The 103444-nt window shown below is 39.1% G+C and overlaps 1 protein-coding gene and 1 long non-coding RNA gene across 7 annotated transcripts; one reads left to right on the top strand and one right to left on the bottom strand.

Moving 5' to 3' along the window:
- Positions 1-2432: 2432 nt before the first annotated feature.
- LOC109196831 (uncharacterized) lies at positions 2433-4397 on the bottom strand. The gene is made up of 3 exons (XR_002058172.2): positions 4364-4397; positions 3429-3457; positions 2433-3001 (listed from the first exon to the last, which is right to left on the bottom strand). It is a non-coding gene; the product is annotated as an uncharacterized LOC109196831 (long non-coding RNA).
- A 25898-nt stretch (positions 4398-30295) lies between these two features.
- On the top strand, positions 30296-100003 carry LOC100700501 (dystrophin). Of its 6 annotated transcripts, XM_013277247.3 has the most exons (18): positions 30308-30630; positions 65434-65495; positions 65800-65874; positions 71097-71298; positions 71397-71482; positions 71681-71838; positions 73255-73421; positions 73993-74104; positions 74225-74361; positions 75193-75231; positions 77161-77226; positions 82083-82148; positions 89140-89298; positions 90133-90376; positions 94811-94925; positions 95167-95256; positions 95642-95667; positions 99250-99386. In XM_013277247.3, the coding sequence occupies exons 1-17, from the start codon at positions 30611-30613 to the stop codon at positions 95662-95664; spliced, it is 1821 nt and encodes a 606-aa protein (XP_013132701.1). In that variant the 5' UTR covers positions 30308-30610; the 3' UTR covers positions 95665-95667; positions 99250-99386. The 6 variants fall into 6 exon arrangements, with proteins under 6 accessions (XP_025758771.1, XP_025758770.1, XP_005459290.1 ...); XM_005459233.4 differs by lacking the exon at positions 95642-95667 and having other exon boundaries at positions 30301-30630; positions 89203-89298; positions 99250-100003; XM_005459232.4 differs by lacking the exon at positions 95642-95667 and having other exon boundaries at positions 30305-30630; positions 99250-100003.
- The last annotated feature ends 3441 nt before the right edge of the window (positions 100004-103444 follow it).

The following is a 103444-nucleotide window of genomic DNA, read 5'->3' as shown; positions in this document are numbered from 1 at the left end:
GCAGTTTTCATCACAAACATGAACAAACTTTCCTGTCAAACATGTTGCAACCACATGTGGTTTTTGACATAATTTGACCTTGTGCAGGTCGCACTTGGTTTTGGAAATGAAGCCTTGAAACACACAGTACATGGGTATGATGGTCCAACTTTGATTTGTGATTTGAACACAGATATGGCCTCGTTGATCACACTGTTGTCACTCTCTTGGGTTTGTCTGTTCACCCATCTGTATTTCCTTTTATTTTCATGGCACATCTCATGTTGTGCATAATCCTGAATGCAAGATTACTTTGATACCTGTCTCGCATTAGTTGTTTCATTAGTTGTCTGTGTCTTACTCTGAATGCATTGTCACGTGCATAACGCTGAGTCACTCGAGATCTCTGTCTCTCTCTGAATTCTGGGCTCTCTTGATACCTTTTAGTGATATAGCTTTTTTGTTTTTGTCTAAATTCAGCATTGTCACAGTAGCGTCTTTTAATATATTGTTGTTGTTTTCTAAATTCATCGTTCTCACAGTAGCGTCTTTTAATATATTGTTGTTGTTTCTTTCTTACTGTAGCATTCTCAGAAAAACGTCTTTTAACATATTGTTTTTGTTTCTTCTGAATTCATCATTTCACAGTACGTCTTTTCATGTACTGTTGTTTTTTCTGTCTAACTTCAGGATTGTTTTTATATGCCTCGTTTGTGCAAGATTTTTTCTTTTCTTTGTACTCTTTGTTGAAGCATACTTTTGTCGTTCTTTGCTTTTTTGGTTTTCTTTCTCTGATTTCTGGGTTCTCTGATGCCATTAATCTTCTTTCATTTGTGCCTTTGTTGTTTATTAACTTTTTCAGTTTTTGTAAAACATATCAGAAAGATCACAGGCAGCAACATTGTTATGCAGCATTTGATTGACATGAAAAAGCATCATTCGATGGAAAAAAATTTAATTCACTGCATAGTGCTTCAGTTGGTATATTAGGAGTTCATTCTGATCTTCAATAATGTGAACTGAGTCATGTGGATTCTTTTGTTTCACCAGTGGCGCACAAATGGACATTGACAAAGATGTTCTCAGTCAGATCATGGTTGTGTTTCTCCTTGGAGTAGAGGGTTTGCTTCATCAACAGTTGTATCAGAGTGAGTAGGTGCCACAGCAGTGGCAGCTGTTGGTCTGCAGACTGTGTCTCTGATAGTATCATTAGGTTGACTGTGCTCATACTGTAAAACTGCACAGGCTTCAGCTCATAGTTACAAGAAGTGATATCTCCATCATTTGATAAGAATCTTGTAGCCTCTTAATCAGTCACTGAGGAGTGTAAATCTCAGCATCACAGCTGACCACGATTACGTGACTGAGTAATAGAGAAAGACCACTGGGTGTTCTGGAGTGTGGATCAAAGAACCATATTTGCCTGATGTGGATCTGAACACTGCGATACACAATCCACTCATAATCAATAAGCATACTGCACATCTGACAACAGGCAGCTCAGTCCTGCTTCTAAGCTGAGAAAGGTATCTACTGCTTCCTCTGGAGGTTCTTCAAATGTCCCATACCGGGAAGGCTGTGTCATGTCGACATGATACATAGACCTGTGAGCATAAACTTTGTCAGGCAGCTCATCGGTTGCCAAATGAATACTCTTGGGGAATCTTTTCTTTGCCTCTTTGTACATCACATCACCTTTATCCAAGACCAGATTAAGGTCAGCTGTAGTCATTTTTTCATTCTCATGAAGGAATGCAAGAAATGTGAGTGAATTACATGTGCACTGCTGTTTTCTGGAGTCTCCATATTTAGGATGTGCCTGGCTGTGAGATGCACAGACATGTGTTACAGAGGGCTGGTTTTCAAGGTTCACTCTTTCTGCATGAGATGGTCCTCCGACATCAATGTGACAGCCTCTTTTCAAAAAATCAGCATAACCCACCTGTGGGGCACTTGACACCTCATGTTGTTCATTAAATTCATGCTGCAGTCCACTCTTTACAGCATCAGCATAGCATACCTGTTGTACATGTGCAGGAACATGTTGACCTGCCTGTTTGACACTGTCAGAATTGGTCTTTGCAGACACACTGTCTTCTGCAGAGCTCTGAGGAAAATCAAACTCAGCCTGTTCACATATTGGTACACTGTGAAACTCATGGAACTTCTTCCAGCGTTGTTTTGCAGCTTGTGACTTTTTCTGCTTCCTTGGCATTTTCACACACCTGCAAGTGTTTCTTAGTCTTCAGAAAATATGTTCACAAGATAAGAGTGGCACACACCAGGAGATGTTGTCTTTGTTTTTATATTTCAGTTTTTATTTGTCTGAAACAGTTGTCTTTCGTTTGACAGTTTGTTCTTCAGTCGAGAGAATATTATGCACTCTCTTTATTGGCTTGGCACAACTTAGCAGCAAGCCCAAATGAAAACAGGTAGAGAGAAAATCTAGAAGAGACAACAGGCAGAGCAGGAGACACACGGCTGGGAAATCACAATCAAACCGTGAATTAGAGTTTTCTTTATTTGTTCAGTTTGTTCTCAGGTAGAGGCAATATGCACTCTTTATTGCTTTAATGGCTTGGCATTTTTCAGCAGCAAGCCAAGAGTGAAAAACAGGTAGAGAGAAAATTTAGAAGAGAGAACAGGCAGAGCAGGAAAGACACGGCTTTGAAATCAAACCGTAGAGTTTTCTTTGTTTGTTCAGTTTGTTCATAGGTTGAGGCAAAATATGCACTCTTTATTGCTTTATTGGCATGTGCATTTTTCAGCAGCAAGCCAAAGAGTGAAAAACAGGTAGAGAGAAAATTTAGCAGAGAGAACAGACAGAGCAGGAGAGACACGGCTTTGAAATCAAACCGCAATAAGATTCTTGGTTTGGCAAAATTTCTCACAAACCACAGGGTGAAATACAGATGGAAAGAAGGCAGAGACAACAGGTGGAGTAGGACAGAGGATAGAGGGGTTGGGGGTTGGGATGTGAGAGAGAAGACTGGAGATCTGGTCCTTGTTCTTCTTCTGCACACTGTGAACAAAACACAAGAAAAAAAAATAATTTTATTAAAATGATATCACATGGTAATTGTATGAACTAATTGTGACTACTGAAAAAGGACAAAACAAATATTCAAGCTAAACTGTTGTCGGCTGCCATGTGCAAAAAGTTGCATAATTGGGCACTTTTTAAAAGAATAAATGTTTAATTAAATTCAGCAATAATGTTTTAAATACAAATAATCATCATGAATCATTAACTAATCACATGTAGTGGGACTACAGAAATGTACGAAAAAAATATTTAGCCCAATTGTTAAGCTGCACTTATGTGTATTTTTTATAAAATTGTGTTTAAAGGGTCTAGCACAAAGATTGAACCCATCACTTTACAGCTTATATTAGTCAGATTATTTTTTTATTTTGGTCTACTTCTCTTACAGTATGTGCACACCTACCAGGCAAAGCACAGGTGTCAGTCAAGTTCCTGAAAGTGTAAGACGAGAAATAATATGTTAATTGTGTGTACAGTGTTATCAGACTAACAGAAATACAAAGCCCACACGACATGATACACTGAACTTATAGTCAGCAGGGTAATTATAGAGTAATATAGCACACCAGCTGATACAGCAGCCATTTTATAATTCAAACTAATTAACTGAAGTATTTCCACTTATGTAAGGCTACTGTTAGACTGTTACTAGCCTTAGCATTGCTGCTAGCGGTAGCATTCCTGCTAGCGTTAGCACTTCAGTTAGTGTTAGCACTGCTGCTAGCGCTAGTACTCTTATTGTTAAAACTGAGCCACAATGGCACTAATAAAGCTCATTTGTTACTTTTGTCTCACTGACCGCCAATAAATATCACAGGAATATCACAGGAATATTCTTTTTTTCAGTTAACAACTGCTAAAGCTAGTGTTAGCACTATAGCTAGCGTTAGCATTGTTGCTAGCATTAGCATTGAAGCTAGCGTTAGCACTGCTGCTAACAGCAAAAGTCATAAAGCACTCTTACTGTTAAAACTGAGCCACAATGGCAATAATAAAGCCCATTTGTTACTTTTGTCTCACTGACCGCCAATAAATATGACAGGAATATCACAGGAATATTCTTTTTGTCAGTTAACAACTGCTAAAGCTAGTGTTAGCACTATAGCTAGCGTTAGCATTGTTGCTAGCATTAGCATTGAAGCTAGCGTTAGCACTGCTGCTAACAGCAAAAGTCATAAACCTATATAAATGATAGCGAAGGTTATTCTTTTTTTGCTTTCTTTATTCTTTGAACTCTGTTGAACTTTAAAAAGACTTGATATGTGAGTTTAAATGTCAAACATGTATTTTTACCATCATAAAAATAAAACAGTGCTATACTGAGTGTATTGTACTTACCACAGCAGAGAGCAAAGCGGAATGACGACAGTGGTACAGTGATGAGTTAAAGACCGATGAGGCGTTCAGGTGGTGCTTGGAAATTTGAGCATCAGTTTGAACAACAATATTGAGCATAAACATTTCTCTGTCATACAGAGACAGAGAAAAAAATACACAAGCCTCATCAGGATACAAATTGATACTTTTTCCTGAGTATAAGCGAATGAGTGACATACAGAGAAAGAGGGCAACTGGCATTAAACGAGCAAATAAAAAGTATGTCATCTTGAACTGTTTTATGGGTTTTATTTTAAGACTACTTTGTTTTTAGTCTGTATAGTTTATCTCCCCACGAATACACTCAGAGATATTAAATGAGAATAGATTATTTAAAATGTGGGAAAATCCACTACAGACAGGTAGATGCTATGAGCTTTAATGATCCAGTCAGAAATTATTTTATTAATTAATTATTAATTAATTTAAAGTCATCAACTGACTCCAACTGCCCAGATCTAAAAAAAAAAACCTGTGTGCAGAAGACAAGTCCACCAATACACAATCAGCTTGAATTTAACAGGCCAATGAGAATGCTCTATTCAGTTGGCCTATACTAACTACTGACATACTGTTAATCTGTGGCAAAACCCTGTCAAATCTGACTTATTGTACCTGTTGACTTAATCTAACTCCAACTGCTTAGTTGTAACAGAAATTTTTAAGATGAATCTTGGCAGAGTGGCAGAGAGAGCTCGTTAAGCAGGCAGGTGTGAGCCTGGTTGCTATAGTGACTGCACCCAATGGCTCCATACACATGACACAGACATGCGCCTCACTTGTGCTCCTTAAAATGAACAGAAAAGTCAGCCCGAAACAAATCGTTCCCAAAAGAAACGACAACTTGTATTGACAAAATTCTTTCACCGTGAGCGACAGCAATGTCTAGTCTACTGAATTCTCAGTTTTCATGCCTGTGGAGTTTATTATGTGGACGTGGTGACAATGTAAAGACAGCATGCTCTTCTGATTTTCAAACGAACTTTCTGAGCCATTTTAACATTAGAGTCTATGGAGGAGTTGGAGGGAGGAGGCTGTGCTTTGGTGACATTTATGAAAGAACCATAACACCTAGTACAATAGTAAACACATTGGATGAAAGAGGACAGCGATGGCTACGTTTTGAGGGTAAAATCAGACCTGTAGAGCAAACGCTGTGGACACAGCAGCAGTTTTAAAAAATATTTTAAGATTAATTTTTTCGCTCCTCTCACTCTAGCAGTTGGGCTGTCTCACTCTAGCCCCAACATTCCGTCCCATACACACCCATTATAAACTCTGAAACGGCTGAAAAACATCATGAAACTTAAACTGGAACTGAAGAAAAAGTATAACACATATTGAAAAGATAAATACAAGTTGAATAGTTGAATGTCTTGTCTTCGTTTTAAAGTTTGAATGGTGGATCTACGTCAATGTATGTGGAAGTAGTAGGAGTTTAAAAATGAGTAAGTTGAATGATGATTTGAAGGGTCTCCCCATTGAAATACATGGGAAATTTTTGTTGAAAAAAGTTGAATAAAATTAAAAATATAAATGTTAAAAATGAGAAAAATAGAAGCAGTCGTGTCCAAATGAAGAGGAATCTAACGGTGTTTGAATGGTTTTTCTAAGTTGAACGGTTTTGAAGGAGTAGGACTACAAAAAACGTACGGAAGAATAAAATATAATAATAATAAAGATTAGAAGAACAATACTGTGAATGCTTTTACAAGCATTCACACTAACTAGAAAGTGCATTTTCTGAAGAAACTGCAGTGTGAATGCATGAATCTGAATGTATGCACTGAAATGAATTAATTGCTGAATTTTAAGTTAAAAATAAAAATGTTGAATGAGCCTGAAAATACAGAGTTTTTAACCTGAAAACAAAAGTGCAGAACTTTTGAAAGCTGATGTTCACACAGAAGAAGTTGGAAAATAGCTGAAAAGTTTTTAAATTAAAATTTGGAAAACCTAAGAAATGAGAACAGAAAATTTAGAGTCAGAAAACATCTGAATGAATATTAAAAGTTCATATTCTTTGAATCACTGAATGACTAAAGTGTGATCCCTCCACGTGGATCCACACAGTTTTAAAGGTTTACATCTCTGAGCTTTGAAAGACACGGTGTTGGAAAGAGAACAACGATGGCGACATTTTGAGGGTAAAATGATGGCTGTAGAGCAAACACTGTGGACACAGCAGCAGTTGAAAGAGAAGTGTTCAAGATGAATCTTGGCAGAGTGAGAGAGAGCTCGTTAGGCAGGCAGGTGTGAGCCTGGTTGCTATAGTGACTGAGCCAGGGGCTCCATACACACGCACACAGACATGCACCTCACTTTTGCTGCTTAAAATGAACAGAAAAGTCAGCCCAAAACAAATCCTTCCCAAATGAAAAGTACATGTCGTATTGACAAAATTCTTTCACCGTGAGCGACAGCAATGTCTAGTCTACCTAATTCTCAGTTTTCATGCCTGTGGAGTTTATTATATGGACGTGGTGACAGTGTAAAGACAGCCTGCTCTTCTGATTTTCAAAGGAACTTTCTGAGCCATTTTAACATTGGAGTCTATGGAGGAGTTGGAGGGAGGAGTCTGTGCTTTGGTGACATTTATGAAAGAACCATAACACCTAGGACAATAGTAAACACATTGGATGAAAGAGGACAGCGATGGCTACGTTTTGAGGGTAAAATCAGACCTGTAGAGCAAACGCTGCGGACACAGCAGCAGTTTTAAAAAATATTTTAAGATTAATTTTTTCGCTCCTCTCACTCTAGCAGTTGAGCTGTCTCACTCTAGCCCCAACATTCCGTCCCATACACACCCATTATAAACTCTGAAACGGCTGAAAAATCATCATGAAACTTAAACTGGAACTGAAGAAAAAGTATAACAGATATTGAAAAGATAAATACAAGTTGAATAGTTGAATGTCTTGTCTTCGTTTTAAAGTTTGAATGGTGGCTCTATGTCAACGTATGTTGAAGTAGATACAGTTTGAAAATGAGTAAGTTGAATGAGGATTTGAAGGGTCTCCCCATTGAAATACATGGGAAATTTTTCTTGAAAAAAGTTGAATAAAATTAAAAATATAAATGTTAAAAATGAGAAAAATAGAAGCAGTCGTGTCCAAAAGAAGAGGAATCTAATGGTGTTTGAATGGTTTTTCTAAGTTGAACGGTTTTGAAGGAGATACAGTACAAAAAACGTACGGAATATATAATAAAATATAATAATAATAATAATAATAAAGATTAGAAGAACAATACTGTGAATGCTTTTACAAGCATTCACACTAATAAAGATTACAACAACAATACTGTGAATGCTTTTACAAGCATTCACACTAATAAAGATTACAACAACAATACTGTGAATGCTTTTACAAGCATTCACACTAATAATAACTAGAAAGTGCATTTTCTGAAGAAACTGCAGTGTGAATGCTTGAATCTGAATATATGCACTGAAAAGAATTAATTGCTGAATTTTAAGTTAAAAATGTTGAATGAGATGAAAAATACAGAAATTTGCACCTGAAAACCAAAGTGCTGAACTGCTAAAAGCTGACAAGCACAGAGAAGAAGTTGGAAAATAGCTGAAAATGTTTTAAATGTAAATTAGAAAAACCTAAGTAATGAGAAAAGAAAATTTAGAGTCAGAAAACATCTGAATGAATATTAAAAGTTCATATTCTTTGAATCACTGAATGACTAAAATGTGATCCCTACACTTGGATCCACACAGTTTAAAAACTTTACATCTCTGAGCTTTGAAAGACACGGTGTTGGAAAGAGAACAACGATGGCGACGTTTTGAGGGTAAAATGATGGCTGTACACCAAACACTGTGGACATAGCAGCAGTTGAAAGAGAAGTGTTTAAGATGAATATTGGCAGAGTGAGAGACAGAGCTCATTAGGCAGGCAGGTGTGAGCCTGGTTGCTATAGTGACTGCACCCACTGGCTCCATACACACGTGCACAGACATGCACCTCACTTTTGCTGCTTAAAATGAACAGAAAAGTCAGGTCGAAACAAATCGCTCCCAAATGAAAAGTACAGGTCCTATTGACAAAATTCTTTCACCGTGAGCGACAGCAATGTCCAGTCTACCTAATTCTCAGTTTTCATGCTTGTGGAGTTTATTATATGGACGTGGTGACAGTGTAAAGACAGCCTGTACTTCTGGTTTTCAAACGAACCTTCTGAGCCATTTTAACATTAGAGTCTATGGAGGAGTTGGAGGGAGGAGGCTGTGCATTGGTGACATTTATGAAAGAACCATAACACCTAGTACAATAGTAAACACATTGGATGCAAGAGGACAGCGATGGCTACGTTTTGAGGGTAAAATCATACCTGTAGACCAAACACCGTGGACACAGCAGCAGTTTTAAAAAATATTTTAAGATTAATTTTTTTGCTCCTCTCACTCTAGCAGTTCAGCTGTCTCACTCTAGCCCCAACATTCCATCCCATACACACCCATTATAAACTCTGAAACGGCTGAAAAAACATCATGAAACTTAAACTGGAACTGAAGAAAAAGTATAACAGATAATGAAAAGATAAATACAAGTTGAATAATTGAATGTCTTTCCTTCGTTTTAAAGTTTGAATGGTGGTTCTATGTTAACGTATGTGGAAGTAGATACAGTTTTAAAATGACTAAGTTGAATGAGGATTTGAAGGGTCTCCCCATTGAAATACATGGGAAATTTTTGTTGAAAAAAGTTGAATAAAATTAAAAATATAAATGTTATAAATGAGAAAAATAGAAGCAGTCATGTCCTAAAGAAGAGGAATCTAACGGTGTTTGAATGGTTTTTCTAAGTTGAACGGTTTTGAAGGAGTAGGAGTACAAAAAACGTACGGAATCTATAATAATAACTAGAAAGTGCATTTTCTGAAGAAACTGCAGTGTGAATGCTTGAATCTCAATGTATGCACTGAAATGTATTAATTGCTGAATTTTTAGTTAAAAATTTTGAATGAGATGAAAAATACAGAAATTTGCACCTGAAAACAAAAGTGCTGAACTGCTAAAAGCTGACAAGCACAGAGAAGAAGTTGGAAAATAGCTGAAAATGTTTTAAATGTAAATTAGAAAAACCTGAGTAATGAGAAAAGACTATTTAGAGTCAGAAAACATCTGAATGAATATTAAAAGTTCATATTCTTTGAATCACTGAATGACTAAAATATGATCCCTCCACTTGGATCCACACAGTTTAAAAACTTTACATCTCTGAGCTTTGAAAGACACGATGTTGGAAAGAGAAGAACGATGGCTTCGTTTTGAGGGTAAAATGATGGCTGTAGAGCAAACACTGTGGACACAGCAGCTGTTGAAAGAGAAGTGTTCAAGATGAATCTTGGCAGAGTGAGAGAGAGCTCGTTAGGCAGGCAGGTGTGAGCCTGGTTGCTATAGTGACTGAGCCAGGGGCTCCATACACACGCACACAGACATGCACCTCACTTTTGCTGCTTAAAATGAACAGAAAAGTCAGCCCCAAACAAATCGCTCCCAAATGAAAAGTACATGTCGTATTGACAAAATTCTTTCACCGTGAGCGGCAGCAATGTCTAGTCTACCTAATTCTCAGTTTTCATGCCTGTGGAGTTTATTATATGGACGTGGTGACAGTGTAAAGACAGCCTGCTCTTCTGATTTTCAAACGAACCTTCTGAGCCATTTTAACATTAGAGTCTATGGAAGAGTTGGAGGGAGGAGGCTGTGCATTGGTGACATTTATGAAAGAACCATAACACCTAGGACAATAGTAAACACATTGGATGAAAGAGGACAGCGATGGCTACGTTTTGAGGGTAAAATCATACCTGTAGAGCAAACGCTGCGGACACAGCAGCAGTTTTAAAAAAGATTTTAAGATTAATTTTTTCGCTCCTCTCACTCTAGCAGTTGAGCTGTCTCACTCTAGCCCCAACATTCCGTCCCATACACACCCATTATAAACTCTGAAACGGGTGAAAAAACATCATGAAACTTAAACTGGAACTGAAGAAAAAGTATAACAGATATTGAAAAGATAAATACAAGTTGAATAGCTGAATGTCTTGTCTTCGTTTTAAAGTTTGAATGGTGGCTCTATGTCAGCGTATGTTGAAGTAGATACAGTTTGAAAATGAGTAAGTTGAATGAGGATTTGAAGGGTCTCCCCATTGAAATACATGGGAAATTTTTGTTGAAAAAAGTTAAATAAAATTAAAAATATACATGTTAAAAATGAGAAAAATAGAAGCAGTCATGTCCTAAAGAAGAGGAATCTAACGGTGTTTGAATGGTTTTTCTAAGTTGAACGGTTTTGAAGGAGTAGGAGTACAAAAAACGTACGGAATCTATAATAATAATAAAATAGAATAAAGATTACAACAACAATACTGTGAATGCTTTTACAAGCATTCACACTAATAATAACTAGAAAGTGCATTTTCTGAAGAAACTGCAGTGTGAATGCTTGAATCTGAATGTATGCACTGAAATGAATTGATTGCTGTATTTTGACTTAAAAATTTTGAATTAGATGAAAAATACAGAAATTTTTGCCTGAAAACAAAATTGCCGAACTTCTAAAAGCTGACATTCACACAGAAGAAGTTGGAAAATAGCTGAAAATGTTTAAATGTAAATTAGAAAAACCTAAGAAATGAGAAAAGAAATTTTAGAGTCAGAAAACCTCTGAATGAATATTAAAAGTTCATATTCTTTGAATCACTGAATGACTGAAATGTGATCCCTCCACTTGGATCCACACAGTTTAAAAAGTTTACATCTCTGAGCTTTGAAAGACATGGTGTTGGAAAGAGAAGAACGGTGGCTTCGTTTTGAGGGTAAAATGATGGCTGTAGAGCAAACACTGTGGACACAGCAGCAGTTGAAAGAGAAGTGTTTAAGATGAATCTTGGCAGAGTGAGAGAGAGCTCGTTAGGCAGGCAGGTGTGAGCCTGGTTGCTATAGTGACTGAGCCAGGGGCTCCATACACACGCACACAGACATGCACCTCACTTTTGCTGCTTAAAATGAACAGAAAAGTCAGGTCGAAACAAATCGTTCCCAAATGAAAAGTACAAGTCGTATTGACAAAATTCTTTCACCGTGAGCGACAGCAATGTCCAGTCTACCTAATTCTCAGTTTTCATGCCTGTGGAGTTTATTATATGGACGTGGTGACAGTGTAAAAACACCATGCTCTTCTGATTTTCAAACGAACCTTCTGAGCCATTTTAACATTAGCGTCTATGGAGGAGTTGGAGGGAGGAGGCTGTGCTTTGGTGACATTTTGAAAGAACCATAACACCTAGTACAATAGTAAACACATTGGATGAAAGAGGACAGCGATGGCTACGTTTTGAGGGTAAAATCATACCTGTAGACCAAACGCCGTGGACACAGCAGCAGTTTTAAAAAAGATTTTAAGATTAATTTTTTTGCTCCTCTCACTCTAGCAGTTGAGCTGTCTCACTCTAGCCCCAACATTCCGTCCCATACACACCCATTATAAACTCTGAAACGGGTGAAAACACATCATGAAACTTAAACTGGAACTGAAGAAAAAGTATAATAAGAATAAGAATAAGAATAAGAACAACTTTATTTATCCCGAGGGAAATTTTTTTGTCATGTACATGCTCAAAGCAGCAGGAGAGACCGAGGAACAGATGAAATAGATATAAGATATACAATATATACAATAAGAATAGTGTACAGTAATATACAGTAGGATAGTGCAAGACAAATAATCAGATAACTCTAACAAAGTAATATACATAACTATATCCTGGTGAATAAATAACTAAACTATCAGTGCAGGCGGTTCTAGAAAGTGACAAGTATTGTGCAATAGAATGAAGGGAGTAGCAGCATATGATGGGGGGATGAAAACAAATATTCAATAAGTACTCTTGGGTAATATTGCACGGTCTGGAGGGAACAGAATAACATAGGTAATAGTCTCAGGAGAATCACCTACAGAGTGAGGAAGAGTTATACAGTCTTATTGCCACCGGCACAAAGGATTTACTGTGGCGGTCAGTTCTGCATTTCGGGGCAATGAGTCTTTTGCTGCGTTTGCTCCGATGGTCCATTATGGGGGCATGCATGGGGTGGGAGGGGTTGTCCATGATAGAAAGAAGCCTTTTTAGCATTCTCCTCTCAGACACCTCCTCCAGGTTCTCAAGTCTGACACCCAGGACAGAACCGGCCTTTTTAATCAGTTTGTTCAGCCTGTTGGCATCAGCTGTCTTCACCCCACTTCCCCAGCACACAGCTGCAAAGAACACGACGCTCTCCAACACCGAGTGATAGAACATGCTCAGCATTTTCCTACCAACATTGAAGGACCTGAGCCGCCTCAGTAGGAAAAGCCGACTCTGCCCTTTTTTGAAGGAGGCTTGGTCCAGTCCATTGGTGTTCTTGGTCCAGTCCAGTTTACAGTCCAAGTGTACCCCCAGGTACCGGTAGTCCTCAACGATCTCCACGTCAGCCCCTCTGATGGTGACAGGGGTAGGAGGAGGAGCCTGCCTCCTAATCTTTTCAATAATAGATATTGAAAAGATAAATACAAGTTGAATAGTTGAATGTCTTGTCTTCGTTTTAAAGTTTGAATGGTGGCTCTATGTCAACGTATATGGAAGTAATAAGAGTTTAAAAATGAGTAAGTTGAAGGAGAATTTGAAGGGTCTCTCCATTGAAATACATGGGAAATTTTTGTTGAAAAAAGTTGAATAATTCTAAAAATATAAATGTTATAAATGAGAAAAATAGAAGCAGTCATGTCCAAAAGAAGAGGAATCTAACGGTGTTTGAATGGTTTTTCTAAGTTGAGCGGTTTTGAAGGAATTAGATGCCAAAAAACGTACGGAATATATAATAATAATAACTAGAAAGTGCATTTTCTGAAGAAACTGCAGTGTGAATGCTTGAATCTGAATGTATGCACTGAAATGAATTAATTGCTGAATTTTAAGTTAAAAATGTTGAATGAGATGAAAAATACAGAAATTTAAACCTGAAAACAAAAAAGCTGAACTGCTAAAAGCTGACATCCACGGAGAAGTTGGAAAAGAGCTGAAAATGTTTGAAATGTAAATTAGAAAAACCTAAGTAATGATAAAAGACTATTTAGAGTCAGAAAACATCTGAATGAATATTAAAAGTTCATATTCTTTGAATAGCTGAATGACTAAAATGTGATCCCTCCACTTGAATCCACACAGTTTAAAAAGTTTAAATGTCTGAGCTTTGAAAGACACGGTGTTGGAAAGTGAAGAACGGTGGCGACGTTTTGAGGGTAAAATGATGGCTGTAGAGCAAACACTGTGGACACAGCAGCAGTTGAAAGAGAAGTGTTTAAGATGAATCTTGGCACAGTGAGAGACAGAGCTCGTTAGGCAGGCAGGTGTGAGCCTGGTTGCTATAGTGACTGCACCCAATGGCTCCATACACACGCACACAGACATGCACCTCACTTTTGCTGCTTAAAATGAACAGAAAAGTCAGGCCCAAACAAATCGTTCCCAAATGAAAAGTATAGGTCGTATTGACAAAATTCTTTCACCGTGAGCGGCAGCAATGTCTAGTCTACTGAATTCTCAGTTTTCATGCCTGTGGAGTTTATTATATGGACGTGGTGACAGTGGAAAGACACCATGCTCTTCTGATTTTCAAACGAACCTTCTGAGCCATTTTAACATTAGAGTCTATGGAAGAGTTGGAGGGAGGAGGCTGTGCATTGGTGACATTTATGAAAGAACCATAACACCTAGTACAATAGTAAACACATTGGATGAAAGAGGACAGCGGTGGCTACGTTTTGAGGGTAAAATCATACCTGTAGAGCAAACGCCGCGGACACAGCAGCAGTTTTAAAAAAGATTTTAAGATTAATTTTTTTGCTCCTCTCACTCTAGCAGTTGAGCTGTCTCACTCTAGCCCCAACATTCCGTCCCATACACACCCATTATAAACTCTGAAACGGCTGAAAAAACATCATGAAACTTAAACTGGAACTGAAGAAAAAGTATAATAGATATTGAAAAGATAAATACAAGTTGAATAGTTGAATGTCTTGTCTTCGTTTTAAAGTTTGAATGGTGGCTCTATGTCAATGTATGTGGAAGTAGTACTAGTTTAAAAATGAGTAAGTTGAATGATGATTTGAAGGGTCTCCCCATTGAAATACATGGGAAATTTTTGTTGAAAAAAGTTGAATAAAATTAAAAATATAAATGTTAAAAATGAGAAAAATAGAAGCAGTCGTGTCCAAAAGAAGAGGAATCTAACGGTGTTTGAATGGTTTTTCTAAGTTGAACGGTTTTGAAGGAGTAGGAGTACAAAAAACGTACGGAATATATAATAAAATATAATAATAAAGATTACAACAACAATACTATGAATGCTTTTACAAGCATTCACACTAATAATAATAATAATAAAGATTACAACAACTATACTGTGAATGCTTTTCAAGCATTCACACTAAATATAATAATAATAATAAAGATTAGAAGAACAATACTGTGAATGCTTTTACAAGCATTCACACTAATAAAATAGAATAAAGATTACAACAACAATACTGTGAATGCTTTTACAAGCATTCACACTAACTAGAAAGTGCATTTTCTGAAGAAACTGCAGTGTGAATGCTTGAATCTGAATGTATGCATTGAAATGAATTAATTGCTGAATTTTAAGTTAAAAATGTTGAATGAGATGAAAAATACAGAAATTTTTACCTGAAAACAAAAGTGCTGAACTGCTAAAAGCTGAAATCCACACAGAAGAAGTTGGAAAATAGCTGAAAATGTTTTAAATGCAAATTAGAAAAACCTAAGAAATGAGAAAAGACCATTTAGAATCAGAAAACATCTGAATGAATAATAAAGTTTCATATTCTTTGAATCACTGAATGACTAAAATGTGATCCCTCCACTTGGATCCACACAGTTTAAAAAGTTTGTATCTATTAGCTTTGAAAGACACGCTGTTGGAAAGAGAAGAACGCTGGCGACGTTTTGAGGGTAAAATGATGGCTGTAGAGCAAACACTGTGGACACAGCAGCATTTGAAAGAGAAGTGTTTAAGATGAATCTTGGCACAGTGAGAGACAGAGCTCGTTAGGCAGGCAGGTGTGAGCCTGGTTGCTATAGTGACTGCACCCAATGGCTCCATACACACGCGCACAGACATGCACCTCACTTTTGCTGCTTAAAATGAACAGAAAAGTCAGGCCCAAACAAATCGCTCCCAAATGAAAAGTACAGGTCGTATTGACATAATTCTTTCACCGTGAGTGCCAGCAATGTCCAGTGTACCAAATTCTCAGTTTTCATGCCTGTGGAGTTTATTATATGGACGTGGTGACAGTGTAAAGACAGCCTGCTCTTCTGATTTTCAAAGGAACTTTCTGAGCCATTTTAACATGGGAGTCTATGGAGGAGTTGGAGGGAGGAGGCTGCGCATTGGTGACATTTATGACAGAACCCTAACACCTAGTACAATAATAAACACATTGGGTGAAAGAGGACAGCGATGGCTACGTTTTGAGGGTAAAATCATACCTGTAGAGCAAACGCTGCGGACACAGCAGCAGTTTTAAAAAAGATTTTAAGATTAATTTTTTTGCTCCTCTCACTCTAGCAGTTGAGCTGTCTCACTCTAGCGGCAACATTCCGTCCCATACACACCCATTATAAACTCTGAAACGGGTGAAAAAACATCATGAAACTTAAACTGGAACTGAAGAAAAAGTATAATAGATATTGAAAAGATAAATACAAGTTGAATAGTTGAATGTCTTGTCTTCGTTTTAAACTTTGAATGATGGCTCTATGTCAACGTATGTGGAAGTAATAAGAGTTTAAAAATGAGTAAGTTGAATGAGGATTTGAAGGATCTCCCCATTGAAATACATGGGAAATTTTTGTTGAAAAAAGTTGAATAATTTTAAAAATATAAATGTTATAAATGAGAAAAGTAGAAGCAGTCATGTCCAAAAGAAGAGGAATCTAATGGTGTTTGAATGGTTTTTCTAAGTTGAACGGTTTTGAAGGAGATACAGTACAAAAAACGTACGGAATATATAGTTGTGTGGATGCCCTAAATGGCTTCCACACTATTGAGTTCCTGTTTCTCTTTATTCTTTATCTTTATACTTTATTATTCTTCTAGTTGCTCCGTTCTTCGCCGTTTAACTACTCCGTCAGTTTTCAGCCGATTTTCTCCGTTCAAACTCTAAACTGTTCTGCTCTTTCTTCTAATGACTGCTATGACTTTTGGTGTTTATTACTATTATACTTTTTAAAATATTACACTTTTTTCCTTTAATTTGTCCCATTGAAATGAATGGGAAACTTCCACAATTCTGCTAAAACTTGCTTGTTTTTGAAACTTAACTACATCCTCATACTTTCACCTAGAAACTCCATTCAAACTTTAAAATGTTCTCAGATTATTGGGCTATTCCTGAGTGATTCAGCTTTTTCAGATCTTCTACCGTTTTAATTTTATACCTCTTTAAGTTTTCAGTTGCAAAATTGTGATTTTTCAGAAAATACATGCGTTGCTATGGTTGCTATGCAATTAACTCAGAGTGGACAGTGAAACAGTCATATCTTTTTGATGGATTTCCACAGAGACCTGAAAATTCCCATGACTGTTCACCAAAGCCTGCTGTTTCTTACGGTGAAAAAATGATTTTGATGCTCCATATAGATTTAGAGTTACAAAACGTTGTTTGAGGGCAAGTCAAGGCAGTTTTGCTTTGCCTCTACTCAGTTACAGTGTGTTACAAGTCATATATCTTCAATAATTTATATTTTATCTCTGAATTATGAAGACCTGCAGATTCCCCCATCTCTTCTGAACAAAACGGTGTCAGAATGACTGTTCTAGCTCCTACGGTTAGGAAATTATGGCCATTTGTTCGAGGGGAATCCTGAATGTGCGAAATACACTGAAGAAAACCCATACCTCTCTCTGTGTCTGTGTGTGTAAGTGCTGATTACAGCAGGTGCAGCCAATTTAGCTGACCTAGATATACCAAGCCCAGACTCTTAACAGCCCCTGTACACTTTGCTCTCTGTGTATGTGTGTGTGAGTATCAATATTTCTCCCATGTTAAAGTATTACTCCTCCATAATAGTATTTGTGCTAAATCAAAGTACTTCTACTACATCTTAGTACTTCTGCTCAATCATAGTATTTCTGCTAAATCATAGTATTTTTGAAAAATCATGGTGTTTGTGCCAAATCATGGTTTTGGGGCAAAACCATAATATTTATTTTATGTTATAGTATTACTACTAAGTGGAGGAATGTGTGTTATGTTATAGTATATTTGCTGAATATAGTATATCTGCCAAATCATAGTATTTATCCCAAATCATAGTATTTCTGCCATATCATCGTATTTGTGCCAAATCATGGTATTTTTTGCCCAAATCATGATATTTGTGCCAAATCATGTTATTTTTGTCCAATTAAAATTTCTCTTATGTTATACTATTACTACTAAGTCGTAGAATTTTTGTTATGTTACACTATATCTGCTGATTATAGTATATGTGCCAAATCATAGTATTTATAGCAAATCATAGTATTTGTGCCCAAATATAGTATTTCTGCCAATTTTTAGTATTTGTGCAAAAACATAGCATGTCTGCAAAATCATAGTATATCTGTTGTGTTATAGTATAACTACTAAGGCGTAGTATTTCTACCAAATCATAGTATTCCTTCAAAATCTTAGTATTACTGCAATTTTGTAGTATTTGAGCGAAATCGTAGTATTGGTGCAAAAACATATTGTCTGTTAAATCACAGTATATCTGTTATTTCATAGTATTACTACTAAGGCATAGTATTTCTGCCTAATCATGGTATTCCTTCAAAATCATAGTATTACTGCAATTTCATAGTATTTGAGCAAAATCGTAGTATATGTGCAAAAACATACTATGTCTGTAAAATAACAGTATATCTGTTATGTTAAAGTATTACTACTAAGTCACAATATTTCTGCCAATTCGTAGTATTTGTACAAAATCATGGTACTTGTGCCAAATCATAGTATTTTTTGCAAATCATAGTATTCGAACCAAAACATAGTAGTATTTGTACAAAATCATAGTATTTCTTCTAAATCATAGTATTTCAATCAAATCTCAGTAGTTGTGCTGAAACGCAGTATTATTGCCAAATCATAGTATTTGTACTGAAACATGGTATTTGTGCCAATAAGAGTATTTGTACTAAATCATAGTACTTGTGCCAAATCATAGTATTTCTGCCACATTGTGCTAGTTGTGCAAAAACATAGACTGTCTGAAAAATCATAGTATATCTATTATGTTATAGTATTACTACTAAGTCGTAGACTCTCTATTTTGTTATAGTATCTCTGCTGAATACAGTATATGTGCCAAATCATAGTATTTCTAGCAAATCATAGTATTTGTGTAAAACCAGAATGTTTTGTAACTCCAAAAAACGGCATTTTTCTCCTCTCACCGTGATCTATTTCTTGACTGTTCATGTCTCTGTTTTTCAGAGACCTTTCCAGGTGGCGCAATCAGTAATGACACGGCTCTGCAGCTCAAAGGCTGTGGGTTCAATCCCACCTTGTTCAACATTTTTTTGTTCACTACAAATTCGATACACTATCACAGACCACTAATTCATATTCATCGTTTATTACATTTCTGCAAACTTTTTAGCAGCCTGATGAAGCAGACAGAAGCAGTACCTCTGATTGGTGAATTAGAGCAGAACCAGGTTGTTCTGCCTCTTTTCAGCAGAAATTCTGCTGATTCACCTCTTATCAGCGCAACGTTCTGCTTCTTTGCCTCTTTTCTGCAGAAATTCTGCTGATTCACCTCTTTTCTGCAAAATTTTCAGCCTTTTCACTTCTTCTCAGCACAATTCTCAGCAGCTTCTGCTCATTTAGCAAAATTGTCAGTTTCTCAATCTCTTGTTTTTGTGAGAATGAGTTTGGTTCAGTGAGATGAGCAGCTGCCTGGAGACAAGACGGGCCATGTTCAAATTTTGTTCTGACTCTTTTCAGCAGAAATTCTGCTGATTTGCCTCTTTTCTGTGCCTTTTTACCACTTTTCAGCACAAATCCCAGCTTTTTCAGCTGTTTTCAGCAAAAACCTCTTTTCAGCAGAATTCTGCTTATTCACCTTTTCTGCAAAATTTTCAGCCTTTTCACCTCTTATTAGCACAAATCTCAGCTGTTTTCAGAAAAAAACACTTTTGAGCAGAAATTCTGCTGATTCATCTCTTTTCAGCGCAACTTTTTGCATCTTTACCTCTTTTCAGCAGAAATTCTGCTGATTCACCTCTTTTCTGCAAAATTTTCAGCCTTTTCACCTCTTATCAGCACAATTCTTAGCAGCTTCTGCTCATTTCAGCAAAATTGTCAGTCTCTCCACCTGTTATTTGTCAGAATGAGTTTGGCTCAGTGAGATGAGTGGCTGCCTTGAGACCAGGAGGGCCAGATTCGAATCCTACTCAGGGTGACATTTTTTTTTCACCGCCATACAACGTTTTGCAACTTTTCATCTTTTGCAGCTTTTGAGCAGACAGCTTCAGCGTTAAGGCATCCACACAGCATTTTCGCAGGAAATGCAAATTTTTCTAGTTCTTTATTGTTCTAGTTGCTTCCGTACGTTTTTCGCCGTGGATCTACTCCCTCAGTTTTCAGCCGATTTTCTCAGTTCAAACTCTAAACTGTTCTGCTCTTTCTGCTAATGATGGCTATGACTTTTGGTGTTTATTACTATTATACTTTTTAAAATATTACACTTTTTTCCTTTAATTTGTCCCATTGAAATGAATGGGAAACTTCCACAATTCTGCTAAAACTTGCTTGGTTTTGAAACTTAACTACTTCCTCATACTTTCACCTAGAAACTCCATTCAAACTTTAAAATGTTCTCAAAGTATTGGGCTATTCCTGTCTGATTCAGCTTTTTCAGACCTTGTACCGTTTTAATCTTATCCCTCTTTAAGTTTTCAGTTCCAAAATTGTGATTTTTCAGAAAATACATGCGTTGCTATGGTTGCTATGCAATTAACTCAGAGTGAGTGCTGGTCCGTTCTGAATTTTCTCTTCATGTCTAAACAACTTCTTGCTACTCACTCAATTTCCACTCAACCCCCACAAATTATACATCAAAACGTAGGTATTTTTGCTGGCTTTCAGACAATGTCACTATCTTTATTGTGAGATTTACCGTTTTGTCGCAATTTGTCTCGAAGTGACACAAGGTCTGAAAACTCCCCATTCAAAGTCTATGGGGAGGTTTTGCAATTCAGAGCTGAAATTCTGTAACGGGAGGCATTTTCAAATCGCCATATCTCCTTAACAAAGCAAAGTTAGGACATGAGGCTTGTGCCAATATATCTTCAGACACTGCTGACACTCACAGTGGAAGCAGTTTTTACAATTATCTTACCGTTGAGCAATGAATTACGTTTGTTTGAGGGGTGGAAATCTGTCCTCCTCTCAGTTTTCAAACTCCGAAAATGAAGCCGTTTCTTCTCTCGTCATATCTCCGCGATGAAGGTACAAAGAGCAATGAAAATCGCAGTCAAAGTACACCAAAGTCCGCTGATTCACCCAGTACAAGAATTATGCTGCTAGCCCTTCTAGTTTTTGAGTTACACGACGTTTTGTAACTCCAAAAAACGGCGTTTTTCGCCTCTCACCGCGATCTAATTCTGACTGCTCAAGTGTCTGTGTTTTAGACGCCCACCCCCTGTCCAGGTGGCGCAATCAGTAATGACTCCGCTCTGCAGCTCAATGGTCGTGGGTTCAATCCCACCTTGGTCCACGTGTTTTTTTTTTTTCACTACAAATTTCACTACACTCCAAATTTATACACTATCACAGACCTGTAATTTATATTGCTAATTTATTACAATTCTGCAAAGTTTCATGATCATATGTCCTAAAACATAGTATTTCTGCCAAATCATAGTATTTGTCTCAAAGCATAGTATTTCAACAAAATCACAGTATTTCTGCTATATTATAGTATTTGTGCTTGTAGAAAAACCTGTGTTAGTGTGCGCTACATTACCCAGCAGCCTCTGAGCAGTGAGGGGATTCATGGGACTTCTGAGCTAGATGGTCTTCCTTTGTTCCTGCGCTAACGATTGAGGAGAGAGCTGCTGGGAAGGGGAGCAAATAGCCCATCCTGTATTTGTTGGGGATGGTGTGTGTCACATAAATGTGAGTTAATGTTCCATGCTCAAGATGTTTACCCTGCTACTTGTGTGTATTGGTTTTAGTTACCTTTAGCGTATGTGCTAGTTAGCGATAGCTATGGCAGCCCAGTTATTTTGATTGTTTTGGGCTTGTTCCTGCTTTGTTTCTTTGTTCCTGCAAATTTCTGTGAATTTGTACACTGTAATATCGCTGTATTACGTAGTGGCTACGTAGGAGGCTGACTGTTACTAAGTGCATCAGTGTACATAGGTCATCTCTTGTGTTGGAGTGCCCTCTTGTGGCGCCTTTTGGGTAGTGCTTTAGTAAATGTGAACACTGCAAGAAGTGGTATCAGACTGGTTTTTAGTGGAGGAATTTGTTGCCAGTTTCTTTAATCTTTAATCTCTATTCATGTTGTAATGTATACCCTGTTCTTAATCATAGAAACCACACCATATCACCCCTCCACATCCTCCTACTGTATGCCATATCTCCCTGTAACATCCATCAGACTGCCAATAAACTCCACCTGTGGTAATCTAATCCCTGGATGTTAGCCTCTCCTTCTTACCGAGGATAGCTACTATTGCAGCACCACCCAGCATTAAACTGATGTACACCATTCTGTACAGTGCTAAATCATAGTGTTTGTGCCAAACAATAGCATTCACCCAAGTAATAGTATTTCTGCTATGTTATATTATTACTGCTCATAGTATTTCTGCCAAATCATGGTATATGTTCCAAAGCATAGTATTTCTTCCAAAACATAGTATTTCTTCCAAATCATAGTATAACTGCAAAATAAAGTTTTTGAGCCAAACATATTTTTTGTGCTAAAACATAGTATTTGTGCCAAATCATAGTATTTCTGCTAAATCCTAGTAATTTTGCTAGATGATAGGTTTTCTGCTATGCTGTAGTACTTTTTGCTAGATTATAGTATTTCTGCTAAGTCAAAGTATTTCATGTAAATCATAGTATTTCTACCAAGTCCCAGTGTTTCTGCTAAATCATAAATCATACATAATGTTTCAGCACAAATTGTATGATTTGGCTCAAATACTATGATTTGGCAGAATTTTCTATGTTTCAGCACAAATGCTATGATTTGTAAGAAAAAATATTATTTAGTATAAATACTACGTTTTAGCAGAAATGCGATGTTTTAGCACAGATTCAGCTAACAACTATGATTTGTCACAAGTGCTATGATTTGGTACAAATACTGTGATTTGGCAGAAATACTATCATTTGGTTCAAATATTATGATTTAGAAGAAAGACTATGTTATATTATAAATACTATGTTCAAACTTTAAAAAAAATTCTGCTATTTCTGCTAATGTGTGCTATAAAATATGGACCTCAGATTCTTGTTAACGCTCCATGGCAGAAATACATACAAGTACACAGCCTGATGAAGCAGACAGAAGCAGTACCTCTGATTGGTGAATTTGAGCAGAACCAGGTTGTTCTGCCTCTTTTCAGCAGAAATTCTGCTGATTCACCTCTTTTTAGTGTAACGTTCTGTGTCTTTGCCTCTTTTCTGCAGAAATTCTGCTGATTCACCTCTTTTCTGCAAAATTTTCAGCCTTTTCACCTCTTATCAGCACAATTCTCAGCAGCTTCTGCTCATTTCAGCAAAATTGTCAGTCTCTCCACCTCTTTATTGGGAGAATGAGTTTGGCTGAGTGAGATGAGTGGCTACCTTGAGACCAGGAGGGCCAGGTTCGAATCCTGCTCAGGGTGACATTTTTTTTTCACCACCATACAAATTTTTGCAACTTTTCATCTTTTTCAGCTTTTCAGCTGACAGCTTCAGCGTTAAGGCATCCACACAGCATTTTCGCAGGAAATGCAAACTTTTTCTAGTTCCACTATATTATTCTAGTTGCTTCCGTACACTTTTTGGCACTTAACTACTCCCTCAGTTCTTATCCGATTTTCGCCATTCAAACTTTAAAAAATTCTGCTCTTTCTGCTAATGCCGGCTATGACTTTTGGTGCTCATAACCTCTATACTTTTTCAGATATTGAAATTTTTTTACAATATTTTTTGCCCATTTCTGCCATATTATCAGTGGCCTCACAGATTTTCCTTGCCGGGTTGACCTGTGTTTTAGCTCAGTGAGATGAGCATCCGTTCTCAGACTGGGAGGCCCAGGTTCAAATCCCGCTTATGGCAACATTTCTTTCAGTTAACAGTTAAACTTTTTTAACTCTTTTCAACACAAATTTAAGCTTTTTCACCCCTTTTCAGCACAATTTTCAGTTTTTTCAGTTTTTTCAGTTCTGCAGAACTCTTTTCAGCAGAAATTCTGCTGATTGAACTCTTTTCAGCAGAATTTTCACCCCTTTTCAGCCCAAATTCTGCTTATTCACCTCTTCTGCAAAATTTTCAGCCTTTTCCCCTATTATCAGCACAAATCTCAGCTGTTTTCAGAAAAAACTCTTTTGAGCAGAAATTCTGCTGATTCATCTCTTTTCAGCGCAACTTTCTGCTTCTTTACCTCTTTTCAGCTGAAATTCTGCTGATTCACCTCTTTTCTGCAAAATTTTCAGCCTTTTCACCTCTTATCAGCACAATTCTCAGCAGCTTCTGCTCATTTAAGCAGAATTGTCAGTCTCTCCACCTCTTCTTTGTCAGAATGACTTTGGCTCTGTGAGATGAGTTGCTGCCTTAGGACCAGGAGGGCTAGGTTCAAATTCTGCTTAGGGCAATGTTTTTTTTCAGCAAAAATTTCTCTGTCTTTACCCCTTTCAGTAGAAGTTTTTGGCTTTTCACCACTTTTCAGCAAACATTTTCTGTTTCTTCACCTGTTTTCAGCAGAATTTTCAGTTTCTTCACCGCCATATAACTTTAGGCAAGTTTTCAACTTTTTCAGCTTTTTCAGCAGGCAACTTCAGCGTTAAGGCATCCACACATCATTTTCGCAGGAAATGCAAATTTTTCTAGTAATAATAAAGATTACAACAACAATACTGTGAATGCTTTTACAAGCATTCACACTAATAAAGATTACAACAACAATACTGTGAATGCTTTTACAAGCATTCACACTAATAATGATAACTGTCATCATTAAGTTATCCGTCTTATCTATTATTTTTTAGATTTTTCTCCTTTCAATGGATAATATTTAATAATTAGGGTAATATTTAATAAAAGGATATTTTTTTCCAATGAGATCTCTTGTGCAAACATCGCATGAACAACACAAGAAAGCCATGCAAGTTCAGTATAATCAAATCCCTGACATTGACTTTTCTCATGTTGAGCATTTATATTACTCGTGATTACAGCAACACCACATGGTGGTCTTCATAAAAGCAGAAGTGATGCAAAAAAAAAGTTAATGGTTAAGAAATACAGATTATTAATAATCTGGTAGTTAAATCCAAAAGGGAAACAAAGTAAAAAGGGAAACACCAGAAGCCAGGAACTGAAAACAGTTTACGCTGGGGATACAGGCTAATGATGGAAGCGAACAGGTATAAATAAAGTAGCAGGAACATAAATCAAAAACAAGGATAGGAAACAGATGATCAAACAAAGAACAAGAAGAAGACTGGAATTACAGAGAAGGGTGTCTGGGGCAGAGATGAAACACCTGGGGAACACAGCTGAAACTCATAGGGAAAAATGAGACAGGAGGGTTCAGTAAAACTAAACACACGGGACAAGGACTACAAAAGTTAAACAGGAAATAAACAAGGAGAACATCACTGACAGAGACTTGACATAAAAGGGCTGAACACTAGGGAAAATGTAACATAGAAAACTAGCAGAACACAACTAACAGAAAGGGACAAACACATGGATATAAACACAAAGAAAATCAAGAATCATAAATTTACATAAAGAAAACTAGCAAGTTAAAAAAAAAACAACATTTAAAATCACAGGTAACAGACCCTTGACCTTAACAAAACTCATAGAACAACAGAGACAACACAAAAACAATGGACAAAGGGAATAGCAACTAATAAAACAGACAAAACAATCCTTAAATCTTACTTTTACATTACTTTTGGCAAAAAGCCCTTATTTGCATTTCTCCTCCGTCAGTGTGGTCTGCTTTTAGTCATGTCAATAATTTCTTCATAGTCAAGAACTGATGTAAGATCTCTCTCAAGTGATAACAGACAAAGCGAGTCCAGGGATGAGGTGGAGCTGGCATGGAGCTCCTGCTGGCACTTTTTATTCTCCCAACACTAGAGACTCGACACTCAAACGTTCAGATTCTCTTAGGTTAAAATCGACGAGTCGCCATGTCAGTCAAATTTCTATTAAAAGTAAGTGCCAGTAGAGTGGTTTCTGATTTTATCAGGCCATAGGAGTAATTATGAAACCTGGCACTAAGTTCATTAAGCTGGAAGTCTATGATTTTAATTAATATAAGAAAATTGATGTGTCAGCTAACATTCTAAGAGAGTGACAATTGTAAAACCCCTGTTGACTGAAAAGAACACGAAGGCTTATTGACATTTGGCAAAAAACATCTTGATGATGCCCAAGACCTTTGGGAAAATATTCTGTGGACTGATGAGAAAAAAGTTGAACTGGAAGATTTGTGCCCTTACACCTGACAGAAAAACTTACACAGCATTATATAAAAAGACCATAACAACAGTCAAACATGGTGGCCATAATTATTGGAACTCTTATATCTGCTCTCTACCAGAAAATCCTAAAGAAGAATGCCCTGCCATTAGTTTGTGTCCTGAAGCTTGGATTATGCAGCAAGATAAGGATTTGAAACACACCACCAAGTCCACCGGTGAATGGCTCAAGAAACAAAAAAGTTAAGCTTTTGAAGTGACCTAGTCAAAACATGGGCTTACATCTGATTGAGATTCCTTAAACATAACCTTAAACAGTTTGTTCATGCTTGAAAACCCTCCATTTTTTCTGAATAAAAACAATTCTGAAGAGTGGGTGAGAATTCCTCCACAGCAATGGGAAAAACTTTTTGTAAAAGCTGCAGGTGTAGAATTAAGAACACATCAGGTAATGACTTCTACCAACTGTATGCTTAGTGTTTCTCTTGAATGTTTTTTTCTTATTCCTCCAAATTCAAGACATTGTATATCAGAAATTCAACTCCCAAGGTTAGATTGCCAACGCAAAGTTCTACTTCAAAGTCTTGATGGAGAACAATAAGCACAAATACCCTGAGGTATAGTGAACACCATCATGAGCCTGCTTGCAAAATTTCACCTTCTCTGTCAAACTGACCTAACATTCATAATAACAGCATTATCACTGTTAAAGATTCAGTTCATTTTCTTTTTATATATTTAGCACTACTTCATAACAACTGTCATCTCACAATGTTATATGGAAGACTAGGTACCCTATGGTATGAGACATAGAACCTTACTAAGGCTACGTCCACACGAGCCCGGATAGATTTAAAAACGGCGTTTTCGTCTGAAAACGCTCCGCGTCCACACTAGCGTTTTCAGTCATTTTCACAGAGTTGTGCATCAACATTGAAACGGCCAAAAACGCTTATGTTCCAGTACTGCGCATGTGTGAAACTCAAGAAGATCCGGCCTGCCTCATTTCTGTCTGCCGTTTATTTACTTTCCAGCTCGTTTAAAGGTCGCAGCAAAATGTCGAGGAAAAGCACCGAGTTTTTTAAATGGACTGACAATGAGGTGGAGTTGTTGCTGCGAGTAACACAAAAGTACAAAGTTGCAAAAGCAAGGGAGAATTAAAGAATGTGAAGAAAAGCTATCTGGAGCATGTACAAACTGATATGAATCTTTTTAGGGCTGTCAAAATTGAGAGCAATCAAAACAACTGCTGTATAATGCACTCCGCTATCTTTGTTTAATTGGTCACATTTCTGACTCTCATCATTGAGGTGAAAAACTTCTAATGGAGTCCAGGCTTCTTTGCTTTGAGAAACAGTGGGATGGGGGAAGGGTGGAAGAGGCAGGGAGCCTGAGCTCCACCTATTCAAGCAGCCCAGGCTAAGTTTTCTGGAAGCACACAGGACTAGATGGAAATAAGTTTATTTTCAAAATAAAGGTGTCAGCATTTTCAGTTCAATCCTGTTATATTTGTCAGAATTGTGTAACTTCTGTGTATATTCCCATTATTTAGCAATGAATAGCCAGGGTCTGTAAACTTGCTGAGGGCTTTGGGGGAAAGCTGTTCACTCTCATATAAGATTACACCAGTAAATGTCATCTTTTTATGTAATAAGATGATAGTTCCACACCCATGTTGTCTGTTACACATCAATATTGCACTGGCTAAGAGTTCAAATGAGTTCAAATGTGATGAAAAGCTGAAAGACTTTGAAAAAGTAATTGTTTTTTGTTAAAAAAAAAAACAACCCAACAACCCCAAGATGCATCTTGTTTTATTTCAAGTTATGGTATTTGGTTAGTCGTTCACAACAGAAAATGTCCACTGAATGACACCTTAGTTTTACTTTTACTGTTGTTGGTCCATCAGCCAGTCACAGAAAAGTGCCCACTGCAGGTAATTTCTGTGTTTGTTATACTATATTTTGGTATCTTTTTCATGGTTCATGATTCTCCCATTCCTGGCGAACACTGCTGTTTCTCCCTTACCTATTTAGGCCCACTTGTCAACAAATTAGCATTCAAACAATATAAGTGTCATCCACAATGAGAACCATGCAGGTGGAAGACTGCACAGGTACATCTGCAGTGGGTGAAAACCTGTCTATACACAGTCTGTGTCAAAATTCATATGCAGATGGACACAATTACAGAACTAAAACTTATCCATTAGAAGGGTCCAGTTGCAGACTTCACCCTGCACATTACCATCACATCCACAGCTGTGAACATGACTAACTTTTTATTACTTCTATTGTTTAGGTTTAGATTACATTGTATGTATATGTTCCATACATAGCCAGAATCTATAGTGGGAATATTCTTTATTTCACCAAATTCTAGGCAAGATCATCTAAAAAAATATTTTCCAAACTGACAAATCTCAGAACCGTGGGTAGTAACAGACCTTGTCATACAGCTTCACTTTAAATTCAACATTCATTTTATTTTTGTAGCACATACATAGCGAGGAGGGTGTGTACATATCTGCACATACATTAATCCTGAACAGCACTTTACAAACACAGCTCTCCCAAAGCACACACTTTTTTAATACTATTTTTTCAGCCTAAATAGATAGAGGATATAGACAGGAAAGCTGGGAGAGAGAGAGGTTAGGACATGCAGCAAAGGGCCTGCTGCTCTCCGGTAGGCCCTCGAACCTGGGCCTACTGCTCTCCAGCCATATGGCATATGGCTCACCCACTGAGCTAAACTGGTGTCCCAGCACACACTAATTCTAACAGAAAATGAAACAGGTTATTTATAATGAACTGTTTCTGGAGATGTACTGCAGAGCTTGTTTGACAGTGAGTGAATGACACAGATACAGACCAAATCATCAAAACAAGGTAGGATTTTGATCAAATAGCACCTGAATACAAATTATACCAGCTGAATGTTAAAAACCTTGAAAACTGTCCACTACAATAATTGTCTGTGCTTTATGTGTTTTCTTGGGTTTTTGTTGGTTCTTCCTCTTTTTGGTATTATTCCCTTGTTTAAGCCAACTTTTAGCCTGCTCAGTATTCTACCTATGCAGATCATTGTTGCCATCAAGCCGTCCACTGTAAGTTTTTGGGAGTATTTTATGCTTGTGCATCTTCGTAATCCTCGGCTTTGGTACAATTTCTAAGGTCCTTCTCTCTATGTTGTCAATAGTATTAACGGATACCAACTCAGAACCATAACTCCTATATAACTTTTTTCTGCAGTCAGGACCTCTACTTACACTTATTGTGGTGATACTTTTGCATGTCCTGTGTTTGTATATTCTGGGCACCTTACTTTAAGTGTATATGACAGAAAATGCTGTACAATCATTTCATTTTTTCCAGGGCATTCCACTTTCTATGTTAGCTTATGAATCATGCAAAGACGCCCTGCTTTAAAGCTTCAAACTGAGCCTTTTCACCATCTTCCTCTTGGTATTTTCAAATTGTATCCAAAAGAAAAACCAAATGCTCATTGGCTAATGACTTGTGATTGATTGTTAGCCAATGAGCACCTTGTCGAAAATCCTTCTTTCTGATGTCTAGAACGCCCAAAATTAACAAAATGAACTTAATGTTGTATCCAATATAAACTAGATATAAAGTCTGATAATACCATCAGTAAAGCGGCTAAGGTCACAGAGCAAAGGAGCTGAGGGCCATTGTCCCATAGATTTCAAAACAGCAGGATGTTGTTTTGTCACCAAAAGGTCACCCCCTGCTAGCCTTTAGAAAGAATGCACATTTAAGGCACTTCTCCATTGGCTTTAGTTTTCAGACCTGGATGCTTTGTCTATCTTTGAAGCTGTTTATGATAGTAAGCAAGCAAAACGAGCACACACCAGGAATATGAAGCCTTCTACAAGGAGCTAGTTAACTTCCTGGATAGACAGTTATATAATTAATAAGGGAATCCACAAAGATTCAGGTCAAATCAAGTGAAAATGTGAATAAAGGCTAAAAATACTCTAAATAATCTGAAGTAGTACTCGTGTGATTTTTATAGGACACAGCTTTAGATGGATGGAAGGTGTAACTAAATTCTGCAACTAAGTAGGAGGATCACCCATGATTTTTTATCAATAATATTTAGGTATGTCAGGATCTTTCTGGCTTGAAGCGTTTATTTTGAAATAGTAGGCGGAAGTCGTGCATGTTGTATGTTGGGACGTTGATCCTTGTGTCTCGGTGGGTCAGTCAGCCTCTGCAGCCTACAACTAGCACTTACAAAGAGAAAACACAGGCTCCGCACAGTAATCTCGGACGTCTCCCTCCGGCTGCAAAGGACGCTTGGTCGGACCGCGGAAGGGGCCGGCACATCCCCTCTATTCTGCCTGGGAATCGGATCGTTCTATCACGCTCGGAAGAGGCTTTGAAAGGCCGGCGATGCGAGAACAGCTTCGGAAGTGAGTGCTGAAGGCTGGGGTGCTGTCTCTGCTGGTGATAAGTAGTCTGATTATGATGGTAATCGTGCTGGTCGTAATGCAGTAAACCTGTTCACACAGACAACGCTGGCTGTGTGGTCGAGGGAGAGACATCCCCCACACTGCACACTATTTCATCCTTACTGCCGAAAATGCGCAAACATAGACTCTGCAATTTTTAAATGGCATAGAGGTTGTATGTAGGATTTGTTTTGAACAAGAGAAAATAGGTCTGCTGCCTCACTGTGTGCTCTTATCCCCCGGCATATAAAACGCACCTCAAACGAGTGCCCCCTATAATGGTCGGATTATTTAGACGTGCAGAAAACACTGTGTATGCTCTTGTGATGACAGAGCATACACAATATAGAGCGATCGATATTTTTCAACAAAAGATGGGAAATCGGTTCAGTTATGTTGTCTTAAAGACCAAACCAACCGTTGTTCTTCGTGTCTGGTTTTGGTCTTTCGGGATCGTTGCAGAGGAGCCAGCCCAGGTGTGCAGGCAGTCCCTTCTTGCTGGCTGAATCGTGCATTTCCTAATTCTAAGTCCTTCCTTTGCAGGCTGCTCTTCCTCTGGGCACTTGCTGCCATATTGGAATAAAAAGGAACACACAGAATGCTTCAGAGCCCCAGGCTGGAATCGGTGTGGGCTGTTTTTATTTATCCGTATGTGTTTGAATTTCACAAGACTGGGTTTTCTTTTTAATTTATATGTGTGTGTAAGCGAGAGAGAGAGAGAGCCCTGAAAAGCAGTAGGTAGGCTAATGGATCGCTGTGCATTCCTTCACACGCACAAACGTAGTCACCGCCTATGCCAGCGAGGCTGCTCCTGTTTGGATCCGTGCAGGATTTTTTTTTTTTTCTTTTGCACAGTGAGTGCTGCAGTTTTACCGCGATTTCGATCCATTGCACTGCTGTCTATTCAGCCAACCAAGAGCTTCTAATTAGTTTAGTGATCTCTATGCAACTTCATTTAGATGAGAGCAGAGGATGCTGGTGCAGACTTTTGGCCACAGTGTGAATGCAGGTGTGTGCCTATTGTGTGTTTGTGTTCATCGACTTAGTCCCGTTTATGGATGAGAAGCCACACATACTGAATTGGCTTTGGGGCGTACTGTGTGCAGGCTTTGTATTTAAGCCTAGATATTTTTCCATTTCGTCCTAACCTCTTCTGTCTAGGAGAAAATGACACTTGTGTCTCAGCATGTGCTGCAACAGTACTAAGAGTGTTGGAAACAAAGTCAGATCTGCTTTGCTGGACATTTGACATGATATGAATGAAGCACAGATTGTTTAGGTCACTGTATTGTGGCATGCTACCAAACAACAGGTACGTATGACCCCATTTCTAAATGATCAGATATCTAAGTTGTATAGTATCAGACAACATGCATTGATCAGTCTGTCTGTGATAGGTTAACACAAGCTCCAATAATTAAAGGAACTTTTCCTCAAAGCCATTTTTTTTACTAAAATGGTAAATGGCCTGCATTTGTATAGCGCTTTTCTAGTCCATAGGACCCCAAAGCGCTTTACACTACATTCAGTCATTCACCCATTCACACACTGGCGATAACAAGCTACAGCTGCCCTGGGGCGCACTGACAGAGGCGAGGCTGCCGGACACAGGCGCCACCGGGCCCTCTGACCACCACCAGTAGGCAAACATGGGGTTAGTATCTTGCCCAAGGATATTTGGCATGCAGCCAGGATGCAGCCTGGGATCGAACCACCGACCTTCTGATTAGTGGCTGACCTGCTCTGCCACCTGAGCTACAGCCACCCACAGCTACTACATTCAACCCTCACATTAACTTTACTATAGTGCTTTATTCTATGTCCTTAAGCACTCTAATTATCACACACACTCACTCCAGTGGAATCATTAAGGGCATGCAGATGGGAAACATAACAGTAATAGAACTAATGGTTATGTTACTTTTTGAGGAAAGAGAAAGGCAAAGGACAAAAGCAAGCCAGTGTTTTTTACCCAACTATAGAATAATTGTTTTTCTATGTGTAGTGGAAGTTTCAAAAGTCCAGTATTGTGAGAATGCTTGAGCAGTTTAGTCATGAGTTGAAACGTCACACGTCACAGTCAAACGAGTATAACCCTAAACTATGAGTTAATAAACAATACAGGATTCCTCATAGCATCAGGTAAATGCAGTTCAGAGCATCAGTTTTAGTCCACTAGCAGTGGCAGTGTAAATGTGCACCAGTGTGCACTGTGATGTTCTCTTAAAAGACAGAAGGGGCAAAAAAGAAACTTCATTTGCTATTGTCTGCTCGCCGTCATCATTTATCCGACTTGAAGTCTATGTAACGCTAGCAGAATCATTTTTATAGATTGCATAATTTTGAATCCATCCATCCTCCTCTGGATGCCTATCCCAGCTGTCTTAGGGTGAGAGGCAGGTTACACCCTGGATAGTTGGCCAATCTAGAGAGACAGACAACCACTCACAGGTGGGCCATTTAAACTAACCTCACTAACTGCATGTCTTTGGACTGTGGGAGGAAGAACCTGATGGCAGACTTGAACTTAGGACCTTCTTGCTGTGAGGCAACAGTGCTATCCACCATGCCACCATGCTGGCTGAAATTTGATTTGAGATTTTTAAAAAATTATTATTATTTTTTTGAATGAAACCAAGTTATCATTTTTGAAAAACAACAGACGTTTTTGTAAGTGCAGGGATAACCTCTTCAGGTTATCCCTGCACTTTGTGGTTCTCTTTTGCAAACAGCTTTCCCTTATTTTCAGTAGTTTTAAATATGGATTTCACACATTTGGACTTACTTTAAAGGCTACTGTATGAGCAGTAGCAACAAATATACATATATAAAATATATATATTTTTGCTTCCACTTTCAGCAATAGCCAGAGGAAGATATTGCCATAAACAAGCTATAATTGACTGTAGTGCGAAGTGTCTTTGTAGAAACATCATGGAAAATGTTTGTCATTGCTGCAATAAGTTATTCAACTGCCTGCTTACTGCAATTCATAGCATTATTTCTTTGCACATGTATGTGTATGTGGTGTAATATGACCTCACATCTTGTGTCATTGTGGATGAATTACTGGATTTCATTCCAACATTAACTGATGCAGAGTGAGGTAATACTTGACATTTCCTGGAAATACCCAGTTTTGGGAAACAGTTGGATCAAATGCATCCATTCTTTTCATTTGTCAACAGTGATGTAAAGAGTTGGCGTCAGACATTCATTGAAATATATTCTTAACAACCAGATTAGAAAAAAAATTGACTGATGTCTAGATGATTGGTTCAGCACTGAAGCCAGCCCACTTGCACATGCTGAAGATTGGGTGCATGCAAAATGGTGAAGCACAGTCTTTACATGTTCTTCAATTACTCTCCTCTTAGATGCTTCAATTAAGTATTAGAAAAAAAAGTGCAGAATGTTACCTTCTTCTTTAATACCCATAGCTGCTTTCCTATAGCAAACTACAGCTGCTCTGCACAGATGGGCTTAAAAACACAATCTGGTCTTTTAGTGATGACGTATGGACCCTTCTTCCAGGTCCAAACTACTCTGCGTTTATTAAGGCTGTTGTGTTTTTAACATGTTTTAATGCTTTGTATCTTGTTCTATATAATCTGAGCAAGCCCCTAAAAACAGTCAGTGATCACTGTCGGCCTCTCTCGGTTTTTATTACCGCTGTTCATTTTAAAGCTCAGTTTTCAAACCCTTACGATGTAACTACAGCCCAGCCCATGCAGCAGTATATTAATGACTAGCCTTGTATTGTGGATGGATTAACTCAGTTGTTCTCCTGACTGAAGTTTGGTCCGTTTACAGCATCCTGCCATGCGATTGCATTTGTCCCTAACCATCGGGAACCCTCACGTTAACTTTCATCGAGTGGAAAAAAGTTAGCGTTCATCCTCCAGCTTCACTGTGCTAATGTGGTTATATTATGCTAACCGTAGCTCTCAGTCAGAACATGCTATATCATCTTCAGCTGGAAACTCGCGAGCTAACTTCCTGCTAACTTCTAACGCTGTTAAGTTTAATAAATCCTGTTTTCATGGATGCCTGGATGTTAAACTTAATTGTTACACCTGGTAGAGCAGCCACACTGATCATTTTATTAAACATGAAAGAATTTAGAATTTAGATTTTTAACTCTCAGTGATGCCACAGTGTTCGTTTGACTTAGGGAAATGAAGTGGAGTTTGGACCCGGAAACGGATATTAACGTCAGACTTAAAGATCGGATAGGGTCAAAGACACAGGAGCAGGAAGGGCTTGATAGCTTTTTGCTAATAACGCCAACTTTGCTTGCAGTGCATGTATACCCTTAAATTGCACCACTGAGTTCCCCCCTTTGACACAGTTTTCCTGCCTAATGAGTTTGCAGCCTGAGGTAGGATTTCTGGATATCAGCCACCTCCTCTATCTGCCGGTGGTACATACCGTGCAGGGGCCTGTCCTTCCATGATGGCTCCTCGTCTCCCTCCTCTTTCTTAGGTTTCTGCTGCCTGAGGTATTCACTGAGCACTCGGTCAGTTGGGGCCATCTTCCCAATGTATTCTTGGATGTTCATTGTCTCATCCTGGACTGTGGTGCTGACACTCACCAGTCCCCGGCCCCCTTCCTTCCGCTTAGCGTACAGCCTCAGGGTGCTGGACTTGGGGTGAAACCCTCCATGCATGGTAAGGAGCTTTCTTGTCTTGATGTCAGTGGCTTCTAGCTCCTCCTTTGGCCAGCCTATTACCCCAGCAGGGTACCTGATCACGGGCAGGGCGTAGGTGTTGATGGCCCGGATCTTGTTCTTACCGTTCAGCTGACTCCTCAGGACTTGCCTGACCCTCTGCAGGTATTTGGTGGTTGCAGCCTTTCTAGCGGCCTCTTCATGGTTCCCATTCGCCTGTGGGATCCCTAGGTACTTGTAACTGTCCTCTATGTCTGCAATGTTGCCTTCTGGTAGTTCAATCACTCAGTTCTGACTACCTTCCCTCTCTTTGTTACCATCCGACTACACTTCTCCAGTCCGAACGACATTCCAATGTCATTGCTGTATAGCCTGGTAGTGTGGATCAGTGAATCGATGTCTCGTTCACTCTTGGCATACAGCTTGATGTCATCCATGTACAGGAGGTGGCTGACAACTGCTCCGTTCCGTAGTCGGTATCCGTAGCCAGTCTTGTTAATGATCTCACTGAGGGGGTTCAGGCCTATGCAGAACAGCAGTGGGGACAGAGCATCTCCTTGGTAGATCCCGCACTTGATGGTGACTTGTGCTATGGGCTTGGAGTTGGCCTCTAGTGTTGTACGCCACATCCACATTGAGTTCCTGATGAAGGCTCTTAGGGTCCTGTTGATCTTGTACAATTCTAGGCATTCCAGTATCCAGCTGTGGGGCATTGAGTCATAGGCCTTCTTGTAATCAATCCAGTCAGTGCACAGGTTGGTCAGTCTTGTCTTGCAGTCTCGGCTGACTGTTCTGTCTACCAGTAGCTGGTGTTTTGCACCTCTGGTATTCTTGCCAATCCCTTTCTGTGCCCCACTCATGTATTGACCCATGTGCCTGTTCATCTTAGCCGATATGATGCCTGACAGGAGCTTACATGTAATACTGAGGCAGGTAATTGGTCGGTAGTTGGATGGGACCGGTCCCTTCTTGGGGTCCTTGGGGATCAGGACCGTCCGACCTTCGGTTAGCCATTCCGGGTGTCTCTCGTTAACTAGCAGCTGGTTCATTTGTGCTGCCAGACGCTCGTGGAGTGCAGTCAGCTTCTTCAGCCAGTAGGCGTGAATCATGTCGGGCCCTGGTGCTGTCCAACTCTTCATATTGGAGACCCTTTCTTGGATATCTGCCACTGTGATGGTTACTGGACCCTGTTCAGGGAGGTCGCTATGGTCTGCCCTCAGATCCACTAGCCACTGAGCATTGCTGTTATGGGTTGCGTCCTTCTCCCATATGCTCTTCCAGTATTGCTCCGTCTCTAGCCTTGGTGGTGCTGTTCTCTTATTGTTCCCTTGCCACTGAGAGTACACCTTTGCTGGTTCTGTGGAGAACAGCTGGTTTATTCTCCTGCCTTCTATCTCTCTGGTGTACCTCCTCAAGCGGCTGGCCAAGGCTGTGAGTCTTTGCTTGGCAGTTTCCAAGGCCTCAGGTATGGACAGCTTGCTGTATTTCTTATGCACCTTCTTTGTCGCACCTTTCTGCAACTCCGTTAGTTGGCTAACCTCCCTCCGTGCTACTTTGATCTTGCCCTCTAGCCTCCTTCTCCATGGAGGGTACTGCCCCTTGTGGCTGTTCAACTTGTAGCCAAGCATCTCACTGATCACTGCTGCCGTATTGTAGATCAGCTTGTTAGTGTCGGTAATCGTGGTTGTAGGTATCATCCGTAGTGCTGCATTAACATCATCTAGCAGACCTTCTGAGGGTACTTCACGTAATCTTGGTAACCGGCTACGGGGGATCCAGGTTTCAAGCTTGGCCATGATCCTATTTTTCAGGTCAGTTCCTCTCGCACTCAACGATCCTTCTCCTATCGCACTTGGGGCTGTGTACCCAATCTCGGGTGGGGGTGATGATATCTCCCCCCTGACCTGGCGTCCTGACTCCTCCTTGCCGTAGCATTTATGTTGTACCTCGTCAATCTCTAGCTGTGATAGCAGTCCCTTCTATTTTTTATTATTGCAACCAGTACGGACTAAACCGAGCAGAGAAGAACAGCATAAGCTCCTTGGCAAGGGTGTAGTTTTTCAGACTCCCCAGAAAGTTTAGCCGTTGCTGTGCCTTCTTGGTCTGTGCAGTAGTGTTAGTTTAACAGAATACATCATCATCCAGGCCCAGTAACTTGAAGTCAGAGACCCTCTCTACATAATGCCTGTTGACGTATATGGGCTGAGGATCAGGTGTGCTTCTCCTGAAGTCCACTGTTATTTCCTTCAATTTTGGGGTGTTGAGGACCAGGTTGTTATTGCTGGATCATGACGCCAGGCCTTCCACCTCATTCTTGTATGCAGACTCATCTCTCCAGTGATGAGCCCGACCACTGCTGTGTCATCCACAAACTTCACAAAGGAATTGCTGAGGTGGCGGTTCAGTCATGGGTGTAGAGAGTGCACAGTAGGGGGCTCAGCACACATCCCTGTGGGGAGCCAATGTTGAGGGTGAGTGTTGGGAGAGGTGGGGCCTTACTTTGAATCTCTGGGCAGTCTCTGAGGAAGTCCTTAAATCCATATGGCTAAGATTGATTAGTTTTGTTACCAGTCTGTTAGAGATGACTGTGTGTTGAATGTCGAGCTAAAGTCAATGAAAATAACCCATATGAAAAAGAAATACAAAAAACTTATAAAACACTTGCATCAGATGTGGCCTACTTCATATAGTGAATCATATAAGGCTTATATGATTTACTCATGAGAGTGGCCACTTTCATTGTTTTAATAAGTATCCAAAACATACAAGTTTCATTTATAATTTTTCAAGGGATCTTATATCTGTTTTCACTCTTGTATGCTTTTCATACAAGTTTCGCACAAGATAGATACAAACTTTATAAAATTTATATATATCTTTTCCATATAGGAAGTCTGGCACAATTGTCCTTGTATTCCAGACAGGCCACAGTTGTGTCCGAAAATTGTGGGAGTCACCTGTGGGTGGAAGACCTTGAATGATGCGACTTCTGAACAGTTTCTCAAAACACTTCATAGTGACTGGAGTGAGAGCCACTGGATGAATGTCATTCAGGGATGTTTGAGGACTTCAAGCAGAATGGGACAATGCTAAGAACAGGATGAATATTTTTGTAAAGGCGCCTGTGAGTTGGTCTACACAGAACTTCAGCACCTTAATAGTGACACATTCAGGTCCTGCTGCTTTTCTGGGGTAAACTGCTGCTAATATGCACCTCAGGTCATGCTCCTCCACTGTAAAGAATGTAGCTGGTGTTGGCCGGAGGTAGGGCTGGGCGATATGGCCTAAAATCCATATCACGGTATAATTTGAAGCATGTGCGGTAACGATATATATCGCGATATATTCTTTTCTTCTGTATAACGTATTTTACACACTATAAGGCGCACTTAAAATCCTTTAATTTTCTCAAAAATCGACAGTGTGCCTTATGTATGAATTCTGGTTGTGCTTACTGACCTCGAACCAATTTTATGTGGTACACGGCGCTCAAAAATGTTTTAGTACGACTTTGGCAAGCTAGGAAGCCACACCGCTTGATGGATTGTCGGAGCATTACAGCTGCCGTAGTCAGGAGCCTTGCGGAGTAATCTGGGTCCTAAACTCCGTCCGGTTCAGGTCCCAAAGTCACACGATCACTGCGGCATCACTGAGAGTTAAAAACTGTCTAAATTCTTTCATCTTTAATAAAATGATCAGCGTTGCTGCTTTACCAGGTGAAACAAATCCAGGCATCCATGAAAATAGAATTTATTACATTTAAAGGAGTTAGACGTTAGCGGAAGTTAGCTCGCTAGTTTCGCTAGTTACCTAAATATGATATAGCATGTTCTGACTGAGAGATTTCTGAAAAAAATCAAACGTACAGCTCTGCTATCACTTCCAACATAAACGAAGACAGAAAACTAAACAGCAGTGGCGTTTGTAGGGTTACTGAAGTTGGGCTAGCTGGTATATAATGATGTGCTGCGTGATCGCTAGCAAAACAGCTACGTTAGCATAACATTAGCACAGTCAAGTTGAAGGATGGCCACTAACTTTTTTCCACTTGATAAAAGTTAACGTGAGGGTTTCTGGTGGTTAGGGACAAATGCAATTGCATGGCAGGATGCTATAAATGGATCAAACTTCAGTCAGGAGAACAACTGAGATAATCCATTCACAATACGAGGTTAGTCATTAATATACTGCAACAAAATGGGAATAGAGCAGTTGTTAGGGAATTCAGCATTAATGAATCAATGGTAGGGAAGTGGAGGAAGCGCAGTTTTTGGCTTTCCCCATATTCCAAAAGTGCTTAGTCTCTTTGCTAATACTGTCGCCCGGCATAATTTGCAGATGATGGAAGCTGTGTCCAAATTCATGGGCTGCATCCTCCTGAGGACCAGGCCTTCACGGTCTACGTGGGCCGGGTCCTCAGAAGGTCGGGTAGGCCGGAAGTAAACGGCTGTGAAATTGGACGGTCTAGCCTTCTGATTTGCATCACCGCTGTCTCAGTGGAATTTAATAAACTCGGCCGTCTGCTCCTTGCTATCTAAAATAGAACAGAACACTTGCGTAAATTCTCGACCATCTCACACTTCTGTTTAATCAGTTTTCTGTTCGACATTTATTCAGCTGTGTGAAAACCAAGGTGGAACCCAACCGGGGGATTAATAAAGTTGGCCACATCGGGTTTCCGGTACGGATCGGGTAGTGACAGTCAAGGCACCTACTCATCTCACTGAACCAAACTCATTCTCTCAAAGAAGAGGTGGACAGACTGACAATTCTGCTGAAATTAGCAGAAGCTGCTGAGAATTGTGCTGATAAGAGGTGAAAAGGCTGAAAATTTTGCAGAAAAGAGGTGAATCAGCAGAATTTCTGCAAAAAAGAGACAAAGAAGCAGAACGTTGCGCTGAAAAGAGGTGAATCAGCAGAATTTCTGCTGAAAAGAGGCAGAACAACCTGGTTCTGCTCAAATTCACCAATCAGAGGTACTGCCTCTGTCTGCTTCATCAGGCTGTGTACTTGTATGTATTTCTGCCATGGAGCGTTAACAAGAATCTGAGGTCCATATTAGAAAAGCTGCTAAAATCATAAAACTTTGCAGAATTGTAATAAATTAGCAATATAAATTACAGGTCTGTGATAGTGTATAAATTTGTAGTGAAAAAAAAAAACATGTAGACCAAGGTGGGATTGAACCCACGACCTTTGAGCTGCAGACCCATGTCATTACCGATTGCGCCACCTGGACAGGGGGCGGGCGTCTGAAAAACAGATCGATGACCAGTCAGAATTAGATCGCGGTGAGAGGCGAAAAACGCCGTTTTTTTGGAGTTACAAAACGTCGTGTAACTCAAAAACTATGTGGGATAGACGCATAATTCTTGTACTGGGTGAATCAGCGGACTTTGGTGAACTTTCACTGCGATTTTCATTGCTCTTTGTACCTCCGTCGCGGGGATATGACGAGAGACGAAACGGCTTCATTTCCAGAGTTTGAAGACTGAGAGAAGGACAGATTTCCACCCCTCAAACAAACGTAATTCATTGCTCAACGGTAAGATAATTGTAAAAACTGCTTCCACTGTGAGTGTCAGCAGTGTCTGAAGATATATTGGCACAAGCCTCATGTCCTAACTTTGCTTTGTTAAGGAGATATGGCGATTTGAAAATGCCTCCCGTTACAGAATTTCAGCTCTGAATTTCACAACCTCCCCATAGACTTTGAATGGGGAGTTTTCAGACCTTGTGTCACTTCGAGGCAAATTGCGAGAAAACGGTAAATCTCACAATAAAGATAGTGACATTGTCTGAAAGCCAGCAAAAATTCCTACGTTTTGATGTATAATTTGTGGGGGTTGAGTGAAAATTGAGCGAGTAGCAAGAAGTTGTTCAGACATGAAGAGAAACTTCAGAAAGGACCAGTGCTCACTGTGAGTTAATTGCATAGCAACCATAACAACGCATGTATTTTCTGAAAAATCACAAAGCTGCAACTGAAAACTTAAAGAGGGATAAGATTAAAACGGTAGAAGATCTGAAAAAGCTGAATCGGACAGGAATAGCCCAATAATTTGAGAACATTTTAAAGTTTGAATGGAGTTTCTAGGTGAAAGTATGAGGAAGTAGTTAAGTTTCAAAAACAAGCAAGTTTTAGCAGAATTGTGGAAGTTTCCCATTCATTTCAATGGGACAAATTAAAGGAAAAAAGTGTAATATTTTAAAAAGTATAATAGTAATAAACACCAAAAGTCATAGCCATCATTAGCAGAAAGAGCAGAACAGTTTAGAGTTTGAACTGAGAAAATCGGCTGAAAACTGAGGGGGTAGTTCCACGGCGAAAAACGTACAGAAGCAACTAGAACTAGAAAAATTTGCATTTCCTGCGAAAATGCAGTGTGGATGCTGTAATGCTGAAGCTGTCTGCTAAAAATAGCTGAAAAAGCTGAAAAGTTGCAGAAATTGTAAAAACTTTGCAGAAGCAAAGGAACTTTGCTAAAATGTAGTAACTTAGCAGAACTGCAATATCTTAGAGGAAACATAATACTTGGCAGAAATACAATAGCATAGCGGAACTTAGCAGAAACACTGTAACTTACCAGAAACACGATAACTTCTCAAAAATACAAGAATTTAGGAGAAATGGTATAAGATAACAGAAAGAATATATTTAGCCAAACATTGTTAAACATTACAGAAATACTATGATTTAGAAAAACAGTACAACATAGTAGAAATGCTGTGATTTACCAGAGACACTGTAATATACTATGAACATTGTAATTTTAAATAAATACTATGTTTTAGCAAAAATACTCCAGTTTAGCACAAATATTATAACATAGCAGAAATACTACTCTATAGCAGAAATGCTATATTTAGAAAGAAAAATATAATATAGTAGAAATACTATGATTTAGCAGAAATCCTACAATATAGCTTAATAACAATGATTTAGAACAGATACTATGATTGAGCAGAATAGTAATAACTTAAGTGAAAATATTGGAAAGGTAAAATGACAAGCTGAACTAGAAAGTGCATTTTCTGAAGAAACTGCAGTGTGAATGCTTGAATCTGAATGTGTGCACTGAAATGAATTAATTGCTGAATTTTAAGTTAAAAATGTTGAATGAGATGAAAAATACAGAAATTTGCACCTGAAAACAAAAGTGCTGAACTGCTAAAAGCTGACATCCACACAGAAGAAGTTGGAAAATAGCTGACATTGTTTAAAATGTAAATTACAAAAAGCTGAGTAATGACAAAAGAAAATTTAGAGTCAGAAAACCTCTGAATGAATATTAAAAGTTCATATTCTTTGAATCACTGAATGACTAAAATGTGATTCCTCCACATGAATCCACACAGTTTAAAAAGTTTGTATCTATGAGCTTTGAAAGACACAGTGTTGGAAAGAGAAGAACGATGGCTACGTTTTGAGGGTAAAATGATATCTGTAGAGGAAACACTGTGGACACAGCAGCAGTTGAAAGAGAAGTGTTTAAGATGAATCTTGGCACAGTGAGAGACAGAGCTTGTTAGGCAGGCAGGTGTAAGCCTGGTTGCTATAGTGACTGCACCCATTGGCTCCATACACACGCACACAGACATGCACCTCACTTTTGCTGCTTAAAATGAACAGAAAAGTCAGGCCGAAACAAATCGTTCCCAAATGAAAAGTATAGGTCCTATTGACGAAATTCTTTCACCGTGAGCGGCAGCAATGTCCAGTCTACCTAATTCTCCGTTTTCATGCCTGTGGAGTTTATTATATGGACGTGGTGACAGTGTAAAAACACCATGCTCTTCTGATTTTCAAACGAACCTTCTGAGCCATTTTAACATTAGAGTCTATGGAGGAGTTGGAGGGAGGAGGCTGTGCTTTGGTGACATTTATGAAAGAACCATAACACCTAGTACAATAGTAAACACATTGGATGAAAGAGGACAGCGATGGCTACGTTTTGAGGGTAAAATCAGACCTGTAGAGCAAACGCTGCGGACACAGCAGCAGTTTTAAAAAATATTTTAAGATTAATTTTTTTGCTCCTCTCACTCTAGCAGTTGAGCTGTCTCACTCTAGCCCCAACATTCCGTCCCATACACACCCATTATAAACTCTGAAACGGGTGAAAAAACATCATGAAACTTAAACTGGAACTGAAGAAAAAGTATAATAGATATTGAAAAGATAAATACAAGTTGAATAGCTGAATGTCTTGTTTGAATGGTGGCTCTACGTCAATGTATGTGGAAGTAGATACAGTTTAAAGAGGAGTGAGTTGAAGGAGAATTTGAAGGGTCTCCCCATTGAAATACATGGGAAATTTTTGTTGAAAAAAGTTGAATAATTTTAAAAATATAAATGTTAAAAATAAGAAAAATACAAGCACACCATTCCAAAAGAAGAGGAATCTAACGGTGTTTGAATGGTTTTTCTAAGTTGAACGGTTTTGAAGGAGTTAGCGTCCAAAAAACGTACGGAATGTGAAATAATAACTAGAAAAATTTGCATTTCCTGCGAAAATGCTGTGTGGATGCCTTAACACTGAAGCTGTCTGCTGAAAAGCTGAAAAAGATGAAAAGTTGCAAAAAGTTGTATGGTGGTGAAAAAAAGCATGTCGCCCTGAGCAGGATTTGAACCTGGCCCTCCTGGTCTCAAGGCAGCTACTCATCTCACTGAGCTAAACTCATTCTCTCAAAAAAGAGGAGGAGAGACCGACAATTCTGCTAAAATGAGCAGAAGCTGCTGAGAATTGTGCTGAGAAGAGGTGAAAAGGCTGAAAATTTTGCAGAAAAGAGGTAAATCAGCAGAATTTCTGCAGAAAAGAGAAAACTGAAAACAGGTTTTGCCATGACTGGGATTTGAACCTGGCCGTTCTCGTCTCAAGGCAGCTGCTCATCTCACTGAACCAAACTCTTTCTCTCAAAATCCAGAGATGGAGAAACTCACAATTTTGCTAAATGAGCAGAAGCTGCTGAGAATTGTGCTGAGAAGAAGTGAAAAGGCTGAAAATTTTGCAGAAAAGAGGTGAATCAGCAGAATTTCTGCAGAAAAGAGGCAAAGAAGCAGAAACTTGGGCTGAAAAGAGATGAATCAGCAGAGTTTCTGCTGAAAAGAGTTGTCTTTTTTCTGAATACAGCCAAAAAAGCTGGAATTTGTGCTGAAAAGGGGTGAAAAAAATGAAAATTTTGCTGAAAAGGGGTGAAGAAGCTGAAGAAGCTAAAGTATACTAAATCAAAGTATTTGTGCCAAAACATAGTGTTTCTGCCATATTGTGGTACTACTACATTACAACATGAATACGGATTAAAGATGAAAGAAACTGGCAACAAATTCCTCCACTACAAACCAGTCTGATACCACTTCTTTGCAGTGTTCACATTTACTAAGGCACTACCCAAAAGGCGCCACAAGAGGGCACTCCAACACAAGAGATGAGGTGAATGAGCAGAATTTCTGCTGAAAAGAGGCAGAAGGTTCTGTATGTAGAAAAAGAAACACTGTTGAACCATGTGTGAAATAAATAAAGAAATGAAATGAAAGAACAACCTGGTTCTGCTTAAATTCACCAATCAGAGGTACTGCCTCAGTCTGCTTCATCAGGCTGTGTACTTGTTTCTGCCATGGAGCGTTAACAAGAATCTGAGGTCCATATTAGAAAAGCTGCTAAAATCATAAAACTTTGCAGAATTGTAATAAATTAGCAATATAAATTACAGGTCTGTGATAGTGTATAAATTTGTAGTGGAAAAAAAAAAAACGTGGACCAAGGTGGGATTGAACCCACGACCTTTGAGCTGCAGAGCCGTGTCATTACTGATTGCGCCACCTGGAAAGGGGGCGGCGGTCTGAAAGACAGATACTTGGGCAGTCAGAAAATAGATCGCGGTGAGAGGCGAAAAACGCCGTTTTTTGGAGTTACAAAACGTCGTGTAACTCAAAAACTAGAAGGGCTAGCAGCATGATTCTTGTACTGGGTGAATCAGCGGACTTTGGTGTATTTTGACTATGATTTTCATAGCTCGTTCTACCTCCGTCGCGGAGATATGACGAGAGAAGAAACGGCTTCATTTCCAGAGTTTGAAGACTGAGAGAAGGACAGATTTCCACCCCTCAAACAAACGTAATTCATTGCTCAACGGTAAGATAATTGTAAAAACTGCTTCCACTGTGAGTGTCAGCAGTGTCTGAAGATATATTGGCACAAGCCTCATGTCCTAACTTTGCTTTGTTAAAGAGATATGGCGATTTGAAAATGCCTCCCGTTACAGAATTTCAGCTCTGAATTTCAAAACCTCCCCATAGACTTTGAATGGGGAGTTGTCAGACCTTGTGTCACTCCGAGGCAAATTGCGAAAAAACGGTAAATCTCACAATAAAGATAGTGACATTGTCTGAAAGCCAGCAAAAATACCTACGTTTTGATGTATAATTTGTGGGGGTTGAGTGGAAATTGAGCGAGTAGCAAGAAGTTGTTTAGACATGAAGAGAAAATTCAGAACGGACCAGCACTCACTCTGACTTAATTGCATAGCAACCATAGCAACGCATGTATTTTCTGAAAAATCACAATTTTGGAACTGAAAACTTAAAGAGGGATAAGATTAAAACGGTAGAAGATCTGAAAAAGCTGAATCAGACAGGAATAGCCCAATAATCTGAGAACATTTTAAAGTTTGAATGGAGTTTCTAGGTGAAAGTATGAGGAAGTAGTTAAGTTTCAAAAACAAGCAAGTTTTAGCAGAATTGTGGAAGTTTCCCATTCATTTCAATGGGACAAATTAAAGGAAAAAAGTGTAATATTTTAAAAAGTATAATATTAATAAACACCAAAAGTCATAGCCATCATTAGCAGAAAGAGCAGAACAGTAAAGAGTTTGAACTGAGAAAATCGGCTGAAAACTGAGGAAGTAGTTAAGTGCCAAAAAGTGTACGGAAGCAACTAGAGGAATAATAAAGAACTAGAAAAATTTGCATTTCCTGCGAAAATGCTGTGTGGATGCCTTAACGCTGAAGTTGCCTGCTGAAAAAGCTGAAAAAGTTGAAAACTTGCAAAAAGTTATATGGCGGTGAAGAAACTGAAAATTCTGCTGAAAACAGGTGAAGAAGCAGAAAATGTTTGCTGAAAAGTGGTGAAAAGCCAAAAACTTCTACTGAAAGGGGTAAAGACAGAGAAATTTTGGCAAAAAAAAAAAAACATTGCCCTAAGCAGGATTCGAATCTGGCCCTCCAGGTCCTAAGGCAGCAACTCATCTCACTGAGCCAAAGTCATTCTGACAAAGAAGAGGTGGAGAGACTGACAATTCTGCTTAAATGAGCAGAAGCTGCTGAGAATTGTGCTGATAAGAGGTGAAAAGCTGAAAATTTTGCAGAAAAGAGGTGAATCAGCAGAATTTCAGCTGAAAAGAGGTAAAGAAGCAAAAAGTTGCACTGAAAAGAGATGAATCAGCAGAATTTCTGCTCAAAAGAGTTTTTTTCTGAAAAAAGCTGAGATTTGTGCTGATAATAGGGGAAAAGGCTGAAAATTTTGCAGAAGAGGTGAATAAGCAGAATTTGGGCTGAAAAGGGGTGAAAATTCTACTGAAAAGAGTTCAATCAGCAGAATTTCTGCTGAAAAGAGTTCTGCAGAACTCTTTTCAGAATTCTGCTGAAAAGAGGTTTTTGCTGAAAACAGCTGAAAAAGCTGGGATTTGTGCTGAAAAGTGGTGAAAAAACTGAAAATTGTGCTGAAAAGGGGTGAAAAAGCTGAAATTTGTGTTGAAAAGAGTTAAAAAAGTTTAACTGTTAACTGAAAGAAATGTTGCCATAAGCGGGATTTGAACCCGGGCCTCCCAGTCTGAGAACGGCTGCTCATCTCACTGAGCTAAAACACAGGTCTTCCCGGCAAAGAAAATCAGTGAGGCCACTGATAATATGGCAGAAATGGGCAAAAAATATTGCAAAAAAAATTCAATATCTCAAAAAGTATAGAAGTTATGAGCACCAAAAGTCATAGCCGGCATTAGCAGAAAGAGCAGAATTTTTTAAAGTTTGAATGGCGAAAATCGGCTGAAAACTGAAGGAGTAGTTAAGTGCCAAAAAGTGTACGGAAGCAACTAGAATAATATAGAGGAACTAGAAAAATTTGCATTTCCTGCGAAAATGCTGTGTGGATGCCTTAACGCTGAAGCTGTCTGCTGAAAAGCTGAAAAAGATGAAAAGTTGCAAAAAGTTGTATGGTAGTGAAAAAAAACATGTCGCCCTGAGCAGGATTGGAACCTGGCCCTCCTGGTCTCAAGGCAGCTACTCATCTCACTGAGCTAAACTCATTCTCTCAAAAAACAGGAGGAGAGACCGACAATTCTGCTAAAATGAGCAGAAGCTGCTGAGAATTGTGCTGAGAAGAGGTGAAAAGGTTGAAAATTTTGCAGAAAAGAGGTAAATCAGCAGAATTTCTGCAGAAAAGAGGTAAAGAAGCAATAAGTTGCGCTGAAAAGAGATGAATCAGCAGAATTTCTGCTCAAAGGTGGCTATTCATTTCCCTGAGCCAAAGTCACTCTTACAAAGAAGAGGTGGAGAGACGGACAATTCTGCTGAAATGAGCAGAAGCTGATAAGAGGTGAAAAGGCTGAAAATTTTGCAGAAAAGAGGTGAATCAGCAGAATTTCTGCAGAAAAGAGGCAAAGAAGCAGAAACTTGCGCTGAAAAGAGATGAATCAGCAGAGTTTCTGCTCAAAAGAGTTGTCTTTTTTCTGAATACAGCCAAAAAAGCTGGAATTTGTGCTGAAAAGGGGTGAAAAAAATGAAAATTTTGCTGAAAAGGGGTGAAGAAGCTGAAGAAGCTAAAGTATACTAAATCAAAGTATTTGTGCCAAAACATAGTGTTTCTGCCATATTGTGGTACTACTACATTACAACATGAATACGGATTAAAGATGAAAGAAACTGGCAACAAATTCCTCCACTACAAACCAGTCTGATACCACTTCTTTGCAGTGTTCACTAAGGCACTACCCAAAAGGCGCCACAAGAGGGCACTCCAACACAAGAGATGAGCAGAATTTCTGCTGAAAAGAGGCAGAAGGTTCTGTATGTAGAAAAAGAAACACTGTTGAACCATGTGTGAAATAAATAAAGAAATGAAATGAAAGAACAACCTGGTTCTGCTCAAATTCACCAATCAGAGGTACTGCCTCTGTCTGCTTCATCAGGCTGTGTACTTGTTTCTGCCATGGAGCGTTAACAAGAATCTGAGGTCCATATTAGAAAAGCTGCTAAAATCATAAAACTTTGCAGAATTGTAATAAATGATCAATATAAATTACAGGTCTGTGATAGTGTATGAATTTGTAGTGAAAAAAAAAAACGTGGACCAAGGTGGGATTGAACCCACGACCTTTGAGCTGCAGAGCCGTGTCATTACTGATTGCGCCACCTGGAAAGGGGGCGGCGGTCTGAAAGACAGGTACTTGGGCAGTCAGAAAATAGATCGCGGTGAGAGGCGAAAAACGCCGTTTTTTGGAGTTACAAAACGTCGTGTAACTCAAAAACTAGGAGGGCTAGCAGCATAATTCTTGTACTGGGTGAATCAGCGGACTTTGGTGTATTTTGACTGCGATTTTCATAGCTCGTTCTACCTTCGTCGCGGAGATATGACGAGAGAAGAAACGGCTTCATTTCCAGAGTTTGAAGACTGAGAGAAGGACAGATTTCCACCCCTCAAACAAACGTAATTCATTGCTCAACGGTAAGATAATTGTAAAAACTGCTTCCACTGTGAGTGTCAGCAGTGTCTGAAGATATATTGGCACAAGCCTCATGTCCTAACTTTGCTTTGTTAAAGAGATATGGCGATTTTAAAATGCCTCCCGTTACAGAATTTCAGCTCTGAATTTCAAAACCTCCCCATAGACTTTGAATAGGGAGTATTGAGACCTTGTGTCACTCCGAGGCAAATTGCGAAAAAACGGTAAATCTCACAATAAAGATAGTGACATTGCCTGAAAGCCAGCAAAAATACCTACGTTTTGATGTATAATTTGTGGGGGTTGAGTGCAAATTGAGCCAGTAGCAAGAAGTTGTTTAGACATGAAGAGAAAATTCAGAACGGACCAGCACTCACTCTGACTTAATTGCATAGCAACCATAGCAACGCATGTATTTTCTGAAAAATCACAATTTTGCAACTGAAAACTTAAAGAGAGATAAGATTAAAACGGTAGAAGATCTGAAAAAGCTGAATCAGACAGGAATAGCCCAATAATCTGAGAACATTTTAAAGTTTGAATGGAGTTTCTAGGTGAAAGTATGACAAAGTAGTTAAGTTTCAAAGACAAGCAAGTTTTAGCAGAATTGTGGAAGTTTTCCATTCATTTCAATGGGACAAATTAAAGGAAAAAAGTGTAATATTTTAAAAAGTATAACAGTAATAAACACCAAAAGTCATAGCCATCATTAGCAGAAAGAGCAGAACAGTATAGAGTTTGAACTGAAAAAATCGGCTGAAAACTGAGAAAGTAGTTAAGTGCCAAAAAGTGTACGGAAGCAACTAGAGGAATAATAAAGAACTAGAAAAATTTGCATTTCCTGCGAAAATGCTGTGTGGATGCCGGAACGCTGAAGCTGTCTGCTGAAAATGACTGAAAAAGATGAAAAGCTGCAAAAATTGTATGGCAGTAAAGAAACTGAAAAATTATGCTGAAAACAAGTGAAGAAGCAGAATCTTTTGCTGAAAAGAGGTGAAAAGGCAAAATTCTGCTTAAAAGGGGTACAGACGTTCAAATTTGTACTGAAAAGAGGTGAAAAGGTTCCTTCTGAAATGAGCAGAAGATACTGAGATTTGTACTGATAAGAGGTGAAACGCTGAAAATTCTGCTTAAAATAGGTGAATCAGCAGAATTTCTACTGAAAAGAGGTAAAGAAGTAGAACGTTGCACTGAAAACAGGTAAATCAACAGAATTTCTGCTAAAAAATAATTTCTGTTGAAAACACCTGAAAAAGCTGGGATTTGTGCTGAAAAGGGGTGAAAAAACTCACAATTCTGCTGAAACGGGGTGAAGAAGGGGTGTTGGGCTGTTGAGAAGAGTTAAATAAGTTGAACTGATATAAATACTATGTTTTAGCACAAATACTATGGTTTGCTATAAATACTACGATTTGGCACATATACTATATTCAGCACATATACTTTAACATATGATTTAGAAGAAATACTATGACTCCATACAAATACGATGCTTTGGCACAAATACTATGATTTGCTATAAATACTATGATTTGGCACATATACTATGATTTGCTATAAATACTATGATTTGGCACATATACTATATTCAGCAGATATACTATAACATAACAGATATACTGTGATTATGCAGACATTCTGTTTTTACACAAATACTATAATATGGCAGAAATACTATGATTCGGCACAAGTACTATGATTTAGTACAAATACTATGATTGGGCAGAAATACTATGTTTCAGTACAAATACTATGATTTGGCAGGAATAGTATGATTTAGCAGAAATAGTATGATTGGGTACAAATACTACGAAATACTACAAATACCTGAAAACAGGTGAAGAAGCACAAATTTTTGCTGAAAAGTGGTGAAAAGAAATTTTGCCATGAGCAGGATTTGAACTTGGCTTTCCTGGTCTCAAAGGAGCTACTCATCTCACTGAGCCAAACTCATTCTCTCAAAGAAGAGGTGGATAGACTGACAATTCTGCTGAAATCAGCAGAAGCTGCTGAGAACTGTGCTGATAAGAGGCGAAAAGGATGAAAATTTTGCAGAAAAGAGGTGAATCAGCAGAATTTCTGCAGAAAAGAGGCAAAGAAGCAGAATGTTGCGCTGAAAAGAGGTGAAAAAAATGAAAATTTTGCTGAAAAGGGGTGAAGAAGCTAAAGTATACCAAATCAAAGTATTTGTGCCAAAACATAGTATTTCTGCCATATTGTGGTATTTGTGCCACAAAAGTTACCACATTACAACATGAATACGGATTAAAGATGAAAGAAACTGGCAACAAATTCCTCCACTACAAACCAGTCTGATACCACTTCTTTGCAGTGTTCACGTTTACTAAGGCACTACCCAAAAGGCGCCACAAGAGGGCACTCCAACACAAGAGATGACCTATGTACACTGATGCACTTAGTAACAGTCAGCCTCCTACTTAGCCACTACGTAATACAGCGATATTACAGTGTACAAATTCACATAAATTTGCAGGGGGAACAAACAAAGCAGGAACAAGCCTAAAACAATAAAATAACTGGGCTGCCATAGCTATTGCTAACTAGCACATATGCTAAAGGTAACTAAAACCAATACACACAAGTAGCAGGGTAAACATCTTAAGCATGGAACATTAACTCACGTTTATGTGACACACACCATCCCCAACAAATACAGGATGGGCTATTTGCTCCCCTTCCCAGCAGCTCTCTCCTCAATCGTTAGCCCAGGAACGAAGGAAGACCATCTAGCTCAGAAGTACCATGAATTCCCTCACTGCTCAGAGGCTGCTGGGTAATGTAGCTCACAATAACACAGGTTTTTCTACAAGCACAAATACTATAACATAGCAGAAGTACTGTGATTTTGTTGAAATACTATGCTTTAGGACAAATAGTATGATTTGGCAGAAATACTATGTTTTAGGACATATACTATGATTTGGCTCAAATACTATGATATAGCAGCAATACTATGTTTTGGCACAAATACTATAATTGAGTGCAAGTACTTTAAGATAACAGAAATACTATGATTTAGCAGAAATACAATGTTTTTGCAGAAACACTGTAATTTCACTCAAATACTCTGAAATAGCTGTAATACTATGATTTGGCAGAACATAACAGAAATTCTACGACTTAGTAGTAATACTATAACATAACAGAAATATTAACTGGGCACAAATACTATAATTTTGCACAAGTACCATGTTTTGGCAAAATCCCATAATTTGGCACAAATACTATGATTTCGCAGACACTATGATTTAGCAGAGATAATATGATTTGGCAGAAATACTAAACTTTGGCACAAATACTATAATTGAGTACTTTAAGATGAGAGAAATACTATGATTTAGCAGAAATACTATGTTTCAGTACAAATACTATGACAAAGCAGAAATACTACGACTTAGAAGTAACACTATAACAAAAGGGATTCCTCAAAATACTATGAAATTGCAGTAATTCTATGATTTGGCAGAAATACTGTACTTCGTACAAAAACAATGCTTTGGTACAAATACTATATTTTGATTTGAATACTATGATTTGGCACGAGTAGTATGATTTAGTACAAATACTACGAATTGGCAGAAATACTGTGACTTAGTAGTAATACTATAACATAACAGATATACTGTGATGTTGAAGACATAGTATGTTTTTGCACATATGCTACGATTTCGCTCAAATACTGTGAAATTGCAGTAATACTATGGTTTTGAAGGAATACTATGATTTGGTAGAAATACTATGCCTTAGTAGTAATACTATAACATAACAGATATACTATGATTTTGCAGACTGTCTATGTTTTTGCACAACTAGCACAATGTGGCAGAAATACTATGATTTGGCACAAGTACTATGATTTAGTAGAAATACTCTTATTGGCACAAATACTATGTTTCAGTACAAATACTATGATTTGGCAATAATACTGCGTTTTAGCACAACTACTGAGATTTGATTGAAATACTATGATTTAGAAGAAATACTATGACTTCGTACAAATACTACTATGTTTTGGTTCGAATACTATGATTTGCAAAAAATACTATGATTTGGCACAAGTACCATGATTTAGTACAAATACTACGAATTGGCAGAAATACTGTGACTTACTAGTAATACTTTAACATAACAGATATACTGTGATTTAGCAGACATAGTATGTTTTTGCACATATACTACGATTTTGCTCAAATACTATGAAATTGCAGTAATACTATGATTTTGAAGGAATACCATGATTAGGTAGAAATACTATGCCTTAGTAGTAATACTATGACATAACAGATATACTGTGATTTAACAGACAATATGTTTTTGCACGAATACTACGATTTCGCTCAAATACTATGAAATTGCAGTAATACTATGATTTTGAAGGAATACTATGATTTGGTAGAAATACTATGCATTAGTACTAATACTATAACATAACAGATATACTGTGATTTTGCAGACATAGTATGTTTTTGCACAAATACTACAATTTGGCAAGAAATACTATGTTTGGACACAAATACTATGATTTGCTATAAATACTATGATTTTGCACATATACTATAATCAGCAGATATACTATAACATAACAGAAATTCTACGACTTAGTAGTAATACTATAACATAACAGAAATTTTAATTGGGCACAAATAACATGATCTGGCACAAATACCATGATCTGGCACAAATACCATGATTTGGCAAAAAAATACCATGATTTGGCACAAATACAATGATATCGCAGAAATACTATGATTGGGTACAAATACTATGATTTGGCACAAGTACTATGACTTAGTACAAATACTATGATTTGGCACAAATACTATGATTTAGCAGAAATACTATGTTTTAACATAAATAATATCTTTTGACAGAAATTTCTGCTAAAAGGTACTATTTCTGCTTTTTAGCAGAAATACTGCAATTTTGCATAAATACTATGATTTGGGATAAATACTATGATTTGGCAGATATACTATATTCAGCACATATACTATAACATAACAGAAATACCTCCACCTACTAGTAATACTATAACATATCAGAAATGTCATGATTTGACACAAAAACCATGATTTGGCACAAATACCATGATTTGGCAAAAATACTATGATTACCCAGAATTACTATGATTGAGCAGAAGTACTAAGATGTAGTAGAAGTACTTTGATTTAGCAGAAATACTATTATGGAGGAGTAATACTTTAACATGGGAGAAATATTGATACACACACACATACACAGAGCCTAAAGGGAACAGTGGCTGTTAAGAGTCTGGGCTTGGTATATCTAGGTCAGTTAAATTGGCTGCACCTGCTGTAATCAGCCCTTACACACACAGACACAGAGAGAAGTATGAGTCTTCTTCAGTGTATTTCTCACATTCAGGACTCCCCTTGAACAAATGGCCATAATTTCCTAACCGTAGGGGCTAGAACGCTCATTCTGACACCGTTTTGTTCAGAAGAGATGGGGGAATCTACAGGTCTTCATAATTCAGAGATAAAATATAAATTATTGAAGATATATGACTTGTAATACACTGTAACTGAGTAGAGGCAAAGCAAAACTGCCTTGACTTGCCCTCAAACAACGTTTTGTAACTCTAAATCTATATGGAGCATCAAAATCATTCTTTCACTGTAAGAAACAGCAGGCTTTGGTGAACAGTCATGGAAATTTTCAGGTCTCTGTGGAAATCCATCAAAAAGATATGACGAGAGAAAAAAGTGCCGCTTTTCCAGAGTTTGAAATCTGAACAGATCTGAGCGAATGATGAATTTCCTACCCTCAAACAAGTGTAACTCATTCCAGAACGGTAATAGGTGAGAAAAAACTTCTTGAATTGTGAGCATCAGGAGTGTCTGAAGATATATTTGCACAAGCCTCATGTCTCAACTTTGTTTCGTTAAGGAGATATGACGATTTGAAAATGCCTCTCATTAGAGAATTCCAGCGCTGATTTTGAACAAACTCTCCATTGAGTTTCTATGGAGAGTTTTCAGACTTTATGTTACTCTAAGGAGATTTGCAAAACATCTATAAGTCCCACAAGAATAATAGTGACATTTTCTGAAAGCCAGCAAAAATACCTACGTTTTGATGTATAATTTGTGGGGGTTGAGTGGAAATTGAGCGAGTAGCATGAAGTTGTTCAGACAAGTGGTGAAAATTCAGAAAGTTTCACTGTCCACTCTGAGTTAATTGCATAGCAACCATAACAACGCATGTATTTTCTGAAAAATCACAATTTTGCAACTGAAAACTTAAAGAGAGATAAGATTTAAACGGTAGAAGGTCTGAAAAAGCTGAATCAGACAGGAATAGCCCAATAATCTGAGAACATTTTAAAGTTTGAATGGAGTTTCTAGGTGAAAGTATGACAAAGTAGTTAAGTTTCAAAAACAAGCAAGTTTTAGCAGAATTTCTGAAGATTTCCATTCATTTCAATGGGACAAATTAAAGGAAAAAAGTGTAATATTTTAAAAAGTATAAGAGTAATAAACACCAAAAGTCATAGCCTACGTCAGCAGAAAGAGCAGAACAGTATAGAGTTTGAACGGTGAAAATCGGCTGAAAACTGAAGCAGTAGTTAAGCGGCAAAAAACGTACGGAAGCAACCAGAATAAAGTATAATAAAGAATAAAGAGAAACAGGAACTCAATAGTGTGGAAGCCCTTTTAGGGCATCCACACAATAAAGAGAAACAGGAACTCAATAGTGTGGAAGCCCTTTAGGGCATCCACACAATAAAGAATAAAGAGAAACAGGAACTCAATAGTGTGGAAGCCCTTTAGGGCATCCACACAATAAAGAGAAACAGGAACTCAATAGTGTGGAAGCCCTTTTAGGGCATCCACACAATAAAGAATAGAAGAACAATACTGTGAATGCTTTTACAAGCATTCACACTAATAAAAATGAACATGGTTAACTTCGCTGAAAACGAATTTTTGTTCACCTGTGAAAAAATAAAATAAAAATACATTTAAAAAAACCCAAATACGAACAGCCAACATATACACACAAAATCAAATATGGATACACAAATCAACAAATACACAAGAAATCAAATATGGATATACAAATGTACAGAGAGACACACACACACAGGTCTATGCCAGTCAACCAGTCTGAATATATTATATTTTTATCCAACAATGAGATGCTGCCCTAAAAAGGGTCTTTGTGTGTGTGTGTCTTTCTTTCTCTCTCTCTCTCTCTCTCTCTCTCTCTCTTACATACACACACACACACACACACACACACACACAGCAGCATCAGCAAGTGAACAGGGGCTAACAGCATGTTTCTAGGTCAGTCAAACAGCTGTGAGCTTCTCAATTTGAATCCACCAATCAGAGAGGCTGTGTGCTTTTTCCCGCCAAAACTGGTGCACCAAGTGCAGGCTTTTACACACGCAGCACAGAGAGACACAGGATTTTTGCAGTCTATTTCTCATAGTCAGGAATCTCCTCAAACAAACAGCTATAAATTCCTAACCGTAGGGGCTAAAACGGTCATTCTTAGACCGTTTTGTTCAGAAGACATGGGAGAATCTTGAAATGTTGACCATTTAAAATAAAAATATGAAATATCATAGATATATGACATAGATGATTGGTTATCTAAGAAGCCACGAGGGCCCCAATATGCAAATTTGAATGTGTCAGGCCTCAGATATGATTTGCTGGCTGGGGAGCCATGAAGGCAACAATATGCAAATTTGAATGTGCAAGCCCTCAGACATGATTGGTTGTCTTAGAAGCCATGGATGCCCCAATATGCAAATTTGAATGTGCAAGCCCTCAGATATGATTGGTTGTTTTAGAAGCCATATAAAAAGCAGTAAAACTGTACTATGATTTGGTAGAAAAACTATAATTAATCAAAAATACTATATTTGGCAGAAATAGTATTTTTTAGCAGAAACACTACATTTAGCACAAATCTTATGAAATAGCAGAAATAGTATGATTTAGCAGAAATGCTGTATTTAGCACAAATACTGAAAAGCAGCAGAAATGCTATGACTTAGCATAATAGTAATAACTTAAATAGAAAAATTGGAAAAGCAAAATGAACAGCTGAAAAAATCCTGAACATGCTAAGGGTCCCTCAAATGTAATTGTTAAATGAAAAAAAAATCAGCAAAAAAAAGTATAACAGTCACACAATCACAAATATGTACACATATGGAAACACACAAGCACAGAGAGACACACACAGGATCAAATTCAGTCAACCTGTCTAAATATATTGAATTTAAATCATACAATAAGATGCTCCCATAAAAACTCTCTCTCGCCCTCTCTTTCTCTCTCTCTCTGTCACACACACACACACACACACACACACACAGCAGAAGAAAGTGAACAAACAGGGGCTGTGCATACTGTGTTTCCTGTATGTCTCTAGGTCAGTCAACCAGCCTGGAGCTGCTAAATTTGAATCCACCAATCAGAGAGGCTGTGTACTTTTTCCCGCCAAAACTGGTGCACCAAGTGCAGGCTTTTACACACGCAGCACAGAGACAGAAAGGATTTTTGCAGTTTATTTCTCATAGTGAGGATTCCCCTCAAACAAATGGCTATAATTTCCTAACCGTAGGGGCTAGAACGGTCATTCTTACACCGTTTTGTTCAGAAGAGATGGGGGAATCTTACAGTGTTGACAATTTATCATTAAAATATGAATTATCGAAGATATTTGACTTCTAATGCACCATAACTGAGTAGAGGCGAAGCGAAAACTGCCCTGACTTGCCCTCGAACAACGCTTTCTAACTCTAAATCTGTTTGGAGCATCGATATCATTCTTTCACCGTAAGAGACAGCAAGCTTTGGTGAACAGTCATGGAAATTTTCAGGTCTCTGTGGAAATCCATCAAAAAGATATGACGAGAGAAAAAAGTGGTTCATTTCCAGAGGTTGAAATCTGAAGAAATCTGAGCGAAGGACGAATTTCCTACCCTCAAACAAGTGTAACTCATCTCAGAACGGTAATAGGTGATAAAAAATTTCTTGAATTGTGAGCGTCAGGAGTGTCTGAAGATATATTGGCACAAGCCTCATGTCTTAACTTCGCTTCGTTAAGGAGATATGACGATTCGAAAATACCTCTCATTACAGAAATCAAGCGGTGATTTTGAACAAACTCCCCATTGACTTTCTATGGAGAGTTTACAGACTTTGTGTTGGTCTGAGGAGATTTGCCAAAATTCTATAAATCCCACAACAATGATTGTGACATTTTCTGAAAGCCAGCAAAAATACCTACGTTTTGATGTATAATTTGTGGAAGTTGAGTGAAAATTGAGCAAGTAGCAAGAAGTTGTTCGGACATGAAGAGAAGACTGCGAAACTTACAATAATAAGAAGAAGAATAAATCCGACGAATAGTAATAAGTGTGCCTCTTGGCATAGGCACACTTAATAATAAGAAGAAGAAGAATAAATCCGACGAATAGTAATAAGTGTGCCTCTTGGCATAGGCACACTTAATAAAGAATAAAGAGAAACAGGAACTCAATAGTGTGAATGCCTGTTTAGGCATTCACACAATAAAGAAAAACAGGAACTCAATAGTGTGAATGCCCTTCGAGGCATTCACACAATAAGAATAATAAATCCGACGAATAGTAATAAGTGTGCCTCTTGGCATAGGCACACTTAATAAGTATCTCTTAAAATTTTTCCAATAATGAAACATTTGAATATAATGTAGACAAAAACGAAAAATAAAACGATAGTTACGGATCAGGACTCCCCGGTCCTTACTGCGCATGTGCAAAGTCGGACCGTACAAATGGGGTCTACCCGATCCATACCGCGCATGTGCAGGGGTTTTCTTCTTCTTCTGTTCGTTTAATGGCAGTTTACTCCCCAGTGTACGAGGATACCGCCACCTGCTGACCAAGCGAATGAACCCTATTGTAAACTGAATTAGCGTCATTACAAATGCGTGTTAAATTTGATTTAGTGATAGTCGAGTGTGTTTATGCTTGTCTGTGTGGAGAGGATTGATTGGAATAGTGATGATGATGTCCGCTATCACTGTCAATTGTCAGTAAACATTTCATCTGGCTGATGAATCTTCACGTGACATATTACAAAGTCTGTATTATTAACTCTGTAATTAGGCGCCATTCTTCTTATTTTACGGCGCTGTTGTTCAATCGGGGAACGCTCTCTGTTGAGGAGGAAAGCATGAATTTGTTTGTATACGGATTGTTCATTGTTTAAATGTCCCGGTAGTCGAAAAGGAGGCAGAGCTGTTGAGAAATGCTAGGAGCTAACTGGGTGCTAACCGTATCATTCAAATATATTGAATGTTGCAATGTTGGCAAAGAGAGGAAGTGATGTAAGATTTGCGCATGCGGGGTACTGATCGGGTTTCCGGTACGGATCGGGTAGCGACAACACACCCGACCCATCCTTCAAATTCGGGGAAAAGGAGGACGCATTTGTCGGCTGCATTCGGAGGAGTCTACGAATTTGGACAGCCTTCGGCGCGTCGCTGTGACATAATCGGTCTACAAATGCATCCTCAGGAGGATGCAGCCCATGAATTTGGACACAGCTGTTGTTTGCAGCCTCTGCGATGCTTTCGACCAAAACAGGCGCAGCTTGATGACACCATCAACATGCGCTATTGCGGTAGAGCGGTATAGTCAAAATCTCTACCGTTGGCCAAATTTATATCGTTTCTACCGTATACCATTTCTACCACCCACCCCTAGCCGGAGGTGTGTTTTTTGTTTTTGTTTTGTTGTTGTTGTTGTTTTTGGTTGCAGGCGAATAAGCTGTTCAGCTTCTTTGCCACCACAGCATTACCATCAGGTCTGGGTTTGTAGTTAGTGATATTTTGGCCGCACCCTCCTCAAGTTATTGCTGTAGAGGTGGTCCTCAATTATATATTTATAATCCAGCTTGCCCTGTCTGATTCCCATTTTCAGGTTTGCCTGGACTGTACTGTACACCTCACCAGACCTGAAAGCAGTGTTTTTGTTTCTCAGCAAGGTCCTGACCTTTTTTGTCATTCAGGATATTTGGTGGGCATACACCTGGTGGCATTTGACAGTGGTTACAGTGCTTGGACTGACACACATATACGCACACCTTCATGACTTTTTTTGCACAGTACTCAGTCTTTTGCACATTTCTGTTGCGTCTGCACTGTCTTGTGTCTCTATCATGCTGTTCTGTCTGGTGTTGCACTGTCTTTGTTTTGGTTTTTGGTTTTTTTGCAATTTTTGCACATTTCACGTTATGTAGTCCTGTGTTGATTGTCTGTTATATGTCATATGTAGCACCATGGTGTTGGAGGACCGTTGTGTCGTTTCACTGTGTGCTGTGCCACTGCACATGGTTGGAATGACAATAAAGCCACCTGACTTGACTTGACATGCTTGATGTAGAAGAGTATGGATGCAGTGTACCCATCCAGGTCCTGAGATTCAATGATACTCCAGTCTGTATTTTCAAAACAGCTTTGCAGCTGAGAGGTTGCACCATCAGGCAATGTTTTAACAGTTTTTGAAGTAGAGGGCAGCAGTTTTCTTTACCTTGGTCCAACTGGCCCAAGTGAGCTGTTTGTATGGCCCTGTATATGCTTAATTTTTGGAATAAACGTTATCCAGTGTGTTTTTCCTGGTTGTAACAGTTAAAATGCTGATGGAATTTGGGGAGCACTACTGAAAAGACTGAAGTCCCCGGCTATTATGTGTGCTGCTTCTGTGTATTTATTCAGCTACTAATGGCAATATGTAGGAGGCTAAGGACCAAGTTAGCTTCAGTATTTGGAAATTTTCAAGACTGCTGTGATCAGGATAGCTGAAATCCCACTGTGGAGGACAAGGGGTCTGCATTTAACTGTCAAATATTCTAAGTGTGGAGAGCAATGACTGTCTGCAGTCTAAGTATTTTTGGCTGATTTTTCATGAATATTAATGCAAATATCCCCACGTCATTGTTTTCGTGAGTTCTGGTTTCAGTTTAAGGGGTGTAGGATATGACTCGTTAGCTTCACAACTGCATCAGGTAATGCAGGATAAAGCAACAACTCTTGAGATTATCAAAGCGCAACCGTCCTCAATGAGTCTATTGTCTTCCAACTGTAGCCTCAGCTCATCCATTTTGTTCACAACAAACCTGGCATTTGTGAGGAAAAGGCTAATGACCTGAGTTCTGTGCGGTCTTTTCCTTAGCCTTTCCTACACACTAGCTCTGCAGCTTTGTTTCTGTTTCCTGTCCTGCGAGAGCACCTCCTAGTGTTCTGAGGCATTGTGAACAATGAACCCAGTGTTCTGGCATTGCCTGCTGGTATGTTGTAGGAGTGAAGAAATGCCATTGTAAAAGTTTGTTTGCTCTGTGAACCTAATAACAGGTGGTTTTGTCAGATGCACGTGAGGTTTGCTGGACAGACTGTTAATGAAATTCTAGAAAAGATGTACAGAAATTGCACCACATCTCAGATCACGTTGAATGTCGTCCCTCAGATTGTGACAGGAAGATGTGTTGACAGTTTGGCTATAGTTGACAAAGTCATGCTGTGCAAACCTGTGAAGAAAATGGCAATCATGGCGTGATGCACCTTCTCAGTTCTCAGGTAGTGTAGGCTTCTCTACTTAAGTCTGCTATTTGGACTTCAGTAGAAGAATATCATGTCCTTAAATATGACATCCAACTCTCGCTAGCCGTGATTAAGTTACAGGTAGGTTTATGACAGGGATCCTCAAGAACTCATACAAGTTCTTGCACTTGTTGCCATATAGTGCTATGTAACTTAGCTGCCTATCATGTTAGCATGTGAAATATAAATTGTCCCAAGATATTATATCAAATGTTATTTCTTGTGTGACAGCCACAAGTCGCTTATTTGTACATACCATATTGATTCTGATAAGAACACGTGGAGCTGAATCGGAGTTGGTCTTTTAGCTGGTAAATGGATTGGTTCCCAAACAAAAACCAGCCCTGGCATTTTTGGGTCCAGTCGGCCGAGCATGATCGGTCTAAAGACCACAGATGGCCACGTCAAACACATTTGTGCAATTTCTCAAAGCAATGGTAAAGTGCAAAAGAAAAGAAATGTAAAAATCAAACAAATTAGGTTATATAACTAATAGTCTATGTATACAAATATAACATAAATGTAGATTTTTCAGTTTATTTGATGAACAATTTTTGTAGTCAAAGTAGCCAATTATTTTACTTAATTAATTAAATCTTTCCCTCCATCTATTTTCTTACCACGTTAATTACACCATTCTCTCTCTTTCTCTCTGAGTTGTTGGGGCTGCTGTCCCTCCCCCTGCATTTCTCCACAGTTCGTTCTAGCAGCAGCTTAACTGATGACTAGTGTCCAGCGACTTGTTGCTACTTGTTGCTGGTACTACTATTGACAATGCTAACAGCTAACATCTTAGTTAATTTAACACATATCAGTGGGACAATTTGTAGTTTTCCTCTTCTTGTTCTGGCCTAGTTTTTCAGCTCCTCTGTTTTCGCTTTTGTTTCTTTATCAACCACTTCTTCCACACAAAACTGTTTTCTACAAGGTGCACAAGTGTGCGAGGAATGTAGAGGGGTGTGGTTGCGTTACCTGGTGTTGGAGGAGCTGGGGATCGACTCTGTCATGATCCGCAGTTCGTGCACACAAGCGGGATCCAAAAACAGACTCATTACGCTTAATGCGAGCATGTGCAGATTTTATTGTTTTAACAAAAGGTGACCCGGAACAACCAAGGAAGCAGAATCGCAGAACTGAAGGAAACCGGGAAGACAAATTACACAGGGATGCATTAATCAGGGCCGTGGGAGGCTGCAACAGAAAGGGGAGAAGATTACTAGTGAGCAGGGAGATTGAGGGACATTACTAAACACGGCTATAGTAATTTTCCATACGATCAGAGCCGGACCGTGGGGCTCAGAATGGGGAAGCATGTCCGTGGAAAGCAAATCCGAGGAGGCAGGGATGAGGACGGATGGTGCACTTAGAGATCCGAGCAGGCTAGAGGACTTGCAGATGGCAGACACAAAACGCTGGATAGTAACCTGGGCAAACGGAGGCAGAATTAACACAGTTCATGTAACACTTAGATATGTACAAAGCTTTGCGGGGAGCCTAGTTACCACTGAGGGGTAACTAACGGACTGGCATAGAGCATCCGTCAGCGCAGGGTTAAACAGTCCTCCTGGAAATCGCCTGGAATGGGATGCAGGTGTGATGGTGATGGCCCAGCCTGGGGGTGTGGCCACCAGGGCATCCCACACACTCCTCAGACACAGAGCCACGGACCATGACAGAATCAGTGATTGTTGAGTTTATATTTATCCATTTAGGCACAGTGACTAGTGTAATTTCATACTCTGTTGTGTGTACTGGTTATCTTTAAAAGTATTTAAAACTGAAATGATCAGTTTAAAAACGGATCACATTTTCATTAAAAAATAAAAACTAATGAGTTAAATTAATGTAATGTAATTATGAGCATGGATGGAGAGATGGAAGCTTTGTGTTAACTTTTGGATAAGATCACCCATTCCTAATATTCCTTGAGCATTTAGCACCATGTAAACTTATATGAGAAGGACCTGACTTGTATTTGGTATTAAAGGTTATTTAAGTTTGTCCATTTATGTTCCTGCTTAGCCCAGCAGCTCATTTCTGACCAGGTGTCGTTGGTAGGTTCCATTTCTTTTGTCTTTATCTGAATTTTGTCGGCCTGTTTCTTTGTGTCTGGCAATCACATTGAGCTCTGTGTACACTGAAAAGGTTACATTGCCAGTTTTCCATTTCACCAAGTATGATAATTTCAGATAAACGTTGAATTAGTTAATTATTATACCCTTCAGAACGCAGATACAATGATGGACATGCAATATCCAAGCAAACATTCTGACAGCAGAGGTGATCTTTAGATGTCAAAAAAGAAATGCAAATCCTTTAGATATCATATTATAGTTGTTCTTCTTCTACACACCATACATATCACTCATTGTTTTCTGAAGGTGCAAGTCACGCACTTGTGCGCCCAGTCTGTTTATCTTCAGCACACAAACACACACACAGAGCAGAGTCTCTTTTAAGTGGCAGTCACGAGGAAAGAATCTGTAATGGGAGAATGACACAGCAACCATTTAGCTCTCTTTCTTCCGTTCTGGCTGTGTCGTACTTTCCTGATACAGTGGAGATGAAGATGCTGTGTTTTTTTGTTCTTTTTTAATATTATGATAGTGAGAGGAGAATCGTATAAATGGCAGAATTCATGTTTTTAATTTTGTTAAAATGAATCTAACTCATTGACTAAGGTTTATTTTTTGTTCCTCTCAAAGGATTTCCCATCTTCTTGCATGTAAATGTACCACTCACAGCACTATTTAGCTATATACCATATGGCTATATATGTATAGTCTTTATTACTGGGCTTAGTCAAATTTTTTTAGGCTTTGTCATCTGCTTGGTACACATGAGGAAGCAGAAGATGAGTTTCACCTGAAAAACATGCTTTGATTGGGCGACCATACAGGCTTAAAAAAAGCACACTCCTTACTTTTCCAATGAAAAGGCTTTTTACAGTGAAATAAATATATTATGTGGGACAATGTGCTCTGTGAACCTGTTCTAGTCACAGTGGCTTTGACAACATGAAATCAAAACCAAATGAGTGTGATCTCAGTTCTCATTTTACATGATCATTTTTTGTGAAGAGGTGTTCAAGACTGCGTGTCTCCATACTTCGATTAAAAAAATACAACCCTGGTTTCATTTTATTGATTATGAAGACAAAACATGGGAGAGCAACTTTTCTAGACTATAATTTTGTGGCAGCTGTCTTAATGGCCATTATTCGAGAGAACTTTGAGTTGTTTCCACATTAACAAAGATCATTTTGGCTAATTAAACAATTATGAAATGGCTTTCGTTTTGAAGCATTACATTTCGTTCTCTTGCTGTATTGAAAACCGACCATTTTTAGGATGTTTAAATATTGACCCAGCAATCTTTTGGCCAATTCAAACACACCTGAGCAAGTAGTTGATATTTAATTGTTATCATTTTGTTGTTGTTTTACCTTTTCCCATTTTACAAAATAATTATTAATATATTATTAATTCATTAATGTCCAACACAGGAAAATAATCTAAAATGATCAGGTTTAGTCAGCCCAGCTGAATTGCTTTCCATGTGGATGTAATTGTTACTTACTGGATAATGTATTTTGCATAAACCTTGAAATTACTGCTCTTTACATGTTTCCTCTGAATATAGGCTGATACGTCAGCCTAACCAACACTTCTTTGTGATACCTGATGTGCATTTCACTCATGTGTTGCCTCTCTGTCCCCTTCTAGCCATCAGACCCAGACAACATGCTGGGACCATCCCAAGATGGCTGAGCTCTACCAGTCTTTGGGTAAGACACTTCCTGCTTATAGACTTTTTTGGTCTTTTTGACTAAAGTCTTTGAAACAGGGTGCCATATGATCTCAAAACAAGTGACTCCACATACTGAAGAAGATGGGGAAAAAAGAATGTGCTTGCTCATTGGGGGTCGTCTGATTCTCGGTATTATTGTAGGATTTCTGCCTTACAATACTAAGCACCTTTGAGGTGGCTGTTATATACATAGAATTGAATTGAAATGAAGAAGCACTATTGGTTGAAGTGAAAGCACTGATAAAACAAATGCTCTCTCTTCCTCGTATTCCTTTCTCTAGCCGATCTGAACAATGTTCGGTTCTCAGCCTACCGCACAGCCATGAAGCTCAGACGCTTGCAGAAGGCTCTCTGCTGTAAGTACACTTTCTGTATATACACTTCTCCTGCATCTGTGTCACACAGGGATGTTGCCTCTGGGTTTAAGTCCTTTCCTCCCAACACAAGTGTGTCTGTCATTGTGTTGATACCCTCCCACACGCCTCCTTGGCTCTTTCTCTTTTTGTGCTTTCATTAAATTCACCTTATTTTCTGCTCTCTCTGAATTTTGTCTTTACCTTCTCTGGACTATTATTCTTTTACTCTCTGCACTCAACCTGTGTGTGCGTCCATATGAGTGTTTATTCTATAGAATGCAAGCTGCTTATAAGTTAAGTGTATCAGAATCAGCATACTTTATTAATCCCTCAGGGAATTATGTGGGTTACAGTTGCTCCAGTACAGTAACAGTAACAGCCTAGACTATTTAACAATAAAATATGTTACAGATTTACAAATTTAAGAAATAGCACAATATATACAAATCGCTCAATAATAAATATCAAGGATTAACAGAAGTGATTATGAATAAATATCAAGAATATTGACAGCGACATTACTGAGTAGAAAAGACAGTGTGCAAGAGGATGTAACTATTGCAGTGTAAACAGTGTGTCAGGTGGAGGAGTTGTACAGGGAGATGGCCACGGGCAGGAATGATTTCCTGTGTCGTTCAGTGCTGCTTTTTGGTAATCTCAGTCTCGTGCCACGTGCTCCTGTGGCTAGCCAACACGTCATGAAGTGGGTGGGAGGTATTACCCAACATTGTCTTTATCTTGGACAACATCCGCCTCTCAAACACCACCTTAAGGGAGTCCAGCTCCATCCCCACAACATTACTGGCCTTGCGGATCAGTTTATTTAGTCTGTTGGCATCTATGACCCTCAACCTGCTGCCCCAGCATGCAACAGCATAGAGGATTGCACTGGCCACAACAGACTCATAGAAAATCCTGAGCATTGTCCGACAGATGTTGAAGCACCTCAGCTGCCTCAGAAAATAGAGACGACCCTGGCCCTTCCTGTAAAGTGCAGTGGTGTTTTTAACCAAGTCCAGTTTATTCTCTATGTGTACTCCAAGGTATTTATAGTCCTCCACAATGTCGACATCAACCCCTTGGATTGATACAGGGCTCAAGGATTTCCTGGTCTTCCTGAATTCCACAATCAATTCCTTGGTCTTTCTTTGCATGGTTAGTCCAGTTATGCTTGTTTGTTTTTGCCAGCTGAATTAGTGTACCTGGTATTGTTGTCACCTCTGGCAAGGAAAGATATATTCACAGAACTTTAGAGCCTAAGGACAGTTGTACATTTCAACCCACAAGTATGCATGTCAATAAATATTGATGGGATGCTAGCTTAAAAATCCAGATTGCATATTTGTGACAGTGAGCTGACGTACAGCGCGTAATCATGTGTCAACAGGAATGTGCCATATGCTAACAGAGCATGGTGAAATCTAACAGAAGATTGGAGCCATTTCTGGCTTGCTATAGTTGCAAATTGCGGTCAAGTGAACTAACATGACTGAAGCAGTCCAGTGACCACAATGATACAATGAATGGTTTCTATTATTATTATTAATAATAATAATGATAATAATAATGATGGATTGCATTTATATAGCCCTTTTCGAGACCCTCATAGCGCTTTACAATTCCACTATTCATTCAGTCTCACATTCACACACTGGTTGGAGGCAAGCTACAGTTGTAGCCACAGCTGCCCTGGGGCAGACTTATTCACACCCTTTCTCACTCCCATTCTCATGGTTAGTGTGAAGCCTGTTTTTAAAGCTTTTACTACATTTATAATAGCATAACGCAGGGGTTGGCAACCCCGGGCACTCGTACCGCAGCAGGCATGCGAAGGGTTAACTGATGGCACGACACGCAGTGAATTAATCTGAGAAAGTGGATTTTTTTTTTTTTTAAATGGCCGGGCCACCACTGGTGCACATCGCAAGTTAGCTCGCATAGACACATTAGTTGTGCCGCTTCTTAATGAGGGTATCTTAGCTAACAACCCCAACTACCAGATTCAACTTGTAATTAGCTAAAACTTAGCCTACTGGTGAGAGGGACGTTGCTAGCTGGCAGTTTTTTCAAGCGATGTTGAAATTTCCACATTCCGACACTTCAAATGCTTCAGCTGTCCACTCAGCGCAGCATCAGCACCACGGAAATACACGGATACATCCGTAGACTCGAGACAGAATTCACAATGCACTTTCAGGACTTTCAGGTGTATGGACCAATGTTTTATTTTCTGATCAAACCAGAAAGCTTTAATGAGCAGCTGGATTTGTCTTGCATTAACTGGCTGGACACAGAGGACATCGAAATGCAGCTGATTGAACTGAAAAGCTTGACTCTGTGGGGTCCACAGCTGTGCGTGTTCATGGAGCTTGCATTTTCACCTGCTGGACATCACTACCTGACAAGTTTAACTGTCTTCAGAACATTGCAGAGGCATTATTGACAGTATTTGGCTCTACATATCTGTGTGAGCAGATTTTCTCTCACATGAGTGTCCTCAGGTAGCCGTCTGAAAGCTGGACCCTCAGAGACCTGTGTCTCTGAGTGGGAGACCAGAGATCACATTAACATCTGTATCCCTGTATTAACAAATATGTCATATTGGCCCAGTTTATTTTTTCTTAACATTGTTGTGAACATTGTTGTGATAAACAGGATAGCTCACTGTGAACTCTTATTATACAAGAAAAACAGATATATAGCTTGTGCCTTGCTACTAGCTGTCTTGTATACATTCCACACCAATCCCATTCTTGCAAGTGGAATGTGTCAAAGTACTAGTGCTGGGCGATATGGAAAAAATATTTATCACGATATGAATTATTTTATATCACGATAACGATATATATCACGATATACTACCTGACCTGTGGTCATCTGGAAAGTATGCAGTCTGTAAACAGCGAGTGGAGAGGGTGCAGTCTTTGTTTTGAGTTACCGTAAAGCATGTCGCAAATCCGGGTGCACGTAAAGCAGCACCATGTCGCAAAACCACAAGACAGAGTTTCTTTGCGAAAAATATCATTTTTTTATACTTTATTTTCTCTTGCATAAAGTTAAAAGTATGTATAGTGAGAAGACAACACTAATATATTTGCCACAGGCTATTTAACCCTTTAAGACCTACCATAGAACCAAGTCCGCCAGAGCTTATCTTTACATTTTACATGCTGTGGAGCCATTTGTGGGAGCATTTCAAGTTGCTATACATCAATACAACCGTTATAGCCCAAATTTTAATAATATGTATGCATTAAGTCATAGTAACTACATAAATTGCAAAAAAGTGCAATAAACTACAAAAAAATTTAAAATCGTTTTTGTTTTGTTTTTTTACATATATTTCTAGTTAGAGAAATTTAAGAGGCTTATCCCTCAAAACTGTAAATACAAAAAAGTTGCACAAAATAGTTTCCAACCACAAGAAATTTATTTTGAGTGTCTTCATAGTTTTATTTTTGAGATACACTAATTTTTATATACTACAGGAAAAATGAAAATAAATATTATAATGCAAATTTGCAAAAAAACAACATGTGCATCAAAATAAACTATTTCCAACAGTGTCATTTGACTTCTAAGCATCCCAGAAACGATACAGAAAAACATAAAGTCAAACATGACTTTTAAAAACTACATTTTCCGAGAAAATGACGTCACTTCCGGTTTCGGACAAGTAATAGCGGACATGCAATAGTTCGCTGATCAGATCGGCAAAGCCTGTTTCTGGAATATTATGTTTTTGTTGCTGGAAGTGCTTTTTATGTAATTTTTGCAATGCTATATGTGGAAGGAAACCGTGACTTAGGACAAGCTAATGGGTAAGTACAACTACGGTTTCATATGCAAAAACAATTATTGCGCTACCTTACCTGGTTCCAGTTCTACAGGGATTTAAAAATAGTTAGGCAAAACGGAGTTTGCCTGCTCCGACCGGTTGTAAAGGGTTAATGATATATTTTATGTAATAATTTATAAAATTAGGGTTAGAAATGATAGAAACGATAGAAGACAAATGGCACGATAGACACTTTTCTGTCGTCCACACGATATATATCGTCATATCGCCCAGCACTACAAAGTACAGTGCTGTGTAGCAGTCTTGAGCCACTCCTCATTCTTTTATCTTTTGCTTCCAAGGAGCCAAACGTTCTTGTGGGTTTTTTTTAAGAGTGGGTTTGAAATGTAATTTTCCAGGCTTTCTGTGATCTTATAGTTTTCTTTCTAAAGCGGCATGTATTTTCTCCCCCTCTTTTAGTCCAGTCCATCTGCACTTTTCACCTGTATTTGCTTTGGGGTTGTTTGTTGAGCCAGGTTGAAGACACACAGATTAATTTTTCAAATGTAAAAACAGACACCTAACCCAAGGGTGAACAAATATTGTTTACACATAGCAGACTTGTTGAGACAAATAACACTGATCTATCTTTACTATTTTTAGGTACTTTTTTTTACTAGCATCAACAGCAACTGGTTAATTCTTTAAAACATGCCAAAGATAACAGTTTGACTAGTATAATCACCGACAGGGTGATTCCCAAAGAGCTTTTGGCTTAAAACGTCAGTTGCTCAAAAACACAATTTGTTCCAATTTCTTTAGTTGAAGTGACAAAAAGTGGCAACGATAACACTGTTAGAAATACATAAAATGGTATTTTTGCACCAAGAAGGTGATTTGAAAGCAACAACTGGCCCAAATTTTGACATATATCAGCATGGTTTGCAATGTGTGCAAGAATTTGGGAAAAATGTACAAGTAGAAAAGAAAAATGTGGCATACCTGAAAAAACTCTCTACAGTAGATGAACAGTATCTGAAAGACATATCCAAAAATCTGGCAATTACCTGGCACAGACCTGTGAGATACATCTGGTCCCTCAGTTTTTCCATCTACTGTTTACTGAACCCTCATCTGACATGGTCTCAGTGGAAGGGTGGCTATCAAGACGTCCATGTTAGACTACTTAGTGAGAAAAAGTATGCCAAATTACACCACAACTGAACTTCATATCAGTGACGACAGGTCTCATGAAGTGACATGGCATTGCTGTTGGTGAAATTTGATGCAGTAAAGTGCCACCTTCAGGTTTTGGCTCACCGTGCGATTGCATCTGATTGGCAACAGTTTCATTTTTTCATTTGAAAACCGAGTCAGGTTGGAAGACGCCCATAGATGTGTGTGCACTGACTAACCATGCCCTCCCTGTGTGTCTTGTGTTTAGTGGACCTGTTGAGCATGCCGACAGCTTGTGAGATATTTGACCAGCACGGTTTGAAGCAGAACGAGCAGCTGCTGGACATCTCTCAGCTGGTCACCTGTCTCACAAGCCTCTACCAGCGACTTGAGCAGAACCACTCCCACTTGGTCAATGTCCCGCTGTGCGTTGACATGTGTCTCAACTGGCTGCTTAACGTCTACGACACGTACGTGCGGCACTCTGAGCAAGCACTTAAACATTTAGTTTTTCTCAGATGATTCAGATTCCGCGTACTCTAAACCGTCTCTTTTTGTTGATCGGCAGTGGTCGCACTGGAAAGATCAGATCTCTGTCATTCAAAACTGGAATCATCTCACTCTGCAAGGCTCATTTGGAGGATAAATACAGATGTAAGTCAATGTGCAATGTTTTTTCTGCCATTATTGTGTCCTAATAAGTACTTACTTATATTTCATCTCACAAATAAAATTATACAAAAAACTCATATTTTCTCTTCTCTCTCTGTGTTGTGTGGACTTTATTTCTCATGTGTCGAATCCTCTCCTTTTTTCCAACCTCTCGTATTTTCTCTGCCTCTTCCTCTCTAGTCCTGTTCCGGCAGGTTGCCAGTGCAACAGGATTCTGTGACCAGCGTCGACTGGGGCTCCTTCTGCACGACTCCATTCAGATCCCCCGACAACTTGGCGAGGTTGCCTCCTTCGGCGGCTCCAACATTGAGCCCTCCGTCCGCAGCTGCTTTCAGTTTGTATGTTTCATTCACCCATTCACACAGCACTTTTTACTATGCTTTAAGTGCTTAATACCTAACATTCACACACATTCATACTACAATGGATGCATGGGAGAGCAACTTGGGGTAGTATCTCACCCAAGGATATTTGGCATTCAGACTGGTGAAGCCAGGGATCGAATCACCAACCTTCTGATTAGCAGATGGCCTGCTCCTCCTGCTCTACACCTACTCTACAGCCATAGCAAATGGGTGGCTGTAGCTCAGGATTAAAACCCATTCCAAGTTCTCTATGTATTGTTATGAGCTAATCTGAAGGTCACATGTAATTTTGAGGTTTTTAGCTATTGACTGCAGCTATTAGCTGTGACCTTGCCTTTGACGTTGAATAAAAATTAAATCAGCTTGAGCTGTTATGCGATCACACAAAATTTGAAAATGAAATCTTGAAACTTGTGGACGCTAGACCGCTAACAGACAGACAAACAAAGGGGAACCGATGAGAATGAAGGCCACAGCGTTGAATGAAACGCTGTTTTAAAACAAATCAATATTAAGTACAGAAGGGAGAGCAAAAGCATGAGAAGGCTCTTTCAGATCAAATTAGCCTTATCATTTTTCAGTGTTGAAGAAAAAAATGTTTTCTTGTGTCAGTTAAACTTTTTTACCTCCAAGGTGCATCATGAAGAAAGCAGTGATGTTATGACAGAGAAATCTGGCTTCTAAGGCAAAAGAACAAGTGAGGGAACTGAAACTGAAGTATATGAGGAAGTCATATTAAAAACACACTTTTCTATTGTTTCCTTAGGTGTCAGTGAAAAAAATGAGTCTTGGGCTTTAATAATTGGCTTTTTTTTTTTATACCTGTCACTTCTTTCTTTTGTCCTCCACTTGTCCAGTTTCCTCAGATTTTTAAGGTCACATTGTGCACTGCTTTTCCAAACATACTAGTTGTATTTTAGATGCTAATTTTGCTTTGCAGAAATATAATTATTGTACAAAAAACAAAAACTACCAGGGTCAAAATGATCAACCCTCCTGATGTATCCTTTTTTGCTGGATAACAGTCTGCAGCCATTTGTTGCAGTTTTTATGAAGTCTCACGCACCCAGCCTATTCTTTACAGGTGAATCTTTGAAGATGCTCTTCGAAAGATGCTCTGAGAAAAATCCTGTGAAGAACTAGTTTTTCACCAGGAGCAACTAATGTTTTGGGTCATTGTTATGTTGTAAAACCAGTTATGGTACTGAATGCTTGATGGTTTATTTCAGAAATCTTCACATAGCTTTCTTCTTTCACAATTCTTCCACCTTGACAAAATTCCCAGCTCCACATGCACTGAAGCCACCTTACAGCATAATAAAAAAAAAGAATCATCGAAGACTTTAAAGGGTTGATGTAACGCCATAACCTGTCATGTTGTTATTTCAGGCCAACAACAAGCCTGAGCTTGAGGCCACCATGTTCCTGGACTGGATGCGCCTGGAGCCTCAGTCCATGGTGTGGTTACCTGTCCTTCATCGCGTCGCTGCTGCAGAGACTGCCAAACACCAGGCCAAGTGCAACATCTGCAAGGAATGTCCAATCATAGGCTTCAGGTCGGTACATTTTAACAGTTAATGCAGTATTGCAATCTGTTTTACAATACAAAGAATTGTCATAGTATTAAAGAGTTTTGTATAAAACAGGACTAAGCACTTACCCCCCCGACCCCCACCCCCCGACGATTTACAGTTTATGAGAGGATGATGTATTTGGAGTATGGGACAAAGCTGGAGTACTCGGAGAGAAATAATTAAGCCTCGTGTGCATATAAAGTAACTAATTTTGGGATATAGAAAATAGGTAAGAAATAAAAGACATATTATATATGCAAAGGTTTAGACCTATAAGCACGGTGCTTATGCTCTGTTGTTGGAGGCTAAGACTGACTTTTGTCAGGAGCGGTGATAAATTTAAACACAGACTTCCAAAGGCAGAGAATAAATGTCTCACTTGGGCCATGGGCTGAAAGAATTTTAACTACTCTCACCTTGGAGAAAACAGAGCTATAAATTACCTCCTTGTATTGATCCCCTTGCCTTCTCTTTTTTTCCCATTTGCTTTTTCATCTTCTCTGCTCTCTTTCATTTACACTTGTTTTTTTTCTCTTCTCTTCTTTCCCCCCAGATATCGGAGCCTAAAACATTTCAACTATGACATTTGTCAAAGCTGCTTTTTCTCTGGCCGTGTTGCAAAGGGGCACAAGATGCAGTACCCCATGGTTGAGTACTGCACCCCGGTATGTGAATAAGTAATCTATTCTGATTCTGATATGATGTGTGTGTGTGTGTGTGTGTGTGTGCGTGCTTCTTCCTACGGAGGTAACAATGCCATCTTTGTGTCCTGCCTCTCTCTCCAGACTACATCAGGAGAGGATGTCCGGGACTTTGCCAAGGTGCTGAAGAACAAATTCAGGACCAAGCGTTACTTCGCCAAACACCCACGGATGGGCTACCTGCCCGTCCAGACCATCCTGGAAGGAGACAACATGGAAACGTGAGGCTTTCAAACACACACAGACACACACACTTTTAATATCTTAGTGAGGACATCTCATTGGCATAATGCTTTCCCTAGCTGCTTACCCTAACCATCAAAAATGAATGCCCAACCCTTAACCTAAACCTAACCATGACCTAATTGTAACCCTGACTCTAAAACCACATTTTGAGCCTCAAAAATGCCTTCAGACACATAGGGACAGGCATTTTGCCCCCACATAAGTGACTGTTGGTCCCCACAAGTATAGTTGCATGCTAATTTTCTGTCCTCGCAAAGATGTCTAAGCATGTACACACACACACACACACACACACACACACGATACTATGGATTTCTTCATATCAGTTGTGTGACTGATTGTTAAAACAAAGGAAATAATAAGCCGGGTAAAGTGGAAGTAAAATCTGAAACACCATGTTTGGATGGATCTGACTCTCCTTTGATACTGATGTTGGTCATAAAAATCCCACTTCACTGTCAAAGACAAAAATTAAATGCAGCCACATGCATATTAAGGATTGACATGTCACATGATAGCGGTGTTTTATTATCCATATTTCTGTTAATTGGACATTTGTGTTGTTTTATTGAAGGTCAACCAAAATATTTCTTTGTCAAATGTGTTTCTGTGTTGTTTGTTTAGTGTGTGTGAGAGTGCTAGTGCATACACTGACACACTACAACACCAAGTTCTCTTTATCATCCCAGTCTTATACTACCCACCCGCATCACCTCCTTGATGCTTTCCATATTTCAGCTCCAATCATACCTGTATGTTGTCCATCCACTTCCTGTGTCATTATCTCACGTTTTTTTGTCTTGCAGTCCTGTCACACTGATCAACTTCTGGCCTGTAGACCATGCGTGAGTACCTGGCTCGTACACAAACACACACGCACATGCGCACACTATACTTTCTGTCAGTCTCGTGTTTAGTTGCTCTTGTTACACAGACGTGTAATCGACCCTGATTTTTTTTCTTTTCCTTTTTTTTTTTTTTTTTAAATAACATTTTTTTTCTCTGCTTCAAACACACACGCACACACACACGTGTCCTCACCGCCAGTCATTTCAGTCATTGTGTTATCGTCTTGTTCTCTTGATTTGTTATAAATTAACTCCACATCAGGATGGGTACCACTATGAAGACAGTATCCCTGAAGCTGTCAGCATCCCACTGCTAATCAGAACAGACAGAATCTCATTGATCTGTCTGATCATACTCCAGTGAAAAATATATGCAAGACTCATCTTGGTTGAAGAAAAAGTAGCTTTAATATAACACAAAAATGCTAACTTACACTTAAACTGTCATATGTGGTGAATCTGATAAATCAGTTCAGAAAATGCTGCAAGCTCTGTTGCGTTCTTCACAGTGAGAGGTTTTTGGGTTTCAGTGTCCGGGCTCTGTTGGGCCTTCTCTGTATGGAGTTTGAATGTTCTTCCTGGGTTGGTGTGATAGGATAGAGTGAGCTGGAGCCAGATGAGTCGCTGTGGCGACCTCTAAAGGAAGCAGCTAAAAGAACAAGATGGTTTGGATAAAATGGGCTGATTTCCATACTCTGATACTACAGAGTATTTCAGCCTTTATCAAGTCACATGTGAAATATCAGGGGTACGACAATACCCATACAGATACCTTAAATATACCCAGACATAGATTGAGCTTGGGCAGCAAACAGAGTCTTTTCATTTTCAGTGTCTCCAGCTGTTGCTGTATGGAGAGGAATATGTTATATTATTATAATCTGTGAATATGAAGTACAAAGTCCCAGCACTCGATTACATGACTACTGATTTCTCAACCATTTTGTTCCACCTCTCCTCCTACAGCTGAGCAGACACTACACCCAACTACCACCAGCAGCCATAAGTTTACATGACATCATGCCAATAACCATTTTGATGGATGCTACTCAATTTGTTGCTTTTTATACACTGCTAAATAAAAGGGAGCATATACAAAACACATCAGCTGTCACATCAGATGGGGAAAAAAAACAAGCCAGATATCTGTAATGATAAGGACTGGGTAATGTGCCAGGAATAAAGGATGCCACGTGATTTGTTGGAAATGAAAATGATTACAGAGGGCTGAATTCAGAAACACCCAGAAAATCAAAGTGAGGTGCGGCAGGCGAAGCTGTTTTGTCCAAATTTAATTGCAGCAACTCAAAATGGTACTGAGTAATATTGAATACACACATGCCTGACAACATCAAGGGTAGGCTCCTAATCAGATATTAGGACAACTGATGCGGTTCTGGGGGATCTTCTCCCAGCTCAGGGGGCTGTAGCTCAGGAGGTAGTGCTTGTATAAACGGGTCAATGAGGCGTATTCTATAAAAGGTTTTGAGTGCTCAGTTACAGTCCATTAGCTCTGGACCAGGACATTATTAACCTCCATGACAGTCTGAGGTGCAACTTGGACCTAAACATAATGTCCCAGAGGTATTTTATTGGAGTTGGGTTAGGTGAGCACGGTGTCCAGTCATTTGTATCAGTTCCTTCATTCTCTATGAACTGCTTGCGTACTCTCAGCACATGAACACGTGAAGGCAAAATAACTCCAAGTGGAGTGCAGGGACAGAAACGTACTTACAGAACGTTTCAGACTCACACAAATCTGCTCCTTGTGCTGTCGCTCCCTTCATTGCTCCGCTATGAATTCATGCAGCTTATGTGCGTGCGTATGCGTGTGTGTGTGTGTGTGTGTGTGTGTGTGTGTGTGAGTTGGGATTAATGGGTTGGATTCATGAGCTCTCTCTTTTTGTTTCTGCTTCTTTCTGACAGGCCTGGATCATCCCCTCAGCTCTCACATGACGACACACACACACGGATCGAGCACTATGCCAACCGGTAACATGACTGCAAACAGCAGTATATTTATATTTTTAATGTTTTTTGGGGGTTTTTTTTTTTGCATATTTGTTACAATTACATATTCGAATCATCAACCAAATTTTAATATAAGAGAAAGATAACCTGAGTAAATATAAAATGCAATCTTTGAATTACAATTTCAAATAAAGAAAAAAGCTTTTCAAACCGTCCTGGCCCTATGTGAGATACTAATTGCCCCCTAAACGTAATAACTGGTTGTGCTACCCTTGGCAGTGAGAACTGTAATTAAGCATTTGCAGTAACTGGTAAGGAGTCTTCCACTGGCCCACTCTTCTTTTCAGAATTGTTCTAATTCAGCTGCATCGCAGGGTCACAGGGCCAACACAGAGTCAGACAGACAAGACAGATTCACACCCACCTTTGCACCTATGCCGAGTTGACCTAGCCCTATTAAGTGCATGTCTTTGGACTGTGGAAGGAATTTTGAGTACCCGGAGAGAACCTATGCAGATATAGGAGGTGCATCCAAACACCACACAGAAAGTCTCCTGCCAAATTGCCAGACAGTGGATTTGAACCCAGGACCTTAGTGCTGCGAGGCAACAGTACAGCTTCCATCAAAAAAAATTGTTTCCAAACAGTTTTTACCTTTTGCCTTGTCAGGAGAAAAAATTAGTTGGATGTGGCATTTGACATTTGACAGCTTTGACAGGGAGGCATTTGGATCAAGTAACATTTCCATAGAAAAAAAAATACATGCAATGCATAATTATAACCATACACACACAGTACATTAGCAGAGAACTGTAACCGCAGTTAGAAAAAGTGCAAGAACAGAGGGAACCAGGGGAGATATTTTTTCTAGGTGAGAAGTGGCTCACAGCTGAGTGTAAGCACACAATATGCTCAACACACCTTTCAATTCAATTCAATTCAATTCAATTCAATTTTATTTATATAGCGCCAAATCACAACAAAAGTCGCCTCAAGGCGCTTTATATTGTACAGTAGATAGCACAATAATGACCTCCAGTTCTTTTGCAATTTTCCAGTAGCTTCACAAACTGGTGAATGAACTCTTCTAAGTTTCAAATAAACATGAAGTCCAACCGCTCAGTGTCCTCGTCAGCCATGCTAGTTACCATGATTGCTGCAGAAGCACTAAACTACTGTGAACTGAATAAACTGAGTTTGCACTGCGTGATCTTATCTGTAATACGGCCAATTAAGTTTTTCATCATACCAAACTGTATAGATTAGTGCAAGTTGTAGTTGAGGGGTCTCGTTTGAATGCAGCTGATCTGGGCCTGGAGGCCCATGGCCCATCCATAATGTCAACAGTGGTCCGCACCAATGAGATAAGCCTTCGTATTCCAGAAGTGTTTCTGGGTTTGTTTCTTATCTGTTCTGGGGTTTTTTGTTTTTTAAGATCATAGCATAATGTGTTGCTTTTTGAAATCTTTCACCCTGTTTCACTTGTCAGTCTGATTCTATTTAAGTGATTTCTTGATTTCACAGGTCTGACAGTAATCAGGTCTGGGTGTGGCTTGTGAATTTGAACTCACCTAATGGGTCCAAGGATTTCGATCCGATACCTAAGGGCAGTCACGGTGCTGTTGCCTATTCTGTAGAGGTTCATGTGTCCCTCCATGGATAGGCCTCCCCGGACCATCACTGATCCACCACAAAACCAAGCATGCTGAACGATGTTACAGGGAGCGTAATGTTCTGTACAGAACAGTCATTTTGACTGATGTGACTTGAAATTATTATTTTGGGAAAAAAATGCTAAAGCAAAGCATTTTCTGTGTCCCTCCCCCACCCCACTGTGCTCATGCAGACATTTAGTCACAGAGGACAGTTTTTCCTGTCCTCCAAGGGGATTGTGGGATTGCTGGAGCTTTCTCTCTTTCTGCTGTAAGGTACCTTCACATAACTGTTGGCTCCACACAAATTCTGCATGTCCCACGAGCAGATGCTCAGTGATTTACATCTGAAACCTGCTGCCTTCTTTAGTGACCTAGGTCCTAAATGTGTCAGCTTCTCATTGACCTGGATCTGAAGAGTGTTGACTTTTCACTGATGTACTCACCAAACATGTCTCCTTTTCAAAGACGTGTCCAATTTCATACAATAATGACTTTGTTTTTACTCTAAGTTCAGTTCATGGGTATGGGTCAGTGGGACGCAAGTTCCCACAGCAGCTATAAACAGTACTTACAGCCAGGAGTCTCTGTGCTTTTAATGCTAAGTATGCTCAAGTTCTTTTCAGTTAGTCATGGTCTAACTAACCTCACGATCAAGACTGAATCTGACTGAAGTAGAAACTAAATCTACATATCCATAATCTAATGCATCTGAAATATTACTTATATCCATGTAATACTCTCCAGTACTGGACTCTAGGCAAAGGCCATTAATATAGTCAGAACTTATTGCTTACATGTTAATTTAGTTTGGAGTGACGCTAACAGCTCCCAATAACTCACTGCTGAGGGACTAGAACAGGGGTCAGCAACCTTTAACACCCAAAGAGCCATTTGGACCCGGTTTCCACGCAAAAGAAAACACTGGGAGCCGCATCTAAAATGAAGATAACACTGTATATATTGTTTTTTACCTTTATGCTTTGTGTGAACAACTAAGGTGTGTTGCTCATGAAATCCATGAAGTGCTACAGAGAAAGTTACATTTTATTTATGTAATTAACACATTTTGAACTCTTTAATATAACAAAAGGAAAGACACCCAGCTGAACTAAAATGATCCATGTAGCAAACAAAAACTGTTATATCACCTTTGGGCTTTTGGAGCCTTGACCTGACTTTTAAAAAACAACTGTAAAAAAAGAATTATTGCTGCTAAAAGATGAAAAATAGATATTTGCAAAATTCTGCCTAAATGTGTATTTTACCTGGTTAATGTGTGTGGCAGGGCGTGGTCTGCAGCGCCGCTGCAGGGGAGGCGGACGCACCTGAGTGGCATCTGCAATCACGCCTCGCCGCCTTAACGTCTGTGCGCTCTCTGCTGTTGTGTTGGTCTGTGTCGGGCTGTGAGCTGAAGAGCTACAGCCGGCTGTGTGCGTACAGCAACCGTGTGTGAAAAGTGGTCAATAAAGAGATGCTGAAAAGCGTGTCCATGCAAACATCGTCAGGTCTGCCGTGATATGTTTACAATGGGACTTCTGGTCCCGAACCTCTGCGCACAGCGTCTGCAAATCGGGGCTTTCATCTTTACGCAGGACTGTAAGCTGTCAGATGTGAGGCGCGAGCGGTGTTTGTTTTTAACATAGTTCACGGTGGAGAACAGCTGCCGACATAATGTGGATCCGAAGATCCATAATTGGCCTACCTGGGGTTGAAAGTCTCGATAAATGCACGGCATTTCGGCGGGTATACCGGCTTCCGCGAGTGTGACGCTTATTTTGAGCGATGAAAAAATAATAGAATATTGTGGTGGACCACTGGAGGGCTCTACTCACACCCAGTTCTCAGGAAGTGTTGTTGTTGTGTTTTGGAGGGAAAAGTATTCAGTTGTGTGGTGATGAGTAATAAACGAGGAGTGTTAATCGAGAGCTCTCGTGTCATCTGTGTTTACCTCCACAATATAATTTTTTTTTTTTCAAAATCACAATAATCTTCCAATTTAGAACTACAAGTTAAAAAAGAACTAACATAAATAAAATACACTTCAGCTAAATACTTCTAATTTATTTTCCCAAACCACACGGAGCCGCACTATAAGGACTAAAGAGCCGCATGCGGCTCCGGAGCCGCAGGTTGCCGACCCCTGGACTAGAAGAAGTTAAATTAAACAATGAATCAATCAGGCAGTTGGTCAGTTGGCATTTTAGTCAGTCGGGAGCTGTTGGCATTCCTCTGGTGTGAGCCAAGTGTTTAAGCCAAGGCTAAGTATTTGATCTCTGCCAGGGTTTTGACACTTCTCACTGTTGCTTTAGGCTAACACAAACAAACCCTTCCAGCCCAGTGCTTTCAGCCTGTTAGGCCCAGATCTGCACAGATAACATCCAGCAGCTGATTAAAGCTGGGTGGTAGGGTGCAGAAATAACATAGTTAAGCCTTTAGTGAGCTGATGGTTCCCAAGCCATGAGGTTATCTCTTAATTGTAACAACACCAGCCTTAGTAGTCAGTCTGTCACAGTCCATCTGGAGAAGAGAGGAGGGGGAAGAATGGAATGTCAGTGTCAATGTTACTCGAGCAAAATGTATCTATTTATTTTTTTAATGAAAGTTTCATTTTTGCTTTAAGAAAATGACTTCTTCTACTCGTTGTCCAGTCCCAGTTGATCAAAAAGTTCATCACATGTCACACGTTCTGGCTAAATTACATGGTTACTATGCCAGAGCATGGTCTTCTTCGGGACATTTAGCTTTTATTTCTCTATAATGAGCTTGGGTGAAAGTCTTTAAGGCAGCACTATCCTTAGGAATACGGTGTTGAACATTCTGAACAATTCTTTTAATACTTTTGTATAAAGTTGTCTGTACGTTGGAAACAGAAGGTCCTTGCGGTAAAATGCTTAGCTTGGCATGGCTGAAGCTTTTCCCATGTGATATGCTGAAATCTGCTGGGCTCTGCCATTAATTCCCTGTAGTGTCTAACATTCATCTGCAAAGGACAAAATAATGACAACATATGGCAAACACTGGGGAAAAACAATGATATTTTATTTTTTAAACCAGTTTCCGAGTAAAATCAGTTTTTCCCTATCGAACTACATGTTCTTGAGTACTCTGAAAACTCACAGTGACAGTGACATGAAAGTTTTAGAATTGTGTGTCCTTCTCATCTGCTAATTGTTCAACCATTTGATTTGGGGACTGACTGTTCTGTTTCTTCCCCCTCTGCAGGTTAGCAGAAATGGAGAATCGTAATGGCTCTTATCTCACTGACAGTATCTCACCCAATGAGAGCATGTGAGAACCGCTTTTTGTCTGTGTCTTGTTCTGCCAAACCCTTCTCACTCACTTATTGCCTTGATGTCTGTGAACTGACTCTGTCTTCTTTGTTTCCATTGGCTGGTTATTGTATATGTCAGTGACTGTGCTGAGTATACTGGATCCAGGTTTTATTCTTGTGTGCATCATCATAGCCACACAAACATAGCTGTAGTGTAGTTGGTGGTTACAATGATCATGTTGTCCTTAGGGATATAACTTTTTTTGTCTGTTATCATGATTATTTCTCCTTCACAGTCCTGTCAGATTTCTTACCAAAAAAAGCATCATCACAACAACTTTCTAGACTTGAGTCTAAATAAATTTAGTTATTTAAACAAAATAAATTGCAAGGCACAGAGAGAGGAGCAGACGGTCTGTCCACGTTGGCTGCCTTGCAGTCAAAATGAGATTTGAGCAATAAATGCCTTGGCTTTCCATTTCTGTTTACATTTTATTAACTTACTACTACTGTTCTCGTAGTAAACTGTAACGTGCCCTACCTCCACAGCCTCTACACAAGACGTAAAAATACCCACACTCTTAAATGTCCAAGTATGACAGGAGCATGGACCATGTTTATGCATTAAGAATACATCAGTAAAAGTTTGTGTGTTTTCAAAATCCTCACAGCAATGACAAAACTTCTAGTGATTACTTTCTCTGCTCTGAATGGCAGGACTGAATATTCAAAAGTGGCTACATTTTAATGAAAAAGCTAAATGCAAAATCTTAAATGGGCAGTTGTCCCAATATGTGGTGATAGTAGCCACCTCAGGAAATATATATCCAGTACATAGTGTTATAATATTCAGCCAAACAAGTCTTGAAAGAGGTCAATGGCACCAGGATGGCATCAGCTACAGCAGCGGTCTCCAACCCCTTTTGTGTCACGGACCAGTTTAATGTCAGAAGATATTTTCATGGACCGGCCTTTAAGGTGTGGCGCATGATTACAACAAAATAAAACAATACGACCGAGACAAAAACGGTGGTATTTTGTAAATATAATAATAAACGCGAACTCACTGTGTAATTGTGTAACTTTATTAGCAGCGTCCTCCTGATATGCACCAACAACACTGAAAGTAACATCCTCCTCTCTGCCCCTTAATGCTCTCTGGTTGCTATGGTAATGCATAAAAATGTCTTTCAAAATAAGACAGAACTACAACACGGGAAAAGACCCAGGGAAGCCGACTTAATGATAAAAACCCTGAAAACGATAAATTTCACACCCGAGCCTCAGCTCTCACGGCCCGGTAACGGTCCGTGGCCGGGGGTTGGGGACCACTGAGCTACAAGTTCCTCTTTTTTCCAAATACAAACACACATACAGTGAAATCAAAGAGGCAGGGTCGTAATGAAGACTTATAAAGCACTTTCCTACTTGATCTAAGCACTCAAAGCGCTTTACACAACTTGTACATTCACACAAGCACTTTTTGCTATGCTTTTCACGAGCAACATGGGGTTAGTATCTTACCCAAGGATATTTGGCATGTAGACTGGAGCAGACTGGGATCGAACCTCCAAACTCCCAGTTAGTAAGTGACCTGCTCTACCACCTGAGCTCCAGTTCAACAAGAATTAATATGTGAAAAATCAATTACACATCCACAGGGGCTTATGGGGCTATATTTAAGTTTGGCGTATCTTTGGAGGTAGCAAAAGGGTGAGAAACAACAGATAAATTATGTTGTGTTGATTGTGGTTATTATTTCTGAATAAGTGAGACTACTATAACTATATTGACACAGAGGCACAGTATTAAACACCCTCACACCTGTTTAGTATAAAGTTTTGGCGAAAAGAAGTTTACCGGTGTATCAAAAGTAGCCCTAATTGTGATTTTATTTTCCATCAAAACATGAACGTTGTTGGTAAGTATAGATACTGATCTATCTATACTTACTAAACAAGAGTGCAAATCCGGGTGCAGCATAGAATCAGATCACAGAATTATAGAAAAAGTATAGGATTTTGTGACCTGTAGCGTTAAAGCTGGCGCGTGTGTGTGTGTGTGTGTGGCGGGGGGGGGGGGGGGGTTGCACCAGCCATTTTTAAAGGTAACTAACCAGAGGTGGGAAGTAACGAAGTACAAATATTTTGTTACTGTATTTGGATCGTACTTTTCTTGAGTATTTATTTTTCTGACAACTTTTGGCTTTTACTCCCTACATTTTTACACAAATACCTGCATTTTTACTTTTGGTTCAGCAGCATCAGTTAGTGTTTATACTCGGGGGTTAAAGAGGGGCGGAACGAATGCAGGTGTCCACAAGCTGTACTCGAGCATAAAGGCAATAAAGTCTTTTAAACTTTTAGATAATTTCTAGTAGAGATGGCACGATACCACTTTTTAATGTCCGATACTGATTCCGATATCATAAATTTGGATATCTGCCGATACCGATATGAATCCGATATAGCGTATTTTGTAATCAATAAAACTGTTTTTTTATAAATATCTTGCTGCATTTTGTATAAGTTCATACTCAAGTTTTAAAAAACAAGAGACTGAAGCTATTCTGTTATACCTGTATGCAAAAAATACACTGCACCCAAAACATTTTATAGTTCAGCAACACTGCTCAATCTAATAAATTTAAACCTACACCATCCTCCCTATTCTGGTATTTTAAAGAGTACTTACCTACCTAACTAATAGGGTTGCCAACTCCCAGCAAAAATATTAGGGAACCCCTCGCCCTTAATCGATGTAATCAACTTTAATTTAATGCAAGTGTAAAACAAATGCACAGAAATCAATTATTTTTCTACAATAATGAAGTAGATTCGACATCTTTCTTCAACAGAATTGCAAACTGCACAGATGGTACCTTACCAAAGGAAAAACTACTATAGCTTACTAGGGTGTATATTAGATTTATTAGTTACTATTAGGGCTGGGTATCGTCACTGATTTCTAGAATCGATTCGTTTCTGATTCACAAGGTCCCGAATCGATTCGATTCGATTCGATTTGAATCTGGGAAATTTTGACAGTCAGAAATATTATAATTCAGATAAGTACATTTACATATTTTTGTATCTATAAAAAGGAAGCTGGCAGAAATTAGGTTTTCTTTTCGGAAGTAAGTAAAAGGAAAAAAACAGCGGCCGACAGCACTGTAAACAACCGTAGACTTGTGCGTAACAAGCAAGCGAATAATGCAGAAAACAGATTTCGGGGATAGACGGGAAACTGTTCTTGAAGTACAGAGCGAGAGAGAGAGACAGAGAGAGAGAGCTGTGCATGAAGTGTGATTTTATCCTGGTGGAAGCAAAACAGTAAAAGTCAGAGGGAATTCATGACGACATTTATGTGAAGCGTAGTTTTGATCTTCTTTTGCTTCTGGTTTGGTCAATATTGTTTGGAGAGAGATCAATCTAACAGCTTTAGAATCAGCGCAAAAAGGGCGTGAACACAAAGTGCGGAGCCGCCGACATATCAGAATCAGCGAGCTGTTGGCTTTCAGCCCCGACCGTGTCCGTGCCGTCGGGTGAGAAAGGCGACATCTCACTGATTCTGATCCGCGGGTCTGCGCTGTGTGTTTACGTCTTTGTGCAGAATCCGTGTACCTGCTCTCATTTACTGTCTTAGCTGTTTGGTGGTTGTTGAAATTTTGTGAGGTTTCACCTGAGATTCTGGCATTTTGGGCAAAATAAATTTATATTAAAAAATCGATTCAGGATTTTAATGAATCGATTTCACGTTATCCAAGCCAGAATCGATTTTAATTAGAGCTGGGCAATATAAGATTTTTTCATATCACGATATGCTTTTTCATTTCAGGCGATAACGATATATATCACGATATAAGCCAAATAACTATATTTGTAAGATTTAAATGTGCCGTTGCTCACAAGTAAAATGTGAAATAATTAGCAGCTTGTTTTAATTAAAATATTTATTTCCCATAATAAGTTCAACAGGGTAGATGTACTTAAGGAACAGGAGACTTCAGTTTCAGATAAATAAAGGCAAATATTGCAAACTACACAAAAGGCAGCCACTAAAGCGTTTAAGTTTCAAAATAGAACAAACAAAACAGACTAAATTGTCAATTCCACTTAGAAACAAAATATTAATTCTAAAAATAAATCTTAGTTTGTTTTACAGAAGAACAGACAAAATTGACTAACTTTTGTCAATATCAAATAAACTGAGAACTAAAAGGAAATTCTCAATCTCTCCTTGTTGTATAGCTTAGCTTTTCAAACAGTTTTAGACTTTAGTCTGACAAAAGCCGAATGACGAATCAGCGCTTTCAGTCAGAGATTGAGCATGCACCGCTTTATTGTATTTCCAGACTTGCTTTCGGCACAATTTACAGTGCGCGCTACTCTGTTTTTTGTCAGACTTGAAATAGCCGAAATACCTTCACACTACGGAACTTCTGTGGCCCTTCCGTTCGACAAGCTCTCCGGCATTGGAACCATCATCTGTTTTTTCTTCGGTAACCTTCGCTCACGCTCTCGGTTGATTTTTCTCTAGTCGGCAAACTCATTTCCTCCATTACCCGGGCTGCACGGCTGCAAAAACAAATACACATGTGCGCCTTGGCGCTTGTGCTGTACGTAACAAGTCACGTGACGTGACGCTGCGGCTGTGATTGGTTCGGCTCTGCGCTACTTAATTTGGGTTGGCTGTTCTTTTTTTTCTTTTTTTTAAGAGGACAAGAGAGATGAGGCCTATCGCAATAGTTTAATTTTTCTATCAAGAAAAAGTTATTTCGCAATACATATCGTTATCGTTCTATCGCCCAGCTCTAATTTTAATCGATAAATCGATTATAAAAACCCACCCCTAGTTACTATATACAATAATGGATTTCTATACATTTAATCAGATGACCACTTTTGTTGTAAGATTCAGATAATTATTTATTCAAAGTTTTTAAATGACATAACAAAGAAAAGTATTTCCTTGTCCCCCCCTTTCCCTGTTAATGCCCTACCTGGCCCCTGACAAAACTTTGCTAGACCCACCCCTGCACAGTTACCAGCCGTCAGCTACGTAGAAAAGGATCCTGGTGTTATTTGTCTCTCAGAAACAGTTCATAACTTCCCTTCAACTCATTCATGTCACCTAAAAGGTAAACCTGTTTCTCCATCACCTGTTCAGCTCTGATGATTCAGTAAGGACATCTCCTGGTTTCATCTTCATCTTTCCCTCTCACCACATATCCAAACCGACATCATGACCAGCAGCTTTTACAGCCGTGGCTCCAGCAAACATCAGCTGATACTAGAAAGTAATATTAAATACATTCTAACAACAGCTTATCACGCTTAAACGTGCTGCTGTTGTTTATCCGCTGGTTTCCTCTTTCTAGCGCAAAGTGGGCGATAAACAAGAGAGACGGGACTTGCGGCAGAAAAGCCGATCAGCTGATCATTGATCAGTTTCATGCTTGAAGTAATAACAGGAGAGGAAGGGGGAGTGAATGAGAGAAGTAGATGCAACTGCGCAGCAAAGACAGAATAACTCCAGCTTTGTGTCTATTTTTTAATTCTAGCTGAAGTACGGGACAAATCGTTTCCTTTTCACCTCAATATGCAACTCCGACGGCCAGTCCAGCTGTGGCTCAATATATCAGTTGTTAAGCTTAACGTGGAAATACTCTGCAAACATTCAGGGATGAACTTGCACACTTGCTTTACTTCTCTGGGATAGTTTTCGCCGAGATGAATGCCGCAGTTTAGGAAGCATGTAGCAAGGCTCCAAATGCTCCAACAGACCGCCGACAGGTCTCGCAGACAACAGCCGCTCTATCACGTGACACATACTGCTCCGATGCGCCGAGCTGGGTTACGCCAAGTAGCGCGTTTTGTGAGGTGATTTTGTGATACTTCGGATCGGATTACATTTTTTTTTATTTCTCTCCGATATCCGATCCAGTAATTTAGGTCAGTATCGGACTGATACGTAATATCGGATCGGTCCATCTGTAATTTCGAGTGCAACATTTCTATTAGTTTAACAAACATCAGGAAATAAACAGTTTGGCACAGAGTGTGTTGCTAGCTAGAAGTCCAGCTGCTTGATTCCCAGGGAGAATAAAGAAAAGGATGTGAGATAGGTTCACTTGGAGATGAAGATGTATGGAAGACAGGACGGGCAGAAGAAGAGAAGTTAGGTGGTAGTACCTGGTACCAGATTTAAAGCTAAGGACTACTTAGTATAGGATAAAGAAGTTAGCTTAACTTACTGTTCCTTTTGTGTGTCTTTACCTTAGGAACAGTAGTCTTGTTCTCGCAGGCTTAGTAGTATTCTTACCTTTGCCTGAAGTTTGCGTAGAATGTATGGGCTTTAACCACTTTTTTAAAAAAGTTGCAGCCCTGTTAGTTCCTTGACAAACACCAAAATTTAAAAGTAGTCCAGCACACATGGAAATTAAATTAAGGCTAATTTGAAAAATGGCTTCGGGCTTCACATCCACATAAAGTGCAATATGGAGCTTGGTTGATGAAATGTATTCCATGAATAAAAAGTTTAAAGAGAGCTGAGAGAGCTCCACTTTACCCGAAGTGGATTTCACTTTCAAATCAGCAGTCATCTTGAAGGTGATTTGTTTTCATTCAGCACATATCCTTTAATATTCATGGTAGCAGTGCAGTGAGCCCAATAGCTAAATACCTGACCTAATTAAAATGCTCCTGAATCTTGCAGGCCATATAACTCATTGCTCGGAGCTGGCAGCGTGTGACCAGTCCAGTGTTCCTAACAGAGTTCAAGAAGATAGCTCTGGCCCTCTCTCTGTCTCCATGCTCTTTTATGTTTCTTTCTTTCTTCTTTCTTTTTTTTTTGTGGTGGTGTTATGTTTAGCTGCTACTCTTTCATTCAGTTGCTTTTCTTTTTCCTTCATTTTCCGTGTGTGTGTCTGTGTGTACGTGCATTGGCATCTTTGTTGCTATGTGTGTGTATCATTGGTGGGTATGTTTGACGTGTGTGTGTCTGCAGCGATGACGAGCACATGTTGATCCAGCACTACTGCCAGTCTCTGAACCAAGGCTCTCCTCTCAGCCAGCCCCGCAGCCCCGCCCAGATCCTCATCTCCATGGAGACAGAGGAGAAGGGAGAGCTGGAGAGGGTCCTTAATGACCTGGAGCAGGAGAACAGGTCAGTGGAGCCCATCCTGTTACTGTGCCTCACACTCCAGTCTACACAACTCAGCTTTGAATCTGAAAGCGGTCGTCACATGACACATTTAACTGAGTTTAGATTTGACCACTAGGGTTGACTAGAAAATCCAAATCTAGTCTTGGCAATCAGGGGACAAATCAACAAGTAACTGTACCTGACGAGCACAAAACAAGAACTGTTTCTTGTTTTGTTTTTTTCCAAGGAAAAGTCCTTTTTGCTTTTCTCCAAAACTTAACCTGTGCCGTCTGAATCATCATCCTGTCTCTTTAACTTTATTCAAAACTGAACTAACGTCATACGTAATGTAAATATGACCAATTCTGCAATGATGGCACAACTTTAAATCATTCATGAACACTAAGAAATGATTCAGGTCTTCTTTCGGTTGAAAGGACAGTCTGTAAAATGTGATGCCCAGATCATATTCAGTCATTCATTTTCCACAGCAGACCAAGTGTAGCTTCATTTATAATAAGATTGTGATATATCTTATTTTTAATAAAATAAAAATAAGAAGTCTTATTCTTTTGCTTCTGCCTTCACCTCGCTAGCTTCAACAAATCTTTCCCATAGCTTCATGGTATGGCTCATCAACTCATCCTCTGTAGTTACTATAGCTCTGCACATCACCCTTGTTCTTGAAATTGCTTCCTTTTCCATTGCTCAGGCATCGTCTTACTCTTCAGGATTGTGTTAAATAATCTGGTTAAAAAGTCCACTGCCCTCATTTAAATCCAGCTGTTCCTGGCCTTACTCCTGTATACCAGAGCTTGTAGCAAGAAGTAACCTCATTTCTGTTCATCTGTGCAGGAAACTACAAGCAGAGTACGACCGCCTGAAGAAGACACACGACAGAAAGGGTCTTTCCCCACTGCCATCGCCCCCAGAGATGCTACCAGTGTCGCCACAGTGCACACGTGATGCTGAGCTTATCGCTGAGGCTAAGCTGCTACGGCAACATAAAGGCCGTCTAGAGGCCCGGATGCAGATACTGGAGGACCACAACAAACAGCTGGAGTCTCAGCTTCACAGACTGAGACAGCTCCTGGAGCAGGTATACACACTTAATGCATGAGAGCCCCAGTTCACACATGCTGATTTTACTTTAACCACACTCCAAGTTCCACATTTCTGTGTTACCATTCTCTACCCAGTGGTGTTGGCTTCTGGGTCAGCCCAAGTTTATGTTCTAGTGGGTAAAAAGGAAGTCAGGGAGTAGGAAATCGTCGGGTGTGTGCGGGTTTTCAGTAAACCTGGCCACTATTCTGTACTGCTAGAGAACGGAGTAGATTTTGCTGCTGAGGATGAGTATGGAAATAATGCTCTGCATCTGGCTGTTATGCAGGGTCGCCTTAACAATGTCAGAGTCCTTCTCACACAGTCCAACATTGATGCTGAGACTGTCAAACTCGGCAGTCAGTCACCACTGCATCATGTGGCATTTGCCATAATGGCAAAGAAAATGCTGCTGCCATTTTTGAGTTGTTCCTCCAGTGTATGCCTGAATATCCTCTGGACAAAGCTGACAACAAAGGGAACACAGTTCTATTCCTGGCCTATGTGAAAGGAATCGCAAGCCTGTGCTGTGCTGTTGTGAGGGGTAGGGCTCACCTGGGAGTAACTAATAATCAGGGTATCATATTTTCAGCTACCAGGTTGCATCCAAGCAGTTGCCTTCTAGTTATGCTTTGCAAAGAGTGCCCATGCTGTTATGGCCCCAACTGCTATGAATGTGCTGCCAAGTTTGGAGTTTGAACATAAAAACATCGCTGCCACTGTGGGCGTCTACTATGCCACAAGTGCTCATCAAGTTTGATTTGAACAAACCGGTGAGAGTGTGCGACATCTGCTTTGATGTACTAACTCTGGGTGGTGTGTCATAACGCTGTGGTATGGATGTCTTTCGACCTCTGGCAATTATTCAAGCACACCAGGCGAAGGGACATCAGTAGCAGGACATATTAGCAAGAGAATCCCAGACATTTACGGACCATTATCTCTATACTGTTCCAGTTTATGAAAAACTATTAATCTTTGTGTTTGTGTTTTTGGAATGGAGTCTATATGGTCTGACCAGACTGTACTGTATTCTCACAGTATTTCACAGGCTTGTCTAAATGTTGTTCAGCAATGATTAAACTAGAGATGGACCGATCCGATTTTACGTATCGGTATCGGTCCGATACTGACCTAAATTACTGGATCAGATATCGGCGAAAAATAAAAAATGTATTCCGATCCATTAAATATCAAAAAAGCACCTCACAAAACTTGCGACACGGCGTAACTCGGCTCATAACCGTAGCACGTCGGAGCAGTATGCATGACGTGATAGAGCGGCTGTGTGTATTTGTAGCCTCGCTACCAAACCAGCATTTCATCTCCGAGGAAGTTATCCCAGAGAGAAGTAAAGCAAGTGTGTAAGTTCATCTCTGAATGTTTGTAAAGCGTTCCCATGTTAAGCTTAACAACCGATATATGGAGCGACTGCCTCTCTCTCTCCCTCACCTTCCTGCCGCTACTTCAATCGTGAAACTGCTTAACGATCAGCTGATCGGCTTTTCTGTCGCTAGTCCGTCTCTCTTCTTTGTTTTTGGCCCACTTTGCACCAGAAAGAGGAAACCAGCGGTGGAACAACAGCAGCACCTTTAAGCTTGATAAGCTGTTGTTAGAATTTATTTAATATTACTTTCTACACCAGGATCCTTTTCTACGTAGCTGACGGCCGGTAACTGTGCAGGGGCGGATCTAGCAAAGTTTAGCCAGGGGGGCCGATAGGGCATTAACAGGGAAAAGGGGGCACAAAGACATACTTTTCTTTCTTATTCTCATTTAAAATATGTAGCTTTTAATAAATAATTATCTGAATCTTACTCCCAAAGTTTTAATCTGATGTAAAATGTATAGAAGTCCATTACTGTATATAGTAACTGTTAAGTCTAATATACCCTAGTAAGCTATAGTACTTTTTCCTTTGGGAAGGTACCGTCTGTGAATTCTGCAATTCTGTTGAAGAAAGATGTTGAATCTATTTAATTATTCTTGAAAAATAATTTGTTTCTGTGCATTTTTTTCCACCCTGCATCAAATTAAAGTTGATTACATCGATTAAGCACCATGAGGTGGAGGGTGGGTGGTTCCCTATTTTTTTTTTTTTTTTTTTTTTTTTTTTGCTGGGAGTTTGCAACCCTATTAGTTAGGTTGCTTAATATTTCTGCTAAGTAGTCTTTAACATACCAGAATAGGGAGGATGGAGCAGGTTTAAGTTTATTAGATTGATCAGTGTTGCTGAACTATGAAATATTTTGGGTGCAGTGTATTTTTTACATACAGGTATAACAGAATAGCTTTAGTGTTGTTGTTTATTTAAACTTGAGTATGAACTTATACAAAATGCAGCAAGATATGAAAAAAAAACAGTTTTATTGATTAAAAAACACAATATCGGATTCATATCGGTATCGGCAGATATCCAAATTTATGATATCGGTATCGGTATCGGACATAAAAAAGTGGTATCGTGCCATCTCTAGATTAAACACACTTCAACATGCTTTTTCTTTAGCAATGGACTCGTGCATTTTTAGACATTCATCCAGCCAATGGCTTTCTGGGGGCAAATGAATAAAATACATTCAAATCATTCATTTTGAGACCCAAACTCTTTACCTGAGGGGATACTGTACAGTTTTTGAGTTTGGATCTCTTATCTTGTGTATAGTATTATCTACTTGCGGTTTATAGTTTGACTGATTCCTAAAGTTTTTGTTTTGTGAATACCATCATTTTACCATTTCCTGTGAGTATAGTGTATTTATTTTTTGTAATCAGGGTTGGGTTCTTTCCCTCCTTATGCTGCGTTTTAAGCTCTATTAATCTTGATTGTTTTGCCTTCCTTTCATATGCATTTTTTTTCTTATCGTTTGGGTTCTCACCAGTTTGAACAATGCTTGAAAGAGGAGCATGGTCAGATAAATCAATACAACCAGTGTTACCACTGGATATTCTGTGGGGCTCTCCTTTTAGCACAAAGAAATAGGGTTAGGGGTTAGGGATAGGGTTGCCAAGTCCAAGAAGACCATTAAAAGGATCGATCCTTTCAGTAAATTTGAGTTCAGTTTCCATGAAAATTTATTGTTGTTTTGAATTTTCAAATCTGTATAAATTGGACTATGTTCAGAGAAATCGAATGTCCTAATTCTTCATGACCTTGTATCTCTATACTGCATAATATACTTATTAAACATAAAAAGTCAGTGCTAAAGTAGGATGAGTGAGATGTTGAGGAAAAAAAGGACAATCTCCATACAGTGAGCTTCTGTTTTTTAATTAAATTCCGAAAGCGCTTTCTGTCTAACATTCACACAGTGTCTTGCCCAAGGATATTTGGCATATCTCTATATTTCCAAGTGGAAATCCAAATCTTCTTGATTCCATACTCTAACATGGCAAAAATGAGCAGTGAAAAAGCCAAAAAATACAAACCCAATTTGCAGGTTCACAGTTTGGGGAGTGGATAATCCTTCTGGCATCTCTGCTGGAATTTTTTAACCGAACATATTATGTCTGATCTGTTCATCTCGCAGTAGATGAAGGGAAAAACCCTGTGTTTCTTCTTCACCTAACTTTTATATCTGGTCTTTCTACCCTCCCTCTCTTTCTGGGCGTCACATCTTCTGAGAGGCATCTGGCCTCACCCACTGAGACATCCAGTCACATTGTTGCGCTGAATTGCAAAGACACAAACTTGAACGCAATAGATGTTATCCCATCTATTCCCTTCTTCTTTTCTCTGCTTTAGAAACTCACTCTTCCCCTTGGTCCACTCTTCTTCCACTCTGTTTGTTTTTATTTCTCCTTTACTTGCATGGATCTCCTCACCATTTTCTTGATGGAAACCCTCAGCAGGTGAAGGTGTTTCCGAATATTTCTTATTGTTTGTATTTGAAAAAACTAAGGTCCACACATGTATGCTAGCCTATTGTTAGTCCTTGTGAGGTAGTATTCCTAAAGATGTTTAGGAATACTACCTAACAAGGTAAAAGACAGTTAAACTTTACTGGATTTGATCAAGTGAGTTTAGACTATTCTTATTCAATATCTGCTGATGATAAAATACTCTTAAGCTAGGCGTCAATCCCAAGTAGCACAAGATACTGATGGTCTCCAGAATTTTCATCAGTGAGCAAAGAGCTGCGAATAAGCAGGGTACACACGTCACTTTTCTCTGCCCTGTGTCATATTACTGCCAGTTTCCTGTGTTTTGTTTGTGTGTTGTACTTGACATATTGTTTGTTTGTTTTTATTATCTTTATCTCTTTATGGAAAAAAAAACCCTACGTTACCTCAACATGCACTTTATTTTATACTGTAAATATATCTGTATTTATGACTGACTCTAAGCTCTGCACAACATTTCCTAACAGATCTACTGTTTGTGTACAAACAGCAAATAAAAGATGTTGTCCTTATCTTATGTGTGCCTCAGACGGATTCCAAGGTAAACGGCACAGCTCTGTCCTCCCCATCCACCTCCTCTCAGCGTTCCGACTCCTCTCTCCCTCTGCTTCGTGTGGCTGCCAGCCAAACTACTGATACAATGGGTAAAAACACCCACACATCCCTTTTATATTCTTTAATTTGCATCCACCCTTTGTGACGCATAGACGATATAAATAGATTTCTAGTACCTGTGGAACATATGCTGCTTGGACATCGGTTTACATGAGACAACACACACGTTAAAGACTTGCATGTGTGTTTTATGGTGTGTGTGTGCGTACATGTGCTCGGGTCAGTACTCGTTAAACTATCCTTAAACGCTTTGTTTCCTTTCTGTTTCAGGTGATGATGAGCTGTCCAGCCCATCCCAAGATGCAGCTGGGCTGGAGGAAGTGATGGAACAGCTCAACAATTCTTTCCCTCAAAGTCAGGGTATGAAATAATTCACCTCTTCTGCAGCAAGGTGCCTCCTTTTACTGAGAAAGCTGCAAAGATCAGGGGAGCTACTTTGCTAAGAGTCCCACCTTAGCAAGATGTTTTCTTGTCTAACGTTACACATCTGTGGAAAAACTGAACTGAGCATCTCATTTATATGAATAATTATGCTGTGATTGATGTAGTGCTCAGGTTATGGGTTTTCAAACACTCTTTGTTGAAGAGTTCCTTTCAATGACATACTTATATCAAACTTTATCATAGCTGTAATTCATCATTTAAGTGTCACCTTCAAGCATCTTTCTTCCTCTCTTTTACCAACACAAGATGATTTTACCTTCTTTCTTGTCTTTTCTTTCTTTCCTCCTTTTACATGAGCTAGGAGGGAGAAAGGCACACCCATGAGAGGTTAGTGGCTTACCTTCCTCTTTTCCTCCCCACTCTACCATTGCACGCTTCTGTTACTGCTGTATCAGTACCATGTTTGCAACACTTTTTGGCCTTATGGTTTAAATGTCATCTGGAACAGAGCCAAGCTCTTAATAGAAGTCTAACAGCTGAAGAAATGATTCGGAAATTTGGGCATATTATGGCAGAGTGGAGATGACATGGTGCAGTGATGCTGTGGGAAAATGTAAATATCTATCCTCTTTTGCTTTTTCTTTCATTTCCTTCCCCCCTTTCCTGTCGCACCACAGCAGTGCTGGACTGGTAATCTGGCATACTGGGCATTTACCTGGTGGGCCGTTGCACTTTTGGGCCACTGTGCACTGGGCCTACAAGCACTGACAATGAAAATGAACTAATGAGTTCAACCAGCTCTTTCTCTACCCTCGCTGTGCACTCACGCGCCTTGTAGAACAGAGAAAAAGAAAACTGCAGCAAAATGTCGAGTTAACCAACATCTTAGCTGTCAGGGCTGCTGATGCACCGCCAACAGGAAGCTACTGTTGCTTAGGCTCTGGGGTTCAACTTCTGACCAGGGTGTGTATGTAGTCAGGGTCTGTATTTTCTGCACTATAAGGCGCATTTAAAATCCTTTCATTTTCTCAGAAATAGTGGCTGTTAAAACAGTGCGCCTTATGTATGAATTCTGGTTGTGCTTACTGACCTCGAACCGATTTTATGTGGTACACGGCGCTCAGAAATCTGTCAAAAAATATTTTAGTACCACTTTGGTAAGCTACGAAGCCGCACCGCTGGATGGATTGTAGGAGCATTACGGCTACCGTAGTCAGGAGCCTCGCAGAGTAATCTTGGTCCGTACCTTGTCAGGTGTTAGAGAACCAGGACACTGGTTAGAAGTGGGCTACTGGAACAAGAAGGCATAAGTAGACAAGGAATGTCTTCTGTCTTTCTCCCCTCACCCCAACTGGTCGCAGCAGATGGCCCCGCCCCTCCCTGATCCTGTTTCTGCTGGAGGTTTTTCCTTCCCTCTGTCACCAGAGAGCTTGAGGGGGTCATATGATTGTTGGGTCTATATGTATTATTGTAGGGTCTACCTTACAATATAAAGTGCCTTGAGGCGACTGTTGTTGTGAATTGGCACTGTATAAATAAAATGTAATTGAACTGAATGAGAATATGGGGCTTTTTGAATGCTACTACCAAGTAATTCCAGCAAAAGAGATACATGAAGAGGATATGGGATCTATGGAGTCTTGGAAATCCAACATTTATAGCACTACTAGTAGCTTTGTTCCAACATCTGGAAGAAGCAACTGCTATCACAACTAGAGATCGACGAGGTGCAAAACAAATGCTACAGCAAGGTGGACATTAGGTCATGGGTGAGATGTCATTATCCCCACCCTCCAAGATTGGGTACCAAGCACCACAACTGATGTGTTAATAGTACTGAGTGTGAGCTGTGAATGTTAATCATAAGCATGGAAAAAAAAGTGCTTTTTTGAACAAGGCACGAGCAGAAAACCCTCTTAAGTTCTCCAGGAGAGTAGAAAATGTATTAATCATGGCAGCACAGGAACAAGTGCCAAGCACAAGATCCATAGAAGCTGGGGTTCACACCACACCAGCTGCAGGCTCTGCAAAGATGCCCCTGAGACAATCGAACACATAACAATGGGTTGCAAGATGCTAGCAAGCAGGAGATACATGGAACGCCATAATAACGAAGTGGCTGGCATATACAGGAATATTTGTGCCAAGTATGGCCTGGAAGTCCCGAGGTCAAAAAGGATGCACCCCACAGTGTGGTTGACAATAAACAAGCTATGATCCTGTGCGATTTCCAGATAAAAACGGACAAACTGGTGATGACTAACCAACCGGACAAGTGGACAAGCAGTGATAGACGGCAGTAGTGATAGATGTAAAGTGCCTTGAGGCAACTGTTGTTATTATTTGGCACTATATAAATAAGATATAGTTGAATTGAACTTGGCACAGTGATCCCAAGCTGGGCAAGTGGCTGTCCCAGTGTGTGTCCCAGTCCAACCTGCACCATGGCGCCTGTTTTCACGTTAGGCAGTGGAATTAGTGCTCCAATGTAAAGTCTGTGCTATGTGTTTACGTAATGGCTGCATATACTTTCATAAGATGACACTGTGACACAAGTTCACAGGACAATGTGCCTGCAGACTAAGTTGCTGCTTTGTTGTAGCCTTTCAGCAGCTTCAATTTGTTAATTGGTTTGTTTAAGAATTGAAACGTGTGGGTTTTGAATCTGATTGAATTTCCAGTGTGGTGGCCTCAGTGCCTCTGGGTAGGTCATGGTAGCTCTGAGCTTTAAAAATGTGCTGTATAACTTATCAGTTAGTTTTAAAGTGGATTTAAAGGCAAATTGTATACAAACATGCACATTTTCAGATATGTTTTTCAGACACACGCCTCTCCATTTTCAGATGAGATCATTAAAGTATAGTATAGCTGTATTTTTAGTATACTTAATAAATGGGTTCAAAATTTTGTACGATTTAATTCATCGGTTTTTTTCGACCCCTCGTAACCTCATAAATTCAGGAGCTAGCAACATAGATGTTCCACATTTTGTCAGGTTACAGCCTTGTTCCAAAATGGATTAACTTCATTTTTCATCTCAAAATTCACACACAATAGCCCATAATGACAAGGTGAAAACTGTAAGTATTTATAGCCTTTGTTGAAGCACCACTTGAAGCAATTACAGTCTTTTTAAGTATGATACATGATGCAGTATGAGGCAGTTTGTCCCAACCTTCTTTGCACAACCTCTCAGGCTCCAACTGCTTGAATGGGGAGCATTAGTACACAGCCATTTTCAGATCTCTCCAGAGTTCTGAGCCCAGACTTTGGTTCAAGTCTGGGCTCTGGCTGGGTTAGGGTTAGTGACTCAAAAACGTTCACAGAGTGGTCCTGAAGCCACTTTTGTCATCTTGGACTCGGGCAAAGGTTCATTTTCCAACAGGAAAAGGTCTAGACCGCGCTGGTGTAAGTTATCATCAAGGACCTCAACTAGTCTCCTGAGCGCATTTTTGAGTGTCATATGAAAAGCTGTGAATATTTTTGTACGTGTTATTTACATGCAAGAATTTCAAGCAAACCTTTTTCACATTGTCATTATATTATATTATGATATTTGTGTGCAAATTTTAAGGTGAAAAATTGATTGAATCCATTTTGGAACAAGGTCATGCCAGGAAATATCAAAATGTGCTGTGAACAAACGCAAAAACGTATTTTTGCCAGCTCCCATTTAGTCACACGAAACCTGCTTCTATCCCTTCTTTGCTGAATTATACAGAGTATAGTGTTTAGATTGTGATATTCAGAGTGGCTGTAACTTTGGTATGCTGCAGGTCTTAACAGAGCTTTAAATGTTTTCAGCATTTTGAGCCCTCATTATTTCATAAATACGTGAAAAAGTCCACAAGAAAATTTAAATCATAGCACAAAGATAACATTTTTCATGTCATGCAGATATGGTAAAATTCTTGTGCAAGGGGGGTTTAGATGAAATCTTCCATAAGTGTTTTTTTTTTCTCCCCTCAGGTCCCAGCATTGGCAGTTTGTTTCACATGGCTGATGATCTGGGCCGTGCCATGGAGTCACTGGTCAGTGTGATGACGGACGAAAGGAGCACCAAACAGCACGAGGCCCTGCACTTCTGATCCTGCCTTTAATCTTCAGCCCTAACACCCCTCTCTCCTCCGTCCCTCCCTACTTTCCTACCTATCGCATGCTTTTCTAGTCAAAACAACTGGATTGGAAACAGTTTACAAAGAGAATATATATATATATATATATATATAACATTTATTTTTGTGAAAGATTAAAGTTCCAGCAATGTCTCATCAAAAAAGTACATGTAGATTTCAGTAGTTTCTTAAAATGTCCTAAAGTTGTTTTATTATGAAGAGAGGCTGTTTTTGGTTTTTTTTAGCTTTTGTTTTTTAACGTCTATGCAATTGTACAAAACAACAATGGGGCTATGGGTTGGGGGTTGAGATACAAAGAAGTATGGTCATATATTTGCCATCTCTTTGTAACTGGGGAAACTAAATATTTGTATCAAAAATGAATGATTGAAATAATAAGGGTGCTTTATAAGAGAAAACATGTCTTTGTAAAACATACACTACTGTCACAGTAATGCAGACCTAATGGATCCTTAAAGTAGAATGTCTGCAAGACTGTATGGATGTGTGTTTGGTTGTGTATGTGGTGGTGCCTAAATTTCATATTGCAATCCTTTTTTCCAAAAAGTTGAGAAGCTATGTAAGAGGTCAATAAAAGGAAAAATCAATTTGCAAGTCATTTAATCATTTAGCATTATAGCAGTTGCTATAATGTAGTAAGTGTTTATTTGTCTTAAACATGGCTTCTGAAGCCAGCCTTTGCTTTAGAGCCACATTAAAAACAATCACGTTAAGCCTTTGGCATCTGATCAGTTGATGGTGGAATATATATGTATATGTATGTGTATGTGTGTGTATATATATATATATATATATACACATACATACATACACACATATATATATATATATATATATATACATATATATATATATATATATATATACACATACACATACACGAAGTAGTTATCGTTTTCAAGTTGGTGTATTTTTTTTTTTTAACTAGTGGCTTCTACATCTTTTGACACAAACTATATTTCTTATGGTTTAATATGCTGCAAAGCCAAAAAAAGAAAAGCTAAGATTTAAGAAAACTGCTCCCTTATCTCAATTTCCATTTTTAAAATATTATGACATACGCTGTAGATGAAAGTAGGACACTCTTTCCTCGTCAGCTGCAATCATCCCTTCATTTAAAAATAAAAGAAAGAATTAACAAATTTGTACTTAATGAAGCAGAATGACTGTCATTTCACAAAGTTTTGCAAAATCACGTTGCCAAGAAGCTCCTGCAGGCTGCTCCCTGCCACAGCAGGTAGCTCTGTATGTTTGGAGGGCATTGAGTGTAAAACTCTTCCAAATCAAAGATATCTGTGTGGAATCCAACTAGCAATTTTTTTGTTTATTGAGCAGATGTGTTAACCACATCAACAAAGCTGGGAAGATTTAGTGACTTCCATCCACTATGGTGCATAACACTGAACGAACCCGACACAAAGTGACCATCTCTGATTTGCATAAGAACTTTATAGTGATTGCTGTGAAATTTAAGCTTAATGTATAAAATACTTTTAAAGATTTAAAAATATTGACTTATGTCAAAGATAGAAGCCTAAAAAAGAAAATAAATTCTTAGTTTCAACATATGGTTTGTTGTTTTTCCACTATATTAAATCAAACACACGTTTTAAATGATTTGCAAGTAATTAAATTCTCATTTTATTGACATTTTACCCATTGGCCAAGCTTTTGGGGAAATACGATTGTACTTCTTTTTCTGTATTTTTTTGTGTGGTTTTGGGTGACAAAATTTGTGTTCTATTTGAGTTCTTTATCCATCCTTCATCCCTGTTATTATTCCCAGTTTTTCACCTTATTTACTGCACAAAGGCCTCATTCAGATCTGTCATTTCGAATTACTGAATGTGAGAGGAATGCACTGCAAAAGCAACCTTGCCTCTTTCTCTTGTGGAGATGCAAAGAAAACGTGCATGAGAGAAGTAAGGACCTAAAAAAGTGCATCAGCTGAGAAGTCAGAGAAAGATGTTTGGTGCAAGTGAGCAAGAGGCATTTCTTCAGCGATAAAGATCTGGTGGTGTCCCTCTCTTTCTCCATAAATACTTCCTATATCCCATATCTTCTTCAGAATATTAGTATTATCTAGTTTTCAGCTTCAGCTCTACATTCGACCTTGAAGTTACGATCTTGGTTGTTGCACTGACACATGCAACATGAGAATTTAATTTTAACACAGCTTTTCCACTTCAGCAGTACTGTAAGACTAGAATCTGAGCACTGCAGTGTTACACGGCTGCTAGATTGTGAGGATTTCTTGAACTATGAAAGAATGTTTAAAGAGGCCTGGTTAAATTGACTTTGTGTGAATTTTCAAAGTTCAGAGGCAGTTTCTCTGCTGTTCTCAGTCCTCGCATTGATAAATTGCTAGCTAATTCATTTCAGAACTATACTGTTCAGTAAATGCACTGTAGGAGCCTCCAGCCTGAATGCCCAGATGCATTTATCCATGCATCCATGCATTAATCCCTGTGCACTACTGTCAAACCTGGGATATACTAAACCTTTTTCTATGTGGAGGAAGTATTTTATTCTAGCAAAAATTATGTTTTTTCCTTTGGTTAAAGGTTATTTGATTTTGTGCTGTGTGTTGTGTTTCAATTAAAGCATGTGTGACTACAGGAAGTTCATCATTATTTAATATTTAACAACTCAGAAGTATGTGAAAAGTGGTACAGTATTATGTGCATGCGTGTTTGGCATCGAGCATTATCCCACAGGTTTTTCTGGCACTAAGTTTGATTTGACTGGCCAGGTTTTTAATTAACGTTTGTTTCAGTCTCATCATTTTTCAGATAACATCAGTACTTCACAACATATCAGATTCCACCAAATATATGCCTTACTATTGTATTATAAAATGCTTTACTGTATATCAATAAAGCACGCAGTTATACTGATTTGAATCAGCCATTTGATTTTTTTTAATTAAACAGAAAACTTAAATACAGGATCCTGCAGTAAATCTCTGCATAAAGGTTCTCTGTCCAAAATATGAACATTGGCATCCTTAAAAGAGTGACCTTTATCCTTTGGATGTTGATGCTGAGTCTGGTCCTGTCGATATGGCTCTTCTATGTTGTGCAATGCATTTATGGTGTGGCTGTTTGGTTTCTACAATATAGAGGTCTGAGGAGGACTCGCTGCACCATACAGCATACACTATGTTGTTTAGCTTGTATTTGTGTTCCTTCCCAGATCCTTAGACTACCATGACCTGGATGACAGAACCTACACAGATTGAAGAAATATCTCCAAGTCCTGTTTCTCAGGGTTTGCTGCGATAAATATTCCTGTATATGATGAGAATGGATCTGGATAAGTAAGCTGACAATGAACCACTGAAAAGGCATGGCATGTATACTCACGAGTAGAGGGTATGACTTACACGTGGGTGTTAAACAGGGACAAAAAGTATTGACATCAATCGTCTGGAAGACAATGGTTTGGTGACAAGAGACTAACGGTAAGACATAAACAAACAACACACAGGTGATCAAACACTCTAGGCCAGGGGTCTCAAACTTCATGCATATTGACATGAAGTTACTGTTTTTGTTAGGGAGGATTAGTTTGTTGTTGAGTGCGATGTTAAAATAGGTTCTTTAAAAAGCAAGAAATTATTTAATATGTGAAGGCGACATGAGCAGAGAGTACAAACATGTTGGGGGATTGGCTGTGTTAGTTCAGTGAGAGAGTCAAAAATGAATGTGTACACTTATGTCTGCGTTTTGATTTTGTCTTGTTATGCAATATTTGAAATTTTAAAAGACACAAAACACTATAATTCAGAAATATTTGTTGGTTTTTTCTTGTTTGTTTCTTTCTTTTGTAGTACTTGAAAGTGAATCTATCCTTCATCAATTCACTCTTTTAAAAAAAAACAAAAAAAAACTATTTTCACAATTTTAGTCCCAATTGGGGTCTTCTTACTTTGTCTAATGGAAAATATTGCAGTGGAGTATTTTAAGTTTGTGTAATTTTCAAAGGTAAAATTTTAAATTTGGTTGTATTGATCTGTTCAAGGACTT

The sequence above is a fragment of the Oreochromis niloticus genome, linkage group LG23 (genome assembly GCF_001858045.2).
Source record: "Oreochromis niloticus isolate F11D_XX linkage group LG23, O_niloticus_UMD_NMBU, whole genome shotgun sequence".
Taxonomy (NCBI): domain Eukaryota; kingdom Metazoa; phylum Chordata; class Actinopteri; order Cichliformes; family Cichlidae; genus Oreochromis; species Oreochromis niloticus.
Note: the sequence above shows the minus strand (reverse complement) of the source record. Positions and strands in the feature narration are given on the sequence as shown.

Bases quoted from the DNA above. Each gene is read 5' to 3' on its own strand.
- LOC100700501 (XM_005459232.4), top strand. From the start codon at position 30,611: ATGCGAGAACAGCTTCGGAA. The intron at 77,227-82,082 runs GTAACATGACTG...CCCCCTCTGCAG, and splicing joins ATCGAGCACTATGCCAACCG to GTTAGCAGAAATGGAGAATC. The intron at 89,299-90,132 runs GTCAGTGGAGCC...TCATCTGTGCAG, and splicing joins GACCTGGAGCAGGAGAACAG to GAAACTACAAGCAGAGTACG.